Source organism: Antechinus flavipes, chromosome 1 (genome assembly GCF_016432865.1).
Source record: "Antechinus flavipes isolate AdamAnt ecotype Samford, QLD, Australia chromosome 1, AdamAnt_v2, whole genome shotgun sequence".
In the NCBI taxonomy this organism is placed as follows: Eukaryota; Metazoa; Chordata; class Mammalia; order Dasyuromorphia; family Dasyuridae; genus Antechinus; species Antechinus flavipes.
The window spans coordinates 490049892-490194070 of record NC_067398.1 but is presented as its reverse complement, the minus strand read 5'-3'; the positions used below and the strand labels follow the sequence as shown (position 1 = coordinate 490194070).

The following is a 144179-nucleotide window of genomic DNA, read 5'->3' as shown; positions in this document are numbered from 1 at the left end:
TTCTTATCATGGTATCTTTTTTCAAGAATCATGAGTTCCCTCTGTAATCAATCAATAAAAAGCATTTATTGAGTACCTTCTATGTGTTAAGCAATGTGTCCAGAGGAAATAATCTTTGTGTTTGAGAACTGCACATTGTATTGGGGAAGATAATTTGTAAAAAATACAAGTAGGAGATGTAATATCAGTCAGGTGAGGGAAAGGACCTCTGAGAGTAGCAGGATACCACAGCAATGGTCATCTGAGTGGCAGGAACAACAATCTAATTATATATTAGAATTGTAAGTGGTACTAGAGAATACTTAATCCAGGGGCTTTGAATGCATTAGAACTACAACTCCTTTTTGTCAGGAAGTAATAGAGCTTTTTATATTGTGGGTCTATGCATCTTCAAAATAATGGCAGGATTGTTCCTTTCCCATCCTGAGGTTAAAAGTCCTTGTTGAGGAATTATGATTTTTTTCCTCTTCCATCTCCAACTTTGTTTCATGCACTATCCTGAGTATCACAGAAGGTGCAGAATAATGATCATGATCTGCCCCAGCTACATCAGAAGAAAATAAGAAATGAAAAGGCTGAATAAAAAGATATGCAAACACTATTCTGAATCTCCAAAGATTCTTTAGAAGGGGATGATCACGTGAGAATCATGGATTGAGGAAAAGGTGTATGAGACAAGAAAGATTAAGGCATCAGCTCTTGGTACTTTTTGTTAGAGGAGGAGAAGGGGACTTTGAACTGAGCAGGGCAAGTAGGCAGGTTTCCTTACCTGCCTGAGATTGTCCACTGTGTGGAGAGCAAGGTTGCTAGACCCACTGAAAGAAAAAAAAGGTCATAAATGTATGAAAGTGATATAGCAGCATGTGATATGCTTCCAGGAACACTTACACTGGCTAGCACCAATGAACAGCAGTTCTTGATGAATAAAGCTAATACTAGGAAGCAAAGATCTTAAGAACAATAACGACAACCACAATAATAAATAGTTCTTGTTTAAATAGCACACTATGGTTTGCAATGTGTCTTACATGTTTTACTTACTTGACCTAAACTTCAGAGATAGTTTCTATTATTCTATGTGACAGATGAGGAATTTGAGCTTCATGGAGATTAAATAATTGACTCAGTAGTTTATATCTTATAAGTGATTGAGGCAAGATTTGAATACAGATTTTCTTGTCTTCCAGCCCAAGGTTCCACCCACTATATCATGGAATATGAAAGTTTTGGGGAAAATGGAGTGCAGCAGAACATACTACCCATGTCAGGGATAAGTTGAAAGAGCCAGAGCAGTGAATATGAACTAAGTACAAAAGTACTAGAATGATTAATGGAAGGAATATTGTCATAGAATCAGAGAGACAGACAGAGGGACAGAGACAAAAAGATGGAGTCAGAGAGAGAACCAAAGAGAGCCTGAGTTAAAGGGAGGGAGGTTCACACACACATACACATACACACACAGAGGGAGGATGGAAGGGGGAGAGAGAGAGAGAGAGAGAGAGAGAGAGAGAGAGAAAGAGAGAGAGAGAGAGAGAGAGAGAGAGAGAGAGAGAGAGAGAGAGAAGACAGAGAGACACAGAGACACAGAGAGAGACAGAGAAAGAGGCAGAGACAGAGAATGAGAGAGAGAGAAGGAGAGAAGAAGAGAGGAGGGGAGAAAAGGGAGGAGAAAGGGAGGGAGAGAAAAAGAGAGAGATAGAAAGACAGACAGACAGAGACACAGAGAGACACAGAGAGAATGGGAGAGGGAGAGAAGAAGAGAATGCAACAGAGAGACAGAGGCAGAGAAACAGAGAGAGACAACTAGAGACAGAGGAAGAGACAGAGAGACAGAGAAAGATGGAGAGAAAGAGAGAGAAATAGATAGAGAGACACAGAGAGACAGAGAGGGAAAAAAAGAGGGAAAGAGACAGAAAAAGACAGAGAAAGAAATGATGTGTAGTAACCAAAGGAGAAAGGGCAAAGGGCCAATAGGATAGAAGACCCCAGTTCTGGCCCTTGGGGAAAGCTGGAGAATATCACAATGGACTCAACCTAGTATGATTTTTTTTCTCTTGCAGTATTATTTTAGTCAGGATCAAACACTAAGTCTAAAAGAATGTACAGATAGATGTTTATGTGAATACAGAAGAGTAGCAAAGTCTAAGGACCCAGTATGGAAAATGAGTGAACCCATACCTTGACCCTACCTGGACTCCTATCAATGAAAGTATGTCCTTTCATAACAGGTATACTTCTAAATGCAAAACTACTGTCAATGTACTGGGCTTCCAAGTTGAGAGATTTCCTTGTTTTCTGGGAAATAGCTCTAATCAAAGGAATGCTTTTTTAAAATGACCCACATCCTTCATGCCCCAGGTACTTCATCAAAAAGGTTTCAATTAAACAACAATTTAAAATGATATTCAAGATATAAATGATAACCAGGACACTTACAAATATTTGGAAAGGGATATTCAAAATATAGAACAAACTAATATCTGAAAAAAAGAGGTGACATCTATAAAGCTTTAAATCACATCAGGTTGTTCGTGAAAGGAGACATGATTAAGTATTCAGGTGGCAGGACGAAAATATTTCAGAGACTTTTACTTTTGCAGGAGTTGTGGATAACATTGAAGAAATGGAAGAAGTTAAAAATCTCTCCCACCTTGGGAGCTAAATGGGAGAGGGAGTAGTGTTCACCTTCAGCTTCTGTCAATGTCAAAACCAATGAATGAATTCAAAGGATTTTAACTCCAAAAGCGAGAGCCTCCAAATAATTTTAATTACCATAAAGCCTAGGAAAAATCATAAGTAATAACGTACTTCAGAAAAAAAATTTTCCTTTGCCTTATATTATGCTTCATGAAATACATAGATGTTTAGATTTCATATTTGATGGAGTTTTTAGTAACATTCATTTTGAAAAAGAGTTATTTACTGTGTCTTATATACTGAATTTAATTTGAAGGTTTTCCTATCCTTGTTGATACTGGTAATTTTCAGGATGCTAGAAATAATGACTGTGTTTATGGCACATCAGATTTCTTTTTAGCATGCTCTCTCTTTAATGGGGTCACAGAGTATTTAAGCACAAGAAATCTGGAGACACTTCACTATTCACAAACAAAACTAACCATGTACTATTTTCAGGAATAAATTCTAATAAATGGATGATTTTCTGCTCCTGAGCTCAGTCCATATAAGGTTCAAAAGAATAAATAGTCAGAATGGTTTGAATTCTTCTTAGAAGAAATGGAATGGGATTTTAAAGAGAAAACCAATAAACAAAAACTTCGGGGATATCAATCATGAGGAAAATTTTTAAAAAACACATTTTTTTTTTTAGAATAGACTTTAGACTTTAGACAGAGCAAGAAAGGCAGTAATTTAATGTTATTAAACTTGGTCACTGGGATAGCTGTCCTTTCCTTTACTGAACAGAGGCATATGCACACATACACACATACATACACATGTATTCTTTCTGAAATGTTCCTGCTAATGAGCATTGTTCTATGAATTGTTTCCTAATAATCAATAGCCATAGTGATTTTAGAGTTGAGTTGGAATTTGAAGTTCCAAGATCTTCCATTTCCAATGTCATGGTAACAACAACATCCTACATTTAAATAATGTTTCAAGATTTGCAAAATATTTTTGTCATTCTATAGGTTAGTCAAGTCACATTTCAGAAAGGGCCACAAATATAGGAAGAGTTTTATGATCATGGCATAAAGCTAACCAGAAGTAAATAATTTCTGATTCCTTAATTGCCAGTGACTGAAAATTAGACAATCTCTTAATTGGATTGAGCATTTAATTGGACAGATGGTGAGGGTTGTGAACTACTAAACTGATTCACAGAAATGATCAGTTTTTCCCCGCTTTAAGCTATTCCATCTCTAGCCTAACATATCCTCCTCCTATCCCCTCTGCTTTAACCGACTTAGAGGATTAGAAAACTTTGGTTCAGAACCAACCTTTCTCTTTGTTTTCTTTTACTGATTGTCAGAAAATCACATTGATGAACATAAACGTGACAATGACATTGGGAAGAAGTACCTTTATGATTTTAATACTTGTTTCACTCTATGTTATCTCATTTACTGTAACAACCTATAAGGAAAATATCATCAGACAAGATGTAAAAGAAAATTCTTTGTGTTTAAACATAATTTTCAGACTCTAAATTTGGGAGCCATGATCTGAAAAGGAATATTCCTTTGGTAACACTTCATTAAAATAAGATTATGTTTTTTTTAAATTCAGATTGTTATGAAAAAGCTGCTGAACAGAAAAAAGAATGTAGAAGAAAGGATCATTGGAAGAATGGATGACAGGGAACATTTTCTCTTTTCCAATCTCAGTTTAAAGTACAAGAAGTTACATTATATAACCATTCAAACCCACTCACCCTTTTTACAGAAAATGAAACTGAGTCAAAGAGAAGGTAAATGATTTAATGAAGGTGACAATGATGATAAACATACACTTCTTTCCTCTTTCCTTTTTTTTTAATCAGATTTACTAAGGGTTTGTCTATTTTGTTGGTTTTTTCATAGAACCAACTCTTAGTTTTATTAATCAATTCAATAGTTTTTTTACTTTCAATTTTATTGATCTCACCTTTTACTTTTAGAATTTCAAGTTTAGTGTTTGACTGGGGGTTTTTAATTTGTTCCTTTTCTAGCATTTTTAATTGCAAACCCAATTCATTGACCTTCTCTTTCTCTATTTTATACAAATAGGCCTCTAGAGATATGAAATTTCCCCTTATTACCGCTTTGGCTGCATCCCATACATTTTGGTATGATGTCTCATTATTATCGTTTTCTTGGGTGAAGTTATTAATTATGTCTATGATTTGCTGTTTTACCCAATCATTCTTTAGTATGAGATTATTTAGTTTCCAATTATTTTTTGGTCTACTTCCCCCTGCTTTTTTGTTGAATGTAATTTTCATTGCATCGTGGTCTGAAAAGGATGCATTTACTATTTCTGCCTTACTACATTTGAGTTTGAGGTTTTTATGTCCTAATATATGGTCAATTTTTGTATAGGTTCCATGAACTGCTGAAAAGAAAGTGTATTCCTTTCTGTCTCCATTACATTTTCTCCAGAGATCTATCATATCTAGCTTTTCTAGTATTCTGTTTACCTCTTTGACTTCTTTCTTATTTATTTTCTGGTTTGATTTATCTAATTCTGAGAGTGCAAGGTTAAGATCTCCCACTATTATAGTTTTACTGTCTATTTCTTCTTGCAGCTCTCTTAGTTTCTCTTTTAAGAATTTAGATGCTACCCCACTTGGTGCATATATGTTTAATATAGATAGTGCTTCATTATCCATGCTACCCTTTAGCAAGATATAGTGTCCTTCCTTATCTCTTTTAATTAGGTCAATTTTTGCTTTAGCTTGATCTGAGATCAGGATGGCTACCCCTGCTTTTTTGACTTCACCTGAAGCATAGTAGATTTTGCTCCAACCTTTTACCTTTAACCTGCATGTATCTCCCCGCTTCAGGTGTGTTTCCTGTAAACAACATATTGTAGGATTCTGGCTTTTAATCCATTCTGCTAACCGCTTCCTCTTTATGGGGGAGTTTACCCCGTTCACGTTTATGGTTAGAATGACCAATTCTGTATTACTTGCCATCTTGTTAACCCGGTTTATGCTTTCCTCCCTTCTTTCCCCTTTCCCCCCCTTCCAAGTATTAAGCTTGTGAGCACCCCTTGCTTCTCACAGCCCTCCCTTTTTAGTGTCCCTCCCCCCGCCTTAGAGTTCCTCCCCTATCTTACCCCTTTCCCTCCAGTTCCCGTATTCCCTTCCGCTTAGCTTATTCCTTCCCTTTCCACTTTTCCCTTCTCACTTTTCAATGAGATGGGAGAAGTTTCACCATAGATTGAATATGTCTTAAGATTTTTCACTTAAAGCCAATTCTGAAGGCAGTAAGATACCCACTATATTCATCCCCCTCCATTCTTTCTCTCAGATATAATAGGTTTCCTATGCCTCTTCATGAGATGTACTACCCCCACTTTACCCTTTTTCTGGTACAATGTCCTTTCCACATCAATTTCTAGAACAAGGTATACATGTATTCTTTATACATCTATATAGTCAAAATATAGTTCCCAAGATTAATCTTTACCTTTTTAGATTTCTCTTGAGTTCTATATTTGTAGATCAAACTTTTTGTTAAGTTCTGGTTTTTTCATCAGAAATAGATGAAATTCGCTTACTTCGTTGAATGTCCATCTTCTTCCCTGGAAAAAGACAGAGCAAGAAATGATGTGTAGTAACCAAAGGAGAAAGGGCAAAGGGCCAATAGGATAGAAGACCCCAGTTCTGGCCCTTGGGGAAAGCTGGAGAATATCACAATGGACTCAACCTAGTATGATTTTTTTTTTCTCTTGCAGTATTATTTTAGTCAGGATCAAACACTAAGTCTAAAAGAATGTACAGATAGATGTCTATGTGAATACAGAAGAGTAGCAAAGTCTAAGGACCCAGTATGGAAAATGAGTGAACCCATACCTTGACCCTACCTGGACTCCTATCAATGAAAGTATGTCCTTTCATAACAGGTATACTTCTAAATGCAAAACTACTGTCAATGTACTGGGCTTCCAAGTTGAGAGATTTCCTTGTTTTCTGGGAAATAGCTCTAATCAAAGGAATGCTTTTTTAAAATGACCCACATCCTTCATGCCCCAGGTACTTCATCAAAAAGGTTTCAATTAAACAACAATTTAAAATGATATTCAAGATATAAATGATAACCAGGACACTTACAAATATTTGGAAAGGGATATTCAAAATATAGAACAAACTAATATCTGAAAAAAAGAGGTGACATCTATAAAGCTTTAAATCACATCAGGTTGTTCGTGAAAGGAGACATGATTAAGCATTCAGGTGGCAGGACGAAAATATTTCAGAGACTTTTACTTTTGCAGGAGTTGTGGATAACATTGAAGAAATGGAAGAAGTTAAAAATCTCTCCCACCTTGGGAGCTAAATGGGAGAGGGAGTAGTGTTCACCTTCAGCTTCTGTCAATGTCAAAACCAATGAATGAATTCAAAGGATTTTAACTCCAAAAGCGAGAGCCTCCAAATAATTTTAATTACCATAAAGCCTAGGAAAAATCATAAGTAATAACGTACTTCAGAAAAAAAATTTTCCTTTGCCTTATATTATGCTTCATGAAATACATAGATGTTTAGATTTCATATTTGATGGAGTTTTTAGTAACATTCATTTTGAAAAAGAGTTATTTACTGTGTCTTATATACTGAATTTAATTTGAAGGTTTTCCTATCCTTGTTGATACTGGTAATTTTCAGGATGCTAGAAATAATGACTGTGTTTATGGCACATCAGATTTCTTTTTAGCATGCTCTCTCTTTAATGGGGTCACAGAGTATTTAAGCACAAGAAATCTGGAGACACTTCACTATTCACAAACAAAACTAACCATGTACTATTTTCAGGAATAAATTCTAATAAATGGATGATTTTCTGCTCCTGAGCTCAGTCCATATAAGGTTCAAAAGAATAAATAGTCAGAATGGTTTGAATTCTTCTTAGAAGAAATGGAATGGGATTTTAAAGAGAAAACCAATAAACAAAAACTTCGGGGATATCAATCATGAGGAAAATTTTTAAAAAACACATTTTTTTTTTAGAATAGACTTTAGACTTTAGACAGAGCAAGAAAGGCAGTAATTTAATGTTATTAAACTTGGTCACTGGGATAGCTGTCCTTTCCTTTACTGAACAGAGGCATATGCACACATACACACATACATACACATGTATTCTTTCTGAAATGTTCCTGCTAATGAGCATTGTTCTATGAATTGTTTCCTAATAATCAATAGCCATAGTGATTTTAGAGTTGAGTTGGAATTTGAAGTTCCAAGATCTTCCATTTCCAATGTCATGGTAACAACAACATCCTACATTTAAATAATGTTTCAAGATTTGCAAAATATTTTTGTCATTCTATAGATTAGTCAAGTCACATTTCAGAAAGGGCCACAAATATAGGAAGAGTTTTATGATCATGGCATAAAACTAACCAGAAGTAAATAATTTCTGATTCCTTAATTGCCAGTGACTGAAAATTAGACAATCTCTTAATTGGATTGAGCATTTAATTGGACAGATGGTGAGGGTTGTGAACTACTAAACTGATTCACAGAAATGATCAGTTTTTCCCCGCTTTAAGCTATTCCATCTCTAGCCTTTCGGAATATCATATTCCAGGCCCTTCGATCTTTTAATGTGGATGCTGCCAGATCCTGGGTGATCCTTATTGTGGCTCCTTGATACTTGAATTGGGTTTTTCTAGCCGCTTGCAATATTTTTTCTTTCACCTGAGGGTTCTGGCATTTGGCCACTATATTCCTTGGTGTTTTGATTTTAGGATCCCTTTCAGTGGGTGATCGATGAATCCTTTCAATGTTTATTTTTTCCTCTGTTCCTATGACTTCTGGGCAGTTCTCTTTGATAATTTCCTGGAAGACAGTGTCCAGGCTCTTTTTTTCATCATGTTTTTCTGGGAGTCCAATGATTCTCAGATTGTCTCTCCTGGATCTGTTTTCCAGGTCTGTTGTCTTCCCAGAAGGTATTTCACATTTTTCTCCATTGTTTGATTTTTTTGGATTTGCTTGACTGATTCTTCTTGTCTCCTTGAGTCATTCAATTCCACTTGTTCAATTCTGATTTTCAGTGAAGTATTCTCTTCACTCACTTTTTTAAAATCTTTCTCTAATTGTCCAATTGAGTTCTTTTGTTCTGTGGAATTTTTTTCCATTTCGCCAATTTTGTTTTTTAGAGAGCTGTTTTCTGTTTCCAGTTCACTAATCCTATTTTTCAAGGATTTTACTTCTTTATCCACTCTCTCTTTAACTTTCTCCAGGCTCTTTTGCCAAGCCTCCCTCTCCTTTTGCCAAGCCTCACTCTGCTTTCCCCATTTTTCTTCTAGCTCCCTTGTGAGAGCCTTTTTAATCACTTCTATGAGGTTCATCTGTGCTGAGGAACAGACAATCTCCTCCTTTGGGGAATCACCTGGGGACTGCCTGTTTTTAGTCTCCTCAGGATTTAGAGTCTGCTCTCTATCTGTATAGAAGCTGTCAAGGGTTAAAGTCCTCTTCAGCTTCTTGCTCATTCTGTCTATTAATCAGAGACAAACTACCAAAGAAAAACAGAAAAAACTGGAGTCTTTCTTTGGGGGGGGGGGGGGCTGGGTGTGTTATCGAGCTTCCTCTACAGACTGCAGGTGGCAGCAGTGAGGCACTAGCAGGACTGTGCTGCGCCTGCGCTCTGAGATCCCAGAGCGTGCTGAGTCACTGAGGGGGGGAAGGGGGGGGCGGCCAGGTCCTGAGAGACTCCAGCTGTTTGGGGTTGTATTCTTCAGCCCCGGTGTTTTTAGCTTCTCTGCTGGGCTGCTGACTTGCTGCCGGAGGAAAGTATCCAAACCTGTAGCAAAGCTCTCCCCGCAGAGACGGCTACGATCACTCCCCACCCCCTCTCAGCTCTGCTCCCGTGCTCTCACTGCCGCTGCCCTCAGCCTGCGCCCGATCTAAAACCGCCCCAGCCCTCCAGTAAAGACAGACCTTTCTTGGCGGATCTCAAGGATGGCTTCTCTTGGTAACTATTTGTGGGTTTTTTTTCAATCAAGCATTGATTCAGAGGCTTGTAATGAAGTGGATAGTGAGAGAAAGCGCGGAGCTTATGCAACTGTGAGCCTCCTCTCCGCCATCTTAACCGGAAGTCCAACATACACTTCTTGTTCATGAGGGTTTAAGTAATGGGTGGTGGTGGCAGGAATGGTTCTATATAAACACAAAATTTTTTCCCCACAAATGTGCTTTAATGCACAGAGAAATACAGGGTTTAACAGTCAAAGGGAAATTATTTTTCCTGAAATGAAAAATACATATTTAGCTTATTGTAAAATGGAACTTCTCATCCTCATTTTAAGTTCCTTGTTAAAAGTGTTTCATTTTTGTCTTCCTATGACCAATGCTTAACATAAGTATAGCAGATATTTGATAGATTTAATAAATACTTGTTGATTAATAGACTGATTGATTTGTTCCTAAGCCTGACTCTACTCTAATGCTCCTTTCTGTTTTTTTGTTATTATTTATTTTAATATACATTACCTTATGAATTGTGTTGTGACAGAAAATAGAACAAAAAGGAAAAAAAACACAAGAGAGATAAAAACAGAAAAAAGAAGTGAACATAGCATGTGTTCATTTATATTCAGTCTCCTTAGACATTTTTCTCATTGCAGGTGGCATTTTCTGTTGAATGTCTATTGAGATTGCCATGGATCACTGAACCACTGAAAACAACCAAGACTTTCATAGTTGATCATCACACAATTCTTGCTGTTATTGTGTCCTATGTATTCTTAATTCTCCTTGTTTCTTTAAACATCAGTTCATGTAAATCTTTCCAGGTCTTTCTAAAATCAACTTATTCATCATTTTTATAGAACAATAATATTCCATTACCTTCACATAGTACACTTATTCAGGCACTCCCCAATTCTTCTAATCCTTTTCCAATTCTTTCTTACCACAAAAAGAGCCACTGCAAACGTTTGTGCATATGAGGGTCCTTTTTCCTCCTTTATGATTTCCGCCAGTATAACACTACTGGATCAGAGGATGTGCACAGTTTTACAGCTGTTTGGGCAGAGTTCCAGATTTCTCTCCTGAATTGCTGGATCCATTCTTAGTTCCACCAACAACAATACGTCTCAGTTTTCTCACATCTCCAACATTTATCATTATATTTTCCTGCCATCTTTGCAAATCTGAGAGGTGGTACCTCAGATTTGTTTTAATGTGCATTTCTCTAATCAATAGTACTTTAGAGCATTTTTTTAATATGGCTATAGATGCCTTTAATTTCATCATTGAAAAGTGTCTATTCATATCTTTTGATCATTTATCAATTGAGGAATGACTTGTATTCTTATAGATTTGACATAATACTTGAGATATTTTATAAATTTGACCTTTATCAGAAACACTGACTGTAAAGAATTTTTTTCCAGCTTTGTACTTCCTTTCTAATATTGTTTCTATTGGTTTTGTTTGTGCAAAACCTTTTTAATTTAATGTAATCAAAGTTATTAATTTTTTCTTTCATAATGTTCTTAGCCAATGTTCTTTCAGCCAGTCTCTCAGCCAATCTCATAATGTGTAGCTCTCAGCCAAATTTCTGACATATTATTTTCCAGTTTTCTCAGCATTTTTTTTTGTTGTTGAGGCAATTGGGGGTAAGTGACTTACCCAGGGTCACACAGCTAGGAAGTATTAAGTATCTGAGGCTAGATTTGAACTCAGGTCCTCCTGACTTCAGGGATGGAGCTCTATTCACTGCGCCCATCTCACTGCCCTTTTTCTCAGTATTTTTTTGTAAAAAGTAAGTTCATATCCCAGAAGCTGCAGTTTGGGGACTTATCAAATACTAGATTACTATAGGTCTTGATTATTGTATTATATATTTCTAATCTATTCTATTGATCTACCACTCTGTTTCTTAGCCAGTACCAAATGGCTTTGATAAGTGTTGATTTATAATATAATTTTACATCTGATACTGCTAAACTAACATCCTTTTAATTTTTTCCATTAATTCCCTTGATATTCTTGATCTTTTGTTCACCCAGATGAATTTTGTAATTATTTTTTCTAGTTCTATAAAATAATGTTCTGGCAGTTTCATTGTTATGTCACTGAACAAGCAGATCAATTTAGGCAGAATTGTCATTTTAATTATATTAGCTTGGCCTATCCATGAGCACTTGATATTCTTTCATTTGATTAGATCTGACTTAAATTGTGTGGAAAGTGTTTTATAATTGTGTTCATATAGTTCCTGACTTTGTCTTGGCAGGTAGACTCCCAAATATTTTATATTTTCTATACTTATTTTAAATGGAATTTCACTTTCTTTCCCTTACTAATGAACTTTGTCAGTAATATATAGAAATGCTGATGGTTTGTGTGGGTTTATTTTACATCCTTAAACTTTGCTAAAGCTACAAATTGTTTCCAATAGGTTTTTGGATGATTTTCTAGGATTCTTTAAGTACATCATGATGTCATCTTCAAAAAATGATAATTATATTTCCTCATTGTCTACCCTAATACCTTTAATTTCTTTATCTTTTTTTTCTTGCTAAAGCCAATATTTCTAGTAAATTATTAATAATAGTGGTAATAATGGATTGTAATATCTGGGCTAGGTTTCTGAAGGTCTTCCAGAAGGGCCATGTTTTCAGCAGGGTAGTCACCACATAGATAGACAAGGATAGAGTCTAAAGTCTTCAGTCTGCATCATAGCCTGGAAATAAAAGGTATTTGTGCCTACTATGGCACAGCATCTTATGATCTTCTCTAATGTTGCATCCTTGTGTAGTCCCAGTATAATTCTTCTACAAATATCACTAGCATTTTCCTTAGCAAGTTATGATAATTTCTGTAGCTATGTTTTCACCAATAGTTCCTATGACAGGTGTCTGCAGATGTCCCATGAAATCAGCAAAGGGTTCATTTAGACCTAGCACTACTTTCGTGAAGGCTTCTCTTCTATCTTGCCTTCCTGGGAGCTGTTTTGATAACAGCTCCAACAATTTGCTCACATGCTGCTATAGAGTAAGTAATCTATGCTAAAGTGTCTGCATAACAATCTACACCTGTTAGTTGGTCAGAGATGACTGGTATGTTAACTCCAGGTTGCCTATTTCATTGGGTTTGTATTCTATATAGTTCATTATACTCAGAAAGCCACAAGTTTTGTCCAGATTCTAAACATGTCCTTGCTATAGTTTTCCAATCATTAGGGGTTAAAATTGCAAAATCAAATTCTCTAATAACTTCTTAACATAAGATGATGTAGATGATAAAGAGTGCAAACCTTTTTCAGATTTTTGATAATTTTCAAATTAAAAGGATTGTATTTTCTTCTTTTTTGACCTGAAAAGTCAAACTCTTCAATCACAGGGTATGCTTTTATTTTTAAATCACATGTATGCTATCTTACATTTTTAGCTTTAATTAATGCCTTTTGTAATTGTGTCATGGGGGTGGACAAAGCTGCTACATGGCTGGTGCTGATTGAGAAGCACCACACCCCTTAAGCTCCTCAGCTCTGTACTTAACTCCTTTCTTGTCCAATTCTCAATGCCTTTCAGCTGCTTTGTCAGTTCCATCCCCTCCCCCTTGAATTATTGAATATATATTCAATTCCTGAGGAACCAGTATGTATGTATGTATGTATGTCTGTATGTATATGTACATACAGAGAGAGAGAGAGAGAGAGAGATTTTTTTTTTTTTTTTTTTTGCATTTGGCCAATTGTATTTTTTAAGAATTACCTTGCTTTTTCAAGCTGTTGAATCTCTTTTACATTCCTTTCATTTTTTCTCTCATTTTTCTTCTATCTGTCTTATTTGCTTTTTAGAGTGTTTTATGAACACTTCCAAGAAGCTTATTTAGGCTTGTGACTAATTCATATACCTCTTTGAGATTCCCTCTGTGGATAATTTGTCCTCATCTGAGAGAGAGGATATTTTGGTCTTCCCTGTCACCATAGTAGTTTTCTATGGTAAAGGTTCTTTTCTGTTTTTTTGCTCATTTTCTGTCCTTTTCTTTTAGTATTTCTTCTATTTTTAACTTTTCTGGTTAAGCTCTGCTTTTGAGGTAAAGAGGCACTTTCTCAAGCTTCCTATGCATCTCTGAGCCTAGGTTTTGAGCACAGGGGTCCCTTGTGTTTGTAGGAAGGGTAGCTTTGCCTGCTCTTTTCAAGAAACAGCCTGGTTTCCCAGAATTTGTGTTCTCAGCTGGGACTGGAGGCTGCCCCAAGTGCTCCTCTACAGAGCCAGGACTGAGGGTTTCAGTTGCTTATTTGGTGTGATTAAGACCCTCGCCAGCTTTCCCAGAGTTTATCTGAGCTGAGCTGAACATTGTTTTTACCCCAGTGAGAATGACTTTTCTTGAAGTTTTTCCAATCTATCATAAACTTAAGAGGGCTTTCAATCTGTCAGATTCTCTTCAGAGGCTTGCTTTCATAAGGTTTTTCAGGGAAATTGAGAGAATTGGAGTAGTTTCCTGGCTTTACTCTGCCTCCTCCCCTCAAGTTCAGAATCGAGGTTAAAAAACTTGCCATGATAAAACAGGAGAATATGGGCCTTTGACTTTAAATTATACAGATGTCATTGAATCCCCTGTCTTCTAGATTTTTCTTCATTTGGTTATTCAATTTATACCTACTATTTGCAAAGCTCTATGCAAAGTATAGATGAAATAATTTTTTGTAGTCTGAGACATAAGGAACCTCTATGGGAAGTTTCCAGTAGATTACTAATTCATTGGCTTAACCATCAGTCGCCATTAAAACTATTTAAAATGACTTTTAAAAATGTAATATATAATATTGATTATCTTTAATGTAATATCTTGATGAAGTTAATTTTTCTTTACTTTAATTTTCAAGTTTTGTATTAAGTATTGAGGTTTGATGGGATGTTATCATAAATATATATTCCAATGAGAATACTACAAAAAAACATGAAATCTATTTACAATAAATATAAAAATGTTTCTATAGTAACAATAGACTTTAACAGTTCAATATGTCATATATTTTCCTTAGTGTATCATTGACTATATCATTCATTTTCTTGAATTTTTTTTATTTTCTTTTCATAAAACTATAACCAGAATCTTATAATTATAATTCAAAAAGGAGTATAAAACAAAATATTATTTTGTATTAGTTTGCAAAACATTTCCACATATATTGTTTCCTCTGATTCTCAAACATTTTTGTGAGTATAGTAGATTATGTTATTGATTATGAAACTGACTTGCCCATGGTCAAAAAACTCATGAGTGGAATAGTTGGCACTTAATCATAAGTCCAAAGCTCTTCCCACTCTACTATGCTGTCTATCAATTACAGATAAATAATTTCATTCAATTAAGCCTTAATGGGGTTAATAGGAGTAGGACTGCTTTATACTTAATGTCAGTTCTGAAATATGATGAATACAACTTCATACTCATGAAATTTGTGTGTATGTATTATTTAATTTGACTAAATTCTGGCAGGGAAATTAGGTTATTTTAAAGATTCCCAAGAACATCCTTAAATGTCCTTAGGCGTTCTTAGATTTTAACATTAGAATAATAAGAAAAATTCTCCCATACCTTAGTGCACATGTACAATCCAGTTAAATGTGCCCTCACACAATGATCTGAAAAGACTCCAATCACAGCCAATTAACTATATTAGACAGTAGCTCTGAATAGTCTCATAAATGTAACTATTTATCATAAAGTAGGGGTAAGATTGGCGGGAGAAATAAATCTGGAGCTTGAAGACAATAATATAGGTAGAGGGCTGGAACTCTGAAAAGATGTGCTTGAATCCAGAACAGCAGAATTCTTAAGGCTAAGTACCTACTCAATGTGATATAATGATTCTATAAACATAGACTTAGATAATATGGTGATGTGATGGCTCACCTCAAGATTGGCACCTGCTGAATGTAGTGTGGTGAGGTAATTGTAGAGAAGGATTGGAGGGCTGAGGGAGAGAGTCAGAGTCTCTCTTCCCCAGCATGCTCAAGAGAGGACACTTCAGGCCCCAGACTCCAGAGTCCAGGATCCATCTTTGATGAGCCATGTGGCAGCTTGTCTAACTCCTTCACTTCTCCTCCAAAAGACTGATCCTGACTCTGACTGATCCTGAGGCCTTTCAGAGAGGTAAAGACCATAATATAATCTGTCACTTACTGCTCCAATGAATCTGTGACTTCATCAGTGAGATATTCCCTTCCCTAGTGCAAACGACAATCCCATCTATTCTTTATCATCCTGTGTTATTCTTATTGATATTTCTGTAAATCCTGCTTAGAGGATCAAACTAATACCAAAGAAAGCCTTCTTTTAGGTCTAAGAGTGACTCACAGTTTAGTATGTATTAATGTATATTTTGGATTTTGGAGTTTTTGTTTTTGTTCTTCTTTTGATAAAAGCAATGTTTTGTACTAGATAGAGGGCCAGCTTGGAAGTCCTGGTTCAAGTCCTTTAAGTCACACTGGTTCTGGGACCTGGAAAAATCACAATCTCTCAGGGAAAATCTAAGGTTGTAGGTGGCAAAGAAGCTAACAATCTGCATTGGTAGAAAAAGTTTATCACCTAAGAGCTCCTTATTCTAGTGAAATCCCAAGTTTAGTCAGTGTCCCTTTTAATAACCCTTTAAACTGCATGCTCCCAAGTTGGGAATCACTCTCAGTTTCCCTTATGCATATATTTCCCCAGTTTCCCAATTTGAAAGTATGATCCAAGAGAGGGAGAAAATATCTCAGAATTTACCTAATCCCTCTAGCTAGGGAAGAAAACCTTTACATAAGGGATATAAAAGTGTGTTCTCTCAACTGGTAGCACCTTTGGCTACCAGTTTTTTATTTAGTGAAATAATCAAATGTTTGCTTCCTATGGCACTTTCTGGGCCCTTGTAGCCTACTGGTTTGAGTATCTGTTTTGTATAAGTTGAAATCTTCTAAGAATGGTACTAAGCAATGTCAATGGCTTCTCTAGCCATAGAAAATATCTAAAAGTGTCCATCTTATCAAGTGCTGGCTGCTTATCATATTGTTATTATTGAAGGTCACAGAACTCTGTAAGACAACTCAAACATATCAGATCATAATTGTGAAGTGAGTATAGGCTTGCCCTGTCACATATCTTAAATAAATAAATAAATATTATTGTTTCTGTCCTAGAATTCTCCCTATAATTCAAGCATAGCACGTGAGCAAAAATGTTTGTGGCAGCCCTTTTTGTAGTGACAAGAAACTGGAAACTGAGTGGATGCCCATTAGTTGGAGAATGGCTGAATTAGTTATGGTATATGAATGTTATGGAATATTATTATTTTGTAAGAAATGACCAGCAGAATGGATACAGAGAGGCTTGGAGAGACCTACAAGAACTGATGCTGAATGAAGTGAGCAGAACCAGGAGATCATTATATGTAGCAACAAAACTATATGATAATCAATTCTGATGGATGTAACTCTTTCTAACAATGAGATGATTGAGGGCAGTTCCAATGATTCTATGATGAAGAGAGCCATCTACCCCCAGAGAGAGCACTGTGAGAACTGAGTGTGGGTCACAACACAGCATTTTCACTCGTTTTGTTGTTGTTCACTTGCATTTTATTTTCTCTATCATTTTTTTCCTTTTTCATCTGATATTTCTTGTGCAGCAAGATAATTGTATAAATATATATGCATATATAGAATTTAACATATTTTAACATGTTTAACATATATTGGATTACTTGTCATCTAAGGGAGGGCGTGGGGGAAGGAGGGGAAAATTTGGAATACAAGGTTTTGCAAGGGTCAATGTTGAAAAATTATCCATGCATAGATTTTGAAAATAAAAAAAAAGCTTTAATAAAAAATAAGAATACTGTAAGATAAGTAGTGCAGTCAAGGAGGTAGCCCACCTGTCTTCTGCCCCTTACATTGAGTCCATAACAGTTACTGCTCTCTTGATCATGACAAGTAGAATAGAATTGATTAATTTCACAAAGAGGAAAAAAAAATTAGCCAAGAGTGAAGAAAGATTTATTAACAGTGTTAAATTTGTTCCCCATTTATAGATTAAGAAAAGCTTGGTGAGAGTTATCACATGGTCAGTTTCACTTCATAAGAGATGAAAAGTATCTATTTTATTCAGTCCCAACTAATGTGAGTAATGATGCAAGAGATGTGTCATTTCCATAGAATTAATCAAGCATTCTTGGTCAGATTTGGACAGCATTTCTGGAGATAGTTTAGCCCACAAGCGTTCACTAAATCCCTGCATTAAGTATCAATGCCTCTTTACTAAATTGGAGATTGTAAAAGACCCTACCAAGACCACAAGCTTTTAATTTAAAATAAATATATCTAACCAAGTTCATGGACAAAAAAAAGCATTATGTTTAAGGAATTTCATTTTAGATGTAATATGCCTAGCTGATAAATCTGGATACAAATGAATAGACAGATCTAGCATGAAAAACCTAAAATAATATTAAAAGTTAAATCTTTTGTAGGGCTTTATTTTAATAAAATGCTAAAAATAACATGCGCATTATAAATTTTACCAATTTTACCAATAAACCTATATTGTAGATTGATACCTGATGTTATATGAGTCATCATTTTAAAGTCTCTCTAATCTCTAATTTTCTCTAAAAGTACTCTTTATATCTTTAATTCCATGTGACATATCTGTTATTGCTGTAGTGCTAACCTGATTGGTGAGATTGTGATATTTAGCCTGTCTCAGACACTCTACCCTGCTTTCTGAGTTATCATCCTTCTGCTATGCTGCTAAGGATGCTACTGCCCCATCCTTCACCTCCCATTCAGTTTTCTATCTCCTGCCTGAAATAGGGTTCTCCTGATTTGGGGAGTTCAAAATATTTAATATTTGATTCCCCCCTCCCACCCCCACCCCAACCCACTCCTGCTAGATCATAAAAAGTTTATATCTTCTATCTGCTCAATCCTCTCCATCATACTTTTTTGGCTTTTGCATTGGGAATGGCAATGAGATCAATATTACAATTGTACCATTTCTAGAAGAGTCATGTTGATTAATTTCCTTATGACTATATTCATTATCCCTGTGACTTTCCAGACTAAATTATTCCTCTTTGGAAATATTTTCTCTATATGTATTATCGTCTCCTATTAGAATTTAAGGTCCTAGATTTCAAGATATCTTGCTTTTAGTATTTCTATCTCCAAGGCTTAGCACAGTGCCTGATACTTAGTAGTCAATCAATAGATTTTTTTCCAATTCATTCATATATTCATACTTAAATAGGATTTCCCGACAGAGTTTAATATGCTTTTCCATTCAATCACACATAAACACTTAATATATCTGTCGTCTTGTAGGTATGGGAATGGTCTCCATAATTAAGTACATGCGGGAAGTAAGACTGGATCCAGATTGTACCAGGCTTTAAATATCAGGAGGAGACTATTGTGTTTTATCCTAAAGATAACACATAGGAAGTGAATATTTTTGACCAGACAAAATATGACCATTTCTGTGCTGAAGATTATTTTGGTGTCTGAGTAGAGGGTGGTTTGAAAGAAAAAAAAAATAGGAAGGTCATCCTTGCTTACATCTGTTATCCCTATCCTCACACAGTCATGACATAAACTACAACCTGCTTGTACCCACTCTTTGTGTATCTGAAGCAGATGTAAAATTGCAGCTTAGAGCAGAAACTGCACTACAAATGACTACATTTCGTCTAAAACAATGGTTTTATTCAAGATGAATAAAACTTAGCAGTCATTGAGAAATAGATGTTCAGTGACTTCTTTGCAACACATAAATGAATATAATTTGTTATAGGTATCATGAAATCTTGATTAAAATATGAAGGCCATCAAAAAAAGAAAAGTTAAATAAAATAACAAATAATCTGAGGAAATAGCTATAGTTTCTTCTTGTCAAATACAGGGAGGAGATTTGTGTGTATTTTGAGGTCAAAAGACAGAAAGAGCTTAAACCTCTATTTTATTAAGATAGCTTCACAGAACATTCCATTTGTCTGAACTAAATATATTAATATGTACAGCTACTCAGTTAAAAGATTAGCATATTGATGAGGTTTGTCTTTACAATCTCTGCCTCGTTGAAAATGTCATAGGCAGATGGAAATGACCTTTTGGAGGCCCTTCCCATTGTCATTCATCTGACTACAGAGAACTGCCTCATTTTATTCTGATGCCATCTCATCTTTCATAACTCCTGTCTGGGCATTATTTTTCTTTTTCATTCCCCCAAATCTTACTAGTGAGATCATGCTACTTGCCATCAGCTGATCTTTATTTGCAGTTTTCTTTGCCTTCATTTGAGTGATCAGAAGTCTTAGAGATCAAAATACACATTAAGTAGTTGAGAAATTGGATATGAAAAGAATCTAGGACATTATAAAGAAAGTAGGGCCAGTATAATTAAATATTGGATCATTTAATATCTGCACACATTTGCTATCTAAAGGAATTTAGGAAATTATAGTAAAAAAATACTCAATTGTACTTCAATAAACTAGAAGTAAAAAGAGTGATATGATAAAAATATTACATATAACCTATCATATATGAAGCACATATTCTGGTTTGCAAGGGACTCAATATACATTGGGGACAGCTGGGTTGTACACTGGATAGAGTACCAACCCTCAAGTCAGGTGGACATGAGTTCAAATTTGGCTTCAGACACTTTAACACTTACCAGCTAGGTAACACTGGGTAAATTACCTAACCTTAATTGCCTCAAATATACATTATTTCATTTGATTTTCATAGCAATCCTATAAGGCAAGTATTATTATCCCATCTTTTAGATGAGAAAACTCAGTTAACAGACATTTAGTGGCTTGTCCAAGGTCCCAAAGCTAGTGAAAATTTCCAAATATAATAGTAATAACAGCTCCATTTTCTACAGTGTGTTGTAATGGCAGCCTGTTTTTCTTATTATAACCCTGTGACCTAAATATAAAGATGTAATTGACTCCAACTTCAAATTGAGAAGCAGAAATTTTAAAATTCTTTATAGCAATACAAAGTTCATTTAGAATTATATGTATTTGAAATTTTGACATCTAACAATATTATCTTTAGGGAATTAAAGATCTATTAGCTGCATCTCATATAGATCTGTTGTATCCTAAATAGATTCAAGAATTCAAATCGTTAAAGGATGGAGATTTGAAACCCAAATTAAACATACATAAAAACTTCAAAATAATTGTAATTCTGATATCTCAACCAAAAATGAATAACTGGAACACTCTGAGTTCAGTCAAGTTTACAGAGTGTTTATCTACATACAGGGACAACTAGGTGGTGAAATAAATAAATAGAGTGTCAGACTAAGAGTCAGGAAGGCCTGATTTCAAATCTGGCCTGAGACACTTACTAGCTGGGTGACCCTGGGCAAATTACCTTGAATTTTTATCATTTGTAAAGTGAGCTAGAGAAGGAAATGGCAAACCACTCCAACATTTTTGCCAAGAAAACACCAAATGGGGTTATAAAGAGTCAGACACAACAAAAATGACTGAACAACTGCTGTATTGAGGCTATAAACATGAAACTGAGCATTGATGTCAGGACATTTATAATTTAGTAGTCACTTCCTTCAAGAAACACATGAGGAGGAGACACAAGACAGATACAGAAACAACTCTATTACACATTAAAAGTGAAGTGTACCAAGAGAAAGAGAGGAAGAGAAAGAGGGATTACTAGAAGTCTAGCTGGGGATGGGTGAAGGTTGAATGAAGGAGGCAGCCCAGCAAATTTGCACTGATGTGCAAATGTCACCTATTATTATTATCTTTGAAATTTTCCCCAAATGAGCTTCCTCTTTCATTCTGGAGAAAAAAATTAAAGATAATAATAATTGGTGACATTAGCATGTCAATTTTCATTCCAGACACATATTCAGAGCTTAGAGAAAGTTTTTCAATTGATTGTTTCATTTGATCTTGACAATGACTTTGTGAGCTAGGCATATATCATCTTCATCATCATTGCTGTTATGGTTGTTTTTTCCATTTTATAGATGAGCAAACAGAAAATATGAGAGATTAAACACATTTGAGGATTTAGCACATTTCCTAAACATTATTGAGGACAGACAACAGCTGCCAGGTAAATAATAAATAGACATACAAACATACCCCTATAGAGAGAAAGAAAGGGGAGAGAGGGAGGGCAAGAGGGAAGGTAAGAGAGAAAGAATGAAAGAGAGAGAGAGAGAGAGAGAGAGAAGAGAGAGAGAGAGAGAGAGAGAGAGAATGAGAAAGAGACACACAGAGAGAGAGAGAAAGAAAGAGTGAGAGAGAGAGAAGAAGGGAGGGAGAAAGAGACACATAGACAGGAAGACAGACAGCGATAGACAGAGAGACAGACAGAGAAAAGGCGAGAGACAGACAGAGAAAAGGCAAGAGACAGAGAGAAGAGAGAAAAGAAGAGAGAGACAGAACGAGGGGGAGAAAGAAAAGAAGGGAGGAAGAGAGGGAGAGGAAGAGAGAGAAAATAATTACTAATTAAGTTAATTGTCAAAGACAACTTTTCCAAGACCCATTTCAATAAAGATAAATGTGTCATTTGTTAAATTTGGACTGTGTAAAAATAGTTCACAGTTAAAACAACTTTTTCCCCTATATTAAATAGGCTTTCCCTGGCAATCTTGGTTTTGTGTCCAGAAATCAATATAAGTAAATTATGACATCCTCTCTGAGCCTCATCTGTAAAATGGGAATAATAATAATAGCTTTCTTTTTCTCATACTATAAATATCATACAATAGTATAGAATCAAATGAGGTAGAAATATATAAAGTATTTTTTAAATAAATAAGCCTTCATCATTGTCACCTTCATCACTTTGCTCATCTCAAGGCCTTTGGTAGACTCTAAAGGTGGGACTTTCAAGGATTCAGCACTAAATAACAATATGAGAGATGTTTTACCTGACATATGCAGTACCTACTCAGGACACATCATGGACTAGGTCCAGGATTGCTTCTAGATCATACACTCCCAATAATATCATCTTCCAAATCCAAGGAGAAGATGTCTGTATGCACTTTCATCTTATTTGCCTATAGCTACTTGAGAACGAAATTTATGCCCATTTTTTCCCAAGGTCTTACAGGATTACTATAAAATACTATGTATCCCAATGGCCCAACTAATAGGAGTAAGATCAGGATTTGCAATTCCACAGTTTAGGGAATTTAGAAATGTGTATATTTCCTTGATTACAGGATGTTTGCACATCCTCTGAAAATTAGTCTGGATGATCAGGCCTGTATGTATCAAGGGCAGGATTCATATCTTGGCCCCAAATAAACTGGGAATTTCCTAAATGACTAGCTTTGGAAGGTTATCATGATGCCTAGTTTTAGAGTAATAATTGCCTCTTCTTCCCTAAAAGGATGGATACTGAGGATTTAACACATTTCCTAAACATCACTGAGAACAAACAGTAGCTGCCAGGTAAACCATAAATGGGCTCTTTATGCATATAACATTTTTAGTATCCCTAAAAATTAATGTGCTCTTTCCTGTAAGAGAATGAGAAACTAGGGATCAAAGGAAACAGCCAATGAAGTCCAGTCATAAAAACTTGGAGTTCAAATAGCCAGGGAGTCTTTCTCTGGGAATGGGGCCCTTGCAGCTTAAAACAATGTAAACACTGTAAAACATGGAGGTTGACAGTCTGTCACCTGGATCAGATTTGCAATTTTCACCTTTGGGGTGAAGGTGGGCAAGTAGAAGAGGAGAGAGTAATATTCCTGTCATGTCCCCCCCTTTTAATTAATAATTCTCATTCTGATTTATGGCTTTGTCTCTCTTTTTGCCAGAATTTAGATTTGAATGTGCTGATACTAAAAGTAGTATAGCCCGATAATGAATCACTAAAAAAGAAAGCTGCTCTAATTATAGCCAAATTGTGCAAAACAATTTTACTTATGATTGTCCCTGATTAGGTGTGGGCTGCTGAGCTCCCTGTAGGGGATTGTGGATTACCACAGAATTGCAAGGTGCCCATTGACTGCCATGAGGGTGGGAGTAGACTTAAAATAAAATAAAACCTTGGGAGGCTTTTGTTAGTGGTTATTATTTTGTCATGTTTTAAAGTTTTATCTCAAAGCTACTGTCATCAACAAAATGAAATGGTCATTGATTAATTAATCATACTCAAATTTATATTTTCACCCAAGGAGGCTGAAGAAGATAAATGAAATAGTCACTCAGCAAATATTTAATTGAATAAATTATATCAATGAATGAATGAATGAATGTGATACTTTCATCTCCTTATTTGCCTCATCAGAGAATTTATTGTAGGAAATTAAAGCTCATGAGTGAAAACTAAAAACCTTGGGGAATAAGTATAATATTTTCACCTTAAAATTCACTGGGATAAATTCTAATTGTATTGATACTTGTTAACTTAAGTCTATAATAATGGCATTTCTGCTGACTGCAAATGGTAAAGGAGTTTTAGAGATCAAGATGAAGCAACATTGATACAAGCGGATTGGAATAAAGTGAATCTGACCTACCTGTACTCTATTTGTCCCTGTCCTTTTTAGGATTGAGATTATATCACCAATCAGAAAGGAAGAAAGCAATCTTGTGGATCCATTCTCTAAAATATTTGATCCCAAATTGCAGTTCAGAAGATTATAGTGTTAGAGGTTTTAAAAGACTCTAGAAACCATTTGGTGTGACAACTCTTATTTTATGGATGAATAAATTGAGGGTAAGCCATGTGCAAGGCTACATATGTATTAAGTGGAAGATCTAAGACTTGAAATTATTATCCTCTGATTCAATGAAGATCTCCTTTCAAGGTGTCAGTTTCTGTCCATGAAATTTTCAGTGCTAGTTATACATGCCAGAACTGCCATCTTCTCCCTTCTTGATATCCTTCAAACTTTTTGTTGTACCAGCAATAATAGAAAACAGAACACACACCAACTTTAACAGATTTTGTAAAAGTTTTAGTTCAAAAACTTAAAAATACCCAAAGCAATGTCAATTGAGCTTCAGGGCATAGAAACTTCACTTTCTCATTAGCCTCTTCCCTTACTGGGTTTCTTTTACAATTCAACTCAATAAATACCTGTTCAGATCACATAATTTCTTTGAGGGACTTTGAATGTATGTGAATGCTTATATTCATGATTGGGAGAAAGAAAGCATTTTTTTCCTAGGACTGATTATTACAGTACAATATAGAACAGTAATACAGACAATAGTCTAGTGGATAGTTGGAGGCTGAAGTACTAGAAATCATAAAATGAAGCCTATCTAAAATATACCAAGAAAGTAGGTATCTTCCAATGATAAGAAACATTCCCAAAAGGTTTGTATTTCATTTCTGAACAACTCTTCTCATTAGTGATCCCATTTATTGATGGGATTAGATATGTTGTCATCATATTAAGTGGATGAAAGCCACAAAGGGAAAATTCTGAAATATAACTTTCTTTACTAGACATTCTGTCTTTTATTTATTGTTTAGTTTGTGTTGTTCATGAATTCAAGAATCCTTTTCCAGGCTAAGAAAGAAGGGAGGAGTGAGCATAGGGAAAGGATACAAAGAGAGGGGATGCTGGGGATGACTCTTTCTTTTGAGAAAGGAATTATCATATGTCTCTCCAAATAGAGCAATAGACATTCTGGCCTTTGCAAACAGTACATTTGGTATCACTTTCTTTTGGAGTTCTTAGGATCTTTATAGTTTATTTTGGTGAAAGTGGTGGGGACATTGAAATATAGTAGATTTTGTTTCAGAACCTCTTACCTCAACATATTTATTCTCTAAAATATAATATTATATTACCAGTAATAAATCCTCAGAATCTACCCACTATGTGGTCTGTAGTGACCAAATGTACTTTTTTTTTTTTTAAATTAAATATCCATGGACCATCATCTCTGCAAAAAACTTTTTAGGCTCACTAATTCTAAGTCCTTTCCTCTCCTTGGCCCTTTGTTAATCTGGCTTCCAAATTTATCACACAATTTAAAAAATATTTTAGGGAGGTATATGCATATATGACATACATATACAATATATCTGTATGTGATTTACTTTTAATGTAATGTACAATGTGACAAATACTATATATGAGTGTATATATATACATACATACATTCATTGATAGGGTATGAGAATATCCACATTGTACATGCACATACATGAATATATATGAATGTTGTATATGTGTACAAAGTCCTTCACAACCTAGTTATGACCTATTTTCTCAGCTTCTTTGGTTATTTGTCCTCCAATCCACTTCAACTGACTAATTCTCTTCCTCACACACTGTCTTCCATCTCCATGCCTTTGAACTAACAGTCCCAATGGACTGCAATTCACTCCTAGGTTTATCAGTGAGTCCCTCTATTGCTTTAAAGATAGAGTTCAAGTGTCACCTTTTGCATAAAGTCTTTTCTGATCTTTCCAATTATTAGTGTACCCCTTTCCAAACTACTAGTAGCAGGAGTGATAGTAGTGGTGGTAGTCAGAGAACCAACAAACAATTATGTTCCCATAGATGAGGAAAATCAGTACTTTGGAGACTAAAATTAATCCAGAGGAGGGGAACAAGGGAACTCCTGAAACCAGTTGAAACTAGGTAAAACTGGTTAAATAGTAGTTAAATAGTAAAAAATAGTTTAAAAAAAGCTGAAAGTAGAATGAAGGTCAAACCTAGCTCGAATATGCATGCTTTGTTGCTTCATAAATATTAACTTCTCTCCAGGAGAAGCTAAGGCTCATACAATGTATGTAAAAGGAGGAGGAACATATCAAGGAAGGAGGATTGGGCAAGAGTATTAATCTCATCTCCCCAGCCTGTGGGGAGATTGGGAAGGGACTTCATGACTAGGATGGGGGCTAAAAGGCTTGCTTCTGAAAATTGTGTTCCATGATAAAAGTTTACACTGCTTAACTTATCCTGAGTTTATTCATTTACTGCACTCTTATTTGGGGTTCAGAATTATTTCTAACAATTATAGTAGTGATAGTGATAATAGTGGCAGCAATAATAGGAAGAGAAGGAGGAGGAGCAACAACAGCAGTTACAGTAAAAATATTATAAATTGCAGTGGTAACAATAAGTAGGTAGCTTTATATATTGCTTTAAGGTTAGCAAAATGTTTTATATTTGTTAACTCATTTGATCCTCTCCAGAATTCTTATGAGGTAGTTGCTATTGTCATCCTCATTTTAGACATGAGAAAATTGAGGGTGAAAACTGTGACTTTTCCTGAATTATACAGCTACTAAATGATTATCATAGGATTTGAACTAAGATTTTCCTGATTCCAAGTTCCACACTCTATCTCTGTGTTACCCAATTGTCCCAAATGTACACATTTGTATTTATCTATACTCACTTTACATTTTTCTATGTGTGTGTATATAAACACATATATACTTATATACGTATGTGTATACTTGCTGTCTCATCTGTTTGAACAAAAACTTCATAAAGATTATTTATATTTACATACCTAGCACTTAGCATGGGGCCTGACACATAATAAATAATAAATGTTGCTGATCATTAAATGCAAATTCATTGGTCAAAGTCAGGGAAGTCAAAAAACCACTCACTCCCCATTGACACTAGCAACCTCTCCTTGATATTCAAATTATCAAAATATATTAGCCAGAGCAGATCCAGGTGATCCTTTTATACCAACTCTCCAAGGTATTCTTCCTCCTTCCCCATTGTCTTTCCATCCTGACTCTTACCCTGACACTAGGGAGACTTCAACATCCATGCTGGTATTTCATATATATTATACAAAATTTCACATTTCTATATATACTCAGTTTCTAAGACTTATTTCTCCACTCTACCTCCAAGGTAATACCTTTGATCTTGCCATTACCTACTAATGTTCCAGTTCCACTTTTGTGAATTCTGAAATTCCATTATCTGAGAATAATATTTTATCACTCCATCTTTCCCTATGCCCTATGATCTCTAATCCTGTTCTCCATTTTCATTATATTGTCAAATTCCCCCATTTCCAATATTTTCCCAATATTTTCATCCCTCCAATGGCTATATTGTTTTCTCCCAAATCTTTATTGATTACTGAACCAGTTCAATTCTAACTTTCCCTCTATTCTTGAATTCCCTATCCCCTTGTCTGTGCCAAGCCTTGACAGTGCCAACTTGCATTACACCCACCATGTGCCATCCTTGCTTCCATTCATTTCTTGATGAAGGGAGCTGCAGCAAATCACTGAACCATGTTGATTGGGTTCACTACAAATTTATCTCTTCTAATTTCAACAGGTAAGCCCTCAGTGTAGCAAAAAATAAAACAAAACCATTCCATTCTTCACTAAATAATTCTCACAGCCCTCCCTCATTTAAATACAATTCACTTATATGTCATGGCATCACCTCCTGTTGTCTTGATCCTCCTTGAAAACAAGGGACAAATAACAACAACATTACTCATCACAACATATATTCCAAATCTTCTCAATTGCCCTCAAGCATCTAAAGATACTATCCCTTCCCCTACTCTCTTCTCTAAATACCTTACCTCATATTTCACTGAAAATTTGAGATCATTCATTGAGAAATCCTTCTTCTCTTCTCATTTTATATTCCTCCAACCTCATTTCCTAACATAGCCTCTTTCAATGGAGTCTTGGATAGAGAGATCATCCTTTTCTTTGCCAAGATCAAACCTTCTGTAAGTAATCGGTTCCCATCTTTTCCCATATTCTCCAAGTTACCCCCACTGTTATCTCCAGCATCTCTCTAATCTTTAATCTTTCTGTATACTGACTCCTTTTCTGTTGTCTATAAACAAACAACTTCCAATCCCTAAAGAAAAAAAATACTCACTTGATCAGATTTTTTAAATGCACTGATGAGTTTGGTTAATTTCCCCCTCTTGTTTCTCTTCAAAATGTTTGCTATAATAGAGCGGATTCTTAAAGAGGGAAAGTTATGACACAATAGGAAATTTTATCATACTAAACAAAAGAAATCAATATTTTTTTAAGGAGAAGATAAAGGGTGGTCCTATCACCCACATTAACCATTGCACTATATTATTAAGACCATGATACTATCTATAGTAGGTACTTCCATTTTTTTTCTTTTCATTTTTGTAAATCTTCCACAATTAACTTCTAACCTCATTACTCAATTGAAACTATTTCCCCCAAAATTATCAATGATCTCTCATTCCAAATCTAATATTGGTTTCTCAGTCATCATTCTTTTTGGCTTTTCTGTTTCATATAACACAATTAATTATCTTCTTTGATGTATTTTTTCCTCTTTTGCCTTTCCTCAGTGAGTGCTCTCTCCTGGGTTCTCCTATTTTCCTGAGCTGTTGTTGTTGTTATATATATCCATGTCATGCTTGCTAACTATAGATAGTTTCCAAGGATCTATCATAGATCCTCTTCTCTTTTCTCTTACTTGGCAAAATCAGTAGCTCCCATGGGTATAATTATCCACTATAAAGAGATGATTTCCAGCTCTGTATTTTAAGCCCTACTCCATCTCTAAGTTCCTATCAGATATCACCAACTGCAGTTTGGACATTTCTAACTCTAACAGACATCTCAAAGTTAACATAACCAAAAATAGAAATCATTGTCTTTCCCTTGAATTTATCTATCACTATCAAAAGTAACGTGATCTTTCAAGCTACCCAAGTTTACAAACTAACTTGATGTCACTTTTTTCATTCTCATCTCTCACATCTAATTTGTTACCAAATATCACATTTCCTTCTTTCACAAGATTTCTCTTATACATGATCTTCCCTTTCTTTATAGGCACAACTTAAGTTTTGGCTTTCATTCCTTCTTTCCTGGTTGCTTGAAATTGACCTCTCTCAAGTTTATCTCTATTCCAACCTATCCTACAAATTAGCTTCATAAAATGAGTTTATGATTATAATCATTTTCCTACTTGATATGCATGGTCCAGTGATTCCCAATTATCTCCAGAAATAAATATAAAATAATTTACTTCGTGCTTTAAAGTTTCTAAAATATGGCCCTTTCCTTATCTTCCAGTATTTTCACACTTTAGCCGCATCCAAACTCTTATGATATTGCTATACTGAATCAGTTGCTGTTCCTCAAACACTGTACTTCAACTTATATATCACTAATCTTACATTGACTCCCAGACCTGAAAATGCTCCTTTGCCTCCAACACATAGACTTTCTGGATTCCTTCAAGGTGCAGCTCAAAGGCTATTTCCAATGGAAAATCTTTCCTGATCCTTTTTCTTAGTTCCTTGCTCTTCCTCACCCCCATTGCCACTCTTTATCTCTAAGGTAATTTTCCATATCCTCTGTACCTATCTTGTATGTGCTAAATTATTTACATGTTCGTTTTCTCATTGGAAAGGAATCACCTGTTTCTTTCTCTGTATTTTTGTTTTCAGAATGCTTAGCACAGTGCCTGGAATATAACAAGAATTTAATAAATGTTTTTTGATTGATTGGATGTGACATGCTTAGTCTCCTGTTTTAAGAGTATGACTTTGGCAACTGTATGGAAAATGGATTGGAGTGAAAAGACAGAAGATGTAGGGGGACCACTTAGAACTGCAATAGTTCAGGTAAAAAGTGGTAATAATTTAACAAAACAGGTTACCTGTGTAAATAGAGAGAAGATAGGATTACAGAGATGTTAGAGATGTAGAATTGGCAAATTGTTGATAAATGAATGGTCAAAGGGTATGAACAATTTTCAAATGAAGAAATTGAAACTATTTCTAGTCATGTGAAAAGGTGCTCCAAATCACTATCGATTAGAGAAATGTAAATTAACATAATGAGATATCACTACACATCTCTCAGCTTGGCTAAGATGACAGGAAAAGATAATGACAAATGTTGGAGGGGATGTGGGAAAACAGGGACACTGATACATTGTTGGTGAAGTTGTGAATAGATACAACCATTTTGGAGAGCAATTTGGAACTATGCTCAAAAAGTTATCAACTGTACATACCTTTGATCCAACAGTGTCTCTACTGGGCTTATATCCCAAAGAGTATTAAAGGAGGGAAAGGGACCCACAAGTGCAAAAATGTTTGTGATAGCCTGTTTTGTAGTGGCTAAAAACTGGAAATTGAATGGATGCCCATCAATTGGAGAATGGCTGAATAAATTATAGTATATGAATGTTATGGAATATTATTGTTCTGTAAGAGACGATCAGGTGGATGATTTCAGAGAGGCTTGGAGAGACTTACATGAACTGATGCTGACTGAAATGAGAAGAACTAGGAGATCATTTTACATGGCAACAAGACTGTGTGAAGATCATTTCTGATGGATGTGACTCTCTTCAACAATGAGATGATTCAAGCCAATTCCAATTGTTCAGTGGGTATACCCAGAGAGAGAACTGTGGAAACTGACTATGGTTCACAACATAGCATTTTCATGCTTGTTGATGTTTGTTTATATTTTGTTTTCCTTCTCAGGTTTTTTTTCTTTCTAGATCTGATTTTTCTTGTGCAGCAAGATAACTGTATAAACTTATATATATATATATATATATATATATATATATATATATGTATATATATATATATATATTTAATTTAACAAATATTTTAACATATTTAATATGTATTGAATTACTTGCCATCTAGGAGAGCAGGTCGGGGGAAGGAGGGAAAAATTTGGAACAGAAAGTTTTGCAAGGGTCAATATTGAAAAATTATCCATGCATATGTTTTGTAAATAAAAAGCTTTAATAAAAAATTAAATAAAAAAAAGAAATTTGGCAATAATAAAAAAAAAAAGAATTGGCAAATTGCTCAATTGATTTGATATGAGTGTAAGGAAAAGTAGAAAGTCAAGAATGAATCTCAGCTTGGGAATCTGGGCAGCAGGAAATATAATAATATCCTTATCAGACATAGAAAAATTGGGCAAAGGAGTGGGTTGGGGAAAAAAGTGAGAATAAACTGGAGATTAAAAACCTCCAGCAATGAAAACCTAGATTTTGTATTCTGGGGCATTTTGGGGAGAGTTGGGGTAGGGAGAAGTTATTTCAACAGCAGAAACAAGTATTACCACTATTCAATCTTAGACTATTTTACTAATGGTTTTTAAATTTTTAATTGCAATTTGTAATCAACAGCAACCTACATTCTATATAATTTCTTTTATTCTTCAAAATTTCCTGTTGGCACTTTGGTTGCAATCTTTTGGCAGAAGAGACAGAATTAATTTTATTTTTGAAGGTCAATGCTCACCACAAAACATGTCCAGAACCACTAAGCACCAGGACTAATATTTCTATGATAGTATGAATTCATTCTTCTCATTAACCATTGTTCATAAGTTCGTTGGACAATCCATTTCTTCTCCAATATCCCTGGTATATATATGATCCAATCATCATTCCTCCCTCACTCCCCAAATAGATAATACAGGACACACATTGCTTCAGGCCTTCTGTCTCAAATATTTCCCCAAACAGTTCTTACTGACTCCTGGCCTAGCATTCTGTGCACTGCCACCTCATTGTCAATAATCCATTTTCAACTATAAAATTATGCAAAAGGATAATGCATACAAATCACTTTACAAATATTAAAGCATTATACAAATGCTAGTTATCATTATCATTATTCCCATTTTACTTATTCTAAGATCTGACCACAGTAACTGTGCGACTTTTCCTCATATGTGGCACAACTTTTGCCTCCTGTTTTAAGACTTTTAAGTAGAAATCTGTGTGTTAAGGATTCATGAACATGTTTCTTTTATCTTTTGATAATATAATTGGATTTCTTTGTAGTATATATGTATATATTCCTTATGTGTTTATGTACATATGTTTACATATAATTATGATTTATGAATTTTACTTCATGCATCTAAAAACATTTTAGAATGGGTCTGAGACAAAACCAAACTCAAAACATGATCTCAAAACAAGATAACTTGTATCTATCTTGTGTTTATTTTGCATATATATGTATATATAATGTATGTATGTGTATTTATATGTATATATGTGTGTATACATATATATCTTTATATATGTATGTATATATGTGTATGTTTTTCTCCCCCAATAAATTTAAATTCTGTAGAAGGAAAGATTTAAAAAAAATTTTTTTTTACTTGCATTCCAACAGTCCATATTACCTAGAGTGCACTTAACAAATGCTTGTTGATGGTTTGGTATATAGTTATTTAAAAAGATTACACACATAGAATTAAAGATCTCAAATCTGGGAATTGTCTGAAAGGCCATGAAATCCTGTCTCCTCATTTTATAGATTGAAAATCAAGTCCCAGGGAAGGAAATTGATTTATTGAAGGTAGTACTATACAGGTAGCAAGGGTCAGAGATGGAGTTTGTTTACTTCTTATTATTATAATAGTATAATTTTTTGCAAACTACTGGGCTTTGACTGTTGCTACTCTTGTCATCAATAAAATGAACAGGGACTCGGTATGGCTTGGTTTGGAATCAAAAAGATAATTTTTTGATTCAAATTCATCCTCAGAAAACTTACTAGCTGTGTGACTTTTATTCAATCCCTTTTGTCTCAATTCCTCATCTGTAATGAGCTTGAGAAGGAAATGCCAAACCATTCTAGTATCTTTGCCAATAAAACCACAAAATAGGATCATGGGTTCGTGGGATCATGAAGAGCCAGACACAACTGAAAAGAAATGAACAACAATATAATTGGCTCAGCAGCACATACTAACCAGAATTTAATAAGTGTATCCTACTAATGGTCAAATATTTATAGGGTTATATAAATTAAAGCAATAGTGATACAAGACTTCAGTCTAAGCAAGGATTTTCTTCTAATAGATACTCAGTAGAAGAAAAGAAATCAAGAATTCTCATCTTTCTTTCAGGTTTGAGCCATGTCTTCAGGAAAGCTGATAAACCTTTGCCCATATTCTAGCATTCCTCTATGGGGAAAATATGTTTTCTCTGAATGATTACACAGAATTTGGAGAAATAATCATTGAAGCCCCAAGAAGTGAACAGGTGCACTGGGGCTAAAAGCCAATCAGATAAGTCATTTCCATTCTGGTAATCAACAGAAAGTCAGGTAAATCTACAAATGGTCATAATATTCAAATCAAATCTATCTTTATGTTTGTTTCCTTCACTATCACATATTTATTTACCTTTCTTCTTTCCCCAATCTTAACCCCTGTTAAAAATCTTAATTAAAATGTTTTCATAGGAAGTCAGTTTCCTTAGAGAAAAAACAAAGTGGAAAAGTATGCTGCCTGTAGCAGAAGGGATATCTAGGTTGTTTTCTGTACTACATGTACTAAATGTTGTATAAATCTCATTCCATATGAAATTGAAGACAGCAATGATAATAAATAAACTGGGGTGACACTGAAATGTTACACCTATTTCCATTGGGCATTCATGTAAGATGACTTGAGGAGATGACTTACATGAGATCTCAGGGAATAGCTTATGTTTTAAGATTCCTTTTGTGCTCACTCTAATTTCTTTTGCTAATTGTTCGAAATCAAACAATTAGGCTGATTCTTGTTCCACAAGAATGTAAAGAATTTTCAACATTTTCGACTGAATTCAACGGAAAATCAATCAGAAATTAACGTGAAAAAATAAAAACAAACATGTAAGACTCTTGAGCAGATTTTTACCCTGAAGGTTTGTGAATGTTTCTTTTTCTTTTGAAAACTATATCTTAGTGTAATTGGTTTTCTTTGCATTATAAATGTATATATACATTATATATTTATGTATATATGTTTACATATAATTGTGATTTATGAATTTTATTCATGTATTTAAAAACATTTTCTCTCATACACACATGTACATCTTTTGATTTTACTAATGAAACTATTCTTCTGATTTTATTCTATATTGTTTTATTCTGTTACATAGTGAGAAGCCATAAGTGATATTGGGGCAAGAAGCAATGGTAGACAAGTCTGAGGCTTCTCAGAATTCTCTGCCAGGTTGGGAGTTGCTATTTGCATAGCACATCCTTCCAGAATTCTGTGGCCAGTGTGGCAGTTGATAGCCTTCACAGAGCAGAGAGGATTCTGGGGGTGAGATTAGAATAACTTCTTAACTATAGAGCCACTCACTTCCCTTTCCATTTGTAGAAGTTGAGTCCTGAGGAGATTTCCCTCGAGGAGTGGTGGGTGTGAATAATCTTCAAAATGGTTTTCCTTAAATAAATTAGGTGAGAGTTGAAGTGAGTGTGCAAGGGAGCAGATCAGTTTAGCTTTGGTCAAGTGAAGAACTTGGAGATTATGAATTTCAAAATTAAACAAGAACTGAGCAAAATTCTGGAGTGAGAAAAGCAGTTAACTGAAAAATTCCAAGAAGATGTCAACAGTCAGAACTGATCCCAGGTTGGATGGGGCAGCCAGATTGAGAACTGAGTTTTATAAAAACTTGCTATTGGAGAGAAATCTAAAAACTAAGACTACATAAAGTTTCCCAGCTCTTAGCTGAAAATAATGCCTAAGGAGATCCATGCTTCTCTTTGCCAGGTGATTACTAACCCAAGCAGCCCTAGTAAGTGAGAAGTGAAGGTTTGATGACTCTCAAGACAACACCTCATCTAGCCAAAGCTAGAGGAAGAGGTTGAATGAGAAATCAAATAGCTGAGATCTCTGCCTTTTTAGGAAGAGACTTATTAATCACAATACCCCAGTGCCCACAACTACTACTAATGCATGGTGGAGGTAGCTAAAAGACCTGGCGAAAGCTGAAACCTCAGCATCCAAAATGGATGTTATATTAGGAAATGCTGAAATATGTGGGGTTGGAGACCAGCTGGAGCAGAAAAGAAAAACGCACAGGTAAATACAACAGAAAGCAACACCTGGCTGAGAACCCCAGAGAGCATCTGTCAAGGAATAGATCAAACAGGGTGATGCAATAACATTAGTACAAGATATCAGCAGATTTGCAGCAAAAAAGAACTGAATTACCTTTCAATCTACCATCTTGGTCACAAATATTCCCTGCAGGTGCATCTATCTCTTCACACAGGCACTAGGGCCACAGATGGTCTCCAGCCTTATGAACGTCCATTCTTCCAGCGGTATAAAGGTATGTTTGATTAAGTTTACAGTGATCATATGATATATATAGCTATTTAATTAAAATGTGTTTATGAGTTATATGTCATATGACTGGATAATTAAAATATATTAGTGAGAACTCATGAGACTTAAGTTCGAGAGGATTCTGACCAGAAGTATCCTGGTAAATGTTTAACAACCAGCTGTGTGGGAGTAGAAGTATGGGGAGGAGAAATGAAAGAAATGTACCTGTGACACATTTTTAAATGAAACATTAAATCAAGCCCTGATTTTGTACAGGGGCTGGTTTGGGCTGGCTTGATCACCCCTGACATATAAAATAACTTAAACATGGGAATAGCCAACTGGGGAGAGCAGAGTAAAGTGCCCCGTTTACCAGTTAGCTACCCTAGATTCTAGATAATTTGTTGGTCAGTGTCTTATCCAAACCATATTTCATGAGCTCCCACCAAAATATTTTTTTCAGTCACCTATATGGTTTTGTCCTTCTTACATTGCGATCCTTCTACATCCTTCCTTCTCCATTTCTTCCTAAATTTACATTCTAGAAATAATTAGAAATAACTTCCTAGATCTCTCTTCAACAATTAAAAATAAAGACAACCTCTCCTCCTTAACACTCTGAACTGGGACAGATATTGGGACTGTGATATCCATATCCCTAGATACCATATTCCTGTTAATACAGCTTCAGATCACATCAGCTTTTTTGGTTACCACAAAAGACTCTAAAATTCCCATTGAATCATGTATCAGTTTGCTACTCTCCCAGTGGATCTTTGCCAGACAGAATATGAGGGTAATACTGGAACTATTCTTTAACTCTTCACCTTCATAGGAAGAACCAGAGAGCCAAAATAAAGCAATATACCAATGGACCTATGCAAAACATGGCTTCTGACTTTAAATTCTTCAGGTGCAGCATGCTTTGCAGAATCTTTTATTCCTCTTAATTATAATGAGGCTGTTCGGTCCCACTCTTCCTGCTTTTGCCTAGAACCTACAGTCATAAACTCCCTAATTTTTTAATAATACACTCTTATCAGTAAAAAAAAAAAAATTAGTCTATACCCTGAATATCACATTATTTACTTACAAATTATATATATTCATGTATGACTGTATTATTAATACTGGCACAAAATAAAAAATTTAAAGAACAAGATAAATATGGAATCATAGTTGGTCTTAAAGTCAATAGTCACTGGAGTCTATTAAATGGAAATTAGGTAGTCAGACTGGTACTTCAGGAATATTTATTGGCAGCTATATGGAGGATAATAAATAACACTTGTAGAGCACTGTGCTCAGTGCTTTATACATATTATTTAAAGGTATTCTTACAATTCCTTGGAAGTAGATGCAATTATTATTTTACAGATGAGGAAATGAGGCAAATATGGTTAGGGGATTTGTCCAGGGTCACAGAGCCAGTATCTGAGACTGGATTTGAACTCGGGAAGATGAGTGTTTCTGAGTCCAGCCTCTCAGTGCTCTGTGCACTATGGTGCCTTCATTAGATGAACTGAAATGGAGAGCAACTTGAGATAAATTATAACAGCACAAGGCATGGTACCTGAACAGGGGTAATCAAAGGAGGACATTGATTTGAAGGATGTTATGGAGATAAAAGAATAAAATTTGGCAACTGATTGGGCCTGTAGAGTGAATAATTGAAAATAACAATAGTTTTGAGAGAGTATTATCAGAAGGATAGTAGAGATTTTTACAGAAAAAGGGAAGTTTAAAAGGGAGCTCAGGGGCAGAATATTGTAATGAGATCTGCATGCAAGTTTCAATCCACCCATACTTACTAATTCAATGCAATTCCTTATCCCAGAAACCAGGAACAAGTCTTGAAAAAAGAAGGGGCAAGACTCTTTAATTAACCCTGGGAGAAAGGTCAGTCATGAAGTACTGAGAGCTTATACAACTATATCTAAACAACTTAAATAAATTCTCTGTAGGGTCACATCATTGGCTATTGTGTGCACTGGGGGCTGGATTGGGATAAGATACATACTTTGGAGATATCATGGTTTAGAGATCCCTAAAAAAACATTGTAAAGTCAAATAGCCCAATGCAGGTTGAAGTACAGACTGCTTTGGCAAGAAGTCATATTTATTTATATAGCTACCACTTTAGGATTTCCAAGGTACTTTCCCTAGAATGCTCCATGTGAAGCAGTTACTGAAAGTATAATATTCCCATTTTAAAGATAGAAAAAAAAAAAGAATCTTACTAAGTTTAACTGACTAAACTAATGTCAGAGCTGGGGCTCAAATGCAGATCTTGGGATTCCAAGATTTCTTTTGTTATATCCTACATCCCACCTCCGTAGAAGTTCTATTAAGTCAAGGTATTCACCGTGATGATATATAAACACATAGAGAAAAATGTATTCCAGGGCCAAAACCAATCTCTTCAATCTCAAATAGAAAATCTAAAAACAATACTATCAGAAAAAGTCACATCTCAGACCCCTGACTAACTTTCAATCCATAGCTGTCCTGCTGAGATATAAGATCTTTTAGCAGGCCAATAAGAGTAGCATAAAGCATTTATTCCACAAAGACTGTGCATGAATTCTCTACCTATTTCTCCAACCCTTTGTAGTGAGCATCTCTCCATAATAGATAGATACATACATACATATAGATATATAGACCTATATAGATAGATATTATATACATATAGATATGTCTGTCTCTTATCTTTCTGTCTCTGTCTCTTCCCTTCCCTTGGCGCACCCTGAATAGGGGCAGTGAGACAAAGTGATTAAGACTTCATGTATGGCACTGCCTGCCATATACCCTCTTTGTTCCCTCTGCCTATAGCAGTTACTTAGAAAGTAGAGGAATTATTGCTCTTTGGTCTTATCTTTCATTGCTTGCCTTATGGCAAGATTTCTGCAGCTTCCTCCTCCCCTAAAAGTTCTGCCCTGGCTCAGTAACTACATAGTGGATAGGGGCTTCAGGGAAATCTGCCCTCCTCCACCCCTCCCTGTCTGACCTATAGAGAACTGGAAATTCCATACACTTTTTTATTTTTATTTTTTAACATTCTCAAGTGTGGCTAGATCTTGGGAGTAAACAAATAGACCACAAAAATAATAAATTCAGGTCACCCATTTGTTGTTTGAACTTTTAAACACTTTTTAAAAATTATTTTTAGGGCAGAGTTTAGTCTGGGTCTCCTCTTGCCCTTCAGGATATCAACAATATTCGGAGGCTGTATGGTATTTAGAAATGGTTTCAGTAAATTGCTCCAGTCTACCACCTTCTGGTAATTGCTCTATAGCTACACTTTGAAGCACTTTTGACTTTTAGAGAAAGCTTGGAAGATTAAGGGCACTGGGGCAAAATTACATTAGGGCTGGAAAAACACAGCTTTTGCTAGTTAGGAAGTAAACAAAGTGGGTTTTCCCAACATAGTTTCGGTGAAGGTGACTTTGTCACAATGTTTTTTTTCTTGAGAATGAGCTAAGCCAGGTCAAACTTAAGTGGACTAATTGTTTTCCCTATGGGTAATGGGTACACACAATTCAGACACCTTTACACAATGGTTCAAAAGAATTCTGGTTAATTAGAGGATGATTTTCAACTCTGAAGTTTATATCGCTGATGATTTCTGAAATGAAATACTTGAATAAATAGAAAGGAAGGAAAGAAAGGGAAGGAAGAAAGGAAAGAAGGAAGGGAAGAGGGAAGGAAGGAAGGAAGAAAAGGAAAGGAAAAGATCTAGTACTCTCTAGTAGATAGCTATTTACATAACATAGATGGAGGGTAAAAAAAGTTTGGACAAGTGTTCTGTGATGCATTTTTCACATGTACACTTTCATACATGTTGAAGGATATGTATGTAATACATGTAGGAAGATAAAACAATGCTGTTTATCCCTGAGGCGGAAAAGAATTAGGTAGCTCTCTAAGGGAACTATGTAAACTTTCCAGTTAACCTAATAATAGTAACTCTTCTTAGTCACTATTTATATATTACCGACACATCTTGACTCTTTTAATGCAGGAAGAAGTGGAACCACAAGGACTGGACCTGGACAAAGACCCTCCAAAACACCTAAGTACACAGGATGGCTACCACGGCACAGACAAGGGAAAAATGGATGAGAAAAGGCAGTAGTATCCAGATGCTTCCGCTGACACCATGTCCACTGACCTTGAAAGGAAATCTTCATATAACAGTGCAGCCTTGCTCCAGGGTAGAATCAACTTATCCCTAGAAGTCTCCCAAGAATATTGGAGAAGATATAGGATTTTTTGGAGCAATCCTAACGATGGCCAGCATGGAACTTCTAAACATACCTTAAAATTGGTCCAAGTCCCAAAATTATTCTCTGAAACTAAACCAGCTTCTCAAAAATAAGAATGACTCGTTGACAAATAAGAACCCACTACCCAGCTCTGCATTTCATCTCTTCAGGCTTTTCTTTCTGTATTCCTTCTCTGCCATTGGATTTTACTCTTTCCTACCTTTTTGCTCCATTCCTTTCTTCCTTACCTTTCTTCACCTGTTCTTCATTTTTCCCGAATTCCTCCCTTGTTCCATATGCATATCACTCATACCTCAGTCTCCTCCCTCCCTAGAACTCTAGCAATGAAGGCCTCCAGCTTTCTCCTCCTCACCTGCTTTTCCAACTCCATCTCTTCTCCCACTCAACGCAATCTTCTACCAGAGTGCCTCATGCTCACAAATCCTCTTAATTCGTATCTCTCGTACTCTTGCCCTTCACTGCCCACAAAATGCCCGTTTCACTCGATGACTTGTGCCATTAGGGAAGCCCCTCATTGAGCCTGGGCACGGCACTGTGCATATAGTAGGCATTTAGTGTTTGTTGAATTGAATTCAACTAATTCACATGATTTCTATTCTACAAACATTTATCAAGCACATACTATGTGCAAAACACTGTGCTGGGGAAACAAAGAGAAATAAGAAAACAATCCCTGCCCTCAAAGAGCTTACTGTCTCTATGTCAAGGGAATATGGACATTTCTACAACAGTCACAATGGTGGCAAAGGCCACCAAGCATCACTGCTCCCCTTTCCGTGTTTCTAGTGCCTTCTTGAAGCTTAACACATTTACAAAGCAATTTTCAAGGTCCAGTGCTAGTTATTGGGATGGGAGGAATGTTTTTAGGGACATGACAATTGAAAAGGAATGTGAGTGTTTCTTCCCAGCCTCAAAAAGACTCAGAAGGAGGTGCTGAGTGGGTGGAAGGCAATGCTGGGCGTACTCTGAAGCGGGAGAGAAGTGAATGGAAATCAGTAGCACTAACAACGCTAGGAACAAGGACTGGGGGACCTTCTGTTGGGTCTTCAAGTCTTACAGCTGGTAAAGTATCCCTTTTGTGTATCAGCCAGTGAAAGCTATAAACTGTGAGACTGAGGAGCAATGGAGCTGAAAACGTGTTGACTGGCCCTGACGCATTTTAGCCCAGGTGGTTTAACTCTAAAAGAGAGATGACACTTCCCTAGGTGGAGCTTTAGTGGATGACATCTATGGAGGCGAGGGAGGCCGCGGGGCAGTGAGCTTCCAAACCTCGACAGGAGCAGATGTGGGGCAGAACAGCGTGGCTGTCCCTCGACCATGCCAAGGAGCTTGGAGGGTGGAGTTGAGAAGCACCCAAGAATTTCACTGCAGAGGGATAGAGCTCAGATGAGGACTTAAGTGGACTGTTCCAGCCACAGAAAGCACTGACCTCTTCCTCACCCCAAAGCATGTTTTCCAATGACTGACTTGAAAAGAAGGCCCTAAACACTTCCCCACTAATGTACGAATATGTAGGACATTATAATTTCTTTATGTGGGGCTGAGAATGATCCTATTGCTTCCTAACAATTGGAGCTCTCCAATAACTTCCTAACAACGCTATCCAAAAGTGGAGTGGCCTTTATTCGGAGGCAGCAGATCACCTTTCTTGGAGATCTTCGTAAAAAAGTCAGGTATGTTGTAGAAGGGATTCTTGTTCAGGCATGGGCTGGACTAGATGGCCTCTGAGGTCCCTTCCGCCTCTGAGATTCTGCAATTCTGCTTGACTTTGCCCTGTTATTTACTTTTCTATTCTATCCCAATTAAATCCTCTGCTACGCAATGTGTGGTTCCCGTCTGATTTGTTCATACCTTGGGCCTTGCTTGGAGACTTGAGCCATATGTTATACCTATGCTGTTACACCAGAAATTGTGCCCAGGATATTTACAGTGGGTCAAATACAGCTTTGTACCGATTCTAATGGTTAAAAAAAAAAATGGTTTAATTTATTTGGAGTGGCCTTTATACCACGCATCTTTATCTCTTAGGTGAAACTAGAAATAAGTGGGGAGAAGTCAGCATTTAGAAGTATTTATCCCCCACATCCTCTCCCATCTCTATTCCTCCACTTTTCCTGCTAGAGAGCAGAACTGGTTATTGCTGCCCTGTGGCCAAAGTTCTATCGGCAGCTTGGACTATTATTCTAGGGCTTTCCTTCTTGGGGAGGAAGCCCTCAACTCCCATCTCACAGGAAAATAAAAGCTGCCTCATCAGTGGTGGGCTGGTAAACACTGGATGGCCAAAGGCAGCTCTCAGGGTGAAGGGGACAGAAAGGAATGTACACATGATGTCCTTGTAAGCTTTCTCCATCACTTAAATCTATAGACAATAAAACGAGCCAATTCTAATTTATGGTATTTGCCAATTTCTGGGGTATAAATGTTGACACAATTTAAAACACTATTGCATCCCTAAAGACATGAATTATCTTACATGTAGACTATTTTCTAACAGCTAAAGGAAGATGGAACTGTCACTTAGACACTATCAGAAACTCTAGACTCTGTGCCCCTTATGCTATAGAAAGCATAGCATAGCCTTCCCTATAGAAGGGTCGGTATAGATATCTAGCCCCTGGATTCTTAATTCAAATTCAGAAAGATTTAAGCAGTTTTCTTTTTTCCTAGTTGCGCCTCTAAAAAATGCTAGGTTTGGCTAGGTATAAGTGAGGCAGTTAAATGTCACAGTTGAGAGTCAGGCCTGGAATAAGGAAGATGTGGATTCAAATGTGACCTCAGATGCTGTACAACTCTGGGAAAGTCAATCCTCCTATTTGCTTCAGGTCCTCATGTATGAAATAAAATGAAGTGGCAAACCAGTACTTTTGCCAAGTGGGGTCATAGAGTTGGACAAAACTAAAACTGAAAAAAGTAATAAGTATTGTATATTCTTTTATACAACATTACCTTTATTAAATCCCATGTAGGAAACTATAAATAATGACTTTAAGATCTTTTTTGTTTTGTTTGATACTGATATTATGTATTCATGTAAACTCAAGAGGTTGTGGTTCATGTTGCATGATCATTTTAAAAGCTTACTTTCAAAATATATGCAGAGATAGTTTTCAACATTTATCCTTGAAAAACCTTGTATTCAAATTTTTCTCCCTTTCCCCAACCCCCCAAGAGACAGCAAGTGCTTTAATATATGTTAAACGTGTACAATTCTATATATGTTTCCAAAAATATCATGCTGCACAAAAAAGATCAGATCAAAAAAGAAAAAATGAAAAAAAATTAAAAAGCAAGAAATCAAAAAATGAGAATACTATGTATTCAGTCCACACAATCCTCTTTCTGGTTGCAGAAGGCTCCCTCCATCAGAAATCTATTGGAATTGACCTGAAACACCTCTTTGTTGAAAAGAGCCATGTCCATCAGAGTTGATCATCACATAAGCATCTTGTTGCTATGTATAATCTCTTTGCGGTTTGTTCTTCACTCAAGCATCAATTCAAATAAATCCCTCTAAACACTTCTGAAATCATGCTGATAGTTTCTTATAGAATATTCCATAACTTTCATATTCAATAACTTATTCAGACATTCCCCAAATGATGGGCATCCACTCAGTTTCCAATTCCTTTCCACTATAAAAAGGGCTACCACAAACATTTTTTGCACATGGGTCCTTTTCCCTTTTTTAAGATCTCTGAGATACAAGCCCAGTAGAGACAATGCTGGATCAAAGGGTATGCAATTGGATAACTCATTAAGCATAGTTCCAAATTTCTCTTATTGGATCAGTTCACAAATTAACAATGTATTAGGATGTAAACAGTTTCTTAAAATAATTTGAACAGTAGTCATAAATAAACACATGTCTTTTCATGGCTCTAAGAATGAAGTCCTGTCTACCAGGCTTTTTGCCATTTGTCACAATTTGAGTATTTTTATGTATAATGAGGATATCAGAAGTTTCTTTGGGAAGGAACTTCAAGGTCGCATGTTCTAAACCCATTCTACTCTTTTTAACTATCGATTCAAAATATTGTGTATGCTCCCATAAATTTTGGCTATAGGCAAAATTAAAAATTTAAGTATAGAGTTGACTGTTTCTACACAAAAACAAACTTTTAAAAGTGAAAAGGGCCCCCCAAATAAGAAAAGGATCAAAGTGGTTAGCAAAACTCTTGATTCCTTTTAATCCCTGAGCCTTCCTAATTGTTCAGAGTTTCAATACTGTAATCTTCTACTTGGATATCTACTTAGATCAGTGCCCCATTTCCAGAATTTTGCTTTTCCTCTTCAAGTTGTAATTGTCTCTGAGTAGCATTCCCCTTAGGGCCTTACTAGATGACTTATGTCTTATAAAAATTAATCCATGTTAAGATACTAATGACTGATAATATGTTATCCCTATCAGGAAGAGACAAATCTAGCACTGAGAATTGAAACAAATCTTAATGAAGTAAAGGTATGTATTCCAAGTACTTTTTACAGGAAAGATTTGAGAATAAAAGGCCTTTCAGGAGCACCATTCCAAATTAAACCACAAAAGTAAAGACTCTGTGTGAAATTTATATGTTCTAGCATGGCATAGAAAGATTTCAACAAAGATTCCATAAGAAAATGATTTACTTTTCATAAAACAAAATTTCCCTAAAACTTAAGTTTTTGTACTTAAGTAACCACCATAAATTTCTTCCCAATTGGAAGTATTAGATTTCAATATCTAGCTAAACATCAGGGAAGATGGGAAATAAAAAGTAAAATAACTAATGTGTAGTATATAAAATTATTTGGGAACAGGTCTTAAGAAGTCTTAAGAAGCAAAAGTGGGGAAAAAGGGAAAGAGAGTCAAGATGATGGAGTAAGAGTCAACATTTTTGTCTTGCTCTCCCACCACATCTCCACAACACCTACAAAATAAACTGGAACAAATTTCTGATGGAGAAATCCAAGAAAAGGTCACAGTGCTTCATTTTTCCAGCCGAAGGCAGCTTAGAAACACAAGTCTGAAGACTTTAGTGTGGGGCTGGCCAGGAATACAACACAATGGCAGCAGCAGCAGTGAGAGAGCAGGGGAAAAATAGTGGAAACAAAAAAGATCCCAGAGGACTTATGAATTATCACTGAGGGAAGAAATGTGATATCTAGCAATTTTATTGCATATTGTCAATTCTGGCACAAAGATCCAAGGTGGAGAAAAGTGACCTGACCCAGTATGGTTCTGAACCTACAGAACCATACAGTAAGTCAACAGTGACTGAATTCAGAAAAAATTTACTAAAATTACAAGATTCAAACCATTTCAGGAATTTATAGAGCACAGACCAGGACAGCAATGATTAAACCTGTGTTCATACCACAATACTTTGGAAGCACCAAAAAATACAGACCCATAGACAAAACTCTGAAAATAGCAGAGGCTCAGGTCAGATATAGTCCTCTCATCTATCTCTCCCTCTACCCAGTCAAAAGTGAGCAGGGCCCAGTACTAACAAAGTCTTAAATTGAAGAAGCAGGCTAGGAGAATGAAAAAGCAAAAGAACCCTACCTACTATAAAGAACTACCATGGTAACAGGAAAGCTCAAGACACAAACAGAAGAAAATCACTGAAACCATTGCTAGAAAAGGTAAGAAAAAATCCAGACAGCATACAAGACCAATAAGAATTCCTATGAGAGTTAGAAATTAAAAGAACCAAATACACAGTGATTTTAAAATTTGACAGAGGAAAAAAATGGAAAAAGAGTTAAGAAAATTAAGACAAAAATAACATTTGTAAAAGATATAAAAACTTAATGGAAAAATATTTTAAAATTATAATTTGCCAAATAAAAGCTACTGGCTTCAAGAACATCGAGATATAACAAAGTGAAGTAAAAAAAAAAAATTGAAGGAAACATCTGAAAAAAAAATAATTGACATTTAAAATACATTAAGTTTAAGAATCACTGGTCTCTCTGAAAGCCACAAATAAAAATAGAATCTTGACATCATATTTTAAGATATTATAAAAGAATATTCTCCAAATATCTTAGAACAAGGGAGCAAAGTAGAAATTTACATAATCCTCCAAACACTTCCAAAAACAAATTCAAAATTGAAAACCAAGGAATATTGTAGTTAAAATTCAGAATTCCCTGGAAAGAAGAAAATACTACAGGCAGCCAAAAATTCAAGCACTCAAATAGCATAGAACCACAGAATCAACTCATATAAGATTTAGAAGCCACCACCATAATGAAATGGAGAGATTGGAATATGACAATCCAGAGGGCAAACAATACCTATACAGCAAAATTGAGTATAATCAGGCTAAAGAGTTTGAAAGGAAAAGTGGATATTAAAATGGTAAACTTTCAAACATTTCTAATAAGAAAGTTTAATTAATAATTTGACATTCAAACACAGGATTCAAGAGAAGTATTAAAAAGAAAAGATAAATGGGGAGAAATCTTAAGAGACAAGTTAAACTGCTTACATCTCAATATAAAAGGACAATACCTGTTAACTCCCAGAACTTTATCATCACCAAGGGTCTCAGAAGAAGTCTAATTAGGGAACTTAGTCATGATTCCATTAGGTTTAGATGACTTCAAAGAAAGGATGTAAGGAAGAGGAAGATGAATATACTGGGAAATGAGAAGGGAGAGAAAGAATGAGAAAAACTTTATTACATAAATGGAGTATACAAAGAACATTTTATACAATGGAGAGAGTAGTGGAAGGAAAATAGAGTACTACTGAACCTCACCCTCATCTGAACTGATTCAAGGAGGGAAGAATATACATATACACAAGTTGGTTATAGAAATTCATCTTATCAAATAGGGAAGAAGAGAAAGGGTTTAAGAGAAAAAAGGGACAAAAGGAAAGATAGAGGAAGGGAAGCAATGGTCAGAAGCTAAAGAGATTCATTAAGAGGGGAGTAGGTTAAAAAAAAGGAGAGAGAAGTATAAATGGAATAGGAAGGAAGGAAATACATGACAATTGTGAATGTGAATATGATAAAGTCATCTTTAAGATGAAAGAAGATAACAGAAAATTGTAACATATAAAATACAATATCAAAGAGAAATTTTAAGGAACTGTTTTTTCTACTTGGGAAAAACATACTTTATATTTGAGTTATATCAACAATAGGATAAGCTCAAAATAAGAATAAAGGCAAAAATAGTAATCATGTTATACAAATGAAGTGCAGAGGAAGAATAGAAGCATTAGAGCGGAGAGGACTCACAGTTCAGAAAACCTACTCACATCAGAAATGGGTTCAATAACCAGCAATACATATCTACCACGAAGGGTATAGCACCTTCCAAAATCTACTAAGAAATAAGCTAGGAGGGATAGGTGGATGGGGAAGCAAAGGGTGAGGGAAGAAGATAAGGGAAGGATCCCTAGGTGGAAGTAACAGTAAGCCAAGTTATGGAGTAGAATTTAATGAGTTAGCTGGGATAGAAAAGATGTGTATGTATGTGTGTGGTGTGTGTGTGTGTGTGTGTGTGTGTGTGAGTGTGTGTGTATGTATATGTATATCTCCATATTTATATATAAATATATTTTTCTAACTGTAGCTTGGGAATAGTAGGGGAGATGAAAGGGAGATATATGTGTGTCTATGTGTATGTATGTATGTGTATGTATATATCTACATTTGTATGTATAAATATATCCTTAACTATAGCCTGCTTGGGAGTGGTGGAGGGAATGAAAAAGTAGGAAAAGAATAAAGTAAATAACAGAGAACAAAAGAACAATTTACAAGGAAATAAAGATTGACACTCATGAATATAATTTCTTCTACTTACATACGTTCTTAAATTGGTATTTATTGTTACATATTTGAAACTTCTCTGATGTTCTGCTGGGCACATGATAATGTTCTCTCGTTTTCTTTCATTTATTTTGTATAGCTTATCTGTTTTTCATTTTGTTTATTCTGTTTCTTCACATAAAATAAATTTTTTGGGAAAAGATGAAAGAGGATAGCAGAATGGATTAGAAACTAGGATTCAACAATGTGTTGCTTACAAGAAACAAACAAACAAAAATATACTCAGAATAAAAATTAAAAAGAACAATATATGTTATGTTAAAATAAAGCTAAAAAAAGCAACAGGGATACCAGGTATGATCTCAGACAAAGAAAAATAAAAAATAAACAATTACAAGAAATAAGCAGGGAAACTATATTTTAATGAAAGATACCAGAGACCATGAATTATCATCAGTACTCAACATATATGGACCAAAAGACATAGCATCTAACTTCTTTTTTTAATTAAACCTTTTTTATTTTAAAAATACATACATGGATAATTTTCAAAATTCACCTTTACAAAACCTTGTGTGCTATTTTTTTCCTTCCCTTCCCCTCCTTCCCTCCCTGGACAGCAAGAGATCCAAAATATGTTGTACATATGCAAAAATTCTATACATATTTCCAAAAATATCATGCTACACAAGAAAAATCAAATCAAATAGAGAAAAAATGAGAAAGAAAACAAAATGTAAGGAAACAACAAAAAGAGTGAAAATACAATGTTGTGATCTATATACAGCTCCCACTGTCCTCTCTCTGGGTGCAGATGGTTTTCTTTATCACAAGGCCATTGGAACTGGCCTGAATCATCTCATTATTGATGAAAGCCACGCCCATCAGAATTGATCATAGTATAGTCTTGTTGTTGCCATGTATAATGATCTCCTGGTCCTGCTCATTTCACTCAGCATCAGTTCATATAAGTCTCTCCAGGCCTTTCTGAAATCATCCTGTTGGTCATTTCTTACAGAACAATAACATTCTATAACATCCATATACCATAATTTATTCTCCAATCGATTGGCATTCATTCAGTTTTCAGTTTCTAGCCACCACAAACAGGGCTGCCACAAACATTTTTGCACATGTAGGTGCCTTTCCCTTCTTTAATATCTTTTTGGGACATAAGCCCAGTAGTAACACTACTGAGTCAAAAGGTATATATAGTTTGATAACATAGTTGATAACTTTTTGAGCATAGTTCCAAATTTCTCTCCAGAATGGTTGGATCCATTCACAATTCCACCAACAATTTATCAGTGTCCTAGTTTTCCCACATCCCCTCCAGCATTCATCATTATCTTTTTCTTTCATCTTATACAAAATTCAGGGATGTTTATCTTGTAAGCCTTTATATTTTTATTGGTGAGATGGCAATTAATAGTGATAAGATGGTGTTTAGTTGTATGATATAAGGCAAGGAACTTCATTTAGACTCAGTTTTATCATCTATACAATGGGAATCATAGTGCTTATATCTCAGGATTGCTAATTCAAATGATAGCTATATGTAAAGAATAGAAAGTGGACCCGTGATTTTCTTGCCATAAGGAACTTTTTCTAACAATGAAAGTCAGCTCAGTCTCTGAAACAAAGTTTTAAACTACTTATTGGTTAAGGGATTTGCTATGGGCAAAATGTGTTGGGGAAAGAATTTGAACTTAGCTCTTCCTGGTCTCCAGTGTTGGCTAACTAGATGGGTATGTTATCTTTCCTAGTGTTCTGCAAACGACAGCAGTAACAATCTTAGAAATTTCCTCTGATTTTCTTCCTTTAATTTGTAAAAGGTAAGATGCTTTTTAAAAAACCTCAGAGAAGTTTATATTTACTTTAGGAATATCATTCTGAAAACTGCAATGGGACTGCGGGAGACTATTTCCAAAACCTAGGCTAGGCAATTGTAAAGAAGGATTGAACCAGACTATTCCTGGAAACTAAGGATAAGTATTTGGGTTCATGGTAATTGGTTCCAAACAGAAAGGCTGAGGCAATACACCTAAGGAAGGACATTACATCCAAAGTTGGCCTGACAGTGTCAGAAGTCACCAGCCCCTGGCAGCTAATCGTGTTCAGTAGCTTAGCAAAGTCACATGTGTTACTTTTTCCCCTTCATTTTCTCTGTCTGCTGTTCCTTATTACTACTGATTATTTTCTCAATTACAGCAGAAATTTAAATTCTCTTTCCAAATCAATGCATTTTTCCTCTAGGATTCCCAGCTAGAATCTGGGAAGGAATCCTATTTGCTTCCATGGCAGCAATTTATCTGAATCTTTGCCTTGTGGCCTCAGTGAATGAATCTGGCAAGAGAAGGGCTGATTAGAAAAGGGAGAACTTCTGAAAGCACAAGTATCTTGGGAAATCAGCAGTGGTGTGAAAGGAAATACATAAAAGCTATCCAGCCCAGTCTATCTGGTTTTAATGGAATTTTGTTAAAGTATATTTGAGTGTATATTTCTTAAAGTTTGCTTCTGTCTGGCAGAGTCTGAAATACAAAGATTTTCTTTTCTAAAACTTAGAGGAAAGGCATTGGCAAAAATGTAAGAATGTAGCCATTATACTAAAATGCTTCAGTTGTCATTTTTTTGTGGCCACTCCAGACATTATCACACTGGGGATTAAAGACCAGTCTCTTCTATAGCACAGAAATTATTATGCCTTGGATCAAGGATTCTCTATTCCTAGCAGGCATCATAAGTATCACAGAGAGCAAACAATGGAAAATTAGAAACTAGAAGGGTTGGAAACCTGAAACCTCTTAGTAATAATTGTTCCAGCAGCAGCTCACATTTGCAGTGTGTGAAACAGATATTCATCATGGATATCCCCTCCTTCCCTATCATTGCAGCCTTCACGAAGTATCTGAGGAGCTCATAGGTCAATGAACATTTGTGGGAGTGAAAAAAACCCCTCCCACAGAGAGTGTGGACAAAACTATTGATCCTTCTCTCCAACCCTGTCCCTCAATCTATACAGTCCTATAAATCCTTCACCAACCCTGTCCCTCAGCTTTCTCACTCCTCTATATATTCAGAAGATTTCTACACATATTCTCTTCAGCACAGATGAGAGTCAGGTTCCGACATTATCATCCTTATTGTATTAAGTCTTCCTTTCATGCCCCATTTTTATATTATAATTACTCACTTTTACCTTTTCCTACCAAATTTTATTTTTTAGAATCACCCCATCACATATATAACTCAGGCACAACTTTTTTATATTAAAATTTCATTAATAACAATGACAATTTTAAGAATACTGATAACATCTTCATGAAAATATATTTTAAATAGTTAAAAAATTTTAATTAGTTTAACTTTTACCAATTAAATATAAAAATTAATATCCATTGGATTTTTTGAAGTTTTCATTTCCAAATTCTTTCCCTTCCTTTCCTTCCTTCCTCTCTGAGATAGTAAGCAGTGTGATATAAGCTATATATATGCAATCAGATTTAAAATGTATTAGTCAATGTAATAGGTGTAAGGTAGCACCTTAGATTATTTTTAATTTGAATTTTTCCAATCATAATTTAGATTATTTAATGTAGCTATAGATAATTTTTATTTATTCATAAAACATTTCAACATTAGTCATTTCATACAGAAAAAGAAGAAAACAAAAAGAAAGGAAAGAAGGAAGGAAGCAAGGAAGGAGAAGAAAGGAAGGAAGAAAAGAATGGTGGGAAGGAGGGAGGGAGGGAAGGAATAAGAAAGGAAAGAAGGGAGGGAGAGAAGAAGGAAAGAGGGGAGAGAGGGAGGGAAGGAGGAAGAGAAGAGAAGGAAGGCGAGAAGGGAGGGCGGGAGGGAAAGAAGGAAGAGAGGGAGGGAAGGAAGGAAAAAAGGAGGGAAAGAGCGAAAGAAGGGAGAGGGAGAAGGAAGAGAAGAAGGAAGAAAGAGAGGGAGAAAAGGAGGGAGAGAAAGAAGGAAGAAAGGAAGGAAAGAAGGAAGGAAGGAAGGAAGGAAGAAAGGAAGGAAAGAAGGAAGGAAGGAAGGAAGAAGGAAGGAAGGAAGGAAGAAGGAAGGAAGAAAGGAAGGAAGGAAGGAAGGAAGGAAGGAAGGAAGGAAGGAAGGAAGGAAGGAAGGAAGGAAGGAAGAGGAGAGAGGAAGGGAGGGAAGGAGGAAGAGAAGGAGGGAGAGAAGGAGGAAGGGAGGGAAGAAGGGAAGGAGGGAGGGAAGGAGGGAGGGAAAACAAAAGATAAACGAGGGGAGGAGAAAATAGTATGCTGTATTTCAACAACATCAGTTTTTTCTCTGCAGGCAGATACCACTTTTCATTATGAGTCCTGTGGGATTGTTTTAGCTTATTGTATTGCTGAAAATAGCTAAATCATTCCCAGGTTTTCATCATACAATACTGTTATTAATATACACAGTGTTCTCCTGATTCTACTCACTTCATTTTATAGCAGTTTATATGTCTTTGTGCATTTTTCTGAAATTTTTCTGATTGTCTCTTTATATACTAAAACTTCATTTAATCAATTGATGGGCATCTCTCAATTTCCAATTCTTGGCTTCCTCAAAAAAGAACTATTATAAATATATTTGTACAAATAGGTCCTTATTCTTTTCTTTTTAAAATCCTTTTGGGATACAAATATCAGTGATATTGCAGAATCAAAGATTATGCACAATTTGATTGTCCATTGCATTGGCCTAATTTCAAAAATCTCTTTGGTTAGTTGGATCAGTTCACAACTCCATCAATGGTGCATTACTATACCAGTTTTCTCATATCTCCTCCATCAGTGGTACATTAGCATACCAATTGTCTATTATTTCCTCTGATATTTACCATTTCCCTTTTGAAAAAAAAAAGTATTAGCCAATTGATAGGTGTGAGTAGCCCCTTATATTTCATTTTATTTGCATTTTTCTAGTTGATTATAATTTAGAGAATTTTATATGATTATAGATAATTTTTATTTCTTTATCTAAAAACTTCCTGCTTATATCCTTTGACTTTTATCAATTGGGGAATGACATATGTTCTTACAAATTTGACTCAGCTCTCTATGTTTGAGAAATATGGTCTTGACAGAGATGTATTCTGTAAATTTTCCCCTAGTTTTTTTTTTTTTTTTACTTTTAAAAAAATGCTTGTATTAGTTTTGTTTATTTAAAACCTTTTAAAATTTTATATGATCAAAATTATCTATTTCACATTTTGCAGTATTTTTTTTATCCAGTTTGTGTTAGGCAATATGGCAATAGTAGAGAAAAGAAACAGAGACATCAAGACGCTCCTCCAAAAACCAAAAAAAAGGAGGAGCCACAGGTAACCCTAGAGAACTTCTAAATTTAGCTCTCTATACCATGGCTGACAGGTTTTATAACCCAACAGAAGGGCAGTGTCCAGCGAGAGTAGCTCCACTATCTTTAGATAATCACCAGGTAATTGGAAAGATCCAGAAAGTGGCAAATGGAAGGGACTAGATAGGTTAACTGCTTGGGGAAGAGGGTTTGCTTGCATTTCTACAGATGGAGAAGGAATCAGATGGGTGCCATATTTACCTTGTCTATCAGAGAGAGACAGAAAAAAGAGAAAAATCTCAAAACAAAGGAGCAGATTTGAGAAACATCTGACATTGAAAGAGCATGGCTGATATGAGACTGTTACAGAACTTCAAAACCCACAGGAATCATTGGAGTTCCTTAGATAAAAAATTGTTGATAAGACTGTTGCAGAACTTCAAAATCTTCAGAAATCATTGGATTCTCTGAAACATGTTAAAACTGATATAGGACTTCAAAATCTGCAGTAATCATTGGATTTCCTGAGATGAAAAATTGTTGATGAGACTATTGCAGGACTTCGAAACTTGCAGGAATCATTGGATTCCCTACCACATGAAATAATGGACAATAGGTTCCTTTTGGACTATTTCTAGGACTTATGGACACGTATAATTCCTCATGTTGATTCATATTATTTGTTACATCACTACTAGCTTGTGTTACTATGTGCTTATGTAATTTATGTAATTATGTGTAATACCTCCCATGCTGATATTATATATACCTGTTTCAAATGAGACCCTTCAGAAACCCGCTAATCTGATTTGATTCCCTATTTTTCTTTGATTTTCATCTCTCTTCCTGAGACATCAGGGAGGGTGTGATCACTTCCTTTTATAGTGTTTTCACACCTTTTTTGAGCAGTCAGGGAAAGCGTGATCACTTCCTTTTTGGGAGTTCTTACCTCCTTGAGAATTCAGGGAGAATAACCACCTATGTTCTAAAAACAAAAGAAAGCAGGAACTCTGAACTTGAAACAAAGGATTCTTACAAAGTACTAAGTCAGTGGAATTGATAGAGATAATAGTTATCTAGTTTAGCATGGTTCAGTATGATGGAGTTAACCTTACAGCAAATAATGGTTTCCTAGTGATATAATGATGGGTTTATGCTCAGTGTAGAGCACATAAACTAGGAACCCTAGCCAGGATTCATTTGGAGAGATTCAGAGGGCAGAGAGGACAGGTGGGGGCTCAAGCTCTTGGAACCAAGGACAGAGGTAGGCCTCTAAGAAAACAGAGACCTCAAGAAAATCAAACCTGAGAACATTACAGATTTGGTCCTAAATTCTTCCCTTATCCATAGGTCTGACATGTAACCTATTTTATGCTCATAAATCATGAACCGATTTTGATATTATGTTGCTATATGATCTGAAATGTTGATAGTATTTATCATGCTGTTTTTCAGTTTACCCAGAAGTTTTTATAAAAAAGTGAATTTTTTTTTTTCAAAAGCTAGATTACTATCATTGTTTACAATGATGTGTTGTATACCTAATCTATTACATTTATCTACTACTTTATTTCTTAGACAGTACTGGATTATCTTGATAATTACTGCTTCATAATACAATTTGAGATCTTGTAAGGCTACATTTTTTTTTTCATTGATTCCCTTGATATTCTTCACTTTTTGCTCTCCCAGGTGAGTTTTGTTATTATTTTATCTAGCTCTACAAAATAATTTGATAGTTAATTAGCACAGCACTGAATGTGTAGATTAATTTAGCTAGAATTCTCATTTTTGTTATATTGGCTCAGCCTACCCATGAGAAATTAATATATTTTTCAATTATATAAATCTGATTTTATTTGTGTGAAAACTTTTATAATTGTATTCACATAGTCTTGGTAGGTAGATTCCCTGAGTATTTTAAATTTTCTACTGTTGTGTCTTGCAACTTTGTTAATTATTTTAACCTGTTTTTTATTGATTCTTTAGGATTTCTTAAGTATATCATCATATGATTTAAAAAGAGTAATATGTTTTCTAATTGCCTGTTCTAATTTCCTTTTTTCGCACTGTTATTGCTGTAACTATCATTTCTATTGCAATGTTGAATAATAGTGATGATAATAGGAATCCCTGAGAAGCATTTTTTGTAGAGACAACATTAACCTTGGAGCTTACATCAAAAGTAACACCAGGTTTATGAGTTTGTAGCTCTGACCTTTTAAAGAGAAAGAGGAAAAACATGAACAGCATGCCTCTCAGAGAAAGAAAAAAATCAGTCTTTTGTTATTGATAACTGGAAGATAAGGAAAGGTCTAAACTCATGAGCTGGGTGATTAGAAGAAGCACACAACCCATTATTACCTTGAATGATTCAAACAGTGCCTAATGGAACATCTGAAATGCTTTCCAGTAACTGTTCAAAAGCTGTCTGCTTCCCAGGGGGAATTCAAACCATAGTGTGCCATTACCAATGTGGGAGAGTCTACATAGAATCTCAGGGGAGAGAATAAGTTCTCTGAGATAGCAGATCGCTCAGATCACAACCCTATTTTCACTTCTTTCCCAAGAGGAGCTTGGGGATATTGTGACTGCATTACATTTCTGTTTTTAAATCTGGTAATGTGTTTCTGCAAATCCATTGTACCTTCTATATTTTCTGTGTGATAAAATAAAGGTTAATTGCCATCTAACATTATTTTGAGTACTTATTTGGAAACTGGAGAACATGTTACATTTATCTAAACCCAGAAGTAAATATATTAGAAGACCCTCAGAATAAATTCTCAGTTGGGGGTATAATAATCCAGAGGGAAAATTACCTTTAGAGTCAGTTAGTCTAAAATCAAGCAAGTCCATGTGAGAGAGCAATCCTTTTAGTCATAAAAAAGTGCTTCCTTACACTTTAAAGCTGGTTGCACCATTTTGCAGAGAAGTAAGGAGACTCAGAAAATTCAGTTTCCTCCTTGTTAAACATTTAACATACATGGCAGCCAGGATTGCAATAACTATATGGTATCATTCTTGATATGAGGGAAGGGCTTCAGAGTGTGAGGAAAAATGTTTCATATGTTTAAGGAATTTTGAACTTGGATACAAGTCACCTGAGAGGAGAACATGAGGCATTATTTCTGTTAGAGACAGGACCATTCTTCTAGTCACCCAAATTTATGTGCTTGATTTTTTTCTCTCTGACCTACTATCAGTTTCCAAGTCTTATCAATTCTTCCTCTTTTAACATCTCTTGCTTTCAATTCCTTTTCTCTCTTTTCCTTTGACTTCACTCAGGCCTTCATCAACTCTCATATGATCTCTATTCTATTTTAGCAACCTTCAGAATGTAAGAAACTTCATGCAAATATGATCAAATAAATCAAATCAAATAATGATATAGGAAAAAAATAGGTTTTATTGTTTTTTCTGGAATATTTAGCTCACACAAAGGAAGGCACAGGCTTTATTGGAGATGCCTAGGGACTAACTTATAAAAGAATTGTGTTTAGTCCTTTTTCAATTGTGTCTGACTCTTAGATCTATTTTAGTTTTTTTCAGCAAAGATACTGAAGTAGTTTTCTCCACCTTCTTTTATAGGTGAGGAGACTGAGGCAAATAGGCTTTAGTGACTTGCCCAGGGTCACATAATAAGTGTCTAAGGCAAGATTTGAAATCAGGGCCTAAAAAAATCATTTTTACTCCAGTATCCAGTATCTACCACAATCTGCTCTCACATAGAAGAAAAAAAATGTTAATAAGGTTCAGGGGGAAGAATAATTGAATCTCTAAGAAAGGGAGGGAATTGAGAAATAGAGCAAATGGATCTCAGTTAGCAGAGCAGTGGGTATTACTGAGCCTCAGTAGCCACAGTATTTAGGAGAATTGCTGGAGGAAGGGGGTTAAAGGTTGTCCTAAAAGTGATTGCCTTCAGGCTTAATGTCCCCTCCCCTCCCCCAATTATATTTAAAACTCATCTTTTCATCTGATTGGGCCATTTTATTGGACCTACACAAGATTATAAATCTAGAGCTAGAAACAACCCAAGAGAATTTCTAATCTAATCCCTACGATCAGAAAGTGAAATGTCTTTCCCAGCCTCCTACAATAAAAGCTCATAGATTATAAACCAGGTTTTCAGATTTCAAATCTTGCCTAGACCCTTTCTGTGACACCATATTTACACATATCCTCACAGATCTCTAACAGAGCTTTGTCCTAGCCCAAGAATCTGTTTGTCTGTATTTACTGACAAGTTAATTATTTTAAACCTCTACAGTGATTAGGGGGGAAATAATTAAAAAAACTCCATCATAACTGCTTTGTTTCCCAACCCTATCACTGATACACTAACATGTGAGGTTCAGCTTGTGTTAAAACTGATCTTGACCATTACTTGTTCTGCTTGTCAACCTTTACTCTGGAAAAATATAAATTTCTGGGCTGTGATCAAGGATATTTGTGAGCATTCTTGCTATCATATCATGATCTCCCCTCACCTGCCCTATTCTTTTCTAGTGATGTTCTACTCTTTGGTATCTTCTTTGGTTATTAGTCAAACTACTTTCTTTTGAATTATGTGTTTTTAAAATGCCCATCATTAAAGGAAGTAGATCTAATTAGAGAGATATTTTGCACAGGAGAAGGAATGATAGATTTAGAGGCAGAATGCCTGGTTCTGGATTTATCTGTACCCATGAGATCTCTGGCAAATTGCCTGATGTCCTATAGTCAAGTCAACAGTCATTTATTAATTGCCTAATATATGACAGGGATTGTGCCAAGGAAGACCCACATACAATTGTATAAAAATAACCAGGTACATACAAGATAATATTAGAGATAATCTGAAAAGGAAGGTACTGGGGTGGGGAGGAACAACAAGGAGACAAGGAAAAATTTCTTGCAGATGGTGGGATTTTAGCTGACCCTTGAAAACCAGATAAACTAGAACAGATTGAACAAATTTCTCTTGGGATACTTCCCTCTGACTTAAAAGATCCCTTCTCATAGTTCCCACTGGTAGATCATATGTACTTTGGAATTAGTCCTGGATAACTCATTTTGTTATAAGTCTCCAACAGCTTGTACATATGCAAATTCTGAAAATGGGTGTTTTCTAGAAGCCCACTGTTACTTGTATAATAATGAGTGGATTGGACTAGATTTCACTTAAGAGCTTCCCCAGCTCTAATTTATCATTCTATGATCTCTTGGTCTCCTCTGTGTTTTCAATTTGTCCATTTGGCTCATTCAAACTAAGCAACACACCAGTTGCAATGTTCCACATTAATATACTCCCACTTCTGCAACGGTGCATTTTCATATCTCTTCTTCAAAGCTAAATGGTATCTTTATGATTACTTAACAATCAATTTCATTTTTGTTGTTAATATTATTTTCCCATTTATGATGTTCTACCTTTGTGTATATTCTTTTGGTTCTACATAGAACATTGCATCAGTTGATGCTTCTAAACATCTCTTAATTCTTTATATTCTTTGTTTCTTATTATTTCACCAAATTAATAATATTCAATTATATTTACATATCATAATTTATGTTGCTTTTTCCCATTTTTTCATCTACTTCACCTCTGGAATCTTGTCACTGCAAAAAAGTGCTACTAAATACTTTTATTTTCTTGTGGATAGATGCATTTTTGGGATATGGACATGTTAGTTTCTTTCTTAGTATAATTTCAAATTGTTTTTTAGAATGGCTGAACTACTTCCCAACTCTAACCAAAATTTATCAATATGCCCTTAACTTTCAGTAGAAATTTAGGAAGTGGGATCCAGAAACAGCATCCTAGATTACCCAAGTGGCAGTATCTCTGATAACATCTATTTCATGGACTACAGTTACTATTTTACAGTTATCCTGGACTCCTGGATTCTGAACATTCCTTAAAATATATATAAATATGCATTTTCTTATTTTTTCTTCCTCTTTTACCAAACATAAAAAGTAACAGGACCTGGCAAGCCTAATGAATGCTAGCAGGACAGTCAGTGATTTATTTACCCATACATAAATCATTGTCATCTTTAGTGAAAGAAAATTATTATATTTAGGGAAAATGGGTATAAAATAGAATCGCAGCACTCTGAAAACTTTTTAACTTAGAATGAATAGGACAAGTAATTTAGACAGAAGTTGCTATTTCTTCTAGAACAAGACTTCTACAACACCACACAATTTAGAATAAAATTTTTTTCTTCTGACACTAGTGATGAACTTCTTGGAATTCTGTTCAATATTTCATAGGTCTTATTTCAGTTTTAGCAGGGAAGGTGACTCTAGAAACAAAATATGAGGTAAATAATCTTTTAGAAAAACTGTTCTGGAAAAAAAAGGAAGTCTCAAATAGCCAAGAAGGTTTAAATGCACCATTTTTAGCATCTACTTATGGCAACTGATGTTCAAAAGATAGAAATTGGGTCTCTCCTCCTATTAATAATAAACATTTCTCTGGCCTCTTTCTAACTTAAAAAGGCTTACTTTCAAATTTTGTGGCTCCCCGGAGTCTAACTAAGGGACTTTATATTTTATATTTTCTCTATTAATTATTTAAGAGAAATAGTTTTTTGAAAGATTCATGTGTACAAAAGTGTAAGATTCATGACTAGTTGGCCTTGTTTTGGTTGCAGGAAGATTTAAAAATCTCTTTAGTGGGAAAATATGCTCCAAATCACTAATAATTAGAGAAATAAAAATAAAAGTGATGCTGAAGCTCCACTTCACATCATCAGTTTGCAAAATAGAGTAAAAAATGAAAAAAAAGAAGTGTTGGTGTAGCTGTGGGAAAACAGGCACATTATTATACTGCTGTTGAGCTATGAATTGATCTAGCTATTGAAGGCAATTTGAAACTATATCTCAAAAAATTCACACAATGACCCCAATTCTGGGCTTAAGTATCAAAGAGATAAAAGAAAGAAGAAAACTTCTCCAATGCACAAAAATATTTTAGTAGCTTTTTCCATTGGCAAAGAACTGACTACTAGAGATAGCTAAATAAATTATGGTATATGAATGCAATAGAATATTATTGTGCCATAAAACATTATATTGGGATGTATACTTGTATTACATGATGCAAGAAAAGTGAGCCAAATGAGCATAGTTTATACAATTACTATAAATATATATAGAATATACACTATGTTATTTGCATGTTATATTATTTTAGTATATGGCATATTATATTATTCTGTCATATATTATATATGTAAGATATATATACGTATATATTATATATGTGTATGTATGTATGTATATTAGAGAGAAACTACTTTTAATGACCCAACAAGTAAAATTAAGGCAATGACCAAGTATGATTTCAAGGGATCAGGGATGATGTATACTGCCTACCTCCTGATAGAGAGGTGATGGACTCAAGATACTGAATGAAGAAATTTTGGGACATTGACAACCTTGAATTTGTTTTGTTTGGCAATGCATATTGTTGCATTATTCTAGGGTTTTTTTTGTTTTTGTTTTTTGGGGGGAGGAGGATGAAGTGGGAAGTAAAGAAAATAAATGCTTATTAATTAAATAAAATAAATTATCTAATTAAATTAAAAATAAAATTCTATTTAAGCACAAGTGTTATCTCAGTGTTTCTTGCAAATGAAATAAGTATTTCGAGTTGTACCAAGAAATGACAAAGAGCTTTACTTCAATACTAATGCTTTTTATCATGAAGACACTACTCTGATCTCCCATCCTAATGGGAGAATGGCATCTTAAAGGCTACACTAGCAGAGCAGAAGCTCATTTATGTGTTAGTAAACTGGAAAGAATCCTTCAGAAAGAAATACTGGATCAGTAAAGTAGTTTTTTGTCTCTTGTTTTAAGAATGTACATAGTTATGGCTTGATTTGTTTTTAATTTTGTTTTTGTTTAGTTTTTTTTTTTTTTTTTTTCCTACTACAATAGCTTACCTAAACTCAGACATAAGGGGTTGTAACTGACATGAGTTAAAAAAAATGTCCCTTGATATCTAGAATTAAAGTCCTTTTGGAACTGAAATATCACAAATAAATATGATAATTCCCATAGATTTGATATATTCAATAATTTAAGAGTGTCAGAAATATTTGTCAATAGCCTAAATCACAGAATTACAGCTATTGAACTTAATTACCTACCTATTTGGAATTTAAGTTGCATCTAAACATTTCACAAAAATTTCATAAATATAGTTTTCTATCATGCTATTGAAAATGCCTAGAAACCAATTCTTGCCCCGCCATGCCTTTTTCAATCTTTAGGTAGATTTTCTTGACAAAAACCCTAACCTAAATCTTCCTTGCTACTATTAAGGAATATTCTTTTTGGCCTGCATTTAATTGCAAGGCTTACTGTTATCTATATAGAATCACAATTCTGAAAATTGTCATAAAATTCTCCTTTATTTCCTAGACTTTAAGTCTAAATTCTTCAACTTCAGGTCTTTACTACTTCACAGCATAATTTGGTTATTGGGTGGAGTTTGTCAAGAGCAACTGGAGTAGGCTTTTAGAATACAGTCATATTCAGATCCATTAGGTATTAAAATTGCTCTTATAGAGAAACAAACCACTATACACACACACACACACACACACACACACACACACACACACACACACACGCAGCACAAGAAGAATATCTATTAAGGATAGCTCCCAAAAGGATATTTTCAGTTTCCTTAGCTATAAAGATAGGGGACTGACCCAGATATCTTCTAAGATCATTTCTAACTCTAAAATTCTGGTTTTTTTCCTAAGATTCTAGGATGTCTGCTCTGCAATAATAGAAACCTCTGAGAATTCAACACTTGGAGTCTGTCTCATAAAGCTTCAAACTACTCTTTAAAACCAAAACATTTCTTTCTTTAAAAAATATATAACAAATACCGGTACATGAAAACAGTACTTTATTAGGATTAAAATGCAAAGAATACTTTCTATAAAAAATTCCTATTGCAGAAAAATTATTTCTAAGTACTATTACAAAGCAAATTCACTGCATTCAGATTTCATAAGTTTTTCCTATGTACAAAACACTGAAGCTTGACACTCCTTTCCCCTGATCGAAAAGAAGTTCCTGCCCTCAAAGAGTTTATATTCTATTTAAATGACATCAAATTCCAAGGAAGTTTGCCCCTCCCCATATATGAAATAAATAAATAAACATCACCTTTGTCTAGTTGAGACATAAAGTAGAAAGAAAAGAAACAAACTGCTATGTCTCTTTCTCCATCTGATTTTCTATCCTCATATTTACACAGTTAATTGTCCATACTCAATTGTAGAAAGAGAGGACATTAACTGTCCTGACAATTGATAAAGGTCTCTCTCAACTTGTTAGAAATTTCCTTCTGAAAGAAGCAGACAAAATATGTACATAAATATATATATATTTTTTCCCTTTATTTCTTCATTCTTAGGGACTCAGGATCTAGGTCCTGAGAGAAATGATTATTAATAACCAATATCTTGGGAAGATTCAGAGCTTTCCCCTTATTCCAAAGTCCTGAGTGTTCAGTCTCTTTAATAAAAGGTCATTTGGCCTCTCTCTTAGACAAAAGACAATCATATTCATGAGGCTTGCTCACATTTGTCCCAATTCTTTAGTCTTCCAAAGCAATCCCTTGACATCTTCCACATGGATGTTGGTATCTTAGCTAGTATAAACATGTACCAAATCTCATATGAGAATTTCACATCACACAAATGAGAATTTCAGTGGAATTTAAATTCAGTGTGAGTAAAAATATATTGGACAACTAGATGGAGCAGTAGATACAGAAATGGATCTGCAGTTAGAAAGACTTGAGTTCAAATCCAAGCTCAGACATTTACTTGCTATGTGACTCTGATCAAGACATTAAGCTTTTGTTTGCTTGAGTTTCCTCAATTGTTATTAATTATTATTCCTCAATAATTATTAAAATAATTTATAGTACCTCTCTCCCAAGGTTGTTGGAAGGATCAAATGGGATATTTGTGAAGCACTTTTTACAGTGCCCAGCATAAAGAACACATTATCAATATAAATATCAATGATATTTATTATTATTAGTCAAAAACTAATGCAATCATACATTGCACTGAGAAAAGCAGAGATTTACAGAGTAAGATGATAGTCTTATTGTACTCTGCCCAGCTCGGTCACATGCCATTTGTAGTGTTATATTCAGTTCTGGGTACTAAATAGGCTGACGAGTATCCAGAGGAGAGAAACCCGTTCATGCCATATGGGTTGAAAGATGTCTAACCCAGAAAAGAGAATTGAAAACCAAAATAAGTAAAGAAACAATAAAAGAACATAATTACCCTCAAGAGTTCACATACTTAGATTGAAAATAGAGTATTTCCAGGTGCCGGAAGAATTTCCAGGTGTTATTGTTGAACTACTGTCAGTGAGATTTAAGAAACAAGGTTGAATAGGAAAAGTGCACTGTACGGTGATAAGTAGAGAGAAGGTGAAATTTGATGCTGATTCCTGGTAAAACTAGAGCACAGATTATTAAAGGGGTATTTATGAGCACTTAGGAAGATGGTGACCACTTAAACCCAGCTTGAATTAATTAAGTATAAGTCATGCAAGACTAACCTCATTTCCTTTTTTGAAAGGATTACTAGATTAGGGGGATGTCATGGACATCTGGGTTTCAGTAAAACTTTTGATAAAGTCCCATTAGAGGTACTGGAAATGAAAAGGGTTAGTTGATGTTAAGGTAGAAGACCCATATATGAATCCCAGCTGTGCCTCATGCAACCTTTATGACCTAGGGCAAGTCGGTTATATTTTCTAGGCTTCAATTTTCTAAACTATAAAATGAGGGGATTGGATTGGATGATGTTTAAAATCCCCTCTAACTCCAAACTCTGAGTATCAATGTGTGCAAAAAGGCATGATGTGGTTTGGAAGTTGACTTTAAAAAGGGGTTCATTGACCAGATCAAAATAGCAGTCTTTGATGAGTCAGGATCAACCCAGGAAGAAGCTTCTTCTGGAATGCCTCAGGACTCTTATCCTGGCCTTCTTTGATCTGACGTGTTTATTCATGACCAGGATGGCATGCTTATCAATTTGTGAATGAGTTGAACTTAGGGGGAATGATCAACACGCTAGATGACATAATCAATTTCAAAAGGCTGGAATGATAGACTAAAGTGACTAAGATGGAATCTAACCAGAGTGAACATACTGAACTGATAGAGCTAAGTCTGGACCTGTAATATCATTTGTAAAAGAAATTTCTTTTATCAATGCAGCTTAAGACCTTAACTGCAATTTATAGATAAACTAAGCTTCCAGAGGTATCAAACTCATGACCCATGCTGTCAAAAAAGCTACTAAAATGTGTTAGAGAAATGTTTAACAAGATAAATAAAAATACAATACAACACATAATGTTAATTTGTAGCTTTCTAAGTCAATATACTGCTTACAGGTATCCTTTCTACTTGGGTTTGAATTCACTGTTGGAATATTCAAGAGTCTCCCATTGAAGATGTGAATGCAGATCAATTATCCATTATGTCTGATTGCCTCTCAGAGAGATGGTAGAGTACCAATATCTGGAATTGGGAATGCATAATAATGATAGCTAATGTTTATGGAGTACTTAATATGATCCAGACTCAATACTAAGCACTGTACTATTTTTATCTCATTTCATCCTTACAAGAACTTGGGAGGCAAATATTATTACCCCAATTTTACAGATGAGAAAACTGAGGCAAAGAGGTATTAAGTGACTTCTCCAAAATAATACATCCACTAAATAGCTGAGGCTGGATTTGAACCCGGGGCTTCCAGACTCCAAGACTAGAACTGCCCACCACCACCTAGTTGCCTCCATTGACAAAGTTAGAAAGTAGCTCCGAAATATATTGGCAACCCTAAGAACTGTTAGACTACATTCAGAGGAATAATGATTGTCGTGAGAGGTGTGAAAGGCCCATTGTCCTGTCCCCTTGTTAGGCCGTAGTATCATGCACAACTTTGGACATCACCCTTTAGGAGTGCTACTTACAGCCATGGGGAACAGGGTATCCAAATGGGTATGTATGTAGAGAGCTAATAGGTGCTAGAACACTATACTGTCCCCAAATATATAAGGAAAGTCATACGAAAGAGAACTGAGACTGTTTCAATTTATCCCTCAAGGGCAAAACTAAAAGCAATTTATGGAAGTTATTGAGAGCACAATTCAATCTAAAGGAAGTTTCCTAACAATTAGAACTGTCAAAAATGTAACCAACTTCATGAGAATATGGTGTTTGCTAATATTAGAAGTCTTCAGCAAAGGCTAGATGGCAGTTTTGGGAAAATCTTATAGAGATCAATGATTTATATGAAGTTAGATTAGATGGTCCAAAAAGGCCACTGTAAATTCAAATTGTGTGATTCTTTAGTAACAATAATAATGATGATGATCAGAATAATAACTCACATACTACTTTAAATTTTTCAAGAAGTTTTTCAATAATCCTGTGAGGTACATTTATCTCATTATTGATAAGAAAACTAGTTAATAAAAGATCACATCTGAAATTTATGTCCAAGACTCCTGACTCACAGTCCAGCATTTCCTCTTTAAAGTTGAGTGGATTTGTTTTTTGTGTTTTGCTTTTCTTCAATTGTGTCTTTTGCTTATTTATTTTTAATTTCCAGAATAAGAATTTCCATAATATAGCAGATCGGGAGAGGAAAGAAGGCAGTCCAAATAAATTATCAAACTAATCAAGAAACGAGATATTTATAAAGCACCTAGTGCAGTCCCCAACACATAAGAATTTAGGAAATACTTGCTCGCTTTGTTTATCTCTTCTAATTTTAACTTGGGAATTCTGAGAAACATGATCTTTCTGATTTGTAGGCAAGGCTCCCTAGTCATTTCTCCATGCTGCCTTTCTAAGGGCACCCCTTTTAATTTTTTTTCATTCATCCATTCAGCAAGTCTTTATTGATCATTTATGCATGAAGTTGAAATGTAAGACATAAAAATACAATACTATCTTCAGATCTTCCACTAAATACTTCATGGGATAAGTGACTTCTTTTTCCTATATCTCATTTTATCCAACTTTAAAAAATAATAGCTTTTTATTTTCAAAATATAGGCAAAGATGTTTTCAACATTCATCCTTGCAAAGTCTTGTGTTTCAGATTTTTCTCTCTCCTTTTCTCCTACTCCCTCCTCTAGATAGCAAGTAATACTATATATATATAGTATATATATGTATATACATGTTAAACATGTGCAATATGTATTTCTACATTCATCATGCTGCACAAGAAAAATCAGATAAAAGCAAAAAAAAATTTGAAAAGACAAAAAGCAAGCTAACAACAACAAAAATGGTGAAAATCAATGTTGTGATCCATATTCAGTCCCCACAATCCTCTTTCTGAATGGAGATAACTCTCTTCATCACATCTCTTGGAAATGCATTGAATCTCACCTCATTATGTAAAGGAATCAATTCCCTAACAGTTGAGCCTCACATAATCTTGTTGTTGTACACAATGTTCTCTTGGTGCTACTCATTTCACTTAGCATCAGTTCATGTAAGTTTCTCCAGGCCTTTCTGAAAGCATCCTGCTGATGATTTCTTATAGAACAATAATATTCCATAACATTCATATGCAATAATTTATTCATCCATTCCTCAACTGATGGGCTATTCCTTGTTACTACAAAAAGGACTGTTACAAATATTTTTGTACATGTGGGTCCTTTTTTCCTTTTTTTATGATCTTTTTAGAATACAGATCCAGCAAAGGCACTGCTGGATCAAAAGGTATTTACAGTAGTTTGATAGTCCTCTGAGCATAGTTCCAATTTGCTCTCCAGAATTGTTGGATAACTTCATAATTCTACTAACAATGTAACAGTGTCCCAGTTTTTCCACATTCGCTCCAACATTCATTATCTTTTCCTGTCATCTTAATCAATCTGAGAAGTATGTTAATAGTACCTCAGACTTATCTTAATTTGCTTTTCTCTGATCAATAGTGATTTAGAGCATTTTTTAATATGACTAGAAATGGTTTTAATTTCTTCATCTGAAACTTGTTTATAACCTTTGACCATTTATCAATTGGAAAATGTGGGCCCCTCTTTTTAGAAGGAGAGAAATGCAAGGACAGGTTTTCTTCCAAGCATGAGAGCCGACCTTGCCTACTTTCTTATAATTCTGTCCACAAAATCTGACTTTTTTATTTTTTAAGAACAAAATTTAGCTTTTCCAGTCTTCAGCATTTCTAGTCCTCCACCATTAGCTGATCTTTTAAATAATTAAAGTGCTATCAATTAAGACAAGCCATTGATCAGATCTAGTTTTCAAAGCAATAATGAACAGAATCTTAAGTAGGTGGCAGAAGAGAAGCTTTGACTGTTTCTTTGATCCTCTTCTAAACTATGTCTTCAGAGGAAAATAAGAAAATGAGATTGTTCCCCATCATTGCTTTCTAAGCCACTTTAACTAGTTTTCAAAGACTGTCTATACAGCACAGAAATTGTGGTATAGTGAAAAGAAAAAGTAGCTAAAAGGTCATTACTCCTGATGACAGGTGATGTGATTCCCAGAAAATCCCTTGCTTTCTCTGACTTAGTTGCTTCATATGTAAAAAGAAGGAATGGCCACTCTAACACAAGATCCTTAAATGCTCTTTCTGTTTCTAATATTCTAAATTCTGTGTGGATTCTTCACCAATGCAGGCAGGCAAATTGAATATTTCATACCCCAAACTAAATTTTAGACACTTTTAACTACTAGCATTATATCCTAGCATTGAACACATTAGGCAGACACAAGGACAGCCCCAGTTTTATACCATTTGTTTTTGGTCTCCTTTTGTAGTAAAATACTCTCTTTTCTGACAGAGAGCAACCATCCCATTTTACAACCATTGTCCAATGCCTTTGGCTGTGGTCATATAGATTATTTAAAGAGATTAATCTGTTATTTCAATACTTCTAATACTGCTATCAACAGTTATAATTCTGGGGTAAGAGTTGGGGATATAGAAGAAGTCAGAAAGCACCACCAAATTTTAAGAAAGATTTTATTGGGCAAGTGTACTTGGAAAGAGATGGTATAATTCTTAGGATAAATCAGCAGGGGAGGCTGCTGTTGATGGTGACTGAGACTAGTTAACTAAGAACCTGTCAAGTCAGAATTCAGAGAACAAAGGTTTGATGTTGAATGCTAGTGAAAGTTGGAAACTTGGTTTGCTAATGAAGGGCAAATTGGTCTTGAAAATTACTCAATTCTTGTACTATACTATAGGGTCTAGAAGGTTCTGTCAATTTGATCTAACATTCAGAGGGAAGTCTTATGTAGTGCACCCCAGAGAAAGAACTCTGGTGAATGCTTCCTGATTGATCAATAAAACATTTATTAAATAAATATTTAATACATATCAATCATAGTGCTAAACATCATGAATATAAATATAAGGTAAAAATTATGGATAACACCAAAAAAAGAACCTTGAAAGATGGAAGTCAATTCATGTGGTGGGGAAGTAAAGCAGTGTATAGAATGGATTAGATTAAAAGGAAAATCTTGTCTATTCAAGTTTTGTGGAAACTGCTCATAGAAAAGGGCACAGAGCTTTTCAGCCCCTAGTACTGGAAGAAACCTTAATCTTCTGAGAGATGGATTTAGAGTTTGAAACATAAAGTAAGGCCATGAGATCATAACTCTAGAACTGGAAGAGACATCAGAGGTTTGTAATACAACTTTCTCATTTTATAGATGAAGAAACAAAGGTCAAGTTAAGTAATATGTCCAATGGCCCACAGGTAGGAAGGGTCAAAATGTAAAATTTGAATCCAGTGACTGTGACTCCAAAGCTAAGTTCTCTTATTATGTCTTATCATTTACATGTGTCTTCCTCATGCTGCTCAAAATTTCTCATATTCTTTTCTTACAGTATGCAGAACTGTTAGATTATATTTTTAAACTAAAATTTGTTTAGCCATTCCCCAACTGATTGGCACCCACTTTGTTTCAAATTCTTTAGTATGGGTAGATGAAAAATCCAATTTCAAATCAGAAAGTCACATATAAGTCCTGCCTCTGACATAGCAGACAGAGGTGACCACAGGCAAATCACTTATGAGTGCCTCAAATAAATCACTAAGACTATAAACTGCAGAGAAGTTATGGATTTGCCTTAGTGGAAGTAATGTTTAAAAAGAGGCATTATCAAAAAGACAAAAAAGGGGTCCCAACCTGCAAGAGTTAAGATCTCTCTACTAACTCCATACTATATAAAATAACTGCTCAATTCTTTTCTCAGATACAAGTCTAAGTTAACGATATAATAATACTCCTGTGGTTAAATCGCCTGAGTCTACTTTCAAGAAAACAGCCCAAAGGGAAAATTTTCTCTCCTTTTTTGAAAAAAAAAAATATCCCTTGTGGATTTCCCTGATTCAATACTTTCTCAGTAGGGAGATCTGGGGAATAAAAAGTACAGCTTTATTACACATGCCTTTAGTTTTTCTTTACTTCTGGCAAGGAGACACATACACAAACACAGAGAGACAACACACACACACACACACACACACACACACACACACTCCTATAGGCACCCAAAAATAGCTCTCCTGGATTTAAAAAAAAAAGAGAAACCGAACCTATTAAGTTTTGGAAAATAAGTTTAAACATTTAAAAACTATAAAGTGTGGAACATAAGAACAAAACACAAGAAACCAGGATTAAATTCTTTACATACATTTGAAACTTGTTTAAGAATCCAACTTTGTAGATCATTTTCAACTGGGACAAATTTACATGTTTAACAAGATAAAAGATTTCCCCCCCCTAACTGTAAAAGGTACATCATAGGCTAAACTTTTTCTAATGACACATAAGAGCTTGATTAATTTTTTTTTAAATTAGTATTCAAAAAAGATAAGTCAGAGATATAATTAGCCTGGGGTGAAACAAAATTTAGAGTGTCTAATTGGCACTCCAGGTGTAGGGTCTCCCTAAGGAAAAGTTACTGTTAGGGGCAGGACCCTCCTCCTAATTACTCATATTTCAATCCTTAGAGTCATTCTCAATTCTTTTCTTCCTCACTCTGATTGTGCACAATTAACTATCAATTAACTATGAGATTCTAGCTTCACAGTTTTAATTCCTGTACTCTTCTCTCTACCCACTCAGACATCATTGGTAGATAAGTGGCTCAGTGTAGGAAGTGATATACTTACTTGGAGATGGAAAGACTTGAATTTGAATCTTGCCTCAGCACAACCTTTATGACTGTTGGTTTGTCAATTAACTTTTATGAATGTGAGTTTTCCCATCTATAAAATGGGAATAATAATAGCATCTGCCTCATAGGTTATTGTGAAGATAAAATAAGATAATAATGTATAGCAATTTGCAAACTTTAAAGCACCTTATAAATATTAGCTATAATTATTCTGTTTAAAGCTCTACTCATCCCTCATCTGGATTACTACAAAAAATTTCCAAATGAACTTCAGTTTCCTGCTTTTGCTTTCTCAAATCTTAGCCACATAGCTGCCAAAACTATTCTCCCAAAGTGTAAATTTGATGATATTATTACTCTGCTCTAGAACTTTCCATGGTTTTCTTGCCTCAGGAATAAAACACAATTCCTTCCCTTGGTCCTTAACCACCTCATATATTAGGTAGGCTAATAGTTGGATAGGTTCCAACCTACCTCTCCACATATTCATATTATTACTTTTCAGGCCTTTAGGTTCCAACTAAAAGCCCTATTTGCTGCTTCCTGAACATGAAATCCCATCCCCCATCTCTCCATCTTTGCATAGATAGACTCCAATGCCTGGAAAAATTTTTTTCTTCACCTCCATCCTTAAAATCCCTCAGAGGTCTCAATATTCATCTCAGGGACTACCCTTTTATTGATTTTCTTTCTTATCTAGCCTTAATTACTTAATGGGTTGTTACTTAAGTCAAATTGAGACTTGTTAAAGACCTTAGCTTAAAAAGACCAAGGTCTCCCACTGCATCCAGGGCCATCTTCAGTCATTCTGTTCTAGCTCTTGTCACTGGACTCAGATGGTGCTAGAGAAGAAAGTGAGCCTGATAACTTTGTACAATCCTCCCTCACTGAAATCCAATTAACTTAAGTATCATGGAATCACCTCCATGATGTCATGGTCATTTTTAAAAATGAAGGACAAAAAAATTACAATAACCTATGAGAAGCTTTTTTTTTTCTGATTGCCTGAGTTATTACAAACAGTAATATATACTTTTCAAACAGTAATATATACACTTATTTATCTACATTTGTAACTCTCTTCTCTTTGTAAAGTGCTAACTCCTTGTGGGAAGAATATTTGTTTTTCTTTGCACATCCATTGGCTATCATTTATTGCATATATAGGCATCTAATAAATGTTGAATTAGATTGAACTGGACTGGATTGTTCATAGTATCACAGAATTGGAACCTCTAAAAGTCATCTAAATTATCTCATTTTAGAGATAAGGAAACCGAGACTATAGAAATTATCACTTTTCCAAACTCACACAGTAGAAGGGTAAAGACAAAATTCATATTTAGGATCTGATGGTGTCTTTGTACTGTACCACTTTGCCTTTCAGTGAAGTTGCTTGGATTGGAAATTATCATGTAGTCTAAAGTAATGAACTTCTTCCCAGTCTCCCAATCATATTTTCTATAGTCTTCATCAGCCACTAGACTGCTGCTTTTTCTTAGATGAAAGACATTCTAGTTCAGGTCCGAAAAATATAGTATGGCACTTAGAACTCTTGGAGGCAGCATGGCTTACTTAAAAAAAATATACAGGAATACAGGAAATATTTAACACTTACTCCCTTGAAAATTATTTTACCCATTGAGGAATCAAGACCTCCCTACAGAAGTTCAGATGACATTAGAGACATTCTAGAAAACATTCATTTTACCTAGACTTGGTCAGCTCCCATGAAAAGATGCTACTGGTGATTTCATTTAACTAAAAGTAGGGACTTCATTTATTTCAGAAATAATTTCAAAAATGACTGAAAAGATTCATCAAAAAGTTCACAAAGCACATGGACTAAAACTTTGGTCCCAGAACAAATATACTATTATAACTACTGGTAAATATATATCCTATCCTCCAAAGACCCCCAAATATATTCTAAAGAAGAGAGTAAAGTGAGGGACAAAGTATTCTGGAATTACTTTCTAAATGACTCTCTAGTTTACAACTCCTGGCATGATCATGATGAGTCTGTGGAGTGGAGAATGAGGATGTAACTGAATGGTTCCAGTGTGAGAATGTGATCACCATATTATATAGATGGATAATTCCATCCTGTGACATACTCAGGGCTGCCAGGGCAAGTCCATGGAAAGATCAAGGAGATGCCTGGCTAACCCTGGAATGGCCATTTTTCCCCTACAGACAGCCAAGGAAGAAAGCCAAATATTCTAATGGAGCATCTGCTGTGTGATTGATAGCAATGTCTGGACTTTCAGCAGATGGACTTGGTACATCATGTTGTGTGGTAATGTGTGCATGTGACTATGTACAAATTGGAAAGAGTTTACAAATTATTTTCCTGAGACAGACATGACCTGCAGTTCACAGTGAAAAACAAGCTAATCATTTAAAAAAAAAAACACAACATGAACTAGTCTGAACTATCTTATTGAAAGAAAACTAAGGGTCAAAAATTCCTCACTTTGTTTATGCTTGTAAATAATGGGAACCATGTCAATACACTAGAAGTTGAGCGCCCAAAAGGTTCCTTTAGTTTAAATGAAAGCATTATCTTTACTTATATGGATCTATTTGGCATTTAATCTCAAAATAAATCACAAAGCCAAATATCAGTGAGATTGAAGGAAGAAGTCTGTTTCATAGAAGGCACTAATTGTTATATTAAAGTATCTCATGACTCATTGTGAGAATGAAAAGCACAGTAATGGAAGATTATATGGGTTAGTGCTTTAGATTCTGAATGTCAAGAATATATCTAGATAATCTTATACACTGATTTTCTCTGGGATTTTATCCCACAAAGTTGATTATAAATCCTAGAATATTAGAGGGAGTAATCTTCAAGGTTACTTTTGTCTAACCCTCCATTTTGTAGATGAGAAAAGTAGCACCTCTTCATTTAAGTGGAATATCATTTCAAAAATACCTACTTTGTGTAAGGATCTGTGTTAGATGATAAGTAAATATGAGAATGCAGATAAAAAAAGGTTTGTGGAGAGGAACAAGATGAAAAGAAGAACTCTTCTATTCAGAAGCCTATAGTCAGTAGAAGAAAGATGGCAAAGTAAGATCATCATTCTTGCCAAGCTCTCTTAGAATACCCTACTATAACAACTTTTTAAAAAAGTGACTAACTAAATTCAGACTAAAAATCCAAGAAAATCTCAGAGTTAATCATTTATTTTTCAACCCAGAGCAGCTTAGGGTGATAGAAAGAAAGACTTACAAATAAATGGCTAGGTTAGCCAGAAGCACATCACACTAGAAGTAACATAGTCTGTGAACCTTGGAGGCCTCAGCAATAATGGTGGCAGCACTTGGAGTGGACAGTGCCCAGGGATGATAAGGGGACTCAACATGTGATCAAGAAGAGATCCCCAAAGGATTCAAGGAAAAGATCCCCTGTAGTAGCATTGGGTATGGGATCAGGTCCATTTGGCAACTCCATTGTCCATTATTCAGTTCCAGGTAGAAGTGCCCGGACAGCAAAGAGAACTTCCAGTCATTCAAAGCAAAGTAGATTTTTATGAGGAGACAGGGTAAAAAAGAGAAGGATAAATAGGAGAGAATAATATGTAAAGAGTCAATTAGCTATCATAACTGTGAATGTGAATGAAAATTATTCATCAAAGGGAAAAGAATAGCAAAAAATGGATTAGAAATCAAATAGCAAAAAATGGATTAGAAATCAAATCCCAATAACATGTTATTTACTGCAAATTAAGACAATTCTGAGATACCACTATACACCTGTCAGACTGGCTAGAATGACAGGGAAAGATAATGGGGAATGTTGGAGGGGATGTGGGAAAACAGGGACACTGATACATTGTTGGTGGAATTGTGAATACATCCAGCCATTCTGGAGAGCAATTTGGAACTATGCTCAAAAAGTTATCAAACTGTGCATATCCTTTGATCCAGCAGTGTATCTACTGGGCTTATACCCCAAAGAGATACTAAAGAAGGGAAAGGGACCTATATGTGCCAAAATGTTTGTGGCAGCCCTGTTTGTAGTGGCTAGAAACTGGAAAATGAATGGATGCCCATCAATTGGAGAATGGTTGAGTACATTGTGGTATACGAACGTTATGGAATATTATTGTTCTGTAAGAAATGATCAGCAGGATGAATACAGAGAGGACTGGAGAGACTTACATGGACTGATGCTGAGTGAAATGAGCAGAACTAGGAGATCATTATATACCTCAACAATGATACTGTTTGAGGATGTATTCAGATGGAAGTGGATCTCTTCGAGAAAGAGAGCTAATTCAGTTTCAATTGATCAAGGATGGACAGAAGCAGCAACACCCAAAGAAAGAACACTGGGAAATGAATATAAACTGCTTGCATTTTTGTTTTTCTTCCTGGGTTATTTATACCTTCTGAATCCAATTCTCCCTGTGCAACAAGAAAACTGTTTGGTTCTGCACATATATATTGTATCTAGGATATACTCTAACCTAGTCAACATGTAAAGGACTGCTTGCCATCTGGGGGAGGGGATAGAGGGAGGAAGGGGAAAAATCGGAACAGAAGTGAATGCAAGGGATAATGCTGTAAAAAATTACCCTGGCATGCGTTCTGTCAATAAAAAGTTATTAAAAACAAAACAAAACATGTTATTTACAAGAGAAACATAAGAAACAGAAAGATATTCAGAATTAAAAGGGGAACTGGGGGAAGATCTATTATGCTTCAGCTGAAGTTTAAAAAAAAAAAGGTAAGGGTAGAAATAATGACCTCTCAGACAAAGTAAAAACAAAAGTGAATCTTGTAAAAGAAATAATTAAGGAAATTATATTTTGCTAAAAGATACCATGGATGATGAATATCAATACTAAGTAAGTATACACCAAATGGTATATTATCTATTATAGATATAGGAGACATATATATAATAAAACAATCCTGGCTGCACGGGGACTTGATTCATTATCTCAAACCTAAGCAAATATAGCCAAAAAATCAACAAGAAAGAAAATAAGAAAATGAATAAAATTTTAGAAAAGTTAAATACACTAGGCTTTTGGAGAATTCTGAATGGCAATATAAAGGAACATACTTATTTGTCAACTATGCATGGTGATTTAACAAAAATTGATCGTGTACTAAAGCAAAAAAAATCAAAAGCAGAAAAGTAGGACTATTAAATGAACGCCATTAAAATCATAATGCAATATAAATCATATTTAATGAAGGACTTTTGAAAAGTAAATTAAAAATTAATTGGAAATCTAATAGAATTTCTAGGATTTAGTATTCTAAAATGAGTAAATCAAGGAATAAATCATAGAAGTAATCAATAGAAATAGAAATTAGATTTCTATATAATTTAATATATAGATATAATTTAAAGGACAGAGGAAGGAGAAATTTGGAACACAGAGTTTTGCAAAGGTGAAGGTTAAAAATTATCTTTGTATGTATTTTGAAAAAATGAAAAGATATTATGTTTTTAAAGTTCTCACAAGAACTCTTTGGAGGCATGTGATATTTGATGGTACTATTTAAGGAAGGAGAGGGGTTTTTTGGTTGTGGTTTTGTTTTGTTTTTTGCTTCAGTATGCTGTGAAAATGAATATAAGTCTTCTGGATCTCCTTCATAACTGCCTATGATTGGGTTCTTTCTCCATTGCTTACTCATTTTTATATTTAGAACCTTGATATTATAAACACCTTTAGAACTAGGGTGTGGGGGATGTGCCTCTGGCCTTAAGTTCTTCTTAAATATCATTTAAAGAACTTTGTCTAGGGCCCAACCTTGGCACTTCTTCCCCACCATTGTGCTGAAAATGTTCTTGGTCCCTGCAGGTTCTCCAGGGGCTCCAGTTCTCCCCTCTAGTCCAGAAAAAAGAACTCAGCTAGCAGCATCCCTCCCCACTGCTTCTGCACTTCATGGGCATGTACTAGTTCCTTCTCTCCTTCAATTGAAACCCAGGACTACATCTTTCCCTGCTCAGATGTCTGAGCTGCTCCTAAAACTTGTTGTTTGTTTTTTCAATGGAGATAGTCTAGTGGTATTTTCTTCTCCCCTTGTCCCAGGAGAACCACTGCTCTGCCCCCAGCTCCTCATTTTTGGTGCTCTATGTTCAACTTAAAATGTTTTTTTTTTTTTTTTTCTGTGTAGAGAAAATCTATTTTCTAACCTACCCCATCAACTTCTCAGAATTCCTCCATAAGTATCTAAGAAAGGATTTGGACAAAAAAATATTATTGGCTCCAAGTTGAGTGCCATATCCATTTGTGTAATTATGGACAAATTATTTTACCTTTCCATGCCTCAGTTTCCTTATCTGTAAAACGAACATGACAGTAGTACTTATCTGCCAAACTTATTATAAAGGTCAAATGAGATAATATAAAATGCTTTGTAAATCTTAAAAGTGTGTGTGTGTTGTATTTGTTGTTCTTCATTTTTGAAGACCACCAAATGACATGACTATATTAGAGTCAAGTTATAATTTGTTCAACTGTGGCTAAGTAGACCAATATTGTGGCTCTGCCACAGATCAGGCACCAATAATTCTTATAAAGATTTGAGGTGCATTCTTTAACTTTGTGTATCTAGTATTTCTTTGAGCTACTTCAATTCTGCTTTGGTCACAGAGTCTAGTACCTTTTCTGATAAAGGTATACCCATGCTTAGTAGCTCTATGCCAGTATCTCCCGCGTCAGGCAATCAGTTCTAAACTTCTTAAAAGAGATCTTGAGAATATCCTTGTATTTCTTTTTCTGCCCCACACATAAGGACTTGATCTGTGTGAGATCTTTATAAAATTGTCTTTTTGGTAGCTGTACAATGGAATTTGAACAATGTGCCAGTCTAACAGAGTTGCAGTCTTTGTAATAAAGTTAGAATGCTTGACGAGTTAGTTCAAAAAAGAATCTCAGTGTCAGATAGCTTATCCTGCCAGATGATCTTCAGAATCTTCCTAAGACAATTGAAATGGAAGTAATTCAGTTTCTTGGAATGATGATGTTATACTATCCAGATTTCACAGGCATAAAATAATGAGGTCAGCAAAATGGCTTTCTAAATCTTTAATTTTGTAATCAGTCTAATATCTCTTTTCTTCCACACTTTCCATCAGTCTCCCAAACACTGAGCTAGCTTTGGCAATGCATATATCAATTATCAATGTGGACATCCCTGAAAAGTACACTGCCAATTAAAAACTTCATTTGCTGTAACTGATGCTGACCAATGCAGTATCTATGTTTTCTCGATGTGAATTGTTAAGCCAAAATTAGCACAAGCAGCAGAGAATTGATCCATCAGAACCTGCATTAAGTGTACAGCAATAGAAAAGGTCACTTATTACTGAAGATTTGTTAATCTTATAACCTTTTTATTACCAACACTGTTTTCTGTTTTTTATAAACTCAACAAAACTTCAAGGATACTAGCAGCAAATGGTGGCATTTAATAGACAATGTGACTGTACTAGTCAGGGTGTGAGAATGATGAAGGCAATATATAGTACAGAATGCTGGACTGATCATAGACTTATCCTCTACAAACTAAATATTCACATTCAACAGAAAAAATGGCCCCAAGACAAAAAGACTACCAAAAGAATTAATGTCAATAAACAAATGTCAACAGAGCTTCTCTGAATGGGAACATTTTGTTGCTAACTTGAGCCATATAATGTGTGTGTGTGTATATAATGTTTTTTATATATACAGGTATATATATATATAATATGTACATACATATATATGATATGTACATATAGTTATCACTGAAAACTAATATGGGTTTATCAATAACATGTTAAACTAAGTCTAATTTCTTTTTCTGACTAAATCCCTAGAGTTAAGATCAGAGACCATCACAGACATGATATATTAAATTAGGCCTTTAACAAAATCATGCCATCCTTTATTATATAAATAATGAAGTGGAAAAGATAATCCTATCATCAGATAGCTTCAGAACTAATTCAGTAATTAGATCCAAATAATAGTCATTAATTGATTGACAATGAGCCTAGAGGAAAGTGCTCATTGGAGTGCTCCATAGATCTTCCCTCGGCCCAGTGTCAAGTGAATATTTTTAATAACATTTATGAAGGCTTAGATGGTAAATTTGGCAAATTTACATGTAATATCAAATTAGAATATTGAACTACAAAGTAAGAATCCAGAAGAATAATAAATTAAATTTACTAAACTGTAATTGAATAGGCATTAAAAATCTATTCAAGAAATTGGTGGCACAGATGAGCATACATAGTTGGACTATAGTTTCTATGAAAAATTTATCTTGGGATTTTATGGGACTATAAGCTCAATATGAATCAACATGTCATAGGAAGATGGATTGAAGAAAAATGTTTATCCTAGAGAACTGCAAATTTAAATGGATAATTATAATAGTGTTTGTTTTTTTGTTTTTGTAAAGAGATTCCAATGTCTGCTTGGTGTCATGGAAAAGATCTTAAGCATGGATGGATTTTTCACGGAGTTATGATTATGTTGGATAATTTGTTTTCTGTTGCTGGTTCGATATTCCCTTTAAGCTTTTCAAAGCAATCCTGTAAAAAAGTCCTAAAAATCATAGTTGTGCAAGATTGAAATGTCTCCCAAGACATAAAAGAAATGGTTCAAGAATTGATGTCCTTATTTAACATGTATTGGTCAACCTGCCATCTGGGGGAGGGGGTGGGAGGAAGGAGGGGAAAAATTGGAACAAAAGGTTTGGCAATTGTCAGTGCTGTATAATTACCCATGCATGTAACTTGTAAATAAAAAGCTATAAAAAAAAAAAAAAAGAAAGAAATGATGTCTTTATGTGAAGACTAGAGTCCACTTGTTAAGAATCTTGTCAAGGGCATTCAAATTTGGGAATAGATTTCATTAAATTATCTCTAAGGTTCATTCCAATTTTAAGATTCTGTAGCTCTGTTAGAATGTTGTAATTATTAAGAAAAACAGAGTGAGAAATTGAAGAGCTAATGAAAATTGTCAGCAGGAACAGAAAAGAAAGATGTGAATGGAAGTATTGAAAGAACAATCTTCCAGCAATGGAGCCAAGATAGTGGAGAATAGTCAGGTCTTTGAGTTCTACCTGACTTCGCTCAGATCAACACCAGATCAAGCTTCTAAACTTGTTTTGGAATGACAAAATCCACCAATATTTGGAGTGTAACACATTTCCAGCAGAACATATTTTGGAAGAACTTCAGAAAAGGTCTCTTTCAATCATTCACTTCCAGTGGGAGGAGGGGGAAAGGCAGACAAGAATAAGTGCAGCACTAGAATACAGGACAAAATGGAGTTCATGAGCAAGGGGAATATATTGGGAGGCTTTTAGCCAAAATACAGCAGTGTTGGCTAGTCTGTCCTAGTTCAAAAGCCAATGGATCAGCAGACTAACGGTGAGATACCCCATGCAACTAAAAAAGACAAATAGTGAATTCCTGAACCCTAAAATAACATAGGACTTGGCCACATATCCATAGCATGAGAAGGAAGCCAGCAACACTGGCTCCAGGATAGTGTGAAGCCATTGTCACTTGTAGAGAAAGACTGTGACAATCTCCCTTTTGTCCCAAGAGCACCCTTTAAAAATGAACAAAAAAGCAAAAAGATTTCTGACCATAGATAACTTTTATGGAGACAGGAAAGAACAGACTTCAAATCCCCAGGACACTAAAGGCAATTTGTTTCCAGATGAAACCCTAAACTATGATATGATTTTGTTTCCATTTCATAAGGCTCTCATAAAATAATTCAAAAAGGATCTTAAAATAGAGTTTGAAGAAAAATAAAGAAAGAAAATGAGAACTTTGCAGGAGAGTTTAGAAAAGGAAATGCAGAAACTATCTGAAGAAAACTCCTTAAAATATATTTAGTGAAATGGAATATTATATATATCAGTGAAATGGAAAAAGCACATAACATCAAATAGATTTGATGAAATGGAAAAAGAAACCAACTTCTTGAAAAACAGAATTTGTGAAATGAAAAAAAATCAAATGAACAAAATAACATTTAAAATTTTGATTAGCCAAATGCAAAAGAAAATAAGCTAACTGAAGAAAATAATTCACTAAAAATTAGGATTGAAGAAATGGAAATGAATTATCCAGTGGGACTTCAAGAATACATCAAACAAAAGAAAGCAAAAAAGAAAAAATAGAAGAAAATGTAAAATACCTCTTTGGAAAAACTACTAACTTGGAAATTAGATCCAGGAGAGACAAGCTTAGAATTATTTGAACTATTTGAAAACCATGATGAAAAATAGTCTAGACAGTGTAGTGGTGTCTCAGAGTTGTCTTAATTTGCATTTCTCTGATCAATAGTGATTTGAAGCACCTTTTCATATAAATAGAAATAGTTTTAATTTCTTCATCTGAAAATTGTCTGTTCGTGTCCTTTGAACATTGATCAATTAGAGAATGGTTTCATTTCTTATAAATTTGAGTCAATTTTGTATATTTTTTAGAAATGAGGCCTTTATCAGAACCTTTGACTGTAAAAATGTCTTCCCAGTTTATTGCTTCCCTTACTATTCTTGTTTGCATTAGTTTTGTTTGTACAAAAACTTTTTGACTTGATATAATCAAAATTTTCTATTTTGTGATCAGTAATGATCTCTAGTTTTTCTTTGGTCACATTCCTTTCTCCTCCACAGGTCTGAGATGTAAACTATCCTATGTTCTTCTAATTGGTTTATGATATTATTCTTTATGTCTAGATCATGAACCCATTTTGACTTTATCTTTGTATACAGTGTTAAATGTGGGTCAATGTCTAATTTCTCCATATGTTTAACTTTTGATAATTGTATCTCTGTTAATAGTATGCTTAGAGGATGTGGGTATCATGTGACTTTATTATAATGATATTAAATAGAAACTAGAGGTGTAAAAGGGATTGTACTGGGAAAAGAGGAAAGGGAAATTAAAATGGGGTAAAATACATCTCATGAAGAGCAATAAAAAACCTATAACAATTGAAGGGTAAAAGGAGGTTGATGAGAATTGTGTGAACCTTAATCTCATTGGATTTAGCTCAAAGAGAAAATATCAGACATATTTAGCTTCATAGAGAAACTTGTTTCACTCTATAGGGAAGTAAGAGATAGAAGGGGGAAAGGAAAGAGTGGAGGCTACCAGAAGGGAAAAAAGAAGTAGAAGGGGTAAGGAATAAGAAAGGGAGAGGGTCTGTAAAGGCAGAGCTGTTTGAAGGAGGTGGTGGACAGAAGCAAAACAGTGAGGAGTAAGAAAAGGGGAAAAAGGAAAGAGAAAATTATAATTTGGGGAAAATAAGATGGCAAGAAATACAGAATTAGTCATTTAAACTGTGAATGTGACTATGATGAATCCTCCCATGAAATATGGAAGCTGATAGCAGACTAGCCTAAAAGTCATTATGTTGTTTATAAGAAACACATTTAAAACGGAGTGATAGATTTAGAGTGAAAGTAAAAGACTGGTGCAGACTCTATTATGCTTCAGATGAAGTAAAAAAAAAAAAAAGTAAGGGTAGCAATCCTGGTTTCAGATCAAGCAAAAGCAAAAATAGATCTAATTAAAAATGATAAGGAAACTGTTTTACTAAAGGATACCTTACATAATGAAGTAATAACAACATTAAATATGTAAGCACTAAGTAGTATAGAATCCAGATTCCTAGAGGAGAAATCCAGAGAGCTGCAAGAAGAAATAAACAGAAAAAGTATATTAGTAGGGGACCTCAATCTTGCTTTATCAGAACTAAATAGATTAAACCACAAAATAAATAATAAAGAAGTTAATGAAATAAATAGAATTTTATAAAAGTTAGGGATGATAGATCCTTGAAGAAAATTGAATGGAGTCAGAAAGGAATATATTTTTTTCTCTCTGGTACATGGAAGCTATACAAAAATTGACCATGTATTAGGGCATACAAACCTCAAAATCAAATGCAGAAATGCAGAAATAATAAATGGATATTTTTCAGATCATATGCAAAAAATACATGTAATAAAGGGCCAAGGAAAAACAGAGTAAAAATTATTTGGAAACTAAATAATCTAATCCTAAAAAATGAGTGGGTGAGATAACAAATCATAGAGACAATCAATAATTTCATCAAAGAGAATTATAACAATGAGACAATTAACCAAAATTTATGGATTGAGGATAAAGCAGTTCTTAAGGAAAGTTTTATATATCTACTTGCTTACTTGAATAAAATAGAGAAAGAGAAGATCAAAGAACAATCTTCCATTGACTTCTGAGTGATCTGGTAAGAAATAAAAATAGTAACTAGACTTGTTTTATTTTAATAATAATAGCCTTTTATTTTTCAAAATACATGCAAATACAGTTTTCAATGTTTCCTTTTGCAAAACCTTTGTGTTCCAAATTTATTCTTCCCTCTTCACCTACTTCCTCCCTAGACAGCAAGTAATTCAATGTAGATGAAACACGTGCAATTCTTGTAAACATATTTCCACATTTGTCAGATCAAAAGGGAAAAAAATGAGAAAGGAAAAATAAAACAAGCAAGCAAACAACAATGAAAAAGGTAAATATACTATATTGTAATCCACATTCAGTCCCCATAGTTCTTTCTCTGCATGCAGATGGCACTTTCCATTACAAGTCTATTGAAATTGCATTCAATCACCTCATTGTTGCAAAGAGCCACGTCCATCACAATTGATCATCACATAATCTTGTTGGTATTATACACAGTGTTTTCTTGATTCTACTCACTTTACTTAGCATCAGTTCATGTAAGTCCTTCTAGACTTTTCTGAAGTCATCCTGTTGATCATTTCTTACAAAACAATAGTAGTCTGTTCCATTCCATTCATATACCATAACTTATTCAGGCATTATCTAACTCATGGGCACCCGTTCACTTTCCAGTTCTTTGCCACTATAAATAAAGCTGCTGTAAACATTTTTGCACATGTAGGTCTTTTTCCCTTTTTATGATTTTTTTAGGATATAGACACAGTATAGACACGGCAAGAACAAAGGGTATGTACAATTTGAAAGCGTTTTAGGCAAAATTAGTAACTAGGCTTGTGATTTTACTCCCAGGAAAGAAATTCCATCTGACAAAGCAGAGTTCCCATTTCCTTCCTCCCCACTGTTTTGCTTCTGACCTCACCTCCCTCAAACAGCTCTCCCCCTTTATAGACCCTCTCCCTTATTTGCAACTTAAAATTATTGTCAAAGAATTGTCAAAGGCACTGAGACATTAAGAGATTTGTTTAGGATCCCAAAGCCACTGGATCCCAGACTTTTCTGATACTGCAGTCAACTGTCTAATATATCATATTATCTCTCTTGTAAAGATTATTTGGAATATTGGGACTATCTGTTTAAAAATATTTAAATATTTTTAAAAATTTTAAAATAGCTAAGCATAATTTATCTATAAATTAATCAATTAGCCAACTAGATTAAGCTCACCCTATGTGCCAATGCACTGTATTAAGTATCAAAGATATAAAGAAAGTAATAAAAGTTCCAATAGTAAAAAATTTCATAGTCAAATGGGTAAGACATGCAAACTACATACAAACAAGATATATAAGATAAATCGAGAGTGGTCTCACAGGGAAAGAACTAATATTAAGAAAAATTAGGAAAGATTTCTTCAAATCTTTCCTTAATTGGTGGAGATAAAGCGATAACATTTGGCAAGGGAGGCACAGAGTCAGAAGTCAGTATGTAATATAAAGAACAAGAAGTGATTGGATCTCAGAATAGGTGTAAGGTACTTAGAAAACTGAAAAAAGTAAAGAGGAACCAAGTTGTGAACTATTTAAAAACCAAATAGAGTATTTTTTATTCAAATCTAGAGATAATATGGAGACAGTAATATTTATTGAATGTAGAATAGAATGATATGACGAGACTTGCATTTTAGAAGTGAAGTTTGACAATTGAGTGAAGGAGTGAGAAAGACTTTAGGGCAGAAAAGCTAATCAGCAATAGTTCATATATGAGTTGATGAAGGCCCCTGACATTAACCTATAATTTAAAGGGCAGTTCAGAAAGTTAAATACTTGCTTATGATCACAAAAGATCAAAGTTTGCATTACCCAAGCCATAGCTTTGCAAATTTTATTTTTAAATTAGGAGTGTTTTTAAAACATAACATCCTATTTATTAGTTCCTTTAAAATTAAAAAAAGTAACTGGTATATTCAACTATAATCATGTACTGGCTTTAAATTTAACAGATCATTTAAACTCTAAGGACATTTTGACCTCTTTAAAAATGAGTGCTTTATACCACATTATTAAGTTAAGATGTGTTGGGGACTAAAATTTAGTATATATGATCAATATCAGTTTTCAGCTCATTCATTTTTTATGTATTCATAAGTAATATTTTTCCCTTTGAGTAAAAGTTTAGTTCGTAAGTGAATAAATAATTTACAAAACATCACTTCATAAGAATTTTCTATTTTGGCATCAAATGAATATCAACAGCCATCATTGATTTTTATAATCACTACATTTCCTAAGTAAAATCACCAATCTCCTTATTTTCCCAGCATATCTCTAAATACCACTACTCCCTCCATACTAAAATCATAATGTCAAGTGAATTTCTTGGTCAGAGCCACTCAATCTCTGAAATGGGCATTTAGGGTATTTGCAATAAGCTTTATATATTTTAACTGGCAGCAGTCAAGCACTTTTCTGTAATGTCCGACAGTGCAATTGACAAATGCACCAATGTGAATGGCTCTTTTTATCAAGAGCATTGTTTATTTTAGGATGAAAGGGCAGTAATGGATGTTGGTGATGTTGTCACTTGACAATTGGTTCCTAGAATGTGTACTCACTCTTCTAAAGCAGCATTTTGTTTGTTTTTTGTTCTTGGTTGGATACACCCTTTAACCTTATCAAAGTGGTTAAATTTCTTCAGCCTGTCAAGGCAAGCCATGTCAGCATCTTAATGACAGAAATTGCTGACATGCCTCAGCAAAATCAGATTGCTTTTGTACCCCTGAAGACACTCTCCATAGCAGGCACACCACAAAATGATTGAGCTAAAGTTCAGGTCTTTCTAGCTTCTAGTTCACAAAGCAAAGCATATCACATTATAATCTTATTTGAAAGCATGTCTATTTCCATAAGTAAAATTATATTTTCCCTCTAAGTAGTTGGGATGGTCCAAAATACAGCTTTACTTTCCTAAGCCTCACTTAACACATGAAAACCTATCTTTGTTCTAGATACATCTTTTTCTTTCCTAGAATCTCTGATAAATGGCATTTTTTTTTTTAATAGAAATGTGTAGCTTTTCAGGTGACTTCCTGTCTATAATATTAAAGATAAAAATCAGTTTCCCCCCAGACAAGTAAAGCCATTCTATTTAATTAAATATCCTAGAAATACTCTAATCATGAAATTTACCACCAATTGACCTAAGAATATCAAGAACTTGGTGTAATCATGTACAAAGGCTATGAACCAGTATTTCATAGTGCTGTGGTGGACTTCTTCCTCTTCATTCCCTGACTTGAAGATTATGCCACCTGTCAGTCTGTCAGTCAGTCAGCAAATGTTCATTTTGTGCACAATGTATGCTGTTTTAAAAGATAAAATTTGAAAATAAAACTACATAAGTCATCAGCATTCTTATATATCACTAACAAAATCCAATAGTTAGAGTTACAAAGAAAAATTTCATTTAAAGACACTACTGATAGTATAAAATATTTGGGAATCGATCTGCCAAGGGAAAATCAGAAACTGTATGAGCAAAAATACAAAATACTTTCCACACAAATAAAGTTTGCTCTTGGATTGGGCGAGCAAATATAACAAAGATGACAATACTACCTAAATTAATCTATTTACTTAGTGCTATACTAATTAGACTCCAAAAAACTATTTTAATGACCTAGAAAAAATAACAACAAAATTCATATGGAAAAACAAAAGGTAAAGAATTTCAAGGGAACTAATGAAAAAAAATCAAAGGAAGGTGGCCTAGCTGTAACAGATCTAAAGTTATATTATAAAGCAGTGGTTACCAAAACCATTTGGTACTGGCTAAGAAATAGACTAGTTGATCAGTGGAATAGGTTAGGTTCACAGAACAAAATAGTCAATAACTTTAATAATCTAGTGTTTGACAAACCCAAAGACCCCAACTTTGGGGATAAGAATCCACTGTTTAACAAAAACTGCTGGGAAAATTGGAAATTAATATGGCAGAAACTTGACCCACACTTAACACCGTATACCAAGATAAGGTCAAAATGGGTTCATGACCTAGGTATAAAGAATGAGATTATAAATAAATTAGAAGAGCATAGGATAGTTTATCTCTCAGACCTGTGGAGGAGGAAGGAATTTATGACCAAAGAAGAACTAGAGATCATTATTGATCACAAAATAGAAAATTTTGATTATATCCAATCAAAAAGTTTTTGTATAAACAAAACTAATGCAAACAGGATTAGAAGGGAAGCAATAAACTGGGAAAACCTTTTTACAGTCAAAGGTTCTGATAAAAGCCTCATTTCCAAAATATATAGAGAATTGACTCTAATTTATAAGAAATCAAGTGTCAATGCTGAAAAATTACCCATGCATATATCTTGTAAATAAAAAACTATAAAAAGAAATAGCTATCATCTTAACTAAAAAACAATTTAAAAAATATAAAATTAAGGCAAAAATTAAAATTATTAATTTTAAGGATCACATATTCTAAAGAAGGAGACAACACATAAATAATTAAATACATAAAAGATATATACAAAGTAGATGATGCTAATCTGAAAGAAAGCTTTCAAGAGAAAAAGAAAGATCTGCAGAAAGTAGGGTTTGATCTAAATCTTGGAGACACAAAAGCTGTGGGAACCTTTCTGCTTGGGTGCTTTCCTTATTTTGTTTGTAGTTAACAAGATCACAGCTTTACACTGGAAGAGGGGCTCAAACTTCTGCTTTGTTCGATTGCTTTGAGGGAACTGAAAAAGATGATCATATAGGGGAAAGGCGGCAGATTCAAGATTCAAATTCAGAATTTTTAATTTCAAATCCAACATTTTTTCTATTACACCACATTTTGTTACTATTAATTAATCATTTCAGTCATGTCTGACTCACCATTTGGAGTTTTCTTGGTAGAGATACAGGAGTAATTTGCCATTTCCTTCTTCAGTTTATTTTATGAATGAGGAAATTGAAGTGAATAGGGTTAAGTGACTTGCCCAGCTAGTGGCCAGTAAGTAAGTATCTGAGACTGGATTTGAACTCAGAAACATGAGTCTTCCTGATTCCAGGCATAACACTATCAATTGTACCACCTAGATGCCTCATTATACCACTGAGTTTCCCAAATATCTGTTGCCTTCCTAGCTTGATAGAGAAAGTAGAGGTTTATATTCAGCTTTAATGTCCTTTGTTTATTGTCCCTTTCTTCCTCTCCATATTCTCAGTCTTCATTCATTAAATAAAGGTCTGCCAGTTTGTGCTGAATATCTGGTGAGATTCTTCATAACACCTATTTGAGTCAGGGTTTGTAACAGATTCGAATAGTCACGCAATCCTTGTACTTCCCTTTTCCCTGCTATGCAAAATGTCATGCAATCTCCATTGTAAGCACTAGGTCATTTCCTAGGACTCTTCTAAAATCCTTCACTAATGTATTTAAACCATAGTTTTACCTACTGTTTTTGTATATAATGCCTCAAATTTGAGATTTTATGCCAGTTTGTCATGGAACTGTAAATCTTGAAGTTATAATCACAAACAGTCTTTCCTTTTCACTCTCAAATCTTTTTCCTTATATTCAATATAAAACTTCACTTTTGTGAATTCTGATGCTAATCCCTTTGTTCAATGCTCACAGGTCAAGATTACAAAATATCTAATCCTACAAAAAATTTATTTAGAATGCTATCTGTCTTAAAGGCAGTGTTTTTATTTCTATGCATAGGTTAAGTTGGTTTCTGAGAATAAATGAGCTGGTATAATACATTGTCAAAAATATTTTTTCATTCCATTTTATGCATCAAAAGCTCTATGATTTTACTAATATATTCAGTGGTACTGGAGATCCTAAAAAACACTCTAAGCATATCAAAACATTTCATGTCTAGGTAGACAATTTCAACATAATTTTTATCACCATCACTGTAGTTATCTCACTAATATAGGTATTAAAGGAAGTAAATCACTGTCCATATCTTATCTCATTTGGTCCTGATTTCATGAAATAATGTAGTCATAACATAACAAAATGTCGTCATCTGATGGTCAATTTTCTAGCATAAACTTATCTGAACTAAGCTGGGCTGGTGGTTCTCAGAGGGAAGGCTTGTGACAAATGTGTCTTCCAAGCAATTTGAGTCAAGTCAGATCTATCAGAATATACCCTCCTCTATCACAGTTTTCAAGAAACCAAAAATCACTGTTTAAGTGAATAAGTTAACATCAATAGTATAAAAATAGAGGCAATTAGGTGGTACAGTGGATAGAGCACCAGCCCTGGATTATTTGAGTTTCACATCCTCCAACACTTGCTAGTTGTGTGACCTTGAGCTAATCATTTAATCCCACTTGCATCCATTTTTAAAAGTGTAAAAACAAATAATTCTGAAAAATTTTAGAACACTCATCAACATAATGAACAAACATAATTCCAGATGACCAGTGATGAAGAATGCTATTCATTTCCTAACAGGTGTGAGGGACTAATATTTGGAACAAGACAATTTCAGACATGGCCCAATATGGGAATCCATTTTGGTTGACTATGTTTATTTATAAAAATGAGTTTCCTCTTAGTGAGCTCAATATGGGAGGGTGAAAAAACAAATTCTTGATAATTAAAAATTTTTAAATTGAAAAAAAGAAAGAAACAAGGATTAACTCCATTCCTTATTATAGTCTCAGAATAAGATTTTTTGGAAATTGATAATTGTAAACAAAATCCACATTTCATTTTATTAACTTACTATATTGAATCTCACTTCACAATCTGATTTTGTTCTTTTCTCTTATCACCATTTCATCAAATATCATCAAGTATAGCTATTGCTTGGTTAGAGAGCAGTGTTTCCTCTGCTTTCTAGCACTTGGCTTATTTGTTTCTCAGAAAAATTCTCACATTCACCTCAGCCAGCCTTAAGTTTGACTATATGAGATTTCCAGGTACACTGGGATCTTTTCAAGACCACCTGGACAGCCTTGGCTTATTCCAGGAGCTTGCCACTAAGTAAATCTAATTCACGCATCTCACAGTTTCAACCACAACCTCCCTCAAGGCTTTGTTACAATAACTTGATATCCATTCATTTTCTTGATTCACCTCCTGCCAACAATGTCAAGAGACTCTGGATTCAGAAACAGAAGAATTATAATGTAAAACTTGAACTGGAAGAATAATTTATACAAGTAATGGCAACTGCCTCCTAAAGTAAAGCTTATAGTTTCTATCTAGCTGCTCTACTTGAAAGCAAGAAAATCAAGTTAATTAAATCTTAGCATTAGAAAGCACCTTAGAACTCATCTGGCCTTCTATTTCATATAGGAATTCTCTTAATTATGTTCACTAAGTGATTTGCCTATTGATTCTCATTCTTTTTTGGTAGGACCAAAGTAATATATGTCTGTTCTCCTTAATTGTACTTCAGCCCTTCAAATATATGAGAACAACTATATCCCACCTAAATCCAAATTATCTTCTCCAGATTCAAATCTCCTTTTTCTCAACTAACTTTAATATAATACAGCTGCATTAACACCTTGTTTGATCTAAATTCAATATATATTTGTAAAGTGTCTTTTAAGTAGAAGGACATACACTAGACTTTGGACACTGCTAAATTGGAATAACTCTCTTCTGAATATCTCCAGTTTGTCAATGTCTCTTTTTGAAATGCATTTCTCTTTGTTACAGAGGAAGATTCTTTGAGTAGGGAAGGAATACAGAGATATGTTTGGAAATCAAAAGACATCAACGAATACTAAATGAAGCTCTAAGAAAAAAAAGGAAGAAATCCAAAATATAGTTTACCAGATAGCAGATATGTCAATGAACACAAAGGCTATGTTTTTTTCAAGAGGTAAAGGAAAGGAAAATATTCCACATTTAATAACTATGTGGAAAGATTGTTTCAACTCAATAGTAATAAGAAAAATCCAAATCCAAATAACTCAGGATTTATCACAAACAACATTTTTTTTTTCCAAGCAGTTAATCCTATATTGTAATGGCCACAAATACTTATTTGTTTGTTTTGAAATACATATTGCTTTATGAATCATATTGAGAGAGAAAAAATAGAATAAAAAGGAAAAATCATGGGTAAGAAAAAGAAACAGAAAAGAGTGAATATACATGTGTTTATTTACATTCAATCTCCATAATTCTTTTTCTTAATGCAGATGATGTTTTCTATTCAAAGTTCACTGGGATTGCCTTGGATCACTGAAACCCTAAGAAGAACCATTGATCATTGTTAATGATCATAGTTGATCATTGGACATTTTTTGCTGTTACTGTGTACAATGTATTTCTTGTTTTGCTCGATATCAGTTCATGTAAATCTTTTCAGGTCTTTCCAAAATTAGCTTATCACTTTTTATAGAACAATAATGTCCCATTACCTCCATATACCACAACTTATTCGGCCATTCCCCAATTGATGAAGACATCTACTTATTTTCCAATTATTTGCTACCATAAAACAGCTGCTATGAACATTTTTTGCCCAGGTGGGTCCTTTTTCCTCATTTATAAGTTTCTTGGGATACAGATCCCAGTAGTCACACTGCTGGGTCAAAGGGTATGCATAATTCTATAGACTTTGGGCCACAAACAGCATTTTTAGCATATATAGCAAAACATTGGATCAATAGATGTTGGGGATAGTTGTGGAAAGACATGCATATTAATACATTTTTGATATAGCTATGAACTGACCCTGTCATTGTAAAGAACAATGGGAATTACATGAAAAACGAGTAAGATATCCACATCCTTTGATTATGGCTTGGCCTATATTCCAGGAAGATCAAAGATAAAAAGAAAGGTTCCATGTATATGTACCAAAATGTTTATAATATCACTTTTCATAATAGTAAATAATTGAAAAGAAATTGGGATACAATTCTCTTGGGAGAATAGCCAAGTAAAAATTGCTATATTAATATAATGGACTATTTTTACTAGACAGAAAAATGCTGTGAATGGGAGAAATAGAGAAAAACATGGGAAGAACTCCATGGATTGATTGATACAAAATGAAATAAGTAGAACAAGACCTATGTACAATGATTACAACAATGAAAGAAGAATATACAACAGTGAAAACAGAAAATTTAAAATTGCTGGGTAATTATAATGACCAATTTAGCTTCAGAATAAAAATGAGAATGTACATTTTTTAATAGAGGTAAAGATTATAAATTATATTATATATCATATTATAAGAATATAAGATTAAATATATTATATATTATATTATATTTATATATCATTTATTATATTTATATAATATTTATATATAATAATTTATTATATAAAGATTATAAATATGAAATATGGGATAAGTTAATTGATTGATGTGCTGGATAGTTTGTTGAACTTTTTTCTTCTCTTTTATTTTTTGTTATAAAGAAAGATGCTGCTATGAGATATATCGAAAAAATGAAGGAATATAAAATATATCAATAAAACATTTAAAGAAAAGAAAGATTATTTGAGTAGCTGTGTAGATGATGGATTGGTAAAGGCAGGTAGTAGATGTCAGAGGTTCATTTAGAAGGCTGCTGCAAGAGTTCAGACAATGGTTAAATCCTTTTCTGTTTTGAAGTATGACCTTATCCTTAAAGCAAGCCAAGAAATTGTGAGCTGTTGTGTTTTTGGCAGGAAGTTCCAGCAAATGCCTGGATAATTGAAGTCCCCTTCATTACAACATCGTAACTCTGTGCCAAGTGAGTAATCTGTTTCCCTGATTCATCTATTCCCTAATTTTATCCAAGTGGTCTATATTATACTCCAATAACAATTTGTCTTTTTTGCCACCTCAGTTGATCTTCACCCAAGTGTTCTCCATCATTCTTCCCCAACTATGGTTATTGAATTTCTTCATATGGGTATTGCTTAAAATCCAATGTTCTCACCGCCATCCCTAAAACACTATCTACAAAAAAAAATTATTATGTTTTTCCCCACAAAACAAAACTGTCTTATCCTATGTGTCACCTCTTCAATAGTCTATATCTATGAGGAATATATCCAAAAGCCTAAAGCATTGTAGGCACAAAGTTTAGTGGGATTGTCTTGGCGCACTGAATCACTGAAAAGAACCAAGTTATTCATAGTTGATCATGGCAAAAACTTGCTGTTGCTATGTTCAATGTATTACTGGTTTGGCTTGTTTTGCTCAGCATCTGTTCATATAAACCTTTCCAGGTCTTTCTAAAATCCGTTTGTTCGTCATCTTTTATTGAACAATAGCATTCCATTACTTTTATATACCATAACTTATTCAGTCATTCCCCAATTAATAGGTATCTATTCATTTTACAATTCTTTGCTACCACAAAAAGAGCCACTACAAACACTTAGCACATGTAAGTCCTTTTCCTCCTTTATTATTTCCTTGGGATATAGACCCAATAGTGATACTACTAGATCAAAGGGTATGAACAGTTTGATAGCCCTTTGAGCATGGTTCCAAATTGCTTTCCGGAATAGATGGATCATTTCACAACTCTAACAACAATAAATTAGTGTTCCAGTTTTCCCACATCCCCTCCAACATTTATCATTATCTTTTTTTTTGCACCTTAGGCATTCTGAAAGGTGTGAGATAGTACCTCAGAGTTGTTTTAATTTGCATTTCTCTAATCAATAGTGATTTGGAGCATTTTTTCATATGATTATATATAACTTTAATTTTATTATCTGAGAATTGTCTGTTAATATCCTTTGACTATTTATCAACTGGGGAATGACTTATATTCTTATAAATTTGACAGTTTTTTATATATTTTAGAAGTGAGGCCTTTATTGAGTTGGTGGATTTACAAAAATATTGAAAGACTCGATCTTATGCAAAAAAGATGCTATCCACCTTCAGAGAAACACAAATAAAAAAAAGCACAATGAAGTCTTACATATATGCAATAATGTAAGATTATAGATTATAGATACTATAGATTATAGATATCTTTGTATATGTGTTTCTATATATGTGTATATGTATCTATGTGAAACATAGATACACATATATAATAGATATAGATATATGACATGTGTTGAAAAAGAAAACTGACAAAGGAATGCTGGACATCTCTGAAGACAATGTATAGTACTTATTACATAGAGTTTTTTTAAATTAAAATTTGTTACTTTATATTTTAAATCATCTTTTTCCTTCTTATGCTTTGAACATGGCAATGTCATTTCCATCCTCTTTTCCTATTTTGTATTTAAGTTTAAAATAAATGAAAAATGAAAAATAAGACAATTATATTTGTTGCATAGTCTGTGGACTATAGCCCACAGTGTTCCATAACTAATGCATTATTGGAATAGCTAAAGTTTGGTTTAACACTTTAGGTTAAAGATTTAACTTTTAATAATCTTATGAAAAAGTTTAGTAGTATGTCTAAAAATCATTATATTATGCAGAATCTTTAAATCAATAATACATATATATTGCCAAAATATCAAAAACAAAGGGAAAGACCCATAGTTAGTTTTTTTTAATATATATATATTTGTTACTATTTTTATCATAGCAAAGAACTGGGAACAAAGTAAGTGCCTATAATTCACAAAACAAAATATGAATGTAATGGAATATTGTTGTTTAAACAAAATGAAGAAAAGAAGATTTGGAGAAAATTGGGGAAAAAAACATACTAACTGATATAAAGTGAGGAGTACCAATAGACTAGTTCATACAGATATATAATAAAGTAAAGTAAAATAACTTTTAAAAACTTATGAGTCCAGAACATTGATGATGATGTTACCTGTGTCCTACCTTTTGGAAGATGATAGGCTAGGGATGCCTAGTGAGATATACTTCTTTTAAGAAATGATCACTGTATTTATTTTAGTTAACTACACTTAGATGTTACATAGGTGGACTTTATTGAAGAGGAAAAATAGTAGAATGTGGAGAGGGAAAAATAATGACATTAAAATACAAAAAAAAAAGAACATAATGGAACATTTAACATGCTCCTCAAAAAGCAAGAAGATATTTTTAAGGGGGCAATGTTGGGCAATATCATTTTAAATTTAATGTTTGTTTATAAAAACCTTTATAATAGAAATCCAGTTTCTACACAAATCACTTTTATGTTTTAGGTGTGAAAATATTGATGTTTAAGTTCATATATTTTTAATTAAAAAATGCTAATCTGAGCCTAAAAGGAAGATGGAGTCCTATTGACTGCATAATTTTTGAAATATAAAAGGTACATCATTTTGCCTCTAACCAGGGGTATGCTAGTAAATATTAAACAACTGACTACATAGGGAAAAATGTATGCAAGATACACTTTTAAGTTTGATCAATATAATTAACAATTTCTTCATCCCTTTTATGTCTAAACAATCATCAAAACAATAAATTAAATCCTCTTTTGTTGCCATCTATTGATTTCTAAGGTATAAATGCTCCCTGGAAAATTAACAATAGACTCTCCCCTCACAATGAACTCAGGGGCAGAGGATATAAGGTTTTAGAAAGACAGAAGGAAAGTAAAATGTCACATTCCCAGATTAGAAGAACCAGGAAGGAGAGAGAGAAATTTTACTCAGTATTTCCCTTCTGTGTTATTAGGATACCAAAGCACTCTTTCAATTTCTATGAGAGTCAGAACTATGCAGGAATCTGCATTTATCTATGCTCTCTTCTTAACTTCATTCACATGTCAAGTAGTACAAGCAGGGGCCAAAGAGAGGTAGATAATAATTTGGTATTTAATGCTGTATTCTTTGTAGAGATGCTGTGTATCTCATAAGGCTTTTATTTGATACTATTTTCTCACAGGTCATTTTCTATAGATTTGCATAATTGGTATTGAGCAAGAAATTTCCCTTAAAGTCCAGAGCTTTCAAATCCTCATTAAATACTCTTCTCATTATCAAGAGACTGATGGTAACTCATGTCTACTTTATTGGGTGATATTTAGCAGACCACAATACTCTATAAACTTTCCTAAAAGGTCCTTAGAATTGCTGACTTAGAAAAGATTCCTTTGTGAAAGGATTATTTATAAGAGGAAGTTGAACAGAGGAGTTGTATCGAAAACTAATGGCATACCATTATTTTTCCTTCCAATTCCCCTTTATGTAACATTCTTCTGTTTTCCATCACTCTAATAGGTGCTACATCTTCCCTTTTCTAATTCACATTTCTTTTTCCCTCATTGAAGCCTAGTTTCTATATCCTTTGAGGACACTTCATTGTTGTCAACAACAAATTAGGGTTTAGAAAGGCACTCTTGACTCTTATCTTCTGTTATAAGAGAGATAGCTTATACTTTCATAGAAACAGGTAAGTGGTATAATGGATAATCTTGACCCTAGAGTCTGGAAAACCTGAGTTCAAATCTGATTTCAGACACTTAGCTTCTGTCTGCCTCAGTTTCTTCCTTTGTAAAATGGAAATAATAATAACACCTATCTCCCAGAGTTTTTGTGAAGATAAAGTGAGAAAATTTTAAAGCACATTACAAACCTAATAAAACTCTAAGATACTAAGTACTATTAATAGCAGCAAAGGCAGCAGTGTTAATAACACAGATAAGAGTAATCATGGTAGAAATACAAACACTGCATACTCACTGTAGATCATTGCATTACTACTGATTAAAAATTTTAGCCTTGTCTTTTTCAACTTCTGTGAGTCTTTTTTTTCACTTCTGTGAATCTTTACACCTTAATTTCAAAGCTTCTTTCCCACACAAACTTGCACAGTCAATATTTTTAATAACTTGCCAACACTACTCAATTTCCTTTCCTTTGTCTCAAAAATCCTAGAAGCATTACCATTTTCTCTTCAGTCTCCCACAAGTTTCCTGTCTCATTAATTCTCCCCATCCACTGTTCATTCAACTGCTTTGCCTTCTATTTTTTCTATTTTGGTTATGTTGCCTTGTCTTAGTAGCTACATTCTACTTTTATCTTTTCTTTCTTCTTCAGATTCTACTTATTCCTTTTCCTGTTTTTGATCAAGAATCACATAAAAATGAATAACATTTCAGAGACTACATGAAGTTGGAGAAAGTTTGTAAAAAGCCTTGAATGCCAGACTAAAGAATTTTTAATTCATTTAGTATGCAACAGGGAACCATGGAAAGCTTTTTAATTGGGAAGTGATATAATCAGATGTGTCTATTTGGATGATTAATCATCTTGTGATGTATTTGAATGAACTGGAATAGAGAAAGATTAAAGCCAGAGACACCAATTAGGACACTATTAAAATAGCCTAAGTCAGAGGTAATGAGTGGAATAATGGAGGAGAGAGATGTGATAGAAACTTCAGAGCTACAATTGATAGAACTTAGCAACTGATTGAATGAAGTGATAATAGGGAGAAGAAAGAGCCAAGTATGCCAGAGATGTGCTAAACCTGGGTGAATTGGAAAATAGGTATATTAATAAAAATGACATAGCCAGGGAGAAAAGTAATTGTGTTATACAAAAAAATATGAGTTCAGTTTTAAATAGTATTGAATTACTTTTTATCTTTTTTCTGGTACCTACTCTTCTTAGATTTCTTTCTGAGGTTACCCCAATGACTTATTGTCCAAACTCAAGCCTATCTTATTTTTCTCCTATATGTATTTGTGCTTATAGATCCGATTTCCTCCTCTCCACCTTGATTCTAGATTCCACTGCTTGATTGACTGTCTACAGCCAGTCTGAGCCTACCCACCATGAATTATGAATGAATTATTCTTTCTGACTTAATTTAATTAGCTATGACCATCCCAGTTCTGACCACCCTCCTGTATCCTATGCCTTGAAGCTGATACAAGGTGCTTCCATGTCAAATTTAAATATCGCTATCTCTGCATCCATCCTGATGCTGGGAGAGTTGTGATAAGCTTGCTCTATTTTCCAAATTTGGAGAATGTTACAATCCTCCAAATTTCATTCTATGGCCAGTTTTGTGATCCCAGATATTCCTAATAGCAAGCTTAAGGGCATATAACATCTGCCCTCAATCATGGAAATCAAGACTGAAAATGTGGTCCTCATGGTGCATAGTACACACTATTGCACTGTCTGAGTGTGTGCAGAATGCCACCTATTGAAAGGAATGGAAATGAAAAAGTGGACAAAAGCAAGCACTGTGTTCCTAAGAGAGCTCAAACAGGCTAATATGGCAGTGGGAATGTACCATCCCTCTACCTTACTTAGTAGCTTAAAGTAATTTGAAGTCAACAATATTTCTCTTCTACGAAGATGTCAAAAGCCTCAGCAATTGACTGAGGATGTAAAAAAACCCTTCTGAAGAGATAATAGCAAAACTGTCTGTTCTGTTCAAGGAAGCATCCTTGAACTCCAGTAAAGTTATTACCCATGTACTACTCACTCACCCCAGCTCTTCACCAATTTAACCTTTTGGCCACCTTAGAAAACTTTATTTCTAGCATCCTCTCCCTCCCACACATTCTTTTCCTATAGCATTGACACCTTAGCCTTGGTGATATGACTATCTTAGGCTACTCCTCTCCAAAAGATATCAGTGTATCAAACATTATGATATTGGACAAAGAAAGGTAAGCCCAAATCTCATCCTGGGTATTAAATATGGGACATTATCTACAATATTCCAATATAAATATATATATAATTTAATTTGTAATTATTTGTAATGTTTCCATACACAATTCTGTATATGAACTATTTGGTAGATACACAGTAGTAGTGAAATGAAAGCATGTTATTTTATTTAATATTTAAATTTGTAATAAATATTTAATAGCAGAAGAGTGAGACCTCTACTGAGAATGACTAGCTATGTTCATTACCATAGCAACAATTAATGTGTGACTCTACTGTAGACACATTAATGGGGAGAGAAGAATGATTTTATTGATGTCTTACAGGGTTTTAATCATAAAAATTAATGAGTCAGATTACTTTGAAAAAACAACTTGTTTTAAGATCTCATCAAAGTTTTTGCTCAATTTATTATGTAGAATAATTGTTTTCCTATCACAAACACAGCATTAGTAAGTGCAAGTATCTTTACCAAACTGTAAACAAATACCATTCCTCTCCTCAAAGAGAAGCATGTGCCTTTAATATCTTCCCCTCAAATGTTAGCAACGAGCAAACCCAAGTTGGAAATTTTGATCATGCAAGTAATTGTTCTGCCCAGTACATTTTTTCAATACTGCTCCATTAGAATATCCATAGAATATCCCTGCCTATTCACTCTCTAGGTGGGATGGGACAAAATACAGAAGCGAAGGAAAGAGAAGAAAGGTGGAGATTCTATGAAGGAAAAAAGGAAATAATCATTGATTAGGTACATATTATGTGTTAGGTACTATGTTAAGCCCTTTACAAATATTATCTCATTTGATCCTCACAATTCTGGGAGCTGGATGCTGCTATTATCCTGATTTTACAGTTAAGGAAACTGAGGCAAAAATGAGATTAAGTGATTGCTCAGAAACATGCAATTATTGAATTAATTCCAGACTCAACACTCTAGCTGCTGTACCACTTAACTTCCTCAGGAGAGCAAGGACCCTGGCATTTCTTTTTTCATGTCATGACTTCCTGAAGCATCTCACATGTTGTGTTTTGTAGATTTATTTTTTCCTTTTCACAGGACTTGTAATTTCATTACTATAGGGAACCCTTAATGATGAAACTCTCCTTACTAATGCATGCAAACTGGCAGCTGTTCTGCAACTTAGACCCTTAGCAAATGTTCATCAAATTAAATGTACATGGCGAGAAAGGGTCTTTAGTCAGAGAATACCAAAAATGGAATCTCAAAACATGAAATATAGGTATAAAAGAGATTATTTGCAATGGAATATAGTCTGGAAGGTAAAAATCCCATATGGCAGAAAACTACTTTAAATAAGAAAGAAGCCAATTGAACAAGGAACAAATCAAACTAAACTAAAACATCCCTTGAAAACCTACCTTGCATGAAGCTCTGCACTGAATATACTGTGAGTAGAAGAAAGAGAGGGAGATAAAATTACATTGAGATAGTCTGTGTTCTTGACAAAGTTATAATCATATTTAAGTCTTTTGATGTGATATCTATGCATACATATATGTTTATAGAGAGAGATAGATATAAGTATATGCACATATATGCAACCATTTAAATAAGACAACATATTAATAAATGAAAATATAACAAGCTGAGTACTTACAAAAACAAGCTAAAATATAGAGAACTTCCATAGATGAGTTTTATACCAACTTTTGAGCCAGAGATGGAGCAGAATGTATAGATTTATCAATGTATATGTATAGATTATTTGTACATAATTATACCACATGTACATATAGATTATATCACTGTGTAGATTTACTCTTTGATCTGATTTCCAGGTTGGGTTGTCTTTCCATATAGTTTTTTGTTGCTAGTGTGAAGTTATCAAAAAAAAAAAAAGGACAGAGTGTTACAGTCTGTGTATCCTAGAATGAAACTGCAATTTTGTTATTAGCAACACCATTTAGTAGCATTTAGGAACTAATGCAGCCCTTTTTGACTTGGCCTTATCTATTGTGACAAGGCTCCAGGGTGCTGAGCCACAGGAAATCCATTTCATATCTCATTCGCCAAGTGCCAGAGTCCCGAAAATACCTTTGTGATGTTTCAGGTTTCAGTTGCCTAGCGTGTGATCTCACCAACTCACTGTCTTCAAAAGAAAGAACATTAACTGCTCCTCAGACGTTTTATATTCTCTGTCACCAGAGACCCAGGAGGCATCATTCTAGGAGAAACACACTAGAGCAAATAGGTCATTTTTGACAAAATGTCACGTATTCAAAGGATATTAGAAATATGTATTTTATGCAAACTCTGAGGAGCATCAATGACATAGAATAGATATAGAGAAAGAAGGGCATATTTCCTGTGTTTAATACATTAATAAACCTGTCATCTGTTTTCAAGTCAGTGGTCCCCTTCATAAAATGAAAAAGGCAGTATGTGAGTATGTCGCAATACAGTTACAAATGTAGAGGCCTAAATAACAATTGTTTTTAAGAACTTCATGAGAAAAATGCAATTATGACTCTATATCAAGTATTAAGAGGAGAGGTGATAAACACACATCTAGAATGCTTTCCCCCTTTCTCCTGTATGATCTTTCCACAGTTGTGTTTGACCACATTATATTATTTACACACTTAAAGCATCTTAATATTTAATTCCTGAAATTCTCCTTATCAATTTTACTCCCCAGTAATCCATTTGAAAATATTTCAATTCAGCTTATAAAAAGAAGCAAATGTTTGCATGTTCTGGTTCAGCCAGTGGTCCACCAACAAGCCAATCCTGGCATGACTCAATCTTTTTACAAAGCTGTTGAGCATATTTGAGCTCATATGGCTTGGCTGGAAAACATTGGCTTGTTTAAGTGATCTCAATTGAAATTGCTCGTGAAAGCAGGAAAGAAGAGATTTTATTTATTATTCATTAGTGAAGATCTAGAATTATCTATCAGTGTGATAACCAACCAATTGACATTTATCAAATACTTACTGTGTGCTAGGCATTGTACTAGGTGTCAGAAATACAAAGACAAAAACAAAATAGTCCCTTGTCCTCAAGAAGCTTACATTTTAATGATAGGAAACAATATGTAAAGTCATAAGTATCTCCTTCCTCACTGCAGCATAAGAGTCCCTCACTTCAGGATAAGCTCAAGAACCTTCTATACCAAGATCTCTTGATGTCTTCCAACTGCTAGCACTACCCTTCCATAAATGGTCTTGTATTAATTTTATATATAGACACATATATGTGTACATGCATATCTATATATACACACATACATACATATATACCAAATTTTGAACCAGAGATGGAAGAGTGTAAACTTGGTCAAGCCACTTGATCTTTTTTTGCCTCAGTTTTCTCAACTGTAAAATGGGGATAAATGGGGATAAAAATATCATCTACCTCCCAGGGTGGCTGTGAGGATTAAATGATATGATATTTGTAAATCATTTAGCCTGCTATCTGAGTAATAAATTCTAGATGCTGCTGCTGGTGATATTTTTGTTACATAATTTTGATGTCTCCTCATTTATATGCAAGCATATGAAATATATGACTATATATGTATGTTTATATACATTATATATGTGTGTATTCATACTTATAGATAGATAGATGATAGATAGATACATAAATACATAGATACATAGTTTGGCTTTGATTATAGACTCCTTGTTTCCTATTTCTGATCAAGTTATATTTTAGTAGTAATTAGGAAAAAGAAAGGATTAAAAATATTTTTCAAATCCATTTATCAAATATTCAGATTGAGAAAGGATACAAAACCCAAGTCCTTAACTTTAAGAATTTATTTCAGAAAGCAAAATATACAAATAATCTACCCTTTCATTCACTGGAAAGAAGAGATTAAGCTGCAATTTATAGGAAACATCTTCCCCTTGTGTAAGACCCAAAGAATAAATAAAAAGATTGTGGCAAGAGTTGGTTGGTTTGTTTGAATGTTTATTATAGGCTTATCTTGATTCAGTGATAAAGTAATTATTGCACTGGATAAACACTTTATATTTGATAATATCTACTATGGTTGTGTGGTATTATTTCCATTGGACTGTGCAACACCTAGAGAACAGATTGATATTCCATAGATATATTGGGTGGATTAAGCTTCACTTGAAACTTTTGTCATCTATCTGAAAAAATTACTTGATAAAATTGTTGGAAAGATACTGCGGTTCTAAGAGCAAAGATCATGTGGTAATAAAAAAGCAGTTTACTCTTAGACAGAACAACACAGTTCATTCATCCTCAAAAGTCAGTATGGGATGCAGAGTGTCATTCTGGGAAAGTATGTATAATCAGTGACCAAGAGGGTAGGAAGATGGTTCACAAACCTATCATTTTCATTATAAATAATCAAGGTCTTGTCCCCAACACAGCCTTACGTAATTTACCCTTTACAGCCCAAGAATCTCTCACTATATCCCTTTCTACATTACAAGCTTTGACCTTCATCTTCTAAGCAGCAATCTGACTCCTCAATCAGGTACATAGAGCAGGGATATTAAAAAAAATGATACACTGGACCCCCATTCCAACCCTAGTATATCCACACAAGAGGAAAAAACACTGATAGAGGAATGTGTATGTATGTGCATACATGTATATATGTATATGCTGTATATGTGTTTATATATGTGCATAGAAAGAGTATGCATATATGTGTGTATGTATTTATGTCTGCATGTATATTATATAATATATGTATGTATGTATAAAGTTTAGAGATTATTGTAGTAAACCATATGCTGGTCTCATAGGCAGAAAGACGTTCATTTACATCTAACTTCTCGAATATACTAGATATACTAGATACATGATCCTGGGCAAGCCACTTAACTATTCACTTCCCTCTAGGAAAGATTATATGGTAGAAAACATTTGAAAATCTGAAATGGTGGAGGGAGTTCCCTATAGTGATGAAATAAAAGACCTGAATCATGATAAACAAAATCAACAAATCTCTCTCTCTCTCTCTCTTTCTCTCTCTCCTCTTCTTTTTTCCTTCCTCTCACTCTCTCTTTCTCTCTCTCTCTCTCTCTTTCTATATATATATATATATATATATATATATATATATATATATACACACACATATATACTTATACATGTATATATACCTCTCTATAGTATATATACACATACATATAGTATACATATACAGACATATATTATCTACACATTATATCTACACATATACACATTCAGACACATATATAAATGATATGATATATACTCTATTTTTCATTTTGTAAAAATTGTACATATGCTTCCTTAACTATACTACAAAATTTCCTAAGATAGACAATGAATACTACTCAACACTTATAATTTCAATTACATAAGGGAACGAATAATATTAAAAGGAAAATCAGTACTATGAATTGCCCCTGTTTTATGGGCATTCTCAAAGAGGTATACAGTGCCTCCGATTCTTATTTAGAGATTAGATTTAGAATGAAAATGGAGGCTTACTTCAAGTCTAAGGAAAGCTGGATAGCATAATGTTTGTGCTTTCTATGAAATATATAATATATGTATGTATATAATATATAGAAATATAAAGTTCTATATTTCCAATATATATAAATATATTTGTGTATGTATGTATGTATCTATCTATCTATATATAATTTTAAAACTTGAAATCAATCTGAATTCCATAATATAGAAAAGATGCATTCAGCTGAAATCAAGGACTTAAAATATATTTTAAAATAAGTGGCACTGAAGCAAAAATATTGATTAATTCAGCATACTATTATTCTAGGATAGGTGCATTCATTTTCCCCCCAATGACACGTTCATTCATCCAACATTATTATCACATGACAAAGTCAAGTGTTTCTACACATAAGCAAACATTAAAATCATTCTACTAAAGTTAAAGGTGTTCTTATGATGGTGGAAAATTACTGAACTTCCACGGCTATCCCTAATTTCAATAGAAAGTACACTCTAGAAAACTTCAGAAAAGACTTTCAGGTAAAAAAAAAACCTAATTTGGTTATTTTATCAAACCAAAGCAAGGAACTCCCTTTCCAACGTGGACCTGGAATTGGATCCATCGTATTAAAGGCAAAAACAGTGAATGACAGTTAAATTATGAGAGGAAATAGGTTCCCTCTGCCCTGAGCATAGAGTATACAACACAATTTTCTTTCCTTGGATATGCTTCTCCTTTTGCCTAACTCTCATTCTTATTCAGAACTCTTTTTAACTTCTCCCTGATTCCTCTCCTCTTAATTTGGAAGGGACTTTATTTCTCATGTTTATGTGTTATTTTCTTTTCTTTCATTTTTATAGTGCTATGGATACTTTTAAAACATTTCCTATAATTTTTAAATGTCTTTTTGCCTCCATTATAACCAAGAAGTACATTTAAACAAAATAAAACTAAAAATTGACCATGAATAAGACATACATTTCATTCTGAACCTGTAGTTCACCACTTCTCTCTTGGTATATCTTATTATCTATTCTTTGTAATCAAGAGTATTTATATAATGATCTAAGTTTTTGTTTTTATTGCTTCTTTTTATATTATCATGATCTTGTGTAAACTATTATTTGAATTCTTCATTGCTTGCTATGCTGAACACATTCTTCCTCAGTCTTATTTCTTTCTCTTTCAAATGTTTTCTCAAATGCATCTTAATTTTTAATTATTCCCCATCATTCAGTTCCCTTGGGTCAGTTGCAGGAGGCAACATTCATTTAAATACATTTTTTTTCTTAGCCTGTATTCCCATGAATAATCAACAGATGTGTATGTCCATAATTTATGGACCTCTATATGCTATGCCTAATCTCTATAGTTGAGGGCTCAATGAGAATACAGAGGCAACAAAATCTTGGAGTTGTGGACAAGAGGTGTGACCAAAAGTAGAAGTAGAGAGACATTTTCCTTTCCTTTTCTTCCTGTTTCCTCATAGTCTTTATTGAGCATCTCTTAGATAGACTTTTGTTTTTGTTTGTAGCCACCCAATTTTTGCTATATTTAAAACTGGCAAGTGTTTTAGAAGTGACTGCAACCACTTTTAACATATAAAAAATTTTATCATACATACATTTTTTTTTCTGAGACAATTGGGATTAAGTGACTTGCCCAGGGTCACACAGTTAGGAAGTATTAAGTGTCTGAGGCCAGATTTGAACTCAGATCCTCCTGACTTCAAGGCTGATACCCTATCCACTATGTCATCTAGCTGCCCCCCTACCTGGATACATATTCTTTATCATATACAGAGAAAAAAATTCATTTATCAACTAGAAGACAATAGAGGCACAAGCAGAAGATAAGATTTATGTAGAAAAAAATTCACTTGACTAAGAAGAAAAGAATATTTATAAGTACTACTTGCTTAAGTCTGGAAATCAAATTGTACCACAACATGTAGACAAGTAATAATAAGATAATTTGGACCAACTAAAATGGTTGATTTGTGTAATATAGTTATAACCAGAGTCACTTTGTATTTAAATGGATTTCTAGTATTTGTGACTTTTTAAAGTTACCCAGTAATGCAATATACTTGTGTTTTCATAATTTAATACCTGGTTGTTTTGTGGAGAGTAAGCATTTCAATATGCCCAGGGGCCATGTCTGCTACAGCTCAATTTCTGCCAGGGGTAATGAACAGTGGTGAAAGAATGCTCAGTCCAGGACTTATAATGCTCTGGAAGTCCAAGACAGCTGGCTGAAGCAATTAAGCCTTGGAAATAAGAATTGGCAAGGGTCTCTCTCTCTCTCTCTCTCTCTCTCTCTCTCTCTCTCTCACACACACACACACACACACACACACACACACACACACACACACACATACACACACACACACAAATAGTACCAAACTATCTTCCATCCCCCCAAATAAATGAAATGCTGATCAGCATTTCTTCTAAGAATAATTATGAATTTGGATTCAAAATCATGCAGTCAAATCTTTCCCTCAAGAGAATACAGATGACTCAACCTGAATGGCATTTGAAAGATTAGTCATGTATGGTTCTGCAGTATGTCCTTAAGGATTTGCTTCAGTACCTTCTGTGTTTCAAAACACTGAACACACATTTTAAAGGCAAGGTTCAGTGCTTGCTATTTTCAGGGTGATGGAACTCATGGCCCAGTAATTCATGAAGAACATTAAAGCAACTTTAAAGGGGCTACCAATATGAATGAACTACGATCTCATCGTGAAATGGTAATTCACCCATTCAGGAAAGAAGCAACACTTAATTTACCTTTAGAGAAATTGCACTAATAAGCTATAGTCATGCTTGAGTTATATAGATACTTAGATTCACTGAATCTTCAAATTTGAGAGAGCTTAAAGGTCATCTAGAACTTGCCTCCAGAAAAAAAGGATCTCTTTTCTCATATCTCTGATACATTATCATCCAGGATCTGCTTGAACCATATTTAAACTCACTCATACCTCCTCATTATCAGGTATAATATTATTCTGTGTTCATTTTATGGTGATTTCATAAGTCCTTTGAATTCTTTATTAAGCAAAACGATAGATGAATAGATATATGTGTATATATAATATATATACACACACGTGTATGTGTGTATATGTGTGTTTACAATGCATGAAACTAATTTGAATCTTTATTTGGGGAAAGAAGGGGAAGAGGTTGGAAAATAGCCTAGAATTTCACTCTCAGGTGACTAGGCAACTAACTACATTTCCCTTGTAGCAAAATTACACCTGCTTGGAGGTAGAAAGGAATAGAAAGGGTGACAGCATGCCTTTATATAAATATACTCTTCTATCTTTGACTTGCTGGACACAAGGAAAATGACCTGCATTTTTAACAAATAAACAAAAACAACAGCTATGGAATAAAAATTCAAATGAACATACCCACTTAATGGTTTATCTGGCCTGTGATATATGTTATATTAGAAAGATGTTTTTGATGATTTAAAGAGAAGCACTGGTACATAAAACAATGATAAATCTTCTCCATCCAGAAAGGAATCTATTGTTGAAGTCCTAAGTAAAACAGAAGTAGGCTACCTTTAACAAAGCAGCATTTCAAGAACGGAATATAGGGAAACCTTGTAGGAACAAGGGAATAATAAATACAAATCAGATTGCCTCTAAAAACATATATCTGTGTGTATCATAAATGTATGTGTGTATATATGTATATCCTATCTAAGTATATAAAAGAAAGAAATAGCTATTGATACAAAGGGAGCAATAACTTTTTTTTTATCAATAACTCAGAGATAAGCACTTTATTATTGTCCTAAGTGAGTTTCTCATCTTCTGTCACCATGGAAATTGCCATCAAATTATTTTCAATAAAATTTTGAAAGGAAAATAGCATTTGTAAAATATAATAGAAGTATTCAGACTTTAGAATAAAGCTGACCAACTTACTAATGGCCATCTACTTGATGGTAAGTGGCATAACAAATAAGAGATTGTTTCTTTATTCCCTTAAGGCAAAATTGCTTTGTGTTGCTCTGAAAGAAAACACATTTAACAACTAACATAACTCCATAAGAAGTTATGAGTGGCAGAAAACTACTTCATGTCTAGCTATCCCATTCAAATGTAAGGTACTGAGATGAAAGATTTCTATTCAATTTTATCTTCCTTTCATTTAAAGGGAAGGGGAAGAGATATTGGCTTCAAATCTCTCTGAATAGAGTAGATGAATTAATAAATGTCGTACACACTTGTAGTCAAAAGAGAGCTTGTGAAAAGAAAAAAGCAAGATGCCAATGGCTGATGAATGCCTGAGATGTCTTGAATAAAGGATCCATTTAAATTCTTCAGCAGTCCAAACCAAATGGCAGCCATAAATAGGACAATTAACTGGGGCTTTCATGAGACAGAGTGCCATGAGAGGACACAGCAACTCCCTTTCCAGGACCTACCTCCTTCACAACTTCTACTAAAGCAATTTCACATCCTTTAATATTTTGTGTTCCCCTCTCTAAGTATTCTGTCAACAGACCTTTATAGCATGTCTATTATGTGGAAGTACAATGCTTAAACACCAGGTGTATATTTATATATACTTTAACATATAGATAGATAGATAAATTGATAAATAAATAATAGAAAGGTAGAAATATGAATAGATAGATATTACTTTCTCCAACTGTTCTAATCTCTTTGTTCTAATCTCCATGGATTTTCAAAATTGTGGATCTGTTCTATCTCTAGGTCTTAGAGAGGTTAATAATGTAGACACTGAGGCAGAAATAAAAGGAAATATTTCCCCTATCCTTGGTTCAAATTTACTCTTGATGATATATTCTGGGGTGTCACGAGAATAACCAAGAGGCATTAACTCAATAGCCTAGGTATCCTCTAAACCATTATCAAAAACAAAGGTTTTTAATTCAATCCACTAACATGACAAATTCACTAAGGAAGCAACAGATCACAGTGCTGTATTCAGAGGACTGAGATGTGCTGTGTTTAAACTCATACTATTCCTACTCATACTATTTCTTAGCACTGAGTAAGTATACACACTGATGTCCTTGTGTGTCCTTTATCAGTAAATTACTACTATATAATTTCACAAATGTCTTAATAATGTTTCAACAATAAAACACAACAGTGCTTAGGCCACAAGCCAAAGTTTTTACATTGACTGATTGACTGACCAATCACATTCTCTTTTTGTAAGCAAAGCCCTAGAAAATTGTGCCCTGACATAGACCTTAGAAAAGGGAGATATTGTTCTCTTATTTATCTTCCTTTTCATTCATTGCTCAAACCTAAAAAGTGTTTGTGCAATTAAATATGAGAATTAAGACACTAATCACATTTAAAAGTAATAGATGTTGTACACATTGTAGTTACTTAATACAGAAATATAATTTTTAAAAATTATCTTCCAAAGATGCCTTTGTATAAGAATTAGTATTACTTTGTAATTAGTGGAATAGAGATTATAACAATAACTATGTACTTTTACACTGAATAATCTATTTAATAAACATGTTAATATTACTTTTCTTCAGGTTCATAATGTTGAGAAGTAAAGAGATGAGCCACATAAGCACAAGAGCTTTTTTCTCTGAAATGACTCTTAGTTTATTTAGGCATATTCTTTCTTGGGAATCTAGACCATCAAAATCTCATTTGCTTCAAACAGCTTTACCAATGCCAAAAAATCTATCTCAAACTGTAAAATCTACCAACATTTCTATAGCAAACAAGACACTCCAGAGGAAAGGAAAATGCAGAAAAGGTCAAGATACCAAAGGTTTGAAAAACTACTTAGATGTCTCACTCTTGTACATTAAGAATACTTTCTTCAAGAAAAAATTAAAATTGCATGGAAGACAAAAAAGGTTCATGCAAGAATAAAATATTGTAATTACATTTTAATAGGCAGGAAATGATAGAAAGCCCATTTCAGAATTGCAGATTTGTGTGTAGTCTGATTAGAGAGTGGAAAGAAAAAAGGTTAAAGTCATACAAAACTAAAGAAAGGATAAAGAGGAAGGGACACTGTATGTAATGAAATTATTGTATATAATGATTTAGGTAGATTATAAATTCTGAAAAATGGGAAATGGATAAAAGTGAAGATACTGAGTTCATTACCATTTACTAGAGAAGTGTTATCAGTGTGAAATAGTCCACATAAAAAGGAATCCAATCCAGTCAGTAAATAAACATGTACCAAGCATCTATTCTATGCCAAGTATCATTGACAATCATTGATGTCAAAGAACTCATACTTTAAAAGGGGAGACAACATACAACAATTATGCACTAACAAGATATATACAGGATAAAGTGGAAATAATCAATGGGAGTCGGGATAGGTAAGCACTAGCTATAAGGAGGATCAGTAAAGACTTCTTAGAAACAATGGAATTTTATCAGGGACTTGAAGGAATATAGACGATTGAGATGAAAAGAGAATATTCTAGACATGTACATGAGGTACATGAAGTTTGGGAGTGAGATAGGTCAAAAAGTAGTATGAATGACAATGATATATTTGATAATGGAGATGAAAGAGAGGCATTGGAGTTAGTGAATAAGCGGGGTAATGGGTAACATGGTTAGACTTGTGCTTTAGGAAGATTAATTTGATAACTGAGGAGAGGATGAACTGAAGTGGGACAGGGAAACTAAAAAGTTAGTGCAAGAGTCTTAATATGAGGTCACGAGCATTGTATCCAAGGGGTGGCAATGTCAGAAGAGAAAGTGGTGAATATATAAAAGCTGTAACAAAAATAAAATCACTAGAACTTGACCTTAAATTGGATGGGTATGGAGTGAGAGAAAGTGAGGCATCAAGGAGCCTAGATGATCAGGAGGATAGTGACACCCTTGACAGTAAAAGAGATGGATTTGGGATGAAAGGCAATGAGTTTAGTTTGAAACATACTGAATTTCAGATTTCTATGTGTTATTCAATTTATGATATAGAATAGGTAATCCGATACATAAGACTGGAGATCAGAAGAGAAGTTAAGGTTTGATAAATTGCTTTAAGAATGATCAATAAAAGTTGAATATTAAATCCATAGGAGTTTATGAAATTACCAAGTAAAATAATATAGAGGGAGGAAAAAAGAGGACTCGGAGCCCTTTTGGACAATCACAGTTAGTGCATATGACCAAGTCATTAACATAATAAAGGTGATGGACAAGATTAGTCAAACAGGTAGGAGCAAAACTAGAAGAGAATAACGTTAAGAAAATCCAATAAGAAGAGAATACCAAGGGAAAAGGTGTCATTAACGATGTCAAGGCTATAGAAAGTCCAGGAAGATAGGATAAAAAACTTAATTTGCTAAAAAGACAGCTAGGTCAACACTGATACAAACTTGCTTGGAAAGTGTTACTAAGGAACACTAAATTTAATTTACCTCAAGAAACATTCAAAAAACTACTATGTACAGCATATTTATCTAGGCACTAAGGAAGATACAGAATGTCAAAAAGATATTGTTTCTATCTTCATAAATAGGATGACAGAAGGTTATGAGCAGTATGGTATCATAAAGCATTAAAAGTAGTATAAAAAACATATCAAAAAGAGATTGACATTAGATTAAGCTAAAACAGATCATTCTGAGACCATACTTGGATGAGACTTGGATAACATACTTGGATAACAGACAACAAAATAGATACGTCACTTTTTAAAAGTTTAATTTTAATTGATGAATGGAACTAACATTTTTAGATAACAGTATGCTGTGCTCCATCTAAGAAATGATAAGGTGTTTAAGAAGGACTTGGTAAAGGTAGTTAGACTAACTAATGGCTACAGAGGATATGAGTTAGAAATGACATTTTAAAAGTATTTAGTGATCAATCAATTTAGTGATAAAAGCTTAGACAAGATCCCATATTTACTTCTACTTCTCCTTTCCACCAAAAATACAACCCAGAAGACATGAATAACCACCAACTAATGTATCTCTTTTTTCCATATCTGTAGAATATTTATGAAAATAAGCCATGAAAGCATTTAGAATATCACTGATGAAAATGTGAGAAAGGAACATGCAAACTTTTAAAAATGCTTTCCTACAGCAGACCACATCTCTAAAGCCTGAGCTCATGCTGCATTTATTATTCATTTTTTTAAAAAGTCTTTGATTTAGTGCAAAAAAATGACACATTGTAAACTCAAGCAAGTTGTTACTGTTAGATAGTTTAGAATTAGAAAACTCAAAAAGAAATGCTTCTATAGAAATGTGTTTAATAAAGTATGACACCAAAGAAGATATAAAACAGAGAGACATTCCCACAGAAGGTGTTTTCTAGTGTCTTGAAACATTCAATGAACAAAGTTCAGAGGAAGGATTTGATCATATGGGAGTTTTCAAATTTCCCATTAAAAATGGCATTGCACAATCTGCTTCTGGCCAGGGATACTACAAAGGTTCTTCAATAAAATCCAATAGCAAACCAAAAATTTTAAATCTAACCAAGCACAACAGAAAGCAAAGTGAATAGGGAAAAATATTGCCTTGAAAATAGCATGTCCCTGGATGTTCAATTCCATTGGTTGGTTATTCAAAATGCATCCTGGATGACCACTGGAGACACATAATGATCTGCCTCAGAACTGAGTAGCAGGAGATTTGTCTGGATTACATTTGGGAAATTGTGCAGATTTTCAATCATTCCAAAATGCTCATGGCCAGAAAAGCTTATTTTTTTTTTTAACACTAAATATTCAGGCCAAGTTATATAACTATAAATCACAATCTTGGAAGAATCAAACCACAAAAAAAAAAAAAAAAAAAAACCACAAAGGACATCAAAAAGATACACAGTGGGCATAAATATTATAAGGAATGTTACCAAAAGTGGGGTGAAAAAAGTGTGGTAAGGATAAGTAGTGGGCATTTGATTAAAAATTAGACTAAAGAGATCAACAGCTTGCTTTCTGACATGTTGTTATACCCAAAGTACTAATAAAATCCAATAAGGAATAGAGTGAGAAAGTCTTAATAAATTACAATCTTTATCAGTATAAGGAATAGATACAGAGAAACTATAGTTCCATAACTCAACATCTGGCTTGTTGTCTAAGAACAAAAAATAGTGGCCAAAGAAAACTATGGAAGTCACTAGAGACCTGGCAGTGGAGTATTCTAATGCCTTCCAGGTAAACTGACCTGGACTGTTTTCTTTGCTTTGAAAGGAAACTCTCTTTAGCTTGCTTTGTGCTATAACATAATTCATAAATAAAGGCAAAAAATAAGATAAACATAGTTATAGACATGTCAAGGAGAAAAAAGAGAGCAGCTTTGTCTTAACATTACCAAGTTGAATCTTAAGAGACAGAAAGAGAGGCAGAGAGAGTGAGAGAGAACTCAGACTCACAAAAAATTATATTCACTTTATAAAAGCAATAAGGTAGACAAAGATATGCTCATCTGTAGTTCAACAATAACACATGTCAGGATCACTTTGCATGAAGGTTAGCAATACCATCCATCACTTGAATAGAACTGCACATTTTCTTGTTCAGCATTGATAGATTTTCATTTTAACCTTAGAAGTTCTTCAAGGGACTATCTTCGGGACATTATCATTTTTTATTCTGCTCTATTATTCTGCTTTTATAAACTTTGATATATGCAGACAAAATACTCTGGCTGGGGAAATTTAATTAGGTAGGTCTACATATTAATTGTTACAATTAGACTGCTTATAACTACCTCATGTTGTGATTTTATTCATGCAGTAATTATTTTGAGATATATGGGATAAAAGCCTTTAAGTCCAAAAGGTGCTATTTTTTTTCAGATTATATATAAATTCAGCAGTCCACACTGATTAGCCATTAGAATAAAACTATGCATTTAAAAATATACTTTCCAGTCTCTGCAATAATGTGCATATCAATAAAGTGACAAGTGAGTTATTAATTCCTTTTACAATAATATAATAATTACTCATTTCTGCAGCAAGAAAAGGTTTCCAAAATATTTCCTCATAACCATCATGTGAAATAAATCACCAGATTAGAGAGGCTTCGTGGCATGGTAGAAAGACTGTTGAATTAAAGAATTAGAAGAGAATTGGGTTTGCATCATAGAATCATGATTGTCCAGTTTTATAATTCTAGACAGGTTGCTAAACTTCTTGGCCCCTTGATTTGATCATCTCCCAAATACTTTCCAGGGATGTTGACACAAACATAAAGTTACATGTGAACATCATATATCTCTCAAGGACTAATCTCATTTGACAGATAAAAAATTCAGAGAAATGAAGTCATTTAGCCAAGATCATAAGCAAGTGTTAGAACTGAGACTGAAATCCAGGTCTTGTGATACCAAGACCATCCTTCATTTAGTTAGATAAGCATTTTCCAGCTGTGAGGACACAAGCCTTCCCAAGGGATGGGGAAGTGGAAGCAGGTAGAGAGCAATAGCCAAAATGTATTGGTTTTTTTTTTATTATATCTTCTATATAAGTATGTCTAATTTTAAAACAAAACTAAAGTTAAAAGTAAAACTGAGTCAGTGAATTTTTTTTAAATGGTTGATGGCTACAGTAAGGGAACAAAGCTGCTTGAGACCTTGATAGTGAACCTGGATATAGGCACCAGGAGACACTGCCTATCCTATTTTTCTCTGACCTAGGCCCAGGTCATAGAAACAAAGATATTGGTATATCTTTCAGCAATAGCAGTGCACCCAAGTGCTAAACAGTGGTATCCCACTGGCTTGATGGGCAAGGGCAGGATCTCATGTAATCACAAGGTTCTCTGAGGCTCCTGGTGGTCATGCAATGAAAGGTTGTTGCTTATCCAAAGCTCCATAGAGGTAAGCTAGTGCTTATTTGTTTTGCCTGTTCCTGGGCTTACCATTCAGCTTTCTGAGAGTAGGAAGACCAGGAGTGCTTATGACAATAGAGGGATTATTTGGATTCCTCACAGAGGGTACGGTGACAACCCCAAAGATTTCCTACACCTAAGTCCCTAGTCCTTAGAAGTTCAGGACACTTTCAACCACCTCCTTTTTCCCCCTTTAACTTTGGAAAGAAGGTAGGACATGGAAAATGTTCTCTTTGGAGTCTAGAAACTGGGTCTAAATCTTGCGACAATCCTTCTGTAGGGGAGCTTTGGCTAATCTCAATCAACTGATTTTAGCTTATTTTCCCTCATCTATTGGTGAAATGGATATTGGATGTTATAGAGGTGACATTCTAGTTTTTAAATCTCTGATTTTGAAGTTGCAATGATTGTTAACCTTGTTTGTACTGTATACTTAAGATTTTTTTTTTTACATCATAATCAAATTATAATGAATTCTTAACTTTTTGGTCATAGCTTTCAGGTAATCCAATTATTCCTATATTTTCTTTTCTTTATCCGTTCTCCAGATCTGTTGTTTTTCTTATAAGATGTTTCACATTCTGTACTGTCTTTTCATTCTTTATATTTTGTTTTGTTATTTCTTGGTCTCTTCTAGCTTCACTGGCTTCCCCTTACCTAATTTTAATTTTCAAAGAATAGTTTTCTTTTTTAAGACTCTGTTTCTCCTTTTCTAGTTAACTAACTTTTTTCATTTTTTTTTGTTTTTCTTTTATGGTTTTATTTACCTATTGGTTTGTTTATTTTAGTATTTCCTCAATACCTCTCAGTTGATTTTTAAAGTCTTTTAAAAAATTTTTTCTATAAATTATTTCTGGGCAGGGAGACATTTAACATTATTCTTTGGGATAGAAGAAGTTTGTGTGTGTGTGTGTGTGTGTGTGTGTGTGTGTGTGTGTGTGTGTGTGTGTGTGTTCTCCTCTAAAGATGACTCCCTGGTTGTCTTCTCTATTCCCACAGTAAGTAAGTTTCTATGGTTGGTTTCTTTCTTCTTTGCAGGTTCATTTTTTTAAAATTAAAAACTATTAGAATAAGTATCATTAATCCGGGAGTGAGGGGGATTGTGCTTCTAGCTTCACTTTGGCTCTTCCCTCTGATCTGCAACCCCAAACCAAAAGCTCCCCAATCCTGCAAATGCCCATACCCACCTCCCTGCTCCCCAGTCTCTGCACTCACAGTTGTACTGGTTCCTTTTCAGCCAAGAGACACAGTCTTGCTGTGTTGCAGAGACACAGCTGGGCCTGGCATTCCTAATCAGCAGAGGTTCCTTCAGTCTTCCTGAACTCATCCCCATGATGTCTTGGAGGTTGGAGCTGAGGCACCCCCCAAACCCTCTCCCTGCCTCTTTCTGCAGATCTAGCCTAGAGATGTTACACTTCACACGGGTTAATCCCAGTCCTGGACTCTCTTCTGGTATTATCTCAGGAGAACCCTTGTTTTGCCTCTAGTCTTCTTTATTTTTCATCAGTCCGTGTTCACTGTGAAGTGTAAATTTGTTTTGTTTGTGGGGGAAGTTTGGAAGGTTTGAAATTTCCTGACTACTCTGCCATCTTCCCAGGATCCTCCCTAAATCCTTAACTTTCAATAAAATTGTTTATATAGATCATTTTGTGAAAAGTAATATCTTTACTTTTTATGGATGGGGATTATGGCTATATAAAATTTGTACATCATTCTGCACTATTACCCTCCTGTATATAATCACATATTATCACTGATATATTTTGTTATATGGCTATATATTTATTATAAAATAATGTTATATGTCATCTTATATAATATATTATTAGATAATATACATCATATGATATATACCATTACATATTATTTCAATATATTTTAAATGTTATATAATTATATATATGTATTATTGCTATTATCAAAATCACATTAAAACAACTTGATTCTTTGTGAAGCAATTTCTAATACAAACTATAGGTTTATCACCAGATAGAGCTTTGGAATGTTTTCTTCAGCACTACAATTGTGAGTATCTATCTGAAGATATTAATATAATTAATTAGTTATTTGCCCATTAACTCTTAGTATTTATTACGATTAGGTATTCTATGAAGGGTTTACTTTCAAGCTTCATTATAGTAGAGAGAAAAGTTGAAGTTATCCAAGAATGTATTACAGTAACATAAGCCCTGATAAATCCAACAAAATTGTAAAGATTTTGAGTATGGGCCCAATAACAGAATATCTATATCCTGGGGACTGGCCTGTTGTTTTTTGTCCTTCATTCTCAAGAGGACCATGATATCAGATTGGAGAAATCATGACATGCAAGTGAATTGGATTAAGAGAGGGATGTTCAAAGTCAACTGCCTCACTGTCTCTTCTGGAGTTTTTTGAGGCTGGTGGCAAGATATAGTTCAAAACTATTGGAGTGGTGGCCCCAAATGAAGTGGGAGACCTTGGACTTTTTAAGTTCTTTATCAGGCCTTAGATTTTTACTGAAGCAACATCCATTCTGTGATTAAGGCTTGGTAAAAAATGAGAGACAAGAGAGTAGCCTCTTTCATCTAGTAAAAAGAAATTTTACACACACACACACACACACACACACCTCAATCAGGGATCAGGGTTTCTGGCCAAAGCAGAAACAAATACTACTTACTTTCATTCTGAGTCAATCAGGATCTAAAAAAATGATCAAATGTGATTTTGCTTGGGGCCTATTGTTGGCCAATAAATAAGAGCCAGAGTGATTTGAGTACAGGGCATGATCCTAGACCATAAAACTCAAGATATCTTATGAAGTTCCAGTGATCACAATTTTACATTGCTTTGGGCAGAGCATCCGCAGGGAAAAGTATGATGTCCTATGTGGACAGAGGGAAGGGTAGGAAAAGAAGAATGAATAAATAAAACAAAACAAAAGGAAAACATAAGATCTATGTTGCTCAACTGGCCAATTCCAGCTGGGTAGCAAGTGGAGCAGCTCTTACTCCTCTAACATGGATACTGACTGGGTTCAAAAATCCAAAGTGTCGGAATTACTGGTACATGTATTCTGATTTTCTCCAACTCACAAAATAAGAGCTTCTAATCCCTTCATTCCCAAACATTTTTATGTGGTCTCATTTGTGAAGGCCATAAGGTTCTCTCCCCTCAGTGGACAGACCTACCTCAATTTGCTAAAACTACCTAGGTTGGCTGCAAAAATTTTTTCAGGGAGACCTGCATCGATTAACTGCCTCCTAAGCTATAGAAGGGTTAGAGGTCCATTTCTATCAGGTAAATCTTCATAATAATAAAATCATGAATTCTTCTATTCAAGTATTCAAATTTAAAAACCTTTCCTTTTTTGTACTAGACATTTTGTTTTATTGGTACAAAAAATCCCCAGAGTAAATAAGATTGACAATTTCATCCAGCTCTGATTCATTTGTATCCAGTTCACAAGAAAGTCAAGACATCATCCTCATGATGTCATTAGTTCTCTTCAAGAAATAAGGATGGACAACAACAGTAAGAATAATAATGGTTCTGCATGAAGTCTCTAAACAAAGAGGATTTCCAGAGTAGGCATGGTGAGATAAGCCTTGCCACACATATTTTTACATGTGCCTCACTACTATTATAATCTAAGTTTAAGATTATTCTTCTCATGGATGTTGTATGTATTTGTGGGAAAGAGTCAACCAGGTTCTTTGGGAAACATTTTGTATTAAATGTCTAATTTACCACATTATTTGAGAATAATAGCAAATGACCCTTTGGGGATCCAAACTGCCAATTTGAGCAGAAGTTGGGGATTGATGCTATTTCTTCATCTTCTTTCATCCTTCTATTCTTCTTCCTCCTTTATTCTCTTTCTCCTTCCTCTCCTCCTCCTCTTTTTTTTTCTTTTCCTCCCCTTGTTCCTCCTACTTCTCTCTTCTAATTTTTATATTTATCTACTTTCAAAAGCTGAGACAATTTAGTTTTTGTCCTGTGCAATTTTCAATTTTGATTTTTTTTGAAATATAGTTCTGAAAAGACAGACTTTCAAAAAGCCCATTGTGTTTTAAATGGAGCTACTTGACAAGCCTTTAAACTCAAATCACTCTGACTTTCTTTGATGGGTCAATAATAGCTCCAACCTAAGCTTCTGTGGTTCATTGTTTAAGTTTTGCTGGCTTATAATGAGTGTAAATGAGTGTTTTCTGTTTTGCCCAGAAACTCTGAGGGAACTCCAAAGGCTTTCCCCTCTCTTTGGGATGTTAAATTGAGCCATCTTTTGTCTCAACTCTTTCCATTCTTTAGTCATTGAATGGATAGTGGTTTCAGACAAACTGAGAGTTGGGAAAGATTTTAATTGAGAAAGGGTAAGGTTATCCATTGTGTCCTGGGACATTGCTAGTAGTAATCTTGACTCCCATCATTTTGGAGAAAGGAATGAAGCTAAGAACTTTGTACAACTTTCACTTATCTCCAATTCATGTTCAAGTCAAGATAGCAACCTTATGATGTCAATGGTCATCTTGCAGAAGGAAGGCCAAAAGCAACAATCACAACAGAGAAAATGTCTTCTACTCAGACAGAGTAAAACTTTCTTTGTAATGTTTAGTCTTAGAGAGTTACCTAGGCCATTGAGAGACTGAGTGACTTGAGGAGTCATAGGGTTTAGTATGTGTTGGGAAGCTGAACTTGAATCCAAAACTTTCTATATAGAAATTTGAAGCTATAAATATTCAATGCAAAAACATTTGATAACACTTGGGTAAATACCTTAAAGAGATTTTTTTTTTTTAAAGACAGAAAGGAACTATATGTACAAAATCATTCTTGACAACACTTTTTGTTGTAGTAAAGAATTAGAAACTAAGGGGGTGACCACTATATAGGGAATACCTGAACAGATCCTAGTATATGAAAACATTGGTGATATGATCTATGGTGTGGAGTTTGTCATTAAATGATGGCAGGCATCAAAGTTGGGGGCTGGTCATGTGAAGAATTCACAATGGCCATTTTCTTTGGCAAAAGATAGATTTATTTAAGGGAATAGATTACAGACAAAATGAAGGGATACAATAGACACCAGGAATGGTAAATAAGAAATAGAGTGGGAGAGCACATGAAAGACAAGTTTCTCAGTGGAACTCACAATTACCCAGTAGAAAGGCAATGTCCCATGAGATTGGGGGAATGACCTTAGCTTGCAGGCTAATTCATGAAAGGAAATTAGCACCCTAAAAGAATTAATTAGCTGTAAGGAGGAGGAATGGGGTTGAGAAGCATAGTGGAGTTAGGAGAGATACCATGTGGCAAGGAGAAGGGGAAAAGATACCACAAGACAGAATACTATGAAGAGTTGACCCAAAGGAAGGGAGCAGCAAAGCCATGGATCATAAATTGTTTTATAGGGAAATTTTAGCCTCAGGATCTTGATATAACTTGGATTTCTAACTGGATTATGTTTAGAGTATGGAATCAAGGAGCCAAAGTGGTCTGCATTAAAAGAACCTTCTTCCTACTTGCCTAAGGAATTAATTTTTATCGATTTCTCAACTAACCACACCTTGAAAACCTCATCAATGGAATATTATTACACCATAAAAATAATGAAAGAAAAAGAGTTTAGAAAATTTAGTATATCTTTTTTGATTCAATCTAAAGTGAGGTTAATTTAATCAGAGAGACAATTTATAAACTGATGGCATTTTAAATAAAAATAATTTTAAATAACTTCAGGACTGGGGTTAGCTAATTAGTGTAATAGGGCACCAGCCCTGAAGTCAGGAGAACCTGAGTTCAAATCTAACCTCTGACACTTAATACTTCCTGGCTGTGTGACCCTGGGCACTTAACCCCAATTGTCTTAGCAAAAAAAAAAAAAAAAAAAAAACTTCAGAAGTATGATTAATGATTAATTTTATGAATGTATATGACTCCTAAGGATTAATGTGTTGTTGTTGTTTTTTTATAAAAGCTTTTTTTTCTCAAAATATATGCAAAGATAGTTTTCAACATTTACCCTTTGAAAATCGTGTGTTCCATATTTTCTCCCTCCTTCCCCATCCTTCCACTCCCCTAGACAGCAAGTAATCCAATATAGGTTAAACATGTGCAATTCTTCTAAACATATTTCCACATTCATCATGCTGCACAAGAAAAATAAGTTCAAAAAGGGAGGGGGGGGAGAAAAAACAAGTAGGCAAATAACAACAACAGCAAAAACAAAGGTGAAAATACCATGTTGTGATCTATATTCAGGCCCCATAATCCTCTTGATGAGATTAGATTCAGGAAACCAAAATAATGAGATTAGGGTTCCTGGTGGTCAAGGAGTTAGATGGTGAGATTAGTGGCAGGTTCAGGGTTCAGGGAACCAAATGAAGAGGTTTGGCTCCCATTAATTCCCTTGGGATTCAGTGCATGGGTAGGCAATTTTGGGAACTCCCTTCTGGTGGCACAGAAGTGCTTTGTAAAGGAATTTATGAACCCGAAAAGTTAGACTGATAAAAAGTTTATTATAGGCATTGGGAGGTCAGCCTTTGCTATGCAAGAATAGAAAGGCTAAATTCCTTAGTGGAGGAGTCCTGGCAGAGAAATATGAAGTAAGATCCTGACAGAGAAATATAGTGTCTCATTAGGGAAATAGGTGAGGATAAAGAGAGGGTAATGCTGGAAGAGAATATCATTCCAGGAGGCAGATATTTGCTACTATGCCAAGGATGGCATAATAGCTCCTCTGCAAAAAGAGGGTTTAAGATTGACTCTTTTTATAAGCTTTAGTTACAAGCTGGGGGTTGCTCCATGGGAGCTAGGTTTTCATTTTGAGCTAGAATTGAATAGAAAATCTTCAATTGAATATGTGTTTCTCCAATTCAATAGGATTGGTATCTCCAGCTCTGAACTCAACCAGCCCCACCCAGACAACAGAATGAAGCTGCTTGTCTTCAGGGTGGGGTCCCCACAACGGCAGGTTTCAAGGAGAATTTGTCCTTCAAGGAGTTTTAGAGTTTCAAGGTCCCTTCACTCCCTCTGGATGCAGATGGTTTTCTCCATCACAAATCTATTGGAATTGGCCTAAATCACTTCAGTTGAAAAGAGCCAAGTCTATAACACCTAAGGATTGATGTTGAAGAAGACCTCTTGATCTTCTGCCTCTTGATAGAGAACTGATGTTAGAGGTACAGAATGAGAAACCATGTGGTAGCATATACATTCTAGTTTACTATCCCCAAACCAAGCAGGCAGTATCTGTCCTCTCAGGATCCAATAAGGTGACCCTAAGGGATTCAGTTGTCTGACTTTACTACCCTCTCCAGTGTAGGGGGCCAGTAACTAGGACCACAGTTCCATTTAAGAATTTAATATTTGTAGATTTTACAGAGATATTTTTTTTTAAGATAAAGCAAGAACAAAACAAATATATCCTCTAATACTTCAACTTACACTCTGCCTTACAGCATTACTTCTCTGTCTGAGAGGCATAGGCTCAATTTGTTTCTTATTCTACTCTCCTGGTTCTCCTCACTATTCTTCATTCTGACTCATTTGCTGGCTCACTATCTATACTATACTCTTTAACTGTGAGTGTTCCCCAATCTCTGTCCTTGGCCCTCTACTCTTGTCTCTATAAAATCAGTCTTGCAGACTTCGTCAGCTCCCATGGGTTTAATTATTGTCTCTATGAAGATGATTCACAGATCACTCTATCGACTCCCAATCTCTCCTCTGAGCTTCATTCACACATTACTATTTGCCTATCGAACATATCAAATGGGATTTCCCAGAGACATCTTGAACTCATTATACCTAAAACAGAACTTATTATCCTCTCCCTAAAGACTATTACTCTTTGAAATTTTTCTGTTTTTGTCCCAAGAATTTACCATCCATCCAGACTCTCAAGTTCATCATCTTGCTGCTATCCTCCACTCTTTATTTTTTCTCACACCATATGTGCAATCAGTTGCCTAATCTTATCTAATTTCTAACTTCACAATATGTCTTGTAACCAACTTTTCTCCTCTACTCACATATTCACTATTAATAGACATTCATTCCAATTTCCCTGGATTATTAGATTGCCCTTCTAATTAGTCCCACTATAATTAATCTCTTCTTACTCCAACCTATACTCCAAAGTTCTTTTCCTTAAGTATACATTTAACTATGTCACTCTTCTACTCAATAAACTTTAGTGGTTCCCTATTTTCCTCTACAATAAAATATAAACTCCTCTGTTTAACTGTTAAAGGTCTTTATAACCGGATCTGAATTTATCTTCCTAGTTTCATTGTCCATACCTAACTCCCTTTGGCATTCTATAATCTAAACAAATTAGCCATCTCTTCCTCATGTAGAATATTCCACCTATTATCTTAACAGCTAAGCACTGCCCCTCCTCTGACTGGATGGCACTCTTCAGGTATCAAAACACTCTTGTAACTAAACTGTCCTGATCCTATCAATTACTAATGCCTTTCTCCCTAATTACTATGTATCCAACTAATCTGTATTTGTATTTAGTTTCTTTGTTTTCCATAAGACTGTAAACTACTTACAAATTGGAATTATTTAAACCATAATATTTCTATTGCCAGCAACTGATACTGTGTCTGGCAACTAATAGATGCTTAATAAATGTTTGTATATTGTCATAACTATTTCTGAATCATCTCTAAAGAGTTGTGAATAATTTGAAAAGAAAACGGTCAATTCAATAGGTATATATTTAGTGGTTGCTATGTGCAAAATATATATTCATGTTTTATTCATCTATCTTATTCACTTTAGTAAGTCACTATCAACAGGCAATCACAACTTCATGAAATTTATGTGAAAACGAAATTTATTACAAGAGAAACGAACATGCATGTGGGACTCAGAGTTAACAATTTATACAAAAATGTGCATATTTATGACAACAGGGCAAAAAAAAAGGAGCAGGAAACAAAACTCCACTTAAAGGGGCTTGGAATGGGGGGAAGGGAGGGAGAAGTTCAATAAAGAAAAGAACAACCCCAAGAGTAGGAGCAAGGTAATGGCAAAAGCCACATTCTTTTCCTTTGGGTACTGCTAAACCATGAAGATGATCTACATATCTAAAAAAGCTTCAGCTGCTTAAACAAATTTCTCAGCCTGGCACGCTCTGAGTCCAGGGTTTCTGGAAAATATGGCAAAAAGACACAAAATATGTTTGAAAATAGTTCAGTAGACACCTTAACAATACTTGCCTTCACTAACTATAAATATTTAAGTGCCTACAATGTTATGCCACAGTTCCTTTTTAATGTCCTGACCCAGTTTTTCCATTGTCCTATTTAGTTACTCTGCCTCAGGTTATGACCTTTCCCTCTTAATGTTGATGAGATAAAGGTTTTATATCTTTAGACTAAATCATTCCTTCTTAATGTTTGACAGGATAAAGGTCTATCCATTTTAGACATCATTAGAATATCGTAACCTCTCCAGTACCTCCCTCCATTGTATCATCTTAGGTGCTTTTCCCCATTAGGTTACCCCCATCCAGGTACCTCCCCCATTATGTCATTGTTCTTGTTATCTTATAAAAAAATCTTACTGTCTAATACTTAGTGCTGGATTCTTTGAGAGGCTAGTCTTGTCCAGCCCTGGGATCACCTGGATCCATTTGGTCCCAATATATCTCTCCATTTAATAAACTATTAAATTGGTCTCTAATCTCTGTCTTTCTCAGTTTCTCTGGCATTACATTATATGTAAATTGAAAAGCAATGTAATAGAGAGATAGCCTCAGAGACCAAAACCTGTGTTTCTGACTTACTAGCCTGATACATACCCATTGTGTGAATCTGGTAAATTACTTCATCTTTCACAGTCCCAGGGAATTACTTTAGACTACAGATTATAGGGCAACTTCTCATCTACCTCAGTAAAGTTAATTTGTCCTTTTTTGATTTAAGTAGTAGAGGTAGGTTTTAGGAAAGAATTCCCTTCACTGATACAGATGAATAATAAAACTACAACTTTTCTTCTCAGAGAGTCCCCTAGGACAATGAGAGATTAGGGAACATTGACAAAATTTGTATTTGAATGCAAGCATTTCTGACTCAAAAGTCAACTTTCAATCTACTAAACCTTATTCCTTCTCAAAAACAAAACAAAGCAAAACAGAGAAGCTATTGACTAATGCCTACTGGTAGAGATCATCAAATGATAAAAATTTCTAATTAAATGAACTGTCATTCATTGCCCCTAGAAGAAGGATATCAAGAGAGGAAAAGATAATAATAAATAATGGAGGGAATACAGGAAAATGCATTACTAGTAGAGTTGCAAATTGATCCAGCCATTTTGCATTATTAATGGAATTGCGATTTGATCCAGCCATTGTGGAGAACAATTTGGAACTATGCTTAAAGGGCTATAAAACTGTGCATATATTTTGATCTAGCAGTGTCACTACAGAATCTGTATCCCAATGAGTCCAGAAAAGAGGGGAAACTACCTAAAAGTGCAAAAATGTTTATAGCACCTAGAACTGGAAACTGAGCACATGCCCATCAGTTGGGGAATGGTTGAATAAGTTGTGGTGTATGAATGTAATGGAATACTATTGTTCTCTAAAAAATTATGAGCAGGGCAGCTAGGTGGTGCAGTGGATAGAGTGCCAGCTCTGAAGTCAGGAGGACTTGAGTTCAAATTTGATCTCAGACACTTAACACTTTCTAGCTGTGTGACACCCTGGGCAAGTCACTTGACCCCAATTGCCTCAGGAAAAAAAGAAAAGAAAAGAAATGATGAGCAGGTTGATTTCAGAAAAATCTGGAAAGACTTACATGAATTGCTGTTAAATGAAGTGATCATAACCAGGAAAACATTGTATGTCATAACAGCAAGATTGTGTGATAATCAATTAGCTTTTCTTAGCAGTACAATGATGCAAGACAATTCCAGTAGACTTGGGAGGAAAATGCCATCAGCAGCCAGAAAAAGAACTCCAAAAACTGAATGAGGATCAAAGTACACTATTTTCACTTTTCTTATGATTTTTCCCTTTTGTTGATTACTAATGTTGAAATATGTTTAAAATGGTTACACATATATAATCTATATCAGATTGCTTGGGGAAATGATGGGGAAGGGAAGATAAAAGAGGGAAAAGGAAAAAATATTTTGCAAAAATGAAAGTTGAAAACTATCTTTACATAAAATAGAAAAAAATACAATATTATTAAGTGAGGGAGGGAAAGAGAAGATATTCATCTTCTCCCACATATAACTTTCTTGACCAAAATCTCTCTCCCTTGTTATCATTCTCCTGCAAGTGTTATTTTCCACCTTATATAATATATGTTCTTTGTGGGCAGGAACTACCTTAGCTTTTGAATTAATATCACTAGAACAAAGCATGGTGCTTAGCAAATAGAGTACTGAACCTGGAGTAAGGAAGACTTATTTTCTTGAGTTCAAATCCCAGCCTTAGATACTTACTACCGAGGTGTCTCTGAGTACGTCACTTAATATTATTTGCCTCCGTTTTCATATCTGTAAAATGAGCTGGAGAAGAAAATGGCAAACCACTTTTGTATCTTTGCCAAGAAAATCCCAAATGGGGTCACAAACAGTCAGGCATGATTGAAAGAAAACAAGACAATAATAATAAATGTACTTAATTTCATTTCTTTATCAAGTATTTATATTATAAATATTATACCTTGTAAATTTATTTCATATCCAAGTTTTAAATTATTAATTTACAACTGGCTTCTATTCTAATACTTTACCTAGGCATGTTTTTTTCCTCATCACTACCACAAGCTTGAATATTATATATGACTTTGCTTCCTGTTGTACTAAAATGTGGAACTCCTAAAAAAAAATTCAGTCAGTCAGATGGATGGCAGGAGACAGCTCAAAGGTGATTTCCATATGTTTACTTATTAGAAGTGTATGCTCTGATGCTGTCAAAGAAATGCCTCAAAGCCTATTTACTTGTTGCAAATTTGAAAGGTGAATTCATTTTTCAGATGCAGTTAAGAACTAAGATTAATAAAAACTGACAACCCTTAAAATCTAAATGGATAATATGAAGCTGCATCAAAGTTTACAAGAGCTATGGTATAATCCCATGATAGCATATGGGAAAAGTTTTGGAAAACTTCACTTCCCTCCCCCCCCCATTCCTCTATCCCCTAACATTAGATTGTTATTATGACTAAAGGAAATGATGTGGGCCTTTTAAAAATCTTACATCAGGCAAAGGGACCAAAGATGCTATAGTATGTACACAAACCTTTGAAATATATCAGTCATGTATGAAAATACCAAATGAAACATGAAAAACTGAGTTAATAAGCCATATAGTTTGACTATGGAAGGATATTTGGAAATAGCTTGAATCTTAATGTAGGCTTTCTCTGATAAAGATAATTCTGTGGTCAGATGGTAAGCTGAGTAGGCTGTAGCAAGAAATTGCCTGTCTTACCACAATTCAGGAAGTCCACTCCTCAAACAGGCTCAAAGTTCCCTCCAGGGAAGATAAGGAATTTACACTGTACAGTGTTAGATAGCTAACAGAAGTTTAGAGAGTTGGCCTAATCTAAATGTATTCTGAAGTATGCAATTGAAAAAATCTTATCTCAAATGATAGAATTTCAATTCTATTTTCTAAATTCATTTCCCGAGGGGAGAAAAAAAAATAATCTTTTCTGGTGCTTCTATTTCATCTACTTTATAATAACATAAAGTCTATTTTTTATATCATGGCTTGGTGAAATCTCTTTTGGCAGTCAGTCAGTGTACAAGCATTTATTAAGCACCTGCTATGTGTCTAGCACTGTGCTTTTCCCTGATGACACAAAGAAAGGCAAAAGCATAATCCCTACTTTCAAGGAACTCAGATTTAATGGGATGGGGTTGGGAAGAAGGCAGCATACAAAGAACTCTGTACATAAAATAAATATAGAGTGTTAATAGAGGTAATTTCAGAGGGAAGTGACAGGAAATGGGAACCTCTGAAAGGCATCCTGCAGAAGGTGGATTTTGAATTGAGTTGAAAGATTCCAGGAAAGCCTAGAATAAGAGGTGAGGAGGGATAATATCCTAGGCATTCCAGATACATGGTATATGAGCAAGAACAACTAGGCCTATGTGGCTAAATTGAAGGGCACATTGTAAGGGACCAAATACAGCTTGTGAAGAGTTTTAAACATCAAATAAAGATTTAATATTTGATTTTGAAGACAATAGTAAACCAGGGAGATCATTCATATGGATATTGTTATAATCTAGGCCCTTCTTAAACTGGAGTCTCATAACTGAATCCAGGTGGTCACAAAATCATGTTTCAATATCAGTAAATATTTGATTTGTATGCCTATTTTACATGGTTACCTATTAAAGGTCATATAAAAATTTCTCAGACTAAAAGGGGTCAAGTAGAAAAAATGTAAGAAGCCTAGTCTAGACTATGAGGCTTAATGAGGGTCTCTACAAGAGTGGCAGCTGTATAAATGGAGAAAAGGGGACATAAATGAGAGATAATTGTTATGAAGATAAAAATAATATTTGACAATACATTAACCATGATAATGATACTGAGGCAATGAGTTTGAGAAGATAATAGTACCCTTGAAAATTATGGAGGTCTTTGGTAGAGCTGAAGGTTTGGAAGGGGAAGAACATGGATTTGGATGTGTCCAGGACATATAAATTGAAATGTCCAAAAGGCAGTTGGTGATAGAGACATAAATCTCAGGAGATAGATTAGGGCTGGACATATAAATCTGGAAAGCATCTGCTTAGAGATAACAGTTACATCCATAGAAATTGATGAGATCACCAAATGAGATTGTATTAAAAAAAAAAAAAAAAAAAAGAATCCCCAAGAGAGAGCCTTGAGTTGGAGACCATGGTATTTTTTAAGATTCTGTAAAGGATACTGAGAAGGAAATGTCATATAATTTGGAAGAGAATGAAGGAAGAGTAGAAGGAATCCAGGAGAGGTGATAGTGTCATAAGTTGCAGAGAGATTAAAGGAGAAAAACCTGAGAAAAAAGCCATTAGATCTGGCAATTAAGAGTTCATTAGAAACTTTGAGGATAATGGTTCTAATTTAAGATTTTATCTATCAATCTATCACCTATCATCAGTCTATCTACTATCTATATATACATACACACATATATAGTATCATGTATCTATAGTAACATTTAGCAGAAAAGTTCCAATTTTAAACAATCTTATTTAATGTATCATAATACATTAGGATATAGCAATATACATACATATCTTAAACATATATATGTGTGTGTACATACACACACACACATACATACACACACACACACATATATCTTAAATTAGAACTTCTTCCCACAAAGTTACTAATGGTCTCTTATCTATCTATATTATCTTTCATGGTTAATACACAAAAGTAATTTTATATTCTACTGTCCAAGGACCAGCTTTATTTCACCTACATATTTTTGTTGGGGAGGAATTATGGATAATTTCATTGGTATAGGAAATTGTCAATGAAAAAATTTCTTCTGCTGATAGAGATGACTATCTGAGAACCCAGTGGGGAACTGAGAAGCTAGGTAATTTGTTTATGATCATACAACCAAGTATAGTATGGAAGTGAGACTTAAACTCAGATCTTGTGATTCTGAGACTGATTTTTCTGACCACTAACACATGCCAACTTCTATGACACTTAAATAGCATGCTTATTAGAACCATTTATCATAATGTCATAATTGAAATTTCTACTAGTTGAGTCATGTTACCAAACTGATATATTGCCCAATAATATAATGCTTAGATTTGAATAAATTCCTAGAGAGATGCAATACATAAACCGTAATGTTTAAAAAATTCAAGAGACATAATTTCTGTGTAATCAAGCATTTTATTTACAATGCTAGCATATTACAATAAAATGGATCAGAAATAATCTTGCAGCCAAAGATAATTGTGGTGGTAGGTTCCTAATTTATATGCACTTGGAAAAATGGGTATACCTGAGGGTGGCAGACAACTCTGATTGGTTAACAATTAATGAGAAAGAAAAATATTACAATGAGAGGTCTATGCTTATTCTAATAAGGGGCTTTGATCATACTGTTTACTTTGAAATCACTCTCAGCTTCAGGGAAATCTACACAAAGGGTCTATATTCTCCATCCAAACTTGAACAGAAGATAGTAGGTCAGGAGTTTCACTTTAAATTAAATTCCTTGTAAGATGGTGGGGTAGGAGTGCCTAAATTGAAGAGAATATCAATCCAAACTGCTCTCATCAATCCTGCCTTTTGAAGGTTGAGCCTTGAAATGAGAATTCTAGGAAAGAGGGTAAATTATGATCTCCCCAAATCTTTGGTTATTAATAATCATTTCTCTCACAACACAAACCCATTAGTCTGGATTCTTGATAGACAGATAGATAATAGAAAATGAGACAAAAATGGGGTAGATACATTTGGATGACAAAAGATGGAGAGAAAGGATCTGGCAGGACCATAAGTAAAAGGTAGTTCATAGATAGGGAAGAACTGAGAAAAACACTATAAAAAGATACTCTAGATAGCTAGCATGTAGAGGGGTAAAAGGAAAGAAATATACCCCCAGAGTGGAAGTGGTTATACTGGGGATAAAAGGTAGCTTCTTGGAATTGTGGAGAGGGCTTAGAGATAAAATGGATTCATGGGTTCAAATGCCAGATCTGCCATTTAGAAGTCATGTGATCTTAGACACCACCTTTTGTGTTATTTGTAATACCAATCTAACATTGTTACTGTGAAGAAAAAAATATCTGCCCAAGTACTGCAAATGTGCTGTCATTTGTTAAGCTTCTACTTTCCAAAACCCTTTATCCATCTTTCACCTCCTTCACAACCTGCTCTGGGTTCATTGCTCTAGGTTTTCCAGCCTCCTCAATAAGGACACTAGGTTCTCATTACTTCAGTCCTGCTTCTATCTCATATTCTTAACAACAATCCTTTAGTCTATGAGGTGATGGAGTAGGGGAGAAGAAAAAGAGGAGGGAGAAGAGAGGAGGAAGAAAGGAAGGAGAAAGAAAAACAAATGTATAAATGTGAATCAAATATGAAACAGTTCCAAACCCAGACAGGAAAAAGGGATGCTGTTTAATTTTTTAAAAAATCATAAAGTGACAATAAGCATTTGAGAAATTAGCTTTGTTGGAACATTTGTAACAGCTGTTCTTTAGCAATTTCCTGCACCAGGTACAACTTTATCAAAGCCATGTAGGTTTTTTCCTTCCCGGTGGTTTCTCTCTGTGAGCAATTCTGTATTTCTTATTGAATAAATCATGGTCTTTGCCAGTGTAATTGTCACAACCACACGAGTTCCTATGGCCAATTCCCTGATGATTAGGTGCCCAGGAAGAAAAAGACATCAGCTATCTTTCAAGATCTTCCAAAGCCAAATAGGGAAGGAAAGAAGATACAAACAGGAGCGAGCTCCATTCCAGACATAGATTTGTTTAGAAAACCATACATTCAAGAATCAGCTAAATGGGGGGAAAAGTAGGGAAAAAGCCCCCCCCCCTCCCTTGGACTGATACTCTGGAGTTCAGCAAATCTAAATACTCACAGAGGGCCAATGATAGGCAGAAGGGGATGAAGGATAAGGAATTTGCTCCTTTTTTGGGTCTGCAGAGTTTCAGCCCATCAATCACTTAAACAAGTACTAATGATCAACAGGAGAGGTTCCTCTTCCAGATATTTCCAAGAAGGTATCTGCATTATTATTGTTATTACTCACTTGAAATATTATCTATTGAATTCTTAGCATATGCCTAGTACATAGAAAGTATTTAATTTATGCTTATTTCATTCCACAGACCACCTCTTATTACCAAGAGCTGCACCTATTCTAGAATAAAACAAAATGTGAAATGTGGAATAAAAGTTTTATTGTTATGAAAAAATGTAAATCATAGTAGCAAATATGCTGAGTATCTATACATTTGGTTAGTATCATACAGAAGTTTCAGAAGCATGATATATATGATCTCTGTTCTAAAAAGATTGTGGTGATTTTAAAGCTAGATCTTTGAATTGAGTTTTCTTCTATTTTCTTCTTCTATTACACTTCTATTATACTATTATACTATTACACTTCTTCTATTACAAATAAAATTTTCTTCTATTACCAATAAGATCTAGAATTATAAAGACAGAATATAACAGAACTTCTGATTCTGAAGGGAATTTCACAAATAATTTAGTCCAAAGTACACCTGAACAAAAATCCCCTCTAGTGTATTCCTGATGGTTATTTCATGGAGACTCATAGTGTGGCCAAATGTACCATGTTTTGTGGTATGATTTAAACTCAGATCTTCTTATCCCAGATTTAGTATTCTTTACCACATTTCTACTTCTGGTATCCATAGCTTACCATTTTCCTTAGGAGAAGAGAGAAGCCATATTAAAAATTACAAATTATATCTAATTCTAAAGGATAGCATATAATTAAACACTAAATTGTTCTGCCCAGACTATATGTATATACTAAAAGAGTTTGAGTAAGAGCTAGTTTAGTTAAAGGATGGAATAATTGGAAAAGGCTTCCAGGATGATATATAAACTAATCTATGTGTTGAAGAATGGATTCAATTTAGATACAATAGGTAAAGGGAAAGAAGCAGTGAGGTGGTTCGATAGATTAGAGTGCCAGGCCTGGAGTCAGAAAAACTCATCTTCCTGAGTTCAAATCTGACCTCAGATACTTGCTATCTCTGTGATCCTGAGTAAGTAACAACTCTATTTGTCTCAGTTTTCTCATGTGTAAAAAAGATTTGGGGAAGAAATTGCCAAGAAAACGCCAAAATGTGGTCATGGAGAATCATACACAATTGAACAGCAACAAGGTAAATTATATACAGAAAGGCATTTCAGGCAAGGGGGGATAATATGAAAAAAGGGGGGCCATAAAAACTGAGGAATGATCATGGCATATTTGTGGGATGGTAAAGAAGCTGACTTTACTCACTTCTCCTGGATCCATGGACTTTCCTCAAATCTTATTTTTTTAAAATTTCTTTTTAAAAAATTTTTTAAATAGCTTTTTATTTACAAGTTATATGCATGGGTAATTTTACAGCATTGACAATTGCCAAACCTTTTGTTCCAATTTTTCCCCTCCTTTGCCCTATCCCCTCCCCTAGATGACAGGATGACCAATATATGTTAAATATGTTAAAGTATAAATTAAATACAAAATAAGTATACATGTCCAAACTGTTATTTTGTTGTACAAAAAAAAATCGGACTTTGAAATATTGTACAATTAGCCTGTGAAGAAAATCAAAAATGCAGGAAGGCAAAAATATAGGGATTGGCAATTCAATATAATTGTTCTTAGTCATCTCCCAGAGTTCTTTCGCTGGGTGTAGCTGGTTCTGATTTGGTTCATCTCATTACTGAAGAGGGCCACGTCCATCAGAATTGATCATCATTTAGTATTGTTGTTGAAGTGTATAATGATCTCCTGATCATCCTGCTCATTTCACTCAGCATCAGTTCATGTAAGTCTCTCCAGGCTTTTTTGAAATCCTCCTGCTGGTCATTTCTTACAGAACAATAATATTCCATAATATTCATATACCATAATTTATTCAGCCATTCTCCAATTGATGGGCATCTACTCAGTTTCCAATTTCTAGCCACTACAAACAGGGCTGCCACAAACAGTTTTGCACATACAGGTCCCTTTCCCTTCTTTAAGATCTCTTTGGGATATAAGCCCAGTTGTAACATTGCTGGATCAAAGAGTATGCAGTTTGATAACTTTTTGAGCATAGTTCCAAATTGCTCTCCAGAATGGCTGGATGTGTTCACAATTCCACCAACAATGTATCAGTGTCCCTGTTTTCCCACATCCCCTCCAACATTCCGCATTATCTTTCCCTGTCACTCTAGCCAATCTGACAGGTGTGTAGTGTTATTTCAGAGTTGTCTTAATTGCATTTCTCTGATTAATAATGACTTGGAGCATCTTTTCATATGGCTAGAAATAATTTTAATTTCTTCGTCTGAGAATTGTCTGTTCATATCCTTTGACAATTTATCAATTGGAGAATGGCTTGATTTCTTATAAATTAGAGTCAATTCTCTATATATTTGGGAAATGAGGCCTTTATCAGAACCTTTGACTGTAAAAATGTTTTCCCAGTTTATTGCTTCCCTTCTAATCTTGTTTGCATTAGTTTTGTTTGTACAAAAACTTTTCAATTTGATATAATCAAAAATTTCTATTTTGTGAATAGTAATGATCTCTAGTTCTTCTTTGGTCATAAATTCCTTCCTCTTCCACAAGTCTGAGAGGTAAACTATCCTGTGTTCCTCTAATTTATTTATAATCTCATTCTTTATACATAGGTCATGAACCCATTTTGATCTTATCTTGGTATACGGTGTTAAGTGTGGATCAATGCTTAGTTTCTGCCATACTAGTTTCCAATTTTCCCAGCAATTTTTGAAGTCTTATTTTCTACAAGAAACTTCTCCCAACTCTTCATTTAATAATTCCCCATTAGAGAGAATGTGTTGAGTACTGGGAAACAAAAAAGATGGGATGGACAAAATCTGTTATTTGCAGATGAAATGAAAGAAGCACATGAAGAGGGAGATATACAAGATGCTAGAGATGGAAGATCAGGTATAGCACTGAAGTCCCTCAGAGATGGAGAAATGTCAGAGTTCATATAATCAAAGTCATGATTGGTTTTAGAGGGCAAGAAAGGGCCACTTTTTCCTAAGATATGGGAAGTAAAAATAAAGAAATGACCTAATTGAGATAAGGGAGATCAACATATAAGGTCATGATATATGTCTTCAGTTCCTTTGGTTAGTGATCATTTCGACTTAGAGCTGTAGGGGCCTTAAAAGTTTAACCACTTTATTTTAAAGATGAAGAAACTGAGCCCCTAAAGTTTAAATGACTTGTCCAGAGTCATATGACTAGTCCAAACTTGAATCAGAATTTGAACCCAGGTCTTAATGAATCTAGATTCAACACCCCAATCCAAAAGGGTTAGCCAAAAGGCTAAAGTGAGTGGAAAAGAAGCACAAGATATTCAGTTCATCTAGGATAGCTTTAAGATAAAAGTGAAGTTATATGATAATCAAATTTACAAATTAATTTTGTATTTATTCAACTGATTAGACTAGCAGTGTTCATGATATAGTATATGTACAAAGCTGTGAGACAGGAATTGTTAGCAATCTTCTCAGTTGTTCAGTGATCCAAGGAAATCCCACTAGACTTTGGATAGAAAATGCCCTCTGCATCCAGAAAAAGAATTATGGAGATTGGATGTAAATCAACATATGCTATGTTCATTTCTTTTTTCTGTTTTTTTTTTCCTCTCCCATGGTTTTTCACTTTTGTTCTGATTTTTCTCTCCCAACGTGATTCATAAAGAAATTTACATTAAAAATAAATTAATTAATTAAGAAAAGAAATTGTCACCAAATACAATTTATTTTACTCAAAGAAATCATTAGAATGAAAACAACACAACAAAAAGAACTCCAAATAGAAAATAGAAGCAAATAATATTTTAGAGTAGGTAACAATTTTTGTTTCACATCTTTTTCTCCTAAAGAGAGAAAATAAACTTACAAATGTCACAAAGTAATTGTAACATGTTATGTGAGAAATGCAAACACAAGTCTGTGATGTTTTCCTTCCCTAATTGAATTAAGTGAATCTTATTCAGAAAAGCATGCCTACAAAATCAGTGTTTTCTCTCTATACATATTTGGTACAATATCATTTCTCAATCATGAAGGATTAAAGAATCATAAAAGCAGAGAATTTTAGAGCTGGTGGGTATGTGAAAGATTGAGTCTAATTGCCATATTTTAAAGCTGAGGAACCCTTACCCCAGGGAGATACTTGTACAGAGGGACACAGTTAACTAATGGCAGAGTTGGAAGCCCATTTTATTTCTGTTTCTGTTTTTTTCACACCTAGATCATTCTTTGGTCTCAGCTATGAGATGCAATGAAGAATGATTGATTTCTTCTCACTTAAGAGTTTTGTTGTAGAGGTAGTGAAAGTATAAGGAAAAGAAAAGGTTGCTATAGTCATTTCAGGTCAATGTAATAGATATTTATTAACATTTACTTTGTTCCAGGCTCTGTGCACACCTCTAGGCTTTATGCCTAAGAAAAAGAAGCAGTTCCTGCTTTCAAGGAGCTTACAAGCAATGGAGAAAAACTACACATAAAAGGATGATGAAAGGGATGACCCAGAGGGGAATATTGTTCTATGGCAGTGCAGAGGAGCCAATGGAAAATGGTATTACTAGGTTGGCTGAGAGCCCTCTGTAAAGACAGACTCTGGGGGTTTAGTGCTCTGCCTTCTAGCCCTCCAGTCAGAAGGGACAGATAACTAAGGGTAGGCCAAGGAAATATATCAGTCCCTGGACTTGGATTCAAATTCTACTCTGATGTTTCTAAACAAACTTAGAGCTTAGATAAGTCATTCATTACCTCTGGCCCTTAGTTTTCTTATCAGTTTCTTATCAGCCCATATAGCCTGAGTTATTTTCCAACTCTAGATCACTGAATGAATATATTTCTTAGCAGAGCAAAAGTTGTAATCTATCCTGGCAATAGTAAGGCCAGTAAATAAAATATAGGATGATCTATGTAAATCTACACAAAAGGAAAAAAGGAAGGACGGAAAGAAGGGAGGGAGGGAGGGAGGAAGGATTGAAGAAAGGGAGGGAGGGAAGAAGGGAAGGAGGGAGGAGGGAAGGAGGGAGGAGGAAAGAGGGAAAAAGAGAAATAGAGAGAAAAGACATCATTGAAACTTAAAAGGTCAAGGACAATCTCACTTTTGTTTTTATATCCCCAATTTCTATCATTGGGCCTGGAGCATAGTATGCACTTATCAAATATATATATTTTCTGATTGATTGATATAGAATAATTCACAATCCTTTGCCATCATAAATGTTCTTTTTGAAATGCTACCTAGAATATCAATGTCCTTCCTAAGCTCACCTGTAAACTGAACACAATCATCCAGATTCAGTCTAATTAAAGAAGAATATGACAAGACTATCTCCTGAGCACCAGGCCTCTATTAATGCAGACCCTGTTTTAAATAATACATTTGCACAACTGACTTAGAACATTAAACCTCTCAGATCTTTTTTTAGGAAATGAAGATGGTAAATGAGATGAGTCAAGAGTTGAATAGGAGGAAGAGCATAGGCTAGATGTGTTTGGAAAATTGGAAAATCCAAAGATCCTCAACTGTTCATTGATATAAAAGCCCATTTCTTTAACACCTATAATTTCTTTTAACACCTATATTCTCCTGTGAATATATATGGCTACAAATCATAGAATACCTTGATCTCCTAAGAACTAAAGTGCCCAAAGGAACATAAATGTGCACAGTGGGGTAAATGGGATAGCTGTTGTCATGTAGTTTAGATTTTTTAGTGAAATAGGAGATTTCAGCAGGTTGAGAGCTATAGCAGTTATGAAAAAAATGACAAAAACATTATCAAGGACTTTCTCTCTCATACTCTCTGTCTTTCTCCTCTCCCTCTCTCTCTCTCTCTTTCTCTGTCTTTGTCTCTGTCCCTCTCATCCTCCATTCCTTTATCCCTTTCTTTTTGTTCCACACACAATACACATACACATTTTTTTGTATGTATAAAACCTCCAAATATATATATACATACATATGCATATATATATATATATACACACATACACACACACATACATACATATACATATATATGTATATGTATATAGGATGATATGTATATGGAGAGAGATATATGTATAACTTTAAAATAGATGAATATAGATACATGCATATATACATACATTTATGATTCAAAATGGGATCATGTAGCCAGAATAAGAGACCATAGTCAGACATCAGAGTAGTAAGTCTTAACAACACTGATTTCTGAGTTACTAAAAGAATAAGAATCACTAGTTGAGTCCTTTACACAGTATTTCTGTAAAAATATAGACATGTCACAAAAGAAAAACATAGGCTTGATGGGTGGCAATTGAGATTGGGGGGAAATGTGTTCCCAGTAAAAAAATCCTAACTCCAGCTAAGTATCAGATTACCAAAGGACCAAGTCCTTTGCCACTTGCAGCTTACCAGTTTCTCCCCATCTTTTCTCTTCTTTAGCATGTGAAGAAGTCTTCTCTTGAATTACAGCTTTGAGAGACACAAAGGCAGGGACGTCCTGCTTCTAGCCTACATTGGACTCAAATTATCAGTGGAACAGCATCAATTGATTTTAAAAGGGACTCACCTAACCTGAGCTAAAATTGAAGGCATAAAATCATCATTGTTCCTAATGAGGGGGTAGCTGCAGCTTGTGCTGTGTAGCATTGCATATACTTGGCCACAGAAACGGAAGATAACATGAGGAAAAGGCACCGTCCACTCTCCTGACTGCCTTCCCACATGGGATGATACTCTGGAAGAACATGCTACTGTATATGCAGTTTAAAAAGATGTAAGAATCTCTGGTCGAGCTCCCATCTCTATCTCCCCTTGTGTATTGGTAGTGCTTCAGATAGTAGAATCAGAATTATGTAAAGTAATAGCAACTACATTCCATCTTCTGTTTAAATAAAGTGAATACTCAGAGGAAATGAGTATCACATTTCATTATGGTACACACTTAAGATTTTTAAATTGATTTCTTCATGTTTACTCAATACTCAGAGGAACATAATCTAGAGCTGAAAGAAACCACTGAAATCATTTCTTCCAACTCTTTACCCCATTTTATAGAGGAAAAAACTGAGGCCAGATTTAGGCCTCAAATAACTTGTCTAAGATTACACAGAGAAGAGATGCCAGAAGCACGTTTGACACCCAGGGTCTTCAACTTCAAAACCAACTCATTCCACTGAACCATGTCATCTCTCCCATTCAAATCATAAAGGACACTTTTCTCCTTCAAACTAAGGAAATTCAAATTTAACGAAACCTTTAAAATTATCGATTGACCAAGCTGAAAACATGACACTAAATACTTTTTGTTTTGAGATATTCATATGTACCTCGGAACACCCATAAACAAAGTACTAGAGTAATTTTATACGAAAGTACAGCAGGCCCCTTTCTGCTTTTGTGATTTATAATTATCTCTCCAATTTCGATAATAGAGGGCACCTTCCTTATTAAGAGCTTGTTTGTTAAGAAATATCCTTTATAGCACATTGTGGATGGCCCTACATCCCTAGTATTGTGGGCCCTTTCCCTAGCCAAGTTTCTTGCCAACAGTTCAGGTAAGACAACTCCTGACTTCTACATGCCCAAAGCACAGGTGTTCTTTTTGGAGGCCTCTCTATTTAGAAGGAATGAGCACTGGTCCTGCATTCACAGACACACAGATACACACACCCCCCCACACACACACTCCATGAAATATTGATTATCAGTATGCCCCAGGGTTATCTTCAAAACACAATGGCCATCATGCTCCTTTCCCAAGGTCACACTCCCTGGGAGCAGAGAAGACCTTTGAAGCCTTCCCTTGCTTGGGGAACCAATACAGGATGCTTGACAACAACACAGAACCAGTTGAAATTCAGTAAAAAGGGTATGTGTTGGCCATCTTCCACACTACCACCACCTTAGTAAACTCAATCCAATCCCTAGATGGTCCCAAATGACGTCATTATCAAGGACCTTGAAGTAACTCTCCTACCCAATATCTGTTTCAAAGTCTTTTCATTTCCCCAATTCTTGAACCCTTGGAACATATTTTCCCAGTTCCTCCCTCAGCCTTCTCAACAACACAGGAATTTAGGGTTAGACTTTCTCCCTAGGTTCTGAGTGAACAGGATCCAGGGCCAGGATTCCTAGCAACAGCTTTGATTCCTGTTCTATTTCCCAAAAGTTGTCTAAGGAGAGGCTCTGGAGGCAGAGTCTATCCAATTCTTGAGCACTAACTTTCCACTCACCATGTGCCCAGTGCTCCTTGAGAGTACTGGTCCAATGTACTAGAAGCATAATATTCCCTGCCCTCAAGGGGTTTTCAGTATTTTTGAGGAATCAGCTTAAAAGAAATAGATTGTCTTATATAATCAAGTGCTGGATTATGTGTCCCAGAAAATAAGGGTTAAGCTCATTTCACAGGATACTGAGTGTTCAACTCTATTATCATCCTAATCTTCAATTTACCCATGGCTTAAAACGTGCCATATAATCTTCCCATTATCCCCATCCTGTGAAAAAAAATTATGAGGGGGAAATAGTCCCTGCTAAAAGATAAATCACAACAGGAAATTCTATCATCCTCACAGTCTAAATTAGTATTCAGCGAATTGATCTTGTCATCTAACTTCTTACCTAAAATGGTTGATAACCAGGAGTTGTATTGTGTTCACAAAATCTCAGAAAAATGATTTCCTAGACAGTCTTGAGATTATTGGGGAGAAAAAACAATTAATCTAGATTTTCATTATAGTTTATTCAATAGAGTTGGGGGGATTAAGGAATAAGAAAACTGGGGAGAGCCAAAGATTGAGATGTATCAAAGATGTGTCCTGCTAGGCCTGAGAGTTGGTGTCATGATCATCCTTGAATAAAACTTGGGAAAAGCATCATCAGAATGTTATTACAGTAGTATAAGAGCTATGGTCTTTCATGTGTGATGGATCTTAGAGAGAGAAAAAATAGTGTCTCTCTAGCAACCCGGGCTATCGGATAAAGACAGGGAGCAGATATATGGGAATAGCAGAAGAGCCAGGATTACAAGTTAAAAGGCCACTTAAAAAAAAAAAAATCTTTGATGCTTCCCTCAGATTTAATGACCAACATTAGTGAGGTGCTGACATGATTAGCTGACATTCCTTCCACACACAAGAATTCTCAAGTCCTGAGGGAAGCCAGGATTCCAGTTGGGAGACTAGGTGGCCAGAGGATGCTTTCTGTTTCACCAATAATATGTCTCTATACCAAGCAGTTTACCAACAGCTATTGTAGACCTTCACAAAAATCCTTCAGCATTTCTTAAAAGCTTTCATCATTTGGATTTCCCACGTAGAACAGAGTTTAAGAGTTGATTTTTATATCCCCCCAAAGTATCGCTCTTTAATGAAAACAATGTCAGGGTCATAAGCACAGTGGCATTTTCTGGACGTGCTATAAATATACAGGGTGCATTTTATCTTGTATCATCTGTCTAAGCACTGAGACAAAGAAAGAGCACCAGGGAAAATGGTTTGAGGCGATACTTTTAACGTATTTTCCAAGGCCATTTTAAATGACTCCCTAGTCCTTGAACTCCCTGGTGATAATTCTAACAGTAGCAAGCAACCATTTGGTGAGTGGTCTGCACTGCAGGATGCATTTGGCTTTAGCTGCTATAAGACCTAATGTTTTTTGTTACCAAGGAGAAAGGAACCAAGTTAACCAGAGAGACATTTAGGGCTCTCTCAGCTCCAAAGCATTAAAAAAAAACTCAGAGAATGGTGGTAAATGGTAAATTCCTTCTGTATGCTTGGAAAAAAAAAGTGTCTCATTTCAAGCTTCATATATTTCTGACACTAACCATGGTTTAGTGTGGATTTGATAAGATTAATCCCTGTGCTGAAAAACATCTGTCAACTTGAAACATCTGTCAAGGCAAGGAAAACACTGAAGATGCACAGGTGAATATCATTTGTATCCTCTGGTTCAGAAGCAACCCCCCCCCCCCACTTCTCTGCTGTGTTTGGACAGTTCCCAGAATAGCAGAAAACAGGGTATGATGACTCACGGTCCAGGCAGACAATTGACCAAAAGAATATTATCTTGACCTGTGATCTTGTGCCCTCTTGGGAATTCTTAAGTGCACTGGGCAGGCTAGGTACCATCTCTGGGCTGGATTCTCGCCACTCAGGGATAGACACTACCAAGAATTCTTCTTCTGATCTGCCCTGTAGGTGAAACGAAGCTAATATCAGGCAGAGAACAGACTCATTATCTGGGGGAATGTCACTTTGTATAACACAGGTGGCCTGGATGCCTCTAAGATGTGTTTGTTGGCCTGGTGACAACTCAGCATGTACCATATCAAGTCACTGCTCTCCTAACTGACATGACGGAGAACAAAGTTGAAGGGAAATGCCACTCCACATGTCACCATAGCAGCCTTGTCTTGACAGAAACGTACCTGAAAATGTGAAATGTTGAACAAGGGAGGATTTTGTTTGAAGCTCTACTCGCTCCACATTTCACGGAAAAGAGAAACCACAGGAGGCAGACAAATCTCTAACGGGCCTTTGTACAGAGATTAATGTGCTAATTCACTCATTACTGCATTCTGGAGGAGAGCTTCTTAGGCCAGCCTCTGAGCCTCACCTTCAGCTATAACATGGCTTTGCATTAAGTGTTTTAATAAAACATGAGATTAAATGATCATCCATAATGATATTTATCCCCAAGTTGAGGTGTGTGAGGAAAAAAAAAAGCCTTCACGATATCTAAAAGCCACAGCAATTACTGTGTTTGAAAAAAAAAAAAAAAGGGAGTGATCTCTTGTAAAATGGCATGGCTTCCCACGGGAATGCCTTAGTCCTGCTTATTAGGTATTATTCCATTCATCCACCCCATTGGGGGTTATAAATAATGCAGGTAGAACAGTTATAGCTGCATTTTTTATGCCACAGAAAGGTAGGCATTATGATGTATTTTTTACTTTTAAAAATAGTAATATAATGTGGAAATAATAATTAATAGAGACAGTTCATCCCAATGATAGACATATGTGTTTTTTCTCCAGTTCATGATCCCTCATCCTCTCCCTCCTCACCTTCTCTCTTCTGAAAGGATGAGCAACACCTCCTATAAGAAACTTTTCCGAGTTCTTTGAACTTTCAGTGTTCCCCCACCAAAATTACCATGAATTTTCTTTGTATATATTTGATATTATCTGTGTATGTGTAGTATCTCCTCCACAGAATATAAACTCTCTGAAGGCAAGGAATGTCAAGCAAAGAGAATGTTGGCCTGAATGAAAGCTAGATGAATTAAATTGAATTGAACTGGACTTTATGTTCCAATAGCTCAAAGCATAATTGAGAGGAGGAAGAACAGCATGAACAACAACAAAATCCTTTAAACTGCCTGAGAACAACATTAATCTATTGACAAGAAAGTCAGAGAATAGTAAAACAGGATGAGACTTACTTATCCTTCAACAAGAATGACAGACCTGTTTCTTCTATGACACATCCTGAACAAAGGAAACACCCTTCAAAAGCCACTGCTGATTTGCTTTCTCCATGTGAATGTTTTTTTCTTTCTTTTTCTTTCTCTTTCTCTTTCTATATACCTTCCTCACTACCACCATCCCACCTTCCCTTCCTTTCCCTCCCTTCTTCCTTCCCTCCATCTTTCCTTCCTTCCTTCCTTTTTTCCTTCTTCAATCCTTCTTTCTAAGTAGCATCAACTGTAAAACTACAAAAATACAAAAATAATTTGGTTGAGGTCTCAAGGATAAGCTCAGTGCTACTTTTGCAAATTTATTAGTTTAAAGGAGCATTAATGCAGCATGTTTTTGTTACTGAGACATAACTACGGAGGTGAACAATACAAAAGATAGCAGATGGATCAACTAATACTTGAGAAGTCATAAGTCTTGTCCACTTTGGCTTTCCAATTGCTGACTTGTAGCTTGTGCCACAACTGTGTGACCCAGTACTTGATCTGAGGGCTAAAGAACACCCAAAATATCTCCCTGGAAGATTTTTTCTGTCCACGTTGCCCTAATCAAATGTCAAGTCAAGAACATGATTCCCTCTAGGAATGCAACCAATACTCCAGCCAAGAGTAGGAAGTTGCAATATTAGGGCTATAACTTCTAATAATACACTGGATCAAGGAGATGCTGACCAGGGCTTCTCTGTCATTTGGTAGGAGCTAAGATATTTTTTCCCCAAAAAAGCTAGAGTTGTAATCTAACTGCATTGGTAAAGTTGTCTCCTTGGTGTGTTGCTATTAAAATCTAAAACTTTTTATTCCTAAAGGAGTAGGGGGAAAGAAAAAATGTCCAAGAATCCTGTACAAAAGAAACAAAACATCTGATTAGTCGCTCTGCCTGGTTTCCCAAGAAAATAGCAGTATTGGACACAGTAGATATTCAAACACTTATTCAGTGAATTAATGGTGTTATGTCTACAATTCAAGTCATGTAGAAGATCACATTTAAGACTCTACCATTTTACTTGTGGTCAAAAGCAGTACCTGTCTTCTTTAAAAAAAAAAACACACCAAGTAACAAACAAAGGAATATATTGCTAAAATAACTCTACAGATCTTATAATAAGCACAACTAATTAAAACCCCTATTGTTCAGTTGTTCAGTCTTATTTGAATCTTTTTGTGACCCTGTGGACCATACTGTCCATTGGGCTTTCTTGACAAAGATACTGGAGTGATTTGTCATTCCCTTCTCCACTGGACTACAGCAAATAGAGGTTAAGTGACTTGCCCAGATTAACACAGCTATTAAGTGTGTGAGGCTAAATTTAAACATGTGTGTGAGTGTACACACACACATATACATATGTGTATATATACAGATATGAAGAACTCTGTGTATATGTGTGTATTACATATGTGTATCTAGAAAAAGAAGAGACATAGAAAACACATGCACACATAAAGAGAGATAGAGATAAACAGAGAGAGGGACAGAGACAGGGAAGTGAGAGTGAGAAGAGACAGAAAAAGAGAGAGGAGAGAAAAGGGAAAGAGAGAG

The 144179-nt window shown here is 34.7% G+C and overlaps 2 long non-coding RNA genes across 2 annotated transcripts; both read left to right on the top strand.

The window, feature by feature from the left end:
* The first annotated feature begins 37598 nt into the window (after positions 1–37598).
* On the top strand, positions 37599–40135 carry LOC127563534 (uncharacterized). Its single transcript, XR_007954032.1, has 2 exons — positions 37599–37650; positions 39776–40135. It is a non-coding gene; the product is annotated as an uncharacterized LOC127563534 (long non-coding RNA).
* Positions 40136–54331: 14196 nt separating this feature from the next.
* Positions 54332–138069, top strand: LOC127563482 (uncharacterized). Its single transcript, XR_007953983.1, has 4 exons — positions 54332–54377; positions 92231–92295; positions 135567–135730; positions 137603–138069. It is a non-coding gene; the product is annotated as an uncharacterized LOC127563482 (long non-coding RNA).
* The last annotated feature ends 6110 nt before the right edge of the window (positions 138070–144179 follow it).